Source organism: Rutilus rutilus (genome assembly GCF_951802725.1).
Source record: "Rutilus rutilus genome assembly, chromosome: 24".
In the NCBI taxonomy this organism is placed as follows: Eukaryota; Metazoa; Chordata; class Actinopteri; order Cypriniformes; family Leuciscidae; genus Rutilus; species Rutilus rutilus.
In genome coordinates, this window is record NC_140228.1 from 24,415,545 (window position 1) to 24,542,297 (window position 126,753).

The following is a 126,753-nucleotide window of genomic DNA, read 5'->3' on the forward strand; positions in this document are numbered from 1 at the left end:
AAATAAGGTCTTGCAAAGTTAACTGTTTAACAGATTTTGACATGCCTAATTGTTAAACAGGAGTAAACGAGATGCATGATGCAAAGTTTTTTGCACTTTTGTAGAAATGCAGAAACAGCAATATTACAAAAGACATCCATGTCCATTGTCCATATATAACGTGCATATATGTACATATATAACGTTGAACATGGCTCATCCAATCAGATCAACCATTAGGAAGTGTGATTACAATGTCATAAACAATATTTTTGGTTCAAATGATGCTGAAATGTATGATTTATTTCTTTCATTCGACCCTGAGTTAGGAAGAACAGCTGACCCTCAGCTGCTGAGCCCAGGATGGAGGTTTACTGGCATATCCGGCTCTCTCAGCCTCTTCCTGCTCCATAAATGGCTCCATTAAAGTCTTCTGCAACAGCGCCACCTAGAAATACATCAAACATACGGTCACCTACGAAAAAGACAAGCCATAATGGTCTGTCTGAAGATGTTACATTGTATGTATAATTGTCAAGTCTTCATTTCACAGTAATATATTAAAGCAAACACTCTAAGATATATGATAAGCATGATCATGACAGCATATTAGTTTGACATCACATGTAATAATACCTCTGAAAAGTCATTTTTCTCTGCTTTTCTGATAGCAGATTCAGCCATCCAGTTCCTCAACACATACCGTGGGTTTACTCCTGAACAATAGAAAAATTACAAATAACATTAAATACAACATAACACATCGTAAAAAAAAAACACACACTACCATTTAAAAATGTACGGTCAGTAAGGCTTTTAAAAAAAAGATTAATAATATTATTCAGCAAGGATGCATTAAAAGGGACAATAAAGACATTTTTAATATTACAAAAGATTTCTATTTCAAATAAACGCTGTTCTTTTGAACTTTATATTAATCAAAACATGTATCAGGGTTTCCTCAACAATAAAACTTTTTTCAAATGTTTCTTGAGCAGCAAATCAGCATATTAGAATGATTTCTGAAGGATCATGTGACACTGAAGACTGGAGAAATGATCAACAAATATATTAATTACAAAAATACTGTATATTCAAATAAAATAATTTATTTTATATTGTAATAATATCTCATAGTATAATACTATCTTGTAGTAATACAAAATTACTGTTTTTATTGATTGATTTTATTGATATTTTTGATTAAATGCAGCCTTGGTGAGCATAAGAAACTTCTTTCAAAAACAAATCTTACCAATCATGAACATTTCAGCGGTAGTGTTACTGTAACAATATATAAACATATAATATTTAACATTGCATCATATAACATATACAAAAACACACCTTGCATTCTGTGCTGTCGTACTTCATCTGAGTCACTTATTATCCTGTAGAAGACGATTAACACATCAAGTGATGTTCATTTTGAATCCTCTAAAGAGTTCGAGTTTACATTACAGCAACATTACCTCGACAGACGCTGTAAATACAGCTGAACCCAGTCTCTGAAATGCTTGTGTGATGAGAGGTCTGAAAGAGCCCACAATGACTGTCAAGAGAGACACAGTCACAGTTAATGGACTGAAATCATGATTATGGATATTGCGGCTGCTGTGGGAGTGAATGGAGAGGAAACGTACCGGAGCAAAGGATCCCTTCTGAAGCCGGGACAGGGTCACTTCACTCAGCTGTCTGAAAGTCATAGTGAAGTCTGCTCCAGTGTCCTCCATTAGCTCAACACATCACACAACATTATAAGGGTCATTCTCAGGAGATGCTGCCATTTGTGTGATCTACTACTGATTTAACTCCATACTGAACTTAACTATTTCTGACAGTTTGGCCGTTAAATATATAATAAAAAATAAAAAAATCTAATTAAAAAAAGTGTGTGTGTGTGTATATATATATATATATATATATATATATATACATATACAGTGAGGAAAATAAGTATTTGAACACCCTGCTATTTTGCAAGTTCTCCCACTTGGAAATCACGGAGGGGTCTGAAATTGTCATCGTAGGTGCATGTCCACTGTGAGAGACATAATCTAAAAAAAAAAAATCCAGAAATCACAATATATGATTTTTTAACTATTTATTTGTATGATACAGCTGCAAATAAGTATTTTAACACCTGTCTATCAGCTAGAATTCTGACCCTCAAAGACCTGTTAGTCTGCCTTTAAAATGTCCACCTCCACTCCATTTATTATCCTAAATTAGATGCACCTGTTTGAGGTCGTTAGCTGCATAAAGACACCTGTCCACCCCATACAATCAGTAAGAATCCAACTACTAACATGGCCAAGACCAAAGAGCTGTCCAAAGACACTAGAGACAAAATTGTACACCTCCACAAGGTTGGAAAGCATGGGGGTGGTAGCATCATGCTTTGGGGGGGGGGTTTCTGCACATGGGACAGGGCGACTGCACTGTATTAAGGAGAGGATGACCGGGGCCATGTATTGCGAGATTTTGGGGAACAACCTCCTTCCCTCAGTTAGAGCATTGAAGATGGGTCGAGGCTGGGTCTTCCAACATGACAATGACCCGAAGCACACAGCCAGGATAACCAAGGAGTGGCTCTGTAAGAAGCATATCAAGGTTCTGGCGTGGCCTAGCCAGTCTCCAGACCTAAACCCAATAGAGAATCTTTGGAGGGAGCTCAAACTCCGTGTTTCTCAGCGACAGCCCAGAAACCTGACTGATCTAGAGAAGATCTGTGTGGAGGAGTGGGCCAAAATCCCTCCTGCAGTGTGTGCAAACCTGGTGAAAAACTACAGGAAACGTTTGACCTCTGTAATTGCAAACAAAGGCTACTGTACCAAATATTAACATTGATTTTCTCAGGTGTTCAAATACTTATTTGCAGCTGTATCATACAAATAAATAGTTAAAAAATCATACATTGTGATTTCTGGATTTTTTTTTTTTTGATTATGTCTCTCACAGTGGACATGCACCTACGATGACAGTTTCAGACCCCTCCATGATTTCTAAGTGGGAGAACTTGCAAAATAGCAGGGTGTTCAAATACTTATTTTCCTCACTGTACAGTATGTGTGTGTATGTGTGTGTGTGTGTGTGTGTGTGTGTGTGTGTGTGTGTGTGTGTGTGTGTGTGTGGGTGTGTGTGTGTGTGTGTGTGTGTGTGTGTGTGTGTGTGTGTGTGTGTGTGTGTCTTACTGATTCCTAACTTTTTTTTTTACACCAAATGACATCATTTCCTAAGAATGGCCAAATAACTTTATCACATGAATTAATTATAGTACAATTAGAGAAAAAACAATCCAGCTAATATTTACCTTTAGAAGAAATGCAATCACATATGAATCCTTTTCTTCATTTCCCAGAAAGCCCAACTTTGCTTTGAACAGCTCATGAAATCTACAACAGAAACAGTAAAGGGAGATCAGGAATGACTCAGAGATGAACACAGTGTTCTATATTGTCTAATGGCAGGCTCACCTTTGATGGTAGATTTGTGGATACTCTCTCAATATTTGCTGAGATCTGAAGTAAATGAATTGACACGAATCACCTGTTTTATTCCAGACCAATACCAACAGAAAACAAAACGATCTCTTACTGTGAAAGCTGATCTGAGGTCAGCAGTGGTTTCAGAGCTTCTAGAAGTTTCTGTAGATTGAACAGGCCAACATTAGCCTGAGCTCCTATACTGTACCGGCCCTCGTCATCAGACGTGTTGGGGACAAAATCTATACAGAGGAAACAATGCTGTGGCAATAACACACATTTAACAATACAGTTATTATATGTTATTATTATGGCTGTCTGTTTCACATTAACTTATTAGAATATAATGAAGTAAAATAAAACAAGTCATGGATTAAAAAAATTATGCAATTAATCATGCCCCTCAACCCATGTATGTATACTGTAAGTATATACAAAAAATTTATATTAGATCTAAAGTAGCTTACTATTCATACAATTTTCCACTTTTGCAGTATTGTATATATATATATATATATGTGTGTGTGTGTGTGTGTGTGTGTGTGTGTGTGTGTGTAATGTCAAAATGACAAAAAGCTTAAAAACTAAACTTATAGAAAGATGATTGCTAATATTATGAAAGTTTAAGTTAGACAAAGAAACATACTTGGATCATATGATTCCATAAATCCAAATGGGCCATAATCAAAAGTGATAGAAAGCAGACTGAAGTTATCTGTGTTGCAGACTCCTGTGTGAAGATGCAGATCATGTTGTTGTGCATTTTGCGTATTAAGCTCGATCTATAATGATAAATCTATATGATAACTAAACAAGTAAAGCAGAGTGAACTAACCATGAGCAAAACCAACCGACATCCAGTGGGCGATTAAATGTGCCGTTTCATTCACCACTCGAGAGAAAAACACCTTCACACAACACGAAAACCATTCAAATATAGTGAGACTGATCAGACAATATAAAATAATCTTGTATTACAGCTAAACAGCAGAGAGACACAGATACTCACCACATACTTGTCAGGGTCACTTGTTGCTATAGATTTAAAATGCTCTTTAATTACAAAGTCCAACAACGTCCTTGAAAATTAAAATTAAAAAGAAATTAAAAACCAAATAAGAGTGAGAAAAAAATATTATCTCCCAAGTTAAAGTCAATATACCGTAGGACATCTAACTCTCCAGTTCTAGTTAATATCTCCAGTGAACCGATCCGAAACCAGGACTTGGCCAGACGCAGAACAACCGCTCCTGATAGATACAGAGAACAATCACATCAAGCTGAGGACGGATAAAGAACTTAGTTACTCGATTTTTACAAATCTGATCGTATTTTACCTCTTTCTTTTATGACACTGCCATTATAAAACGGATCCCTCCAAACAGGTTCCTCACTCACAACCAGACTGACAAACAATAAAGGCAAGAAAATGGAAAAAGTATAAATAAAAATAATAATATTCAACATCAAACATTTGAATGTGATAAACACATATATTACTCTTCTTGTGCATGTCCATATGTACCTGAGGGCTCTGCTGTGTGTGTGTGTGTGTGTGTGTGTGTGTGTGTGTGTGTGTGTGTGTGTGTGTGTGTGTGTGTGTGTGTGTGTGTGTGTGTGTGTGTGTGTGTGTGTGTGTGTGTGTGTACCTGAGGGCTCTGCTGGTAGGAACTCCCAGAAAGTGCATGGCTTCACTGCACAGGAACTCCCTCACAGAGGAGCGAATCACAGCCCGTCCATCACCAGACCTGCACACAAAACATCATGTACAGTAAACAGCATAACCATTACACTACTGCCAGACAGAGAATCACACACTATGAGTCATAATGTAAGATCATTTACAACTAAATACAACTACAGAATTACAGAATTGAGCAGCAGGAACTGATATTCACCTTGAGTACGGTGTCTTTCCTGAGCCTTTCAACTGGACTTCCCATCTTTCACCCTTTCTGGATAAAAGAGAGATTGTATACCGCTCTAACGGTTAACACTTGTCACAGTTCTAAACTGAGAGATGTCATTGTTCAGACGCATGTTTAAGCATTACGTGAGAATTAGATAAAAAAATGACAGAATCATCTATTTGCTGAAAAACCAATAAGTATAGATCAAACTTTCCATTCTTTAATCTTAAACAACATTATTGGAAAGTTGACATGCATTACAACAGAAAAGTCACATCTGACAATAACAACTGATGATTTCTGTTGAACGCTGATGAACAGGATGATTTTACCTGTTTGTGTATTCACCCAACAAATGTGCTCTTCCATCCCCCAGCTGTCCGGCCCAATAACCAAACTATAATAATAATAACACATGGTTGACATGTTTTCTCTGGTTGTCTTACGCCAGCGCTGTCGGGTTTGAAGTGACGGTCAGTTTTACCTGATGGCCCCCGTATCTGTGTGCCAGTGGAACAGAGCCAGGAAACAGTTTCCCACCACTGACACAACGGACAAACTCTTCATTCTGAATCACAGACTCATTCAGATCCAAAATATTCCTCAACACATCCTGAAATACACAAAAGAGCCTGAATATATGCAGAAACAACATTTACACAAAAGTACTGTGGTGGTACCATGGTCCAGTTTTGTTTTAAAGCAGTTTTCTCAGACTGTGATCCTCAGACCACTGGTGGTTCTGTAAAGAGTCCAAGTGGCCCACGAGTTCATTAGCTGATTAAAAACTTTATGACTGACTAAATTAATAAAAGTATAACTGACAATTTTTTTTTTATTATTAATTAATTGACTCAATACAATAAATGAACTGTCTGTGACTAAATACATTTATGATAAAGTGTTTCTATTGGTATGTAAGTGTTTGGTCCAATTTTTAAGCTAGCATTATATAATAGCTATACATATAATAGAGTATAATAGCTAAAAATAAATTGTCCACAACTTAAAGTTAAAAAACTCAAATTAAAAACTTCATTTTAAAGTACATTTTAAATCATTATGTTCTATATTGTTATATAATAATATATTGTTGTGCTTTAAAGAAGTCCACTTAAAGTGATGTGTTGACTAACATACCAAGGTACATAAAGTACTATAATTGTAACTGTAGTTGATTAATGTTCCATTTAAATAATGTACTAAATTGCAACTTCATTATTACAAATGTGGAATTACAAATATTTATTAAATTCCATGATTTAAATGTGAACGTTTAAATAGAAATTATATTAAAGTATATGTTAGTTTACCATATACTCACCATATTTTAAAGCCAACTGAAGTCATTTCATACAAAGACGTAGGCTACATAAGTCCTGCTTAAGTGGGTCAAAAGAAGCACACTTAAAGGGATAGTTCACTTTGAAATGAATTTTTGATATGTTTTAGCTTACCTCAAGGGCATCCAAGATGTAGGTGTCTTTGTTTCCGCAGTAGTTTCAATTTTGATATTTTTAGGTCAAACCGTTCTTGTCTGTCAGTCATATAATGCAGGTCTATGGTCACTGTCTCAAAACACAAGCACAGAGTCCAAATTAAAACAATTCCCCATCGTCCAAATGAAACAATTCCCCATCATAAGTACACATTGATGGCCTAAGACACGAAACGAGCGGTTTGTGTGAGAAAACGAACAGTATTTATATCGTTGTTATCGCTTGAAAACAGCACACGTCCAAATGATCTGACGGCGCGGGCGGGTATAGATATATACATAGATGTCGCCTTGGCTACTGCAGTTCATTGGAAGGAAACCGTAGCCAAGCGACATCTAGTGTATATATCTATACCCGGCCGCTGGCGGGTATAGATGTATACACTAGATGTCGCCTTCGCTACTGCAGTTCATTGGAACGAAACCGTAGCCAAGGCGACATCTATGTATATATCTATACCCGCCCGCGCCGTCAGATCATTTGGACGTGTACTGTTTTCAAGAGATAACAACGATATAAATACTGTTCGTTTTCTCACACAAACCGCTCGTTTCGTGTCTTAGGCCATCAATGTGTACTTATGATGGGGAATTGTTTCATTTGGACGTAGGGAATTGTTTTAATTTGGACTCTGTGCTTGTGGTTTGAGACAGTGACCATAGACCTGCATTATATGACTGACAGACAAGAACGGTTTGACCTAAAAATATCAAAATTGAAACTACTGCGGAAACAAAGACACCTACATCTTGGATGCCCTTGAGGTAAGCTAAAACATATCAAAAATTAATTTCAAAGTGAACTATCCCTTTAAGTTCAACTAACTAAATTTCATATAAATTAAAAACTATAATAAATGTTCATTTAATTTCAGTTAACATGATCCAATTAAGTGTCATATTCAGTTTGCACCAAAGTGTATTATTTTAAACTAGCCTATATTATTTTCATAATTTCTCTTTTTAAAAGTATGATGAAGTGTACTTCTTTGTAACAACAGCCTTAATAAGTTCAAAATTATGCTAATGATGACAATGTTATTGGTGGTGATGAGGATGATTACTTTATTACTATTTTAAAATGTGGACAAGAAAAATGATAAAGAATGGGTGGGTGACACTGGGTGTGACCAAACTTTTGACTGGTGGTTAGATGGTACTAGCTCCATTGTATTTTTCTGTTTCATAAATTACAGTTACTGCAACAATATCCCCAGGTTTTACTGCAGTGAAGCACAAGTTTTCTGTAAATTATGATGAGTGGATGGGTTTATTGACCTGTGACACAGCAGCCAGTGTCAGGGGCTCTTTCAGAGGAGAGGGCTGAGACTCTGAAAACACACTTCTCTTCACAGTACGAACAACATTACCATCAACCTCATCGAGAGGGAGAGCATCTGTAAAACACACAGAAGTGATTAAAACAAAGTCAACGTGTAAAATAGCATGTTGGCACTCATATCTGTATCTTACCCAGTAGTTTATGTGATAATGCCAGTGGTATTTCTCCACAGTGTTTCACATTGCTATAAAAGTGACTCTTATCGAACTCTCTTTCATTACAACTTTCATTCTCACAGAATTCTTGTTCGTCCCTAAATGTAGCGATGACGACGGCCGATAAAAATAAAAATAACGTGAAACCATGTTTTGTCATTACATCAAACTCACAGGCATATTTGTTTACTATATTATGTCCTGTACTTCCTTACATCACGTAACTAGAGGAAAACATCAGAACTGTCACACAAACAATCATTCAATCTTCCACCAGAGGGCGCTCATCAGCTCAAAAACCCCAATGCTCCATTTATGCAATATTCGGGACTGTTTTGTCTTTTTGGAAATGTATGCGCGTTATAAACCATAACCGATTAAATCTATTCGTTGTATGGGTTCAGAAGCTGTCGTACAAATGGAAACTCTCGGAACTTTCTCACTATAATGATTAAATAAGCGTCTCTAGCCAATGATTAGAGACGACTGTGATTGGTCAACCTCCGATCTGTACTGTAACAAGTAACAGGTACCATGTGACCAGCCGTCTATTAAAAATACTGAATACTTAAAAATTATAAATACAACTGGAGAAGATTGAAATCTCTATGATTGAAATTAATGTAATTTAAATGTAAAAAATGTAAACATGTTTTAAGCCCACCCACACCCCTTTTGTGTATTGGCACCTGGTCTGGACTCGACACTTTTACCTTCAGCAACCCCATACTTTAAAAGAGACCTCTATTATTAAAGAAATTAATGAATATTCTAACAAACCAAGTTTAACGGAGGATGATAGGTCAAGATTTTTATTTTTGCAATCACAGTTGGATGAAATCTGAGAAAATCTAAGGGGTCATATATTAGATCAAGAGGAAAAAACTCAGAAAAAGAAAACTTAGAAAAAAAGCGGCAAGAAAGAAACTCTGTTAAAACTTTCATTATTAATGGTGCAGAGTGTTCTAATTCACAAGTAATAGCTAAAGAAATCGCCAACTTTTATCAGGATTTATATTCTTCGTCCTCTTCAATATTAGACTCTAATTTACTCTTTGAAAAAAATGGAGAATTTGTTCCTCATATTATAGATGAACAGTTCAAAATTATATGTGTCTGTCACTGGATAAATCACCTGGCCCAGACAGTATTATGTCTAATTTTTATCGCCATTTTTGGGACTTATTAAGGGAATTTCTTTTTGCAACTTTTCAGGAAATTACTAAAACCTTGGTTTTGCCTAATTCAGTGAGACAAGGCCTAATCACGCTTATTCCCAAACCAGGAAAAGACTCAGATTGTTGGACAACGACCTATAACTTTACTAAACAATGACTATAAATTACTAACCCACATATATAATAAACGCTTGAAACTTTATCCAAAATTAATGGGGAGACACAAACCGGGTTCATTAGAGGCCGATCTATACATAACAATATTCGACTGGTTTTGGACTTGCTGGAGTCTAATCAAGAAATAGAGGATGATGGGGTTATTTTATTTTTAGACTTCTATAAAGCCTTTGATATGTTAGAGCGTTCATTTATTTTTTAAATGTTTGAAAATGTATGGGTTTGGTGAATTTTTTTGTAATATTATTCAGTTATTCTACACAAATACCAATAGTTCAGTGGCTCTAGCAACACATACTTCACCCAGATTTGATATCAAGAGAGGAGTTAAACAAGGCTGCCCCATCTCACCCTCGTTGTTTATTCTGGCTACAGAGATGCTGGCTCTCCTAATTAAAAAAAAAAAAAAAATTAAGTTCCTAAAGTAATTGAGATAGTTACCTATTTTTCAAAATTCTCAGGTTTAAAGCTCAATATCTGCAAATGTGAAATTATTACCATACATGTATGCCCTCTTAAAATTGCATATAATATTCCGGTCAAGTCGAATGTCAGATATTTAGGCATAAACATTTCTAAGGATGAGGTCATGATGGAAAAGCAAAATGTCTGGAATAAATGGAATGAATGCAAAGGCGGCCTTTATGCACGGATGCAAAGGGATTCGTCTATCTTTGGAAGGATTTATTTAACTAAAATGGAAGGTCTCTCTAGGTGTATCTATCCTGCATCTTGTCTCTCTATTTCTAATAGAGCTATTAAGACCATTCATCAAATTAATTTAAATTATATATGGAGAAAACGTGTGCACTATAAAGAGGGCAAAACTTATACAAGATTATGAGAATGGTGGATTACAAGCCTTTGAAGAGCAATACATATCGATCTAGTAACAAATTCTGTGACAAGATAGTATTTTGGGGACGCTTTATTGATGATATCCTTTTTGTTTGGTCTGGGAATGAGGAAGAACTTTTGCAGTTTCATGAGTACATCAATACAACTAACCCTAATATAAAACTATCAATTGAACATTCAAAAACATCTATTAATTTTTTGGACTTGACTATCTCCATAGATGACAATAATCTTTTGCACACAACAATATATAGGAAAAGCACAGATAGAAACACTTTATTGAGGGCTGACAGCTTCCATCTAAGGAGCCTGAAAGATAACATTCCTTTTGGACAATTTCAGCGTCTTAGACGCATCTGCAATAATGACTCTGATTTCGAAATGCAGGCTCAAGACATGACAGTAAGGTTCAGGGCTAGGGGCTACTCACCAATGATAATAGAAAAAGCAATAATAAAAGCACGCTCCACAACACGCTCTGATCTACTAAAAAAAAAAAAGCGGAGGAAAGACATGGCTAAAAACAACTCTAGACCTGTCTTTGTTACCCAATATAGTAGTAGTGCCTCTGAAATGAAACAAATAATTAAGACCAATTGGGGGTTAATTCAAAGTGATTCCATTCTGAAAGAGGTTTTTCCAGAGCCGCCTATGACTGTGTTCAAGAAGGCACCATCTATAAGGGACAAACTTGTAAGAAGTTACCTTCCAGGTCCTAGACAAAAAACATGGCTAGAAAAAGGGTTGTGGGGAACCTATGTGGATCTTGCAGTCATTGTGAGGGTGTCATTCAAAGTAAGACTTTTTGTGATCTGAGAACGCAGAGAGAATTTAAGACTAATGGTTTTATTAACTGTAACTCTGAATATGTGGTCTACCGCCTACAATGCCCATGTGGGTGTTTCTATGTGGGCAGAACTAAAAGAAAACTAAAAGAGCGGTTTTATGAACACAAATACGCAATTCGAGTCAATAACGAAGATTACCCTATGGCCAAACACTATAAAGAAATACACCATAGTGACCCTTCATCTTTGAGAATTCAGGGCATTGAAATTATTAAAAAATCAATACGTGTAGGTGATATTTTAAAACAGTTATTGCAACGTGAAACCTTTTGGATATGGAGTTTCAAAGCAATGGACTATCCGGGATTAAATGAGGAGATAGATTATAGACCTTTTCTGTGATTTTGGAATATTGTTCTTTCCTGTGACTACTCACTTTTCATATGTATTGTATATGTATATGTGTATGCTACCTGTTGCTTGTGTTTTTGCTTACATTGTGACCAACAGCTTTAGAGCTGAGAATCATGTGAGAGGCGTGCCCTAGTAATATATGCATGAATGTATATCTGTTGCTTCTTTGTTTATTATTGTGACTAATAGCTTTAGTGCTGAGAACCGTGTGAGAGGCGTGTCCTAGCAATTACCTGCAGACCTTCAATACTGATTGTCAGCACCTGTGTGTTTGCTTCTACCTGTGTGTCTTTGTCATTATAAGATCAGTTTTTTATCTGCTTCACTATGCCCTGAAGAAGGCCCCATGCCGCTACGCGTGGGCATTTTAAAGTTGTCCATTTAGGACATGTCACTTTTGCAATAAAGACATTTTAATTAAGGAGTGCCTCGGCTATCAGAGATTTTTTTTCTCTACACTGCCCCTTTGATTTCTATTGTATAAATGTTGAAGGTCAAATGGCTTAAAATTGTATAACAAATGAAACTAGTTTCTGGTTTTGCATTCCCAGAGGTATATTTAGAAAGTTGGGTGGAATTGATTTTCTACTGAGATGTGATTTTACTGTTTCCAGACTGCCAATCAAATTATCTTCCTTTCACCAGCAGATTTTGTTATATTGGAAGTTATTATTATATACCTACAACTTTTCTCCACATAGAATCCCTATATGGAACAATATATTTATTGTATCTAGATACAAGTCTCTGTGTTCTTGATTGGCCTGAAAAAGGTATTTGGTCAGTTCTTCATTTAATGGATGAAGATGGAAGATTGTTAACTTTTAAAGACTTTTGTTCTAAATATAATTTACAATGTGAACGCAAACAATTTGAGCGTGTCTTAAATGCCATTCCAAAAAGTTTTATAAATTTTGTACAAAACACTTCTGTCAACATGCCAGACTGATCTTGTGAACTTCTCTTCCCTTCTCTTCAATGGTGATGACCTCAGGACAATGCTTACAAACAAACTTATTCGCTCTTGTTATATTATATCTGACATTTCTGTATAATAACTGTGTTTTGCAAGCTAATGATAAACCATTTGTTAAAAAATTGTGAACACAGTATATTAACTTTCCAGTGGCTCCTAAAGCTAAGGAAACTCATTATAAAATATTCAATGGGTTATACCCGTCAAGTGATTTTTTTAAGACATCGGTTTAATTTAGAAGAAAATGCCTGTATTTTTTGTCAAGTTGACAGAGACACTGATCCTTTTTTGTGTGTGTGTGTGTGTGTGTTTTCAAATACTTTTGGGGAAAATATGTCTTATTGGTTGGAGACAAAGATTCATTCACTGTCCACTTTTGCCAGGAAGCATATTATGTTTGGAATGCTGTTGGATGAGAAAATATAACCTAATATAACCTAACCCTAGACAAAAAATTATATCCTGAGAAAAGTGGATTTTGAGGGGTATACTGCCATAGACCTCCATTCATTCTGCACTCGTCCTGTGAGCGCCCTCATATGGAACCAGAGTGGAACTGCAACCAGTTCAGAAGCCGGAAGTTTACTGAGAGTGGAAGTTCTCCCCTTATTAGACATTCTCTGATACAACTAAAACAAACCATTAAAGCTCACCAAAAAGCCAACAAAACGTGTGTAACCAGTGTTTTCTGAAATCACACCTTATTTGGATAGTGGCTCTTAAAGGGGAAATGCACAATAAATAATAAAGTGGCATAGCTATATAGCCTAGACATGATTTTACCCAAAGCGCCACCTACTGACAGAAAGTGAATTTGCGTTTTCATTCAGTCCGTCTGCTGTTTTTGTTTTGTGCAGGTGTCTTCTAGCATAATTTCACAAAACAAAAGTCAGACCATTTAGTTTTTGCTTTAAATCTTGAAATTATACAATCTAATTGAAATAATAAAATAATTATCATGCATGCTACATGTGTGTAGCCTCTTTGTTTGCATCATGATTACATTTCAAATGGCTGAAGACAGATGTTATAGAGCAAATAAACAACAAATAAATTTGCTTAAAGGAAGAAATCGGCTATTGGAATTGGCCAATTTGCTTGAAAAAAATTGGAATCAGCAATAGAAAATCATAATCGGGCCACCCTTATAAAAAATATTAAATAAAACATTATTAACAGTCTTTTCACTGTTTTCACAGTTTTAATTTTCTAGTTTTATTAATTTGTAGTTTGTATTTTTAATATTAATGTAGGCTTATTGTCAGCGCACTAAGGTTTAAAAAGGGTATTCGGCCGGCACATGGTTACATTTTTTTCCCATCCGGCCCTTTACCTAAAATGAGTTTGATACCCCTGCACTAAACTGACTGAATGCTGAACCTATTGGACACTGATGATGTAGATTTATTATTTGCATACTGAATTGCCATTGATCTTCTGTCTTGCTTTTTCAAGTCCAAAGCTTATTGAGTCAATGTGTATTTTCTGTCACCCTCCAGAATGTCAGTTGCAAGCTCACCGTACAGCCGACCTGCTTTCAGACGGCTCATCTAAATGTGGACAACCACACAAACCGCCGCACAAAAACATATGAGGTGTCCACAAATAAAGTTAAGATTGGGTCTTTCTAAACGACCACCGGCCCTCACTAATGGTGAGAGAACCTTTATGGCTCCAGTGGACGGCGACACCCAACTGTTTGAAACGGGTGTGGCTTATATTATTAAAAATTACATGTTGTCCATGAAATTTGGACATGCATGTACTTTTCTTGGTCCTGCATCCAAAAACTGCAAAACTGCTCCCTTTGAGTGTCCAGAGGAGGTAGAAAGCAAAAATGGCAAAACCAGCAGAATGGAGTATAGTAGAGTATATATCTCCCTGAAAGGACAAATTGAAAAAGTGAGTAAATTCATCTATATATCCTCTCAAAAACAGTATAAATTTAAGATAATCTCATAATCTCATCTAGTAACTGTATTCACTTGCAGTGCATTAGCAACAATCTTCCCATTGTGAAGTTGTACATGCAGGTATTGTAGAAGTGAAATAAATTAAGAAAGTGAAACAGAAAAAAAGTTATAAAAGTTTGAGTTTATGGAAATGTACAATGTAAAAAATGTAATTATTCATATTTTATATAAAATAAATATTTTTAAAACCTGTGCGACTCTAGAACTGCATAAAAATCAAAGTAAAAAATCTGAACAAGTTGTGTTTCAAAATGTAGGTTGATATCTCAAAAAATGAGCTTTCAGTAAGATTTTGTTTGGGCGCAGTACCAAACTTTGTTAGGTTATGTGGTTTTCCATGTGTGGTTTGAGTGATCTGAACCATTATTTCCACAATTTTCATACAATTTATGAAGTAGACATTCTATTCAGAAGTAATATGGGAAGTTTCTACCATTCTTTCATGATTTTTCATGTTCATTGCTATTTCAAATCAGTATTTTGAAAATCAGTCACCAAATATGAAAACTAGAGATTGTAAGCTTTCAAATGATATATAGTTTGTAAAGATTAGTTTAGGTTTAGTATAGGATATTACTGTTTTGAATATGTAATGGCTTTGGGCCCATGATCATTGTGATGACGGAATTGTTATTTTTGGGTAGACTATCTCTTTAATATACTCCAGCAGTCATAACCAATTCACACATTCCTTCGTGTGTTTGATTGTCTCATGACTAGACTCTATTGCTTAACATTATTGATGGTTATTTAATGAGAAATGTCATGATTGTGCTCTTATGTTAGGACTCTAATGACGATGACTCATTCTGCCATCTGGACATTAGAATCCTCTCATTGAGCATGAAGGTGTTGTGCTCTCGTCTTCTCTCCGTCTCAATCAAGCGTCATTGAACATCATCATTGAGGAAGAAGTTATGATGGACAACATTGAAACCGTGCTAAAAGCTATGTGCATTCTGATTGAACTTGCAAGCAGTTTCAATGCTTATTTTTACTTGTCTTTTGGTTGACAAGTTTATTACATTGAAGTGTTAAATGTTTTTTTTTTTTTTTTTTGTCAACAATGAATAAAAAAACATTGGAACATTGAAATGAATGGTTTAATTTTCTTCCCCTCCAATTTATGTGACAGAATGCATTTATATATATCTCAAAATATAAATAGTATAAGACATTACACAAATATAACATTTGTGTAACATAAAATAGTTATTTTATACAACATACACTCCAAATAAAAATAAATATGTGAACTAATGATTTTAAGTAAAGACTACTAATGTAAACTTGATTTGTCTACTGCATCCACTTAATGTGTTATGCTTGATCTCTTTAGTTTCACCTTGTGTAAAAACTTAAATGGTTTAAGGCAACAGGTTTCTGTGCAATTTTCTAGTAAAGTCAAGTAATTCAGGTTAAGAGTGAGATACAGATGCTGTCCACTGTAGTAATCAGAAATAGGAAGAAACCAAACACGGCACACAATGCTTTTTTAAACAAACAAACCAAAAATGATTTTGGCTAAAGACAATTTCAAAAGAAAGTATGTAGGAATAAAGCATCAGTTGTACGGTTGTACATAATGATTAAATTACACTTAATTTTACACTTTTGGTTCTTTTCGCTCTCTATCCTCTGTGAGTTCATGGAGTTATGAAGTGTTTGAGAATTGGTTTGTTAAATACATGGACAGACGATAAATTTAGAATACTTAGAGATAATGAATTATGTTTTCCTTCAAGAAATCTATATAAATAGAAGAGATTATAATGAGTGGGATGTGTTGGGAGAACAATTTGTTTTTAGTCATGGAACAAACACCAGTGCCAGTTTTCTTTTATCTGTTGAAGAAATATAAAAAGGTCTTTAAATGTATTGCTAACAGAGTTTGGGGTAACATGTAGGTCCTATTTGAAACTATGCACACACACACAAAAAATGTGTGTATAGAAGAAGACTGGAGCTAAACAAGTAAGGAACCTCATGGTCAATCTTGTGAGGTCCATATTATAATTAAGTTTATTCAGTGGATGTGAAGAGGAGGAGGAATGTAGAAGTGGTTTAGAGTAGCCTATTAAATAAGAAGAAAGTAGTGCTACATAGATTCTATTTAAGTGAGATGTGGAATAACAGGCTTATGAACGCTTACATGTTTTATTACTGACTGGTATAGACAGATGACCTGATCTGCACGCCTGTCTCGAACACCCGCTTTCACTACACAGCGCACACCGCCCTCTACTGGCGAACACGGGTATGAATAATCTGCTGTAGCTACAAATGCATTAATCCGTGTAATAAATGTTAGTTTTGAGTTTATCAGCACACAAAACTGACTGGAGTTATTAACTGTAAACCTTACTGGTGATTAAACTCACGTCATCTGCCAATAAGGGCAACCATTAAAACACTACTAACCAACAGCAGTTTAATCACGTGCCCCTTTCGTCACAGATAATAGCGAAAGTAAAAGAAAGCGGATGTTTCGCCATTTTAATAAAATAGTCGTTTCCTTCCATGTGTAGCTAGCCTACTCGATGGAACAGATGGAGGAGTTTGTGAATCGGTTGGCTATGTAGATACATTTTGATAAAGGTTACTGTTCGCTTAGCCTACTCGAGGTGACTTCCACAAATATATCTATAATATTTTCTCTGAAAGGAAATGAACGAGGTTCGATTATAAAGATGTTTAACAATGTTTAATTACATTAGTTTTGTGTTTGTTCGTCATTTCCATCCAGAGTCAGTGGAGATCAGACTGTTTCAACTGTTCAGCTTTATCATGGATGACACACAAACATCCAGAGATGAAGATTTTTCTAAAGAATGCAGGTACTATGAATAAACACATTAAATAACCTTTTATATAATAAAAAAATATGTCTCCTGAAGAAAAAACGGTGACATTATTATTATTAATTTTTATTAAATACATTGTTTTAAATGAAATTTCTTGAAAACAATGTCTAAACCCTCCTCAAGTGCTTTTTATTAAAACGACTTGTTTTTTCCTTTCGTTGTTCTGTTATAGTTCAGTTCAGCAGGAGAGATCAGAACCAGCGCCCAGCTGTGTGTCTTTGAGGAGTGACAGGTCTATGGGTCAGCCAATAGATTTTAAGAATGACAATAAACAGACTGATCTCAGGTATAACATTTTTTAAAATACATGATTGGCATTTTTATATTATTTTGTTTTTGTATTCCTCCTCCAAAATAACTATTAAACTAAACTGTAATAAAATTAAACTTAATGAAATTAATCATGTTGTTGGTAGAAAACATTGTTTCTGCTCAGATAATCACTGCCACTATATCATCTGCACATATTGCCAAATAGGCACAAGGTTTTGTTATCAGTTGAAGATCCTCCTTTATGCCTCTTATGATAGAGTCCATCTTTAAAGCATATTTTAAGGAAATGCGATGGTTTTAACTCCTCTAGGACTCTGTTTGTATTCTGTTGATTCTTATGAAAAGAATAGTGAGGCTGTTGATGTGATTTAGTTAAAAAAAATTGTAATTTGTAGATTTTTGTTTATTTCCCTTTTTATATTTTGTTACTTTTATTCTAACCATTGAAATAGCTCTGACAACTGACATGATGTTAAATTATAAGCAATCAATAAACAATGTATTATTTTAATTTAATATGTACAATATATTGTCAAACTTTTTTTATAGTTTTTGTTTTTAGTATTATTACAGTTGTGCCCTTGAGCAGTTGACTTATTAATGTGCATTTACTTATTAACTGTTCATAGAATTTTTCAGGTGATGTAAAAAAAAAAAAAAAAAAAAATAATCCACCAATATTGTCACGAACTGCTCCGAGACACAAAGGTTGAGATCCAGTTGCATCTTTATTTGAAGCGTAATCCAGAATCGTAATCAGCACAAGCAGGGGTCAAACACAGGAAGGCAGTCCAAACAAACAAATAATCAAAACAGGCAGGGGTCAGAGGCAAAAGAGTAATCCAGGGAACAGGCAAGAAATCCAAAAACCAAGAGACATGAAACCAGGGAAAACGCTCGGAAATGCAGTGCAACAACATACAAAACTTTGCAGTGAGTGATGGGGTGAATCAAGCTTATATGGGGTGAACTAAGCAAGAATATGAGATACAGGTGAATGTGATAATGAGTGCTGATGAGTCCAGGCAGAGAATGATGGGAGATGTAGTCTGTGAGTGAACATGAAAGTCTGGTGTGGAGTGCCCTCTGGTGGCTCTCAAGGGCACTCCAGCTGGTGACCGTTACATATATCAGTGTATACCGTAACAAAACAAAACCGTAACAAAACCCGTCTGTAAGAAGAATGACCAGCCTATGAATCAACTACAGGACTTTAATGAAAGCAGGGATACTGGTGTCAGGTAAAGTGTGGAATTTTTGATTGAGATCAAAATTAAAACACATTAATAATTAACACATTTCATAAATATTATGATATTTTCTTGGTCATGATACAGAGAATAAATAAGACATTTTATTCTATATATGTATCTCTATATTTAACTTATGTAATACATGTACCATGGAATTTTAATTTTGCAGCCATGAAGTCCTCAACACATTTAGATCAAATCTGATGAAGAAGTTTAAGTGTCTGAATGAGGGAACAGCAAAGCAGGGAAACCCAACACTCCTGAATGAGATCTACACAGAGCTCTACATCACAGAGGGTGACAGTGGAGAGATCTGTAATGAACATGAGGTGAGACAGATTGAGACACAATCCAGGAGAGCAGCAACAGAGGACAAACCCATCAAATGCAATGACATCTTTAAACCTTTAGCTGGACAATACAAACCCATCACAACTGTGCTGACAAAGGGAGTCGCTGGGATTGGAAAAACAGTCTCTGTGCAGAAGTTCATCCTAGACTGGGCTGAAGGCAAAGTGAATCAGGATAGAGCCAGAGACTGGACTAAAAAGGCAAAGGTCAAAATCTATAAATATGACTTCATAATGTATATAATAAAGCATGTATAATATGACATAATAAAGCACACAATATAAAAAAAAAAGGCTATCATGGTTGAGATATCAGTTGATGGTTGTAAAATTGATGTCATGGGAATAATTTGTCTTAATTATACGCTATACAAAGAGAGTGATTTATCACTGATCCAGTACTATAAAGTCCTGGCAACAACAGACAAAAAATGTAATATTCATATAGCATGTTTATTGGTTATTCACCTGCAAGGGAGCCCAAGAATGCGGTCTTACATTTAGAGCAAAGCGTGGCGTTAGTTGGTTTAATTTGATGTTGTTTTTGTCGTGTCTGTTCAGAATCTTGTTCTTTTGCACACTGAGAGTTTGTTATCCTGAGTCCATACCATGTCCCATTTGTCTTTTATTCACACTTAACTCTCTCTCCCATTGTAATCTGTGACACCATGACCTCAAGGTTCCTGAGTAATTTTGAGACAGTGCCATCCATGGGTGACCAAGTGCAGTGTTTTCTTTACTCCATCTACAAATTGTCTATTTTTTCTCTATTTTCTATTGCTTTTTGTTTTCAGTTCATAGTGTTTACCAAGTATGATTTTCATCTCTCTACAGTTTGAGTGATTGTGGAGTCACAGAGAAAGATTGTGCTGCTCTGACTTCAGCTCTGATATCAAACCCCTCACAACTGAGAGAACTGGATCTGAATAATAGAAAACTGCGAGATCCGGGTGTGAAGCTTCTCTCTGTTGTACTGAAGGATCCTGACTGTAAACTGGAGAAGCTCTGGTAAGAGCATCTACGGTATATCATAGTCAGACATGTTATTGTCTTCTGTAAGACTAAATCAGGGTTCCTCAAATCTGGCACTGGAGGGCCGCTGCCTTACTGAGTTTAGCTCAAACCCTGATAAAACTCTCCTTCCTGTAACTCTGAAGACATGGATTAGCTTGTTCAGGCGTCTTTAATTAGAGTTGGAGATAAACTCTGCAGGACAGCGGCACTTCAAAACCGGATTTGAGGAACCCTGGACTAAATGCTTTGATGTTAATTTTAGGACTACACTGCAGAAAATACATTTCTTTCTCAGTATTTTTGTCTTCTTTTCTTTTTTGTATTCTTAATTGAAGATACATTTACTTGAGAAGCAAAACTTAAAATGTTAAGTCTTGTATACTGAAAAATTGCTTATGTATCTTGATTTAAGAATTTTTAGATATTAGATATTTAGACGACGTCTGGATCGGATTCAGAATGATGATCAAAACACAGATGGAGTAGATCAAGTCCAACAACACCCCCAAAGCTTCACAGTCCTATACCTCGTCCTGCGTCGACATTTCATTAAGTAACATTAGGCAGTTTTGATTTTACATATGCGTCTGCTTACATACTTGACACGTTCTGGCAAAATGAGTCGCAATGAGCAAATGTTCATGACTGAGCTACACCTGTTTGAATTTAATAGTCAAAGTAAAGTTTTCTGAAGGTACACAAGAAAAAGTGAGGGTACACTACAGCTTAAAATATAGAAGTGCTGGTGCGTACCGGCCCACTTCGAGCACTGGAGGCACATCATCACTACACACGGCTTATACAGTAGAGAACTGTTGAGAATACAGTAATATCACTGTGAAAACAACAAAAATAATTTACAGTCTACAAAAACATATCAAACTCAATATAACAAAGCACTGGAGAACAGGGGCCCGTTCTTCATACGTGGATTACTGTTATCTGGATTTTACTGTTGACGATTTTACATGATCCAGGATTGTTAGGTTCTTCAAAGCTAATCCTGGAGTTGCTGTCATAGCAACAGGTCCGTAAGCTCAAACGGGAGCATCTTATTTCATGTAAACTGGATTAGATTGCATCTTTTCAAGCGCAGGTGATACTTAAAGTCTGTTCCAGCCACTGCTACTTTCTTACAAGAGTAGCCTAATGAACCAGGTACAATAATGACTTAAAATAATAATAACAATAATAATTTAAAAACTCATTTGAAAATAATATTACAGTGCTGTGTAGTCTATCATAATAGACACAGTTTACTGACTGAGAGTAATAATTACCTAATAATTGTATTGGAGTCTTACATGATGTAGGCCTACAGTTAGTCTGAGCCGTACATTAATTTGCAGATATTATCGGAGTGGTTTGTTGTAGGAGATGCAGTTAACTTATAAAAAAAATGCTGTGCCATTAGAAGAATGTTCTTGCCCCATAAGAAACTTTAATCAATGCTGTCATTTAACAAATCTGCTTTACAGGTAAAATGAAATGAATTGCTAATTATAACATTTAAATGAAAATGTAAAGTACAAATACTAGAAATAGTGAAATAATGGAAATAATTGGGAATCATGTAACAAGCAGTACATTTAATTGATCTATTATAACTTTTATGTCATTTTAGTTGCTTGGCTGTTTCCTTATAAAGGTCCAGAAATGTTTTCGTCAGGTGTGTGATGTTATTGTTTAATATGATGTCATTACGTTGCTGTCTTGCTGTCTGAAATCATTGAAAAAGTTGGTTTTGTTTGAGCCTTCACAACATCAGTGGATCAATAATTAACAAACAACAAAAGAAGATTATCTTTCCTCTGTGTTTCTCCTATTATTAAACTGCCAATATAAACCTGGAGTTTCACCAGGGCTGCGTTCAGCCCCGACAAAATGTTGCACAGCGTTTTTTAAACAGAAACGGTGATGCGTTGAACACACTGTTCTGATGACGCAAGAGTTGCAACTATGGCAGCTGAGAAGGCCATTCTTGCTGATGAAGTCAGTATAAATATGTGTTTAATACTACAAAATATGCCCGATGTCACAGTTTCTGCACTTGCCGCCCAGAACAAAAGAGAACATCCCAATCGAGTGAAGGGATTAGTGGAAACTGAAATGGAAGGACACATCTTACCTAATTCAGACTAAAACACATTTATTTAGCCTCACATACTGACTTTATTTGTAGGTCATACTGTTTTAATACCCTGTATTTTCTTTCTCATTTTTAGGAAAAGCACTTAATTTCCATTGTTTATTTCTATACCAAATGTCATACACTTGCAATGAAGCTAAAAATATAAACATCTACATCATTATGTTGATATCCTATATTTTAAAACTTTCGACAAACATGTCTTCTAATATCCTCAGTTGTTGCGTATACCGAGCTGCATCGAACACATTTGTAAATGACTTTCCTTGAACCCATTGTGCGAGTTCACTTTAATGCGAGTGCTTTATATACATGTTGCTGCTGATTGGACTGCAGTTCTGACACACCCACCAAACAAGAGAAAACGTATCTCAAACCCCATTGCACACCGGTGCACGCCGTTTCCAGGAAACATGACGTTCAACCCGGAAACCGTAGCAAAACGTTGCGCACCGTTTTGAACTTGAACGTGCCCCAGCACTGCACAGATTAGATGTCTCTCTAATCAAACACAGCTGATTCAACTCATCAGCTCGTTAGTAAAGACTCCAAGATCTCAGGTGTGTTTGTCAGAGAAGAGAGACATCCAAAATGTGCAGTGTTGGGGTTCTCCTGGGTGGTTTCTCAGATCTAAGAACGGACTTGTGTTCTTGTGGAGAAAGAATGAAAGAATGTACGTGCCCGAATGAATAGTTCAATATTATGTATCATTTTGATGCACAGAAGCAGGAAACGTAAATCATGTGTCTATCTCTTTAATCTAAATCTGGAGCGCCCAAAACTGTTCCTGGAGATCTACCTATCTGCAGAGTTCAGATCCAACACACTGACCCAGCTCATTAAGCTCTTCAGGAGCACTTCAGAATGACAGTGAGTGGTGTTTGTTACAGCAGTGTTTCCCACTGGTTCTGTGTCCTGTTGCATGAAGCCAGTTTCAGTTGCTCCCCTTGGAAGTTTGAGATTATTTTAAGCAAACTCTGTTTTTTCGGGCTCAAGAAGGTGGATTGGTTTCTAGCGGGTTCAAACGCCATGGTAACTTGCGCTGCAGGATGACCTTGAATAAAATTAATGTATTCTGTGTTAGAGATCACAAACCAAAACTGGACCAATCAGCTGTGAGTAAAGTGACACGTATCTGATGCAATAAAGCCACTCCCCCTGTATCTCTCACTCCAAATTAAAGCAGTTTAGAGTGAAATAATTTTATATTTATATTATATGAATTGTAATTATTTGTAATTTATATAGTATTCATATAATTATTCTCTTAATTTAAAATGAACCCTAAAAGGGGTGATGTATCCTGGGACACACAAACATTCAAGAGTCTGTGAGGAGAAGCAGGGATTTCTTTTAATTTCTCAGTTTTCATGTTGAAAGGGTGTTTGTTGTGAATATTTAGATCTGGTGACTTCATTCATATATTCTCTGTTTAGCTCATGGGCAACATTTAAAAACAACATGACCTGTAGTGGGAAATCTACTCGCCTTCAGTGATACATTTCACATATTTACAGTATTTGAGGGGACTTGCATGTTTGAAGAGTTGTTAAGTGTTAGCTTATTATGTTTATGTTGAAATTTTATGGATTTAATTTTTCCATTTTCCATAATCTGCCTGTAAATGTTTGTGTCTCCCAGGATACGTTGCCCCTTTGGGAGTATAAATTAATTGGAAAAAAGAATGCTGGTTTGGCAATGCGTGTTACAGCATTTTAATAACAATTTTAAAACATTTATTATCTCATAACTTAAACTAAACATTCTTTGTAAAATTCGGTCGAACAATAAGTATAATGCCTATTTATGAATATATTAGCCTACTGTATCATATTTAATATGCAAATTTCTAGGGCCTATTATCAATATGACCAAAACTTTGCTGAAAAACATCTTGTACACAATCTACTTCATGCCTTCTGTCCTCTGACTGATAAAAAAAAAAAAAAAAAAAAAGTATAAACTATCAAGTAAAGTCATTTTGCTCAGAAATGAGGGCTTTAATTATCTTTATTAAGTAATGTAAGAAACATTTACTAGACTGAAGCAACTGGGGTTTATTGATTATTAATACATAATTTTTTTATGTTAAAAATTGCATATATGAACTATAAAAGCGTGTGTGTGTGTGTGTGCGTGTGTGTGTGTGTGTGTGTGTGTAATATGATACTCAACAAAAAACACATGCAAACTTGTATATGCATGCATGTGTGTTTTTTGTTGTTGTTGAGTATCATATTTATGCATCGGTTTATGGCTCAAATGCAATTCAATGCAAATCAATGATAATTAAGAGATGAAAAATGTTCCCCAAAAGCCTATTGTGTCGTATTTGACATTTATATTAACATGAAAAAATGTCAAAAGAATTACATTTTTAACATTAACAAATGGTGTATGAATAATCAATAAACCCCAGTTGCTTCAGTCCAGTAAATGTTTCTTACATTACTTTATAAAGATAATTACTCATTTCTGAACAAAATTACTTAACTTGATGAAAAAAAAAGTATAAACTATCAATCAGAGGACAAAAGGCATGAAGAAGATCGTGTGCAAGAGGTTTTTCAGCAAAGTTTTGGTCATATTGATAATTTATAGGCTCTAGAAATTAGCTTTAGCTTGCTCATTACACTTTACATAAGAGGCTAACTTACACATGTTGGCCAAATGCTAGCATGAAATTAGATAAGATGTATACATTATGAATCTTTTTTTTTTTTTGATAAAGTACTGTATATACAATAGTCCTCATTATGTGTTTTTATGTGACTGTTTTCTGTGAGACAGAAGGCCCAAATGAAGAGGAAGGGATACAGAGACAGATATTTATTCATTTATTTACAAAAAAATCAGAGCGAGATGCAGATGAAGCAGGAGAACAGGAGCAAAGAGCAGAGGCAGGACATTATTATGCAGTGGAGGTACAGAAATGCACAGTGGAGGGAGAGAATGATATACTGGAAGGAGAAAGTAAATGATGAAGAAGAAGAGTAAAACAGAGAGGCAGAAGGTAGCATTGGGAAGACAGAAACACTCACTACATATCCAGTAAAACCTCATGGTATGTTCACTGTCAGCAACAGTGTTGTCATAATTCTCAATTTAGGTTAGACCATATTGGTTTCACTTTATTTTAATGGTCCCTTTAACACATTCTGTTGACTATAAGTACAGTTGCACATGTCTACTAACTCCCATTGGAGTGTTAATAGATGTATTAGTAGACTGGTAGGGTTAGGGTTAGAATAAGTTGGCATGTAGTTGGAAAGTTACTTATAGTCAGTAGGTAACCTACCATACTCTTGTGTGCTTTCATCTTCACGATGAGTCTGTCACAGAGAAGAGGTGTAGTTGTGTTTGAGCTCATTTAGAACGGTTGGATTAATGAAACACAGGTGTTGAAAGCTTTTTGAATTTCTTTATTATTATTTTTGTGACTGATAAATCTCCAGTTGAAATTTAGACATATTTAATAGTCTGTGTAGAATTGTGGCTTGTACGTGTTGATCTGAACTGAGAGAGTGAAGAGTGTCATTGTTCTCTACAGGTTGATGGATTGTGGAGTCACAGATGAAGGTTGTTCTGCTCTGGCTTCAGCTCTGAGATCAAACCCCTCACACCTGAGATATCTGTATCTGTCTGGGAATAAACTAGGAGATTCAGTTAATCTGCTCTCTGCTGTACTGGAGGATCCTCACTGTAAACTGAAGACACTGTGGTAAGATGAACTCTCTGATAGTCACACATGTCTTTGTCCTCAGTAAGAATTTTAGGACTAAAATTAGCTTGTAAAATGTTCAGTAAACACTAAATCTCAGCACAGAAATCACAGGTGTACACAAATGTCTAATCTCATGGTCTGGTATTAGTGGTCATTTTCACATTCTTTTTAAAATATATCCTTTAAATTTAGTCAGTATTTCATTATATTCATTATGTTCAATAATTTTAGTCTGTTTCACTCTGACTACAATGACAACTCTTTTCCCCTCGTTTACTCAACAGTGTTTTCCCTAATGATGTTTCTGTGTAATAATAGTGGTTCCCAACCCTGATCCTATAGTTCCCCCGGCACTGCACAGTCCTTAATCGTTGAAGTTTCTGCATTGAACGGCTCTTTCCGTGGATACTAAAATACAATTCTTCAAAGTAGCTTTTCAAACACAACTAATGTACTAATATGAAAGATAATAAGCAAAAGAAATGCTTCATGCTGATCTTCATTATCTTATATGCAGGGAAAACACCTGAACTTCTGCGGAGCAGTAATGAATAAAGTCACATGGTCAGCGCCGCGCTGGTGAGATTAGTTTGCGCTGTCCATTCGGTTTCGCTAGCAAACACGTCCTCCCTGCGATGTCGAGTCGGTCGCACAGCTCGGTCCATTGAGCCGCACCGATGACGTCAGCACGGCACGAGCTCTGTAACACCGCTCCGTTTCGTCCCACTGTTGGTGTGTTTGGCTTCCCATACAACTCATTACAACTAACCGACATTGCTTAAGAGTTTGTGAGACGCGCCAAATTAAACAGAAGTGCGGACACACAACTTCCTTTTCAAGGGAAATTAGCCATCATCAACTACCGAAATCTTTTCTTATTTCAGTAATGCGTATGAATGAGTTTCACCAAGGTTGATCAATGTTTTTCGTTTCACTAGTGTTGAGGCTTTTCAATAATTGTTGCCTATGCGGCCCTTCATACTGGAGATCTCATATTTGTCTCCTTCAAAGTTTCAGACAAGAATGAACATTGATCTAGATAATTTGTACAGTATGGTGTTCTGGCAGAATAGTTTTGTAGAATTAGTGTAGAAATATGTGAAATGCTTATAAATCATTAAATGTTTAAGTTTTATAGACCCCATTATTACACATTTTTCAAGTGTCCAGACATATATTGTTATCCATTTAATATGAAGAGACTATTTTATTAGTCTTTTTCATTATAATATATAATAACATTTCTAAAGACACGTATTTACTGTTGTGGTAATAAACACTTATGTGTTAAACTGCAAGCATGAAGTTATAAGGCAACGCAAATAATAGAAATAAATGATAAACATGAAAATGGTCTTGATATAAAAGCTTCAGGTCAGGGGCATTCAGTCCGTATACTGTACGCTGTGAATGATAGCAGACCCAAGCCATTTAAGAGAATGAGTTTGTGGACTCGCAAATGAATATTAACACTATAAATATGACTATAAATTTCCTTGTCGTTTGAGGTGTAAAATAAAGCTTACATAAGAAAATTATGGCAATACTGTACATGCGTAACTGTCCGTCATTTATTTGCCAATCAACTCATTTTTTTCAAATAAGTACCAGTTATAAATGAAATTAATATATATATTTTTAATTAATACATTATTAGCTAACTGTGTGATTTGTATATGTACATTTCTGAAATGCATAACTTGGACAGTCACCTCTGATAACAGATCACTGTAAATTGTAATATAGATGTGCATTTTCTGTAAAGCTGCTTTGAAACAATATGTATTGTGAAAAGCACTACACAAATAAATGTGAAATTAATGGAAAAGTTATGGAGGGTTTTGGGTAATTGCATCCGCAACGTTGGCGCCTACGTTCTGTTATTATGCATCATCATCATTGTTCCGAGTTCTATGGAAGCATATGAGTAGCAATATTCAATTAGAAATGTAATATGTAAAATGGCAATGCATTTCTGTATTTAAATTTATGTTTTCCATTACATTTGTGCAACGTTTGGTGCAAAATTAAAATTCAATTATATAATTTACATTTGCCATTTCATACACTAGTTTTAAATTGAATATATATTTTAACATATTTTAAGTTTGCAGTGGCTTCATAAATTAATTAAAAACATAAAAAACCAAAGTACACCTGATGCACATTTCTTTGTTCTTCATTTTCTAGAACTGTCACTTGCCTATATATATACAGTGGTCAAAATTGATGGCACCCCTGATAAATATGATCAAAAATGGCTGTAAAAAATAAATCTGCATTGTTTATCCTTTTGATCTTTCATTCAAAAAATTCACAAAAATCTAACCTTTCATTTGGAGAAAAACATTTATTTCATAATGTGATTTACCCCCAATTTCAATTATTTTACTTCAATGAAAGGTTAGATTTTTGCGAATTTTTTTAAGGAAAGATCAAAAGGATAAACAATGCAGATTTATTTTTTACAGCCATTTTTGATCATATTTATCAGGGGTGCCATCAATTTTGACCACCACTGTATTTAGAACAATAATATCTTAGTAAAAACCTAAAGTAATATTGACAAACTATATATCATTTGAAAGCTTACAATCTCTAGTTTTCATATTTGGTGGCTGTTTTTTAAAAATAAATTGCAGAGGAGCAGTAATTTATCAATTTGCAACAAGAATATTTCATATTCATTAGGCGTGTTTAGGCCTTTATTTTGAAATAGAAATAAACATGAAAAATCATGAAAGATTGGTAGAAACCTCAGTTTGTTTTTATGCCAAGAGTTCAAAAGATAACACCAATTCAATTTTATGAGAAAAAAAGGTCTGAAAATTTTTTTAATATAAAGAAAAATATTATGGATTATCGATTTGTGATGCGGCTGCGAGCTATAACGCACATGTGCTCTTTTTATGTTTATTAGAGGTTGAAATCAAATCAAATACTGCCAAACCACCCATACTATTTCTGAATAGGATGTATACTTCATAAATTGTATGAAATTATGGATGTACATGGTTCAGATCACTCAAAACATATATGAAAATGGAGGCGCCCTTATATGGTCAGTAAGGAAGCTTGGCTGTCCATCTAGTGAAAGAGTTTGGTACTGCGCCCAAATAAAATCTTACTGAAAGCAAATTTTTTGAGATATCAACCTAAAATTTGGAACACAACTTGTTTAGATTTTTGGCTTTAATTTTCTTGCAGTTTTAGAGTAAAATATATTTTTTAATATATATATATTTTATATAAAATATTAATAATTATATTTTTACATTGTACATTTTCATAAACTCAAACTTATATAACTTTTTTTTCTGTTTCACTTTCATAATTTACTTCTACAATAATCTGGCAAATGTCTTCTTTAAAACAAGACCAACCATATGTCTATATTCCAAAGCATTCTTGAATTACAGCCATTTTATTTTATAATTTAAAATTATATAATTGAATTTATTTTCATTTTGCACCAAATGTTGCACAAATGTAATAGAAAATGTAAATTTAAATACAGAAATGCATTGCCATTTTACATATTGCATTGTGCATATTACATTTCAAATTGAATAATGTTACCCATAAGCTTCCAGGATTTCATGCGAAAGGAAAGCTGACTGTGAATAGAGCTTCAGGGATGACATCAAAACCTGGAAGACTAATTCGCCACTGGTTGCCTCCAATTTATGGAAGCTTGTTTCCGCCACGAAATAAAACAGTTTAAAAGACAATTGTGACTTTTTATCTCACAAGAATTGCAAGGTATAAACTCGCAATTCTGACTTTTTCTTTTCAATTGTTATTTATGTCACGCAATTGTGAGTTTGGCCCTGTCACAAACGGCACCCTAAACACTCGCGGTCTTCCTCTGAGTCCGCACTTTCATGACGTAACGCCGCTTTGACTGTCGGGAACAAGTCTTCTGCGGAGCTCGCTTCAGTGCGCATTTAGGGCGCATATCGACCACAGAGGGGCGCTCGTGAGTACCCTTCTGAAACCTAACATTACTAAATGGGACACCACACGGTCTCATGGACTTAACAGGCACGCAGAAGCCATTGTAAGTCTACAAGACTGAAAGTGAAGTGTGCCATTTAGGACAGGGCCTTTATATCTCGGTGAGTGGATTCTGACTAAATGAATGTGTGACTGCGTAAATGAAAACATGACTGTGATTGGCTACATTTCTCACCGCTGTAAAAACATTTGACGTTCTCCAGAGCTCAAACACAAAAACACACTTGAGAGTTTGCCAGTATGATATTATTACAGGATCAACTGAGGATGATCTTGCATTCGTTTGAGAGTTCTTATATTTAAATTTAACTCTGTGATGTTTTTTACCCATGTTTTAATTTAACAAAAAAATAATGCTTGAAATAATTGACGGCCCCCTGCAGTACGGCTGCGGACCCTTGTGTTAAACTGATCTGATCTGAACTGAGAGAGTGAAGAGTGTGTCATTGTTCTCTACAGGTTGAGGGATTGTGGAGTCACAGATGAAGGTTGTTCTGCTCTGGCTTCAGCTCTGAGATCAAACCCCTCACACCTGAGACATCTGGATCTGTCTGAGAATAAACTAGGAGATTCAGTTCATCTGCTCTCTGCTGTACTGGAGGATCCTCACTGTAAACTGAAGACACTGTGGTAAGATGAACTCTCTGATAGTCACACATGTCTTTGTCCTCAGTAAGAATTTTAGGACTAAAATTAGCTTGTAAAATGTTCAGTAAACACTAAATCTCAGCACAGAAATCACAGGTGTACACAAATGTCTAATCTCATGGTCTGGTATTAGTGGTCATTTTTACATTCTTTTTAAAATATATCCTTTAAATTTAGTCAGTATTTCATTATATTCATTATGTTCAATAATTTTAGTCTGTTTCACTCTGACTACAATGACAACTCTTTTCCCCTCGTTTACTCAACAGTGTTTTCCCTAATGATGTTTCTGTGTAATAATAGTGGTTCCCAACCCTGATCCTATAGTTCCCCCGGCACTGCACAGTCCTTAATCGTTGAAGTTTCTGCTTTGAACGGCTCTTTCCGTGGATACTAAAATACAATTCTTCAAAGTAGCTTTTCAAACACAACTAATGTACTAATATGAAAGATAATAAGCAAAAGAAATGCTTCATGCTGATCTTCATTATCTTATATGCAGGGAAAACACCTGAACTTCTGCGGAGCAGTAATGAATAAAGTCACATGGTCAGCGCCGCGCTGGTGAGATTAGTTTGCGCTGTCCATTCGGTTTCGCTAGCAAACACGTCCTCCCTGCGATGTCGAGTCGGTCGCACAGCTCGGTCCATTGAGCCGCACCGATGACGTCAGCACGGCACGAGCTCTGTAACACCGCTCCGTTTCGTCCCACGGTTGGTGTGTTTGGCTTCCCATACAACTCGTTACAACTAACCGACATTGCTTAAGAGTTTGTGAGACGCGCCAAATTAAACAGAAGTGCGGACACACAACTTCCTTTTCAAGGGAAATTAGCCATCATCAACTACCGAAATCTTTTCTTATTTCAGTAATGCGTATGAATGAGTTTCACCAAGGTTGATCAATGTTTTTCGTTTCACTAGTGTTGAGGCTTTTCAATAATTGTTGCCTATGCGGCCCTTCATACTGGAGATCTCATATTTGTCTCCTTCAAAGTTTCAGACAAGAATGAACATTGATCTAGATAATTTGTACAGTATGGTGTTCTGGCAGAATAGTTTTGTATAATTAGTGTAGAAATATGTGAAATGCTTATAAATCATTAAATGTTTAAGTTTTATAGACCCCATTATTACACATTTTTCAAGTGTCCAGACATATATTGTTATCCATTTAATATGAAGAGACTATTTTATTAGTCTTTTTCATTATAATATATAATAACATTTCTAAAGACACGTATTTACTGTTGTGGTAATAAACACTTATGTGTTAAACTGCAAGCATGAAGTTATAAGGCAACGCAAATAATAGAAATAAATGATAAACATGAAAATGGTCTTGATATAAAAGCTTCAGGTCAGGGGCATTCAGTCCGTATACTGTACGCTGTGAATGATAGCAGACCCAAGCCATTTAAGAGAATGAGTTTGTGGACTCGCAAATTAATATTAACACTATAAATATGACTATAAATTCCCTTGTCGTTTGAGGTGTAAAATAAAGCTTACATAAGAAAATTATGGTAATACTGTACATGCGTAACTGTCCGTCATTTATTTGCCAATAAACTCATTTTTTTCAAATAAGTACCAGTTATAAATTAAATTAATATATATATTTTTAATTAATACATTATTAGCTAACTGTGATTTGTATATGTACATTTCTGAAATGCATAACTTGGACAGTCACCTCTGATAACAGATCACTGTAAATTGTAATGTAGATGTGCATTTTCTGTAAAGCTGCTTTGAAACAATATGTATTGTGAAAAGCGCTACACAAATAAATGTGAAATTAATGGAAAAGTTATGGAGGGTTTTGGGTAATTGCATCCGCAACGTTGGCGCCTACGTTCTGTTATTATGCATCATCATCATTGTTCCGAGTTCTATGGAAGCATATGAGCAGCAATATTCAATTAGAAATGTAATATGTAAAATGGCAATGCATTTCTGTATTTAAATTGATGTTTTCCATTACATTTGTGCAACGTTTGGTGCAAAATTAAAATTCAATTATATAATTTACATTTGCCATTTCATACACTAGTTTTAAATTGAATACATATTTTAACATATTTTAAGTTTGCAGTGGCTTCATAAATTAATTAAAAACATAAAAAACTAAAGTACACCTGATGCACATTTCTTTGTTCTTCATTTTCTAGAATTGTCACTTGCCCATATATATATATTTAGAACAATAATATCTTAGTAAAAACCTAAAGTAATATTGACAAACTATATATCATTTGAAACCTTACAATCTCTAGTTTTCATATTTGGTGGCTGTTTTTTAAAAATAAATTGCAGAGGAGCAGTAATTTATCAATTTGCAACAAGAATATTTCATATTCATTAGGCGTGTTTAGGCCTTTATTTTGAAATAGAAATAAACATGAAAAATCATGAAAGATTGGTAGAAACCTCAGTTTGTTTTTATGCCAAGAGTTCAAAAGATAACACCAATTCAATTTTATGAGAAAAAAAAGGTCTGAAAATGTTTTTAATATAAAGAAAAAATGATGGATTATCGATTTGTGATGCGGCTGCGAGCTGTAACGCACATGTGCTCTTTTTATGTTTATTAGAGGTTGAAATCAAATCAAATACTGTCAAAACACCCATACTATTTCTGAATAGGATGTATACTTCATAAATTGTATGAAATTATGGAAATACATGGTTCAGATCACTCAAAACATATATGAAAATGGAGGCGCCCTTATATGGTCATTAAGGAAGCTTGGCTGTCCATCTAGTGAAAGAGTTTGGTACTGCGCCCAAATAAAATCTTACTGAAAGCTCATTTTTTGAGATATCAACCTAAAATTTGGAACACAACTTGTTTAGATTTTTGGCTTTAATTTTCTTGCAGTTTTAGAGTAAAATATATTTTGTAATATATATATATATATTTTATATATATTTTATATAAAATATTAATAATTATATTTTTACATTGTACATTTTCATAAACTCAAACTTATATAACTTTTTTTTCTGTTTCACTTTCATAATTTACTTCTACAATAATCTTGCAAATGTCTTCTTTAAAACAAGACCAACCATATGTCTATATTCCAAAGCATTCTTGAATTACAGCCATTTTATTTTATAATTTAAAATTATATAATTGAATTTATTTTCATTTTGCACCAAATGTTGCACAAATGTAATAGAAAATGTAAATTTAAATACAGAAATGCATTGCCATTTTACATATTGCATTGTCATTTTGCATATTACATTTCAAATTGAATAATGTTACCCATAAGCTTCCAGTGTTCTCATTGGTCTGCTGGCATTTGGGGGATTTCATGCGAAAGGAAAGCTGACTGTGAATAGAGCTTCAGGGATGACATCAAAACCTGGAAGACTAATTCGCCACTGGTTGCCTCCAATTTATGGAAGCTTGTTTCCGCCACGAAATAAAACAGTTTAAAAGACAATTGTGACTTTTTATCTCACAAGAATTGCAAGGTATAAACTCGCAATTCTGACTTTTTCTTTTCAATTGCTATTTATGTCATGCAGTTGTGAGTTTGGCCCTGTCACAAACGGCACCCTAAACACTCGCGGTCTTCCTCTGAGTCCGCACTTTCATAACGTAACGCCGCTTTGACTGTCGGGAACAAGTCTGCTGCGGAGCTCGCTTCAGTGCGCATTTAGGGCGCATATCGACCACAGAGGGGCGCTCATGAGTACCCTTCTGAAACCTAACATTACTAAATGGGACACCACACGGTCTCATGGACTTAACAGGCACGCAGAAGCCATTGTAAGTCTACAAGACTGAAAGTGAAGTGTGCCATTTAGGACAGGGCCTTTATATCTCGGTGAGTGGATTCTGACTAAATGAATGTGTGACTGCGTAAATGAAAACATGACTGTGATTGGCTACATTTCTCACCGCTGTAAAAACATTTGACGTTCTCCAGAGCTCAAACACAAAAACACACTTGAGAGTTTGCCAGTATGATATTATTACAGGATCAACTGAGGGTGATCTTGCATTCATTTGACAGTGCTTATATTTAATGCTTGAAATAATTGACGGCCCCCTGCAGTACGGCTGCGGACCCTTGTGTTAAACTGATCTGATCTGAACTGAGAGAGTGAAGAGTGTGTCATTGTTCTCTACAGGTTGAGTTATTGTGGAGTCACAGATGAAGGTTGTTCTGCTCTGGCTTCAGCTCTGAGATCAAACCCCTCACACCTGAGATATATGAGTCTGTCTAAGAATAAACTAGGAGATTCAGTTCATCTGCTCTCTGCTGTACTGGAGGATCCTCACTGTAAACTGGAGACACTGGGGTAAGATGAACTCTCTGATAAACACATATATATTTGTCCTTGGTAAATATATTCTTTATTAGTTAGCCTATGTAATAGTTTTTAACTTTTTTACTCAATGATCACCAACTTTGCTCGTTAAACCCTAGCTTGTTTTTTTATGTGTGAATCATAGACACTCAGTTAAACGATAAATTACAAGTGATACTTACTTCAGTCCAAATGCACATTAAATAAATATTCAGTTAAATCAGTGAACATCACAGGTGAGCCGATGCTTGATTAAACATGCTAATCCTAAAACATAAATGTCCTCCCCAGCATATATATATATATTACATATTTGTATATAAATTACTCCACATCACAAACAAGGCAAAACATTACACAAATACACAAAGTATAAATGTTAAATTAAAACAACAGGGTTTTTGAACAGCCATAGACTTCCATAGGAATCGAGGAATGCGGAAGTAAAGTTTTGTATTGCAGTAAATATCATTACAATAAGGCAAAACAAAACTATAATAAATGAACAGAGCACAATATAAAAAAGGAAAAAGAAATAGAAAAAATAATAATGTCAGGGACAAAAAGGTTTCTAATAATTTACATTTCTTTAATAAATTGATTCATCTTCCACTTTTCAATGTTGACATTCTCTGATCCTCTTCGGTCAAAAATGAAGATTTTTTTTTGCTTCATCTGAATGGGATGACACTTGGTGACGTTTGATGTATTAGCTATGTGAACACACACAAAAATCATGGACATTATTAATTGCAAAATGTCTGTATAAACTGTTTTGAATTATCACTATCCATCCCTTATTTTGTTAAATTTTTTAATTATCAAATACCGATTAACAAAAATGCTTGCATTGTGTTCCTTTTCTAACCAAATGTTATTGTTTGATTGTAATCATAATGCAAAACCTGATACTTATCTAACAAAAATATCTAAACCTTGACAAAAAGTAGTCTTTTAGAATGTCTAAATATATATCTAAATAAAAATAATAATAATTAAAAAATAATAATAAAATGGAGAAATCATGTCTAAAAATAACAATACGAATCAAAAAGCCTCTCTATGTATTTATATAGGGAGCTACAGTACAGCCTACAGGCGGTTACACGACATTACACACGTTTTTATTTTTAACGGCACTGGATGACGCTTTTCTCACTTCAAAAAATGGATTTTAAAGGCCTGCACTCTATTTTAATGTGAAATATATATATCAAGTCATATATTCTAATGGAAAAAATGCTCATAAAACAATTATAATTATTGCATAGAAACCTTTCAAAATTCTAAATAATCAAAAAATATTATTGAACAAAAATATATTACATTGGTTTTCCTGAAAAAAAAAAAAAAGTTACATTTTAAGGCTTCGGTCACTTTTGACCACGAAGGAGCCAAGTGTGACCCCTAAACGAAGAGGACCAGAGGGATTTACAGTAAATCCAAAATTCTTTTTAAAATACAGAAAAAAATTAGATTGTGTTTCTGATTAGAAAATAATCATAAAGATTGATTATGAATTAATTTAGATCTTTGATTATTCTGGGCATCTCATAATTTCAAATATTCGTTCATTACGGACCTAGTGTCACGTTGAGACGTCACGTCGCGAATGTGCGCTCACGATCACAAACTAGCCAGTCCTGAAATAGTCAGAGGGTGCAGTGCAATTATTTTACTCTATGCAGCCGCTCACTGCAGACCCATAGGTGTAATTTTTTATAATATTTGCAGCGTACAACATGCTAAGTCAGGGAATAGTCAGAAATCAGAAGGTCTTCCTAAGATGTGCCCCATGCTCCATTCAAAGTGCCTTCAGTTTGATCTATCCTGGACAAAGATTTGCGGAAACACCAGACTACACTTTTAATCTACTAAAATGAATGATTTCTGAAACTTCAGAATAAATCAAGATGTAACATTTATTTGTCAGGTATAAATGTATCATGCCAATTACACAAGTAAATGATTAAAATCCAATTCAGAAAAATACATGACATAATTTACTCAAAGATGACTCTAAAAGTAAGTAATGTTTTCCTGACAAAGACACACAGTGGTGTGTGTGTGTGTGTGTGTGTGTGTGTGTGTGTGTGTGTGTGTGTGTGTGTGTGTGTGTGTGTGTGTGTGTTTTCCAATGGGAAAACACTGAAACAGCGCTGTATGGGGGATCCTGGTAAAGGGTCCTAAGACTGCTCTGTCCCCTCGCCTTAAATACCCAGACCAGAACAAAAGGGGTTATACAAATATGGTTTAGTTTGGGCCAATCCATTTACCCCAGGGGGGAGCACCTGGTTTCTTGAGATATCTTAAAGAGATATCCCCCAGAGAGGAGAAACAGGATTCTCCTAAGTTCTCAACCTTTCTCATTAAACCAATGACTGCACTGAAATTAAGACCATTTTACCAATCGCACTGAGACACTTAAAATGATACCAAACATGAAAAGGAAAAAACAACATATTCACAAGATACACCATATGTGATATATAGACATTCTTCATGAACTTTCAGTGACTTGAGGAGGGAGAGGGGGGATGAGTTGAAGTCAAACAAGGAGACAAGGAGATAAGTTTGGTCAGGGCTATGTCCTGTGCTCTGTCTTTGCTATCTCCTGTCCAGGGTGCATTTTATGGCTTTATTGCAGGGTGAGCTTTGTTTTATCAGGAGAATCAGTCCTTACAGCCTTACACAGAAAACAATGCACTGAAAAAGTGTGTTGGATTTAAATGATTTAATCATGCACATCAGTTCCACATGAACCAATTACGTTCAACAAAGATCATTTGTTCACAAAATTGTCAACATTATGGAATCAAGTCATTTCCAAGTAACCCAATTAAGAAGTTTTAAAGTGATTTAAATATGGTTCCCTAACTGGATTAATTCATTCAATTTCTTATATTTGTGTCACATGACTGAATTGTAAGATTGTATTAGATTGCTACGAAACTATTAATTAGCAATATATATTAGCATGCTAAATGCTAAGCATGAAATCTAATTGTAATATAAGTAATAAACATATTAGAAAAAATTTTTATTTTCAATGGCCATTAATGGATCATAATTGTTGGACAAATATTTAGAAACAAAAATATCTTATTATTACACTAAAATATAGTACATTTAATTGATAAAGTTACACTTCAGGTGTTATTAATGTTCTCTCTTTATCACTCCATAGTTACAGCACTGCATGGTATTTGTCCCTCAGTTTCTCCTCAAGCACATGGAAAACCGGCATCCTTTATAAAGCAGTGTAGAATATAGTGGCTTTGCTTGTCACTACACTCAAATCACATCACACACTGCAATCTTTAATAAATTGGTCATTTTACACACAGTTTACACAGCGTCATTGTTCTCTACAGGTTGAAATATTGTGGAGTCACAGATGAAGGTTGTTTGAGGGTGATCTTGCATTCATGTGACAGTGCTTATATTTAAATTTGACTTTGTGATGTTTTTTAACCATGTTTTAATTTTTTAACAAAAAATGATTTGTGATCAAGCATTAATTGACGGCCCCCTGCAGTACGGCTGCGGACCCTTGTGTTAAACTGATCTGATCTGATCTGAGAGAGTGAAGAGTGTGTCATTGTTCTCTACAGGTTGTATTGTTGTGGAGTCACAGATGAAGGTTGTTCTGCTCTGGCTTCAGCTCTGAGATCAAACCCCTCACACCTGAGAGATCTGAATCTGTCTGGGAATAAACTAGGAGATTCAGTTCATCTGCTCTCTGCTGTACTGGAGGATCCTCACTGTAAACTGGAGACACTGTGGTAAGATCATATATGACTCACGCATGAAACACAATGTAAAGTCTATATTTGAAATGTTCAGCCTTTTTCTGCTGCTGTTATTGCGCTTATTGAACTGTAAGTGATTGAACACATGAGCTGCTCTTCAGGAACATGATTCTGCAGGACTGAGTCACTGAAATACACACTCACATCACAATCAACACTTCAGTCTCTTGATTTTAAACCGACTCGATCTCAACACATTCAGAACTGAGAAATGAAGAACATGCTGGATTTATTCTTGCAGTTCATCACGGTCATCTTTCTGCAGGGACTGTTTTTAAAATATTCTTTACACGATTAAAACAAATCATTACTCCATACGTACTGTATTATTACAGATCTAAAGACTAGATGTTTAATAATCATGTTTTGAGCTCTTTGACATTTTAGATCTCAGTCCAATGATCCATCAAAACATTTTATTTATGCTTTAAGTTTGTATTTCCTCTTTAATAATGGATTCACTGCTAAACTGATCTGAACTGAGAGAGTGAAGAGTGTGTCATTGTTCTCTACAGGTTGAGGGATTGTGGAGTCACAGATGAAGGTTGTTCTGCTCTGGCTTCAGCTCTGAGATCAAACCCCTCACACCTGAGACATCTGGATCTGTCTGGGAATAAACTAAGAGAATCAGACGTGAAGCTTCTCTCTGATCTGAAGAATGATCCACATTATAAACTGGAGACACTATCTTGTAAGTAGATTATTTACTACAGATTACAAAATACAGTAATTTGTAACATATTTCATTAGATTACACAAGCTTTGTAACCTAATCTAAATAATTCAGAATACTTTGGAATACTAATAAGGTTTGTAACACAAAGGGTCCACCAAACACAGGACTTGGTTTCCCCTGCATATTATTTTAATAACATCAGTTTTACACAGTTTTATTTCTTGAAGAACTTTTTTTTTTTTTTTTTGATTTAGTTTAATAATTTTTGTTAAATATTAAAAAAAAAAAAATTTTTTTTTTTTACTGATGCAACACAATGCATTAAAAGCTGGGGTGTGTAAACTTTTTAAATTGCATGAACAGGATAAATTGTAATTATTTTGTCTTCTGTGAAACAGGGGAGTATTCACTTCTGAAGGGCAGTACTAAATGAAAAATAAGATGATCTTTAAACAAAATTTACACATCATCATAATCCTGTTTAAAGTTTACACCCCCTGCTCTTAATGCATCGTTTCCTTCTTGAGCATCAGTAAATGTGTTCACCTTTTGTAATCGTTGTGTACGAGTCACTCAATTGTCCTTAATGTAAAAATATGGATCTCAAAATCATACAGTCATTGTTGGAAAGGTGTCAAATATGCAGAAGATTCTGGAAAACCTAAAAATATGCAAAACCTGGAGGATTTTTCTGGAGAACAGCGGGCAGTTTAACTGCTCAGTTATTTAGATCCTGTAATAAACATTATTAGTTCTCATTATTCTGAGAACACACAGTCTCTATGGAATGGACTACATATGGCGTATTATCATTTAATCAGTTAGTACACAGATGTTGTCCGACAGGAGGTCCGCTCTGACTCTCGGCTGCAGGACATTGTCACAGAAGAATCTAGATCACTCCCAGAAAAGATTACAATTAATTGAGAGAATCATTCATATAATGCGAATAATCGACTGAACCTTTCGTTTCCACGACGGTAAGTGGGAAGTGGTTCTGACACGATGATCTGTTCACAATGGTCTTGATCAGGATCTTCTTCATCTTGTCGTTCATCCGCGTGCAGAACAACAGCTCTGATGTTCTCCTCACCTTTATATCTCTGGCTGTAATATTAATATACTCTGTATGTATCTCTGCCTGTGTTTGTTCTGAAATGAATCTACTGATGTGATGTGACCGCAGTAATGTCTCATACTCCATATGTGACTCTGTGTGTTTAATTGTAGTTTAAGGATCAGCTGATGGTGAATAAGGAGCCGCTACAGACATGTCACAGTCACACAGTCAACAGAGACCGAAGAGACCAAGACTGAAGACACAGAGACCGAAGGCACAGAGGCCAAAGACGCAGAGACGGAAGACGTCACAGCGATCTCACTCTCGTGTATGTGTGTGTGTGTGTGTGGGTGTGTCAGATTTCCACAATGATCTAATAGAGGACTTGAACTTGAAGATTCTATTTGTGATGACCCATGAAAACTGCTGAAGACGCATCTTTTTGTAGACTAAACTGGGAATGGTCACATCACTTGCATATTGTTGGTTTTATTGCTTCTATTGCTCTCCTCATTTGTATGTTCACTGTAAAAAATTTGTAACACTCCCAAATCAAAAATTTCAATTGACCGATAACATCTACATTTTTCAATTGGCCCAAGTGAAAATCTGTACATTTAATTTTAGAATTTACAGAATTTCACTTGGGCCAATTGAAAAATTTAGATGTTATCGGTCAATTGAAATTTTTGATTTGGGAGTGTTACAAATTTTTTACAGTGTTGCTTTGGATAAAAGTTTCTGCTAAATGAACATGTAAAAGTAAAACGTGCTGAAAATGACTTTATTGATTAGATATTGCACTGCTTGATTACAATGTTGATGGTGTAACTTCCAATATTCAATGACAATTAGATTATTTTAATCAACAAGATATAGACGGTGTATATTAGTAATTTATTATTTAGGAAAAGGTGACAGTTTAGAGAGTTTATAGATTTACAAGAATGTGATTATAGAAGAGTAATAGAAGTATTTTAAATGAATATGTTACCGGCAAATAGTGACGAAGATGATTTCATCAAACATTCATTTCTGGGTTTTATTTCTTTTGTTTTTTAAATATCATGACCTATAAAATTTTATCCTTAAATCTCAGTTTTCCCTCATGTCTCAGTTTATCAGTAATTGCTACCAAGGCAATTTGAAATGTGACTTGTAATTCATTTAATCTGTTATTTTTAAGTTTTACCTGATTATATTTTAATGAGCAAAATGGTCTAGTCTGCTCAGAGGGAGTTGAGGGAGTATCTCAGGACTTTTGACCCTCATAGGAAAAAGAAAACTGAAAAGGTTTGTCACTTAATGACTTAAAGGTCATTCAAAGTCTGATATCATTTAGATTTTATATGTGGAAACCTTCAGTGCAGTCAATCAGGTCATACAACAAGGTTGTCATTTTTAGCACAGGCCTATAAGAAGTGTTAATGTTCAGACTCAACATATAATTTTAAAACGATTAAACAATATCGATCTTAGGCTATAGAAGCCATATTTACAAGATTGAAAATATGGCTGAGAGACAGACATACAGTCCATTCTATGGGATTTAGAAACAAAAAAGTGCATATGGCTTGTCATTAGTTTATAGAACGTTTTATACTTGATCTGACTCAATAAATTCACTTTTCTGGCTTGTCATTGGTCTAATGTAATTGAGTTTAGTTGTCTTGAAGTAAAACAGTTTTTTGGGGTGTAATTTAAATTAATTGCTTTAAATCAAATTACAATTTTACGTCCACGTCCAAACCACGTGACTACTGGCGTCATCGCTGGTCGAAAATGTTCTGTTCAGCCGCCATCTTGTTTTGCTGTATGATGACTGCGTTGCAGATAACGCAATTTCCACAGTATTGGTGAGTATAATCAAAGTCCTTTTAGGCAAGTCGTGCCACTCGGCCGCCATCTTGGCAACGCCTCCGATAATAAATAGTCTCTGGTATAATCCTAAAATCGCGTTTTCATTAAAGGGTTAGTTCACCCAAAAATGAAAATTCTGTCAGTAATTACTCACCCTCATGTTGTTCCAACCATGTAAGTCTTTCGTTCATCTTCGGAACACAAATTAAGATATTTTTGATGAAATCTGACAGAATTTTGACTCCTCCATTTGCTTCCAGTGTGACCCGAAACTCACCGGCCCAGAATAGTTATTAAAACATCGTTAAAATAGTCCAAGTAACTACAGTGGCACTACATTAAGTTTATCATGCGACGACAATACTTTTTGTGCACAAAAATAACGACTTTATTCCACTTTTCAATTCCTTCTCTCTGGGCCTCGTAGTGTTTTTGCGCTGCGCGTCTGTGTTGCACGTCATCACGCAACACACACATGACCGGCGTCGGCCAATAGTGAGCCTACGTGGTGACGTGTAACACAGACGCGCTGCGCAAAAACACTACGCGAACCAACTAGAGGTCGAGAGAGAAGGAAATGAATAGTGGAATAAAGTCGTTATTTTTGTTTGTTTTTGCGCACAAAAAGTATTCTCGTCGCTTGATATACTTAAGATTGAGCCACTGGAGTCACTTGGACTATATTAACGATCTCTTTAATAACTTTTCTGGGCCAGCAAGTTTCGGTCACATAGAAGCCTATGGAGGAGTGAAACATGGCTCAGATTTCATCAAAAATATCTTAATTTGTGTTCCGAAGATGAACGAAGGTCTTACGCGGTTGGAACAACATGAGGGTGAGTAATTACTGACAGAATTTTCATTTTTGGGTGAACTAACCCTTTAAGTTTTATCGCCGTTGATATACACTTGTATAATAAAGTAGAATTCAATGCATTCATGCATGTGTTTTGTTGAATATTTGTTTTTATTTTGGTCAGAGTCATCTAATATTTCAAGTGTAGCTATAGGCCTAAGTAAACAATGGATAGCCATTAATAAATACTAATAATTTGTGGACTTTTAATTACATTATTTATTTTGGTTTTTCCTGCATCGAGAATTACCCAATAGTGCCCCAATCCTGCTCTCCTCTGTCAGATTAAGCCTGTCGCGATAATTAAATAATCAGAAATATATATCTGTGTTACTCAATCCTTCACAAATTCTAATATAATGATTTAAGTGGTATAAAGCCATTTCATATCTTGTTGTGAGGGACAGAAGAAATTTCACATTGTTAAAGGGTAACTAAACCCAGAGCCGGATTAAATAAATGGACTATACTAGGCAGGCTGCATTTTTTGGGCCCCCCTCCATCGATGTTATTTATGAATTGAAATCTGAAACTTACCAAAGTTACTAATAAAAGTTAATTCACATTTTACATAGCCTAGTCTTTGGTTACAAATTGGTTGTTTGTATGCATGTGTTGTATATTAAACAGTCTATCAGACTATTTTTTTATATTATTTATACGTCATTACACGGCTCTATTAAATTATCCTCATCTTATCCATTGGAAGTGTCATTGTTAAGGCAGTAGTACCAGTAAATAACCAATAGGTGTCAGTAAACTATGTAAACAGAGCAAATAATCTTATTTGCTCTGTTTACATTTAATCAACACATTTAATTAAGATTTTCTGCAAAATGCAATAGCTTACAACATTTATAAATGTTGTAATTAAGAACAAGAAGGCAAACACAAGCCTTCACATTCATCAAGACCATTTAGAAACTGTCTAACAATAAATAATAATAAATATAAGGATGGAGGATTTAAACTATGGAAAACTAAAGGTATTCAGACTATTAAAGACTTGTATATGGATGGAATACTTCTTACATTTCAAGAATTGTGTGATAAACACCAGATTCCCTCAAAACATTTTTTTTTAAATATTCACAGCTTAAAAGTTTTATGTCTTCCAGGTCTACAGATATTATGTACATTCCCAAACTGTCATTAATTGAGGAAATAATTGGAAAAAGAGGTGAAAAGGGCCAATTGTCAAAATATTATAATTTAATAATGTCTAACTCTAAAGAGTCTGCTGTAGACAAATTAAACGCATAGAGGAAAGACATTCAAGAAGAAATAGAGGAATTTGAATGGACTGAAGCATGTTTAAAGGCGCAAAAACAAACCATAAACACGTGGCTTAAATTATTACAGTATAAATGGTTGACAAGGGTTTATATAACACCTGAAAAACTCAATCATATGTCTAGCAATATTCCTGATATATGTACAAAATGCCAAAATTATAAAGGAACTCTAATTCACTGTCAATGGGAATGTTCTGATATACAGAAGTTCTGGAAGGATGTCATAAACTGTTTGTCAGAACTGTTTAATCTTAAAATACCACTTTGTGCCAAACTTTGTGTACTGAGAATATATCCTACAGGTTTCTCACAAACAAAGAAACACACTAGACTAGACTATTGGACTTTGGATTGTTAGGCCTACATGCCAGAAGAGCCATTGCTTTGAACTGGAAGAGCATGGAAGCACCTTCTATAAAACAATGGATAAAAGAACTTTCAGAGTGCATTGGACTGGAAAGGCTGACTTATATCTCCAAGGGTAAAATAAAGGACTTTGTACAATTATGGGAGCCATACATGATTATTATATCATATGTAAAGTAGGGCCATGCCATTATTCTTGTTTTATTTTTTTTATTTTTTTACATTTGTTTTTATCTGCTGTCTCTTCTTTTGTTCCTCTTCATTTTTTTTCTTTTTACGTTTTGCCGCACCCGAAAGCATCTTGAATGTTAGCCTACTCAAAAAACACCTGCCTGCTAGCTTTGTTGTCCCGCTCGCGATCTTTTTTTTCCCAGGATGGTAGGGGAAGACTCATGAATATTCATTAGGGAAGTCATCCCTGATTGGTCTGATGACCTACCCCTAACCCCACCCCTAAACCTACCCGCCACTGGGGGTCTGATGACCTACTCCTAACCCCGCCCTAAACCTACCCGTCACTGGGGTTAAGACCAATCAGGGATGACTACCCTAATGAATATTCATGAGTCTTCCCTTACCATCCTGGGGCGTCCCGCTCTGACCTCTGACCACCGCTGACGTCCCCTCGGACTTAACTGGCTGGCGCCTCTATACAGTCATGGGCTGGCGTTAATGTGACGTAATGTAACGGTCTATGGTTAAGATAAACATCGTCACTATTTTTAGTTAATTAATAAATATTGAAATAAATTGTAGATAGGACATTTGAACTTTTTTTTTCTTTTTTTTTTTTCTCTGTCTGGGCCCCATCCCGCCAATCGGGCCCTAGGCACGTGCTTAGTTTGCCTTCGCGTTAATCCGGCTCTGCGCATGGGTCAGAGTTTGCGTGCAGGTGCGCAAATTTTCCCGTCAAGTTTGTTTTTATAAATCACAACTTTTCCGTCGGAAGTGGCGTACGCCTCTTTCAGGGCCTGTTTTGTGCGTACGCAACGGTTATAAATGAGGCCCCAGAACTGTCACACAAACAATCCTTCCATGTTCCACCAGAGGGCGCTCATCGGCTCAAAAACCAGAATGCTCCATTTATGCCATATTCGGGACTGTTTTGTCTTTTTGGAAATGTATGCGCGTTATAAACCATAACCGATTAAATCTATTAGTTGTATGGGTTCAAAAGCTGTCGTACAAATGGAAACTCTCGGAACTTTCTCACTATAATGATTAAATTAGCGTCTCTACAATGATCAGAGACGACTGTGATTGGTCAACCTCCAATCTGTACTGTAACAAGTAACAGGTACCATGTGACCAGCCGTCTATTAAAAATACTGAATACTTAAAAATTATAAATACAACTGGAGAAGATTGAAATCTCTATGATTGAAATTAATGTAATGAAAATGTAATTTTTTACATGTAAAAATGAAAACATGTTTTAAGCCCACCCACACCCCTTTTGTGTATTGGCACCTGGTCTGGACTCGACACTTTTACCTTCAGCATACTTTAAAAGAGACCTCTATTATTAAAGAAATTAATGAATATTCTAACAAACCAAGTTTAACGGAGGTTAACTCTGTTAAAACTTTCATTATTAATGGAGCTAAATGTGCACAAACATTCTTGGTGTAAGCAAGAAAATGGTCCAGTTCTACAGTAGCGCCTTTAATAGGTAACAACTTTCATCACATATAACGTCACAATACCTACCGCATCTTCAAAATAACATGTGAACCGCCAGAAACACTTCTTTGTATCATGGGGGTTGGTAAACCAGCTTATGGTGCATATTCTGAAACCTACTGGAATGGAATTTGAGGTGATAATATCAAGGAAAAATTTTTTTTTTTCTTTTTTTTACCTTATAATATAACTGTTATATTCAGGGAAATTCTGTAATAGAGCTTTATGACCTTTATAAGAACTATTTAGCACATTCTGTAAAGTCAGAGAGCCAGAAACACTAACGAAATGCTAACGCTATAGCTAAACTGTGAACATACAGAAACACACTTGCTAAAGTTATCGTAACTGTGAACTGACAGAAACACCTATTTAAATAATTAACATTACAGTTAAAGCTGCAGTCCGTAGTGTTTCCTCTTTGTCGCCATCTCTGTTCGAAATCTGCAATTGCAGTTATTCGCAGAATTATCAACTTTACGTGGGTTGTGCCTCGGCTCGGCACAGTACGGATGAATCCAATGTTTTGAGGAGAATGTGTGGCTGTCAGTCGCCGCCGGTGTGGATACTGGCATTCGCAATCACAGATTCTACTTTTTGGAAGTATGACCAACATATGAAATTTCAATTTCGGAAAATGTCATCTGAACAAGTAAGTAACATCCAGTTTTGTTCTGACCAACTAAGGGGAAAAAAGCATTGCAGTAAATCGCGCCGATTAAATCTAACGATCGCTTATCATATCACGCCAAACCATGCAAATTATACTTTGTTCTCAAATTGTTAATGTTAACAACATCAGCATTGCGTGACTACATTTAATGCCCTTCCGATATTTATCCTTGTTTTCGCATGGGCCGGTTGCAGTCTCTCTTTCTGTAGCCACTCCGAAGTCCGAACAAAATCTTTTGCGTTTTACAACGGGTGAATCTCCAGTTGTCACTGGTGACTGTCGTTTGAACCTTTCTGGATCCGCCATCAAATTGATAAGTTTAATTATATCAAGTGCTGTGAGAAAAGGCTATAAATCTCCACCTCCAACATCCTCACACACAACATAGCCTACTAGCCGAGACTCTTCTTTATGTGTACAGATGTGACGTAATGACGCAAAGACATGCTCAGATTTCCAGCAGACATCTGTCACGTTTTGATGTGTTGAGTTCTGTTCTGTGTTGTTTTCCCCCTGTCTTTGTGATTTTGGTTTAATCCTGTTATTTTTCCCTGTCTGTTTAATTAGAAATTCCCATCACCTGTGTCTTGTTAATTATCCCGTTAGCCCCAGTACATTTAAACCCTGTGTTTTCCCTCAGTGTTTGTTGGTCATGTAACACCCGGCTAGATACTAGATCCTACAAAATCAAAACCATGGACCAGAAACAGAAGATTTTCGGATCGACTCACAGAAGCAATTATTAGCAAAGATGATAGTAAAAATTAATAAAATAAATGAACCACTCGGAATACTGGAATGTAGCTAATTAAAAGGTAAGTGTATTTCTTTTCTCTTTGTTTGTTGTCTTGCATATGTTGTATTTTTCGAAATTGGCAGAATGAAATAAAACAAAATAAAAACAAATGAATAACAGTAACACAGTATTTGAAATAAATGATAAACACAGAAACAGTCAACAATTCCCAATGTCAGTTTCTGAAATTTGACCTCAGTGTCTCAATTTCAAGTTCAATGTCTCAATTTCAAATTCCCCCCCAAAAAAATAGGAATGTTCATAAAAAATGAATTAATGAGTTCAGTCCATGAAGATAGAAGAAGAAGAAAAAAAAAACTTTGTCCTCAGGGAAATCCAGGAAAAATTTGGAAAAAGAAAAAAAACGTAATGTGTGCAGTCTGTCCTACCAATCAGAAAACTCTTTCTTGCAACTCTCACAACTCTTTTGCTCTGTTTCCAGGTACGAGAATATGGGATGGCTCGCCAGTCCAAACCAGGGATAAGGATCCACAGCCAGGACAGAATTCAAGATCACAGCAGCAATTCAGAACTCACAAAAGAGAGAAATAAAACAAGAAACACAAAAAACCCGGCCTTGCAAAAACAAAGCCAAAACAATCATCAGTTAAACACATTCAAATAAACAGTTTCAAATTACTAAAATGTCTGTTTCAATTATTTGGATACAGGAAACAAATACATGCTAGTCACCATGTGCTTAATTAACACACTAGAGTCTATATGCAGAGCTAGCAAAGCTAGCACCGCATGGCACACACTTTACAATAGAGAAAAATATAATCTCAACAAAAAGTATGTCTTTCAAACATTTAAACATAACTATATGCACTAATATATTATATCAGAAACACTTAAAGCATTTTCAAACTAATTTTTTACATCACTCATCATTTTTTCAATGTATTTTACACATTAAGATTACAAAAACAGTTTCCACATTGCCAAAATACATTTCTTATAAAGAAATCGGTACTCACCAAGAAGAAATATAAATCAGAGAACAAAAGGAAGAAAAAGTTTCAAGGAAAAAGATCGCCAGATTGATCCTATCACGTTAGTTTTATCTTCTTGTCGCAATCAGGTTCACAACGAACTTCTCAAAACTCAAACATAAATCCACTTCTCACTTTTAACGATCTATTGCTGGATTATTAAACAGCTATTCTCAAATCATTTACTCTGCTATCACTGTCGTGTCGTTCGGTATCTCTCGTGTCTCTCGTGTCGTTCGCAATCTCTCTCACTCTCTCTCATCTCTGCTTGTACGCAATTTTTTTTGGAAACTTTCCAACAGGGGCGGAGCTAACCTTTCACCTCACCAATAAGGATTTAGTTCAACTTCTTTGTTTTGGATTATTTATAATGAAATAAATAAATTTTACTTTGTGTTGTTCTTTTCTTACTATTTGTTTATAGTGATATTAATAAAAGAATACTAATTATTAATATTAGTGACCCGAGTTACTGACCTGGGTTACACTCTCCCCTCCTGAATGTATGCAGGTCCCTCTGCATGCTCAAGGTTAAAGGGTTTCAATAGGGGAGTCATTTCTAAGGGCCTTCCAAATTGTTAGTAATTGCAGTACTCAGACTTGACAGCAGGGATTGGATAACTAAACTAAGAGGGTTACCCAGTTGCGGGTACTGAAGTCTCCTGGGGGGTTCACATTGTCTCCTTGAATGTCTAAGACCTCCTCCAGTTTCAGTTAATTCACTCTGGTTATGTTGAGAGTCACAAGGAGTGGCACTTTCTGTTTGAGGGGAAAAGATACTTCCTTCTCTGTGTGCATTTCCAGATGATTGTTCACCCTCAGCATCCAATTTCTCACAATTCCTCATCAGTTCATTTTCATTTCCAGATCTATCAACCAAACTTTCATCAAGACCTTCAACTTCAGGCAGATCTGATGGGTTCCCTTCTACCAATTCCTCTGAAGTAAGATGATCAGCCTTCTGCACATTGGAGAATTCCATATCAGGTAAGTTTCCATTTTCAGCGGGTTCTTTCTGGCTAGGACATCCTTTATCCTTTTCCATCACAGGTTCAGCACCAGGTAAGTAGATGGTCCTTCTACTTCCATTGGAAGAAACAGGCTTTGGGTTTGACAGAATTCGGCTTTCAATCTCGAAGGACCTTTCAGGAGCATAATGGTCAACTGGATCATAGTCTGACTCTGAACACTCGCTCACACTCTCAAACTCCTCAGGTTCCTCAGCACATCTGGCTCTGGTTCTGGGTTTACGAATCACTTTTCTTTCAACAGACTCATCAGGTATCCACAGGAATCCACAGGGAAGCAGCAGATCCCTATGTAGAGTTCTCAGAGGTCCATTCTTTATTTCTGGTTTTACCGTGTAAACAGGTAAATCTCCTGCCTTCTTGATTACCATGTAAACGTCAGGCTCCCACTTATCTGCTAACTTGTGTTTTCCTCTCAGGCGGACGTTTTTCACCAATACACGATCACCAACTTCAAGGGTGGAGGCAACAACATGTTTGTCATACCTCTTCTTGTTTCGTTCCGCTACCTTTGAAGCATTTCCCGTTGCAACCTTGTAGCTTTCTTCAAGTCGCCTCTTGAGATCTTGTACGTACTTGGAATGGGATCCAGACTTACTATCGACAGGTAACCCAAACGCCAGGTCAACCGGTAGTCGTGGTTGTCTTCCAAACATTAGTTCGTATGGAGAGAATCCAGTCACATCACTCTTAGTGCAATTGTATGCGTGCACCAGTGGTTTGACATAATCCTTCCATCTTGATTTTTCCTTGTTGTTCAGGGTTCCCAACATCTGCAGCAGCGTTCGATTGAAGCGTTCAACTGGATTGCCTCTCGGGTGATATGGAGTAGTTCTAGTCTTGGATATCCCAGCACATTTACACAGTTCCTTAATTGTGCGAGACTCAAAATCAGTGCCTTGATCACTGTGAAGCTTTTCTGGGAACCCGTAATGCACCAGAAAATTGTCCCATAGACACATGGCTACTGTCTGAGCTTTCTGGTTCCGCGTTGGCACAGCAACAGCATATTTAGTGAAATGGTCAGTTATTACCAGTATATCCTTGGTGTTACTTAGGTCAGGCTCTAATGACAGGAAATCCATACAAACTAGCTCTAGCGGTCGGCTAGTTCTGATGTTCACCAATGGAGCAGCTTTCTCTGGTAGGGTCTTTCGTCGAACACAACGCTCGCAGGTTTTGACCTTCTTTTCCACTGCTGAGGCCATTTTAGGCCAGAAGAATCTTGATCGAACAAGGTCGAGAGTCCGTTCGATGCCCATGTGACCCATTTCATCATGGAGCTCCCTTAAGACCGCAGAACGAAGATAAGCAGGTAATGCCAGCTGGTATGATGAGTTTCCTTCCTTTTGGCTTCTCCTGAATAACACACCATTTCTCAACTCCAGCCGATTCCATTCTTTGAACCATAGAATTAATTCAGGTGGAATGGTCTTGAAATAGGGCTTGTCATTTAACTCCAGCTGTCGGATAACTAATCCAATTTCTGGATCCATTCTCTGTCTTTCCCGCAGGTCCTCCTCAGACAACTGGGGAATCTCTGTGAACTGATAAGTATCCTGATAAGTATCCTGTATCCCCCTGTTGGAAGGCTTGTGGCAAAGCTTCTACATCAATAGCAAGGGATTCCACTAAGGTCACAGGAAGATGTGAAGAACCAGGGTTACCACACAACTGACCAAGATGGTGACGTTCACAGATAGCTTCAACGGCTTCTGCAGGAACAATCATTGTTGAGTCTTCTGTCAGGTGATGGTGAGTGAACTGTCTAATTCTTTCCATCTCTTTTTGTGTCTCCAGGTCATCTGGAACTTCCTCTTGTGGCCTTCTAGATAGTCCATCCGCATCTTGATTTCTACTCCCAGCTCGGTATTGTATCTTGAAAGTGAATGTTGACAAACTTGACAGCCACCTATAGCTGGTGGCGTCTAGTTTTGCGGAGGACAGGATGTAGGTCAACGGATTACTGTCAGTTATCACAGTGAAATCAGTCCCGTACAAATAATCGTTGAATTTGGTGGTCACGGCCCATTTCAACGCCAGAAATTCCAACTTGTGGGCGGGGTACTTTGCTTCACTCCTGGTAAGTCCTCGGCTTGCAAAAGCGATGACTCTCATCTGTCCGTCTTGCTCTTGGTATAATGCTGCACCAAGCCCGGTGGTACTGGCATCTGTGTGCAACACATATGGGAGTTTGGGATTAGCAAATCCTAATACTGGAGCAGAAGTGAGTTTCGCAATGACAGTATCAAATGCCCTTTGACATTCTGGCGTCCATCTTTCACCAAACTGTTCCTTCGGACTGAAATACTGTTTTGCTTCGTCTGTCTTTTTCTTGCGAACTTTCTGTAATGGAGGATACCCAGCAGTAAGATCATTAAGAGGCTTCACTATTTTCGAATAATCTTGCACAAACCTTCGGTAATAACCAGAGAATCCAAGAAAAGCTCTTAGCTCCTTAAGCGTTTTCGGCCTTGGCCAGGTTTTGAGCGCTTCCACTTTCGCTGGATCAGTTTCAACTCCACTCTGCGAAACTATGTGGCCTAAGTACTTGACAGAGGTTTGGCAGAACTTGCACTTCTCAGGTGAAAGCTTTAGCTTGAACTCACGCAACCTCTTGAGCACTTCCTTCAGACGAGCTTCATGTTCTTCCAGAGTTCTTGAGAAGACTATCAGATCGTCAATGAACACAAGCACTTCCTTCCGATTGAGATCTCCCATACAACGTTCCATCAACCGTTGAAACGTGCTAGGTGCGTTCGTGATTCCTTGTGGCATCCTATTAAATTCCCAGAAACCTAATGGGCATACGAAAGCGGTCTTCTGTTTATCAGACTCTTCCATTTCAATTTGATAATAGCCCGACTTTAGGTCGAGGACTGAAAACCATCTCGATCCGGTCAAGACTGAGAAAGCTTCTTCCAGGTTAGGAAGGGCGTATGCATCCTTGATTGTCTGAGAGTTTAATTTCCTGAAATCAATGCACAATCGCACAGAATTGTTCTTCTTTCGCACCACAACTATAGGAGATGAGAATGGAGACTCTGACTCTCTGATAACTCCAGCTTCAAGAAGCTCTTGGAGATGCTGCCTGACTGCATCCACGTCTTGGGGGTGAATTGGTCTGGCTCTGTGCTTGAATGGGGTCTCATCACTAAGCTTTATCCGATGTTTCACTTGGTCAGTGTGTCCGTAGTCCAGATCATGTAACGCAAACACATCAGGCATGGAATTCAACAGTGATGTTATTCTCTCTTTCCAATCTGACGATAGTGGAGAATCTCCAAAGTCAATTGGAATCTTTGATAGACTTGGCTCGATCTTTTCACTTCCAGCATCCACTTTGGAAAACTCTTTTTTCATCACTCGCTGGACTGCATGGACTTCAGCTATCACAGTCTTCGGGGGAATCACTATGTCAGTTTGAGTGTCATTCCTCACTACTACTGGTAACTGAGCAAAGCGTTGCCTTGAAGGTAGACTGTGCAGACAGCTTGCCACCAAAAGACCACCAGGTAATGAAGACGTTGTAGGTGGTTCAACTGACACCCATTTTTCGAAGAAAGGGCCTTTCACTTGAATTAGTCCATCCAGAACTACAGTGCACCCTGCCGGTACAACCTCTTGTTGGTTCCCCTTTAACTTCACACATCTCACAGTTCCACTCGAAGCTTGCCATTTCCTCTTCTGCAGCACATTTATCACAGCCTGATAGCCATAACAAAGTGACTTGATAGCACCCGTGCCCCTTTGAGTGCAATCGGCATATAACACATCAAGCGAGTTGGTACCAATTAGAATCTGTGGTATGTTTGTCAAGTCTGGGACTATCAGAGCTAGCGTCGGGACCTCGGCTTCCACCCCCAGGAAACTTTCGGGAAACTTTAAGTTGAGCTCGACATAACCCAAATAGGGTACGGCTTGTCCTTTGGCTCCCTGTACTTCAAAAAGATGCTCCAAGGATTTCATGGGGTGCTTGCACAGATATTTATCATAGTAGGACTTGGGAATGGTTGTCACCTGCGACCCGGTATCCAGAAGGCAGTTCACTTCCCTCCCTTCAATTCGAATCCTAGTGGTGCATCTGGTCCCTACTAATCCAGTAGGTAATTCACAACGTGGAGATTCATGAGCATGCTGGTGCAACCGATATTCATTCTTCTTAGGGCATTGTTCTCTTCTTCCCGTCTCTGTCCGCCCCGCAACTGAGACGGATTTCAGTTTAAATGCTTAGTGTTGGAGATGTTCTGCAGGTCCCATCTGGCCTGTCGCTCTCTTAACTCACGGCGCTTCTCTTCAACCTTGCGAGGGTTTGGTTCATTTTCACAGTTAACAGCAAGATGTCCATCCTCTCCACAATGAAAACAATAGCCAGGGCGGGGTCTGCTGTGCGATTGCCAGGTGGGTCTTGAATTTCTATCCATCTCAGGTTCCATCGGCTTGGGTCGGTACTTTTCAGGAAAAGTGCTCAAAACTGGAGACTCTCGATATTCCCTCTGCGCTCTTGGGACAAGATGAGCTTGAAGTTCAGCTATCTGCTGCCTCAATTCAGAGAATTCCTCAACAGTAGGACTGATCTTTACTTTACGAACTGGCTCTGGTTTCATCGCGGAGATCTGGGCTTGAAGTTTTGCAACCTCCTTCTTCAGGGTTTCGACTTCAGACTTTTCAGCTTTGCTTTTGGACTTGGCTGACTTTGGCTTTTCACTTGACTGGCCTGACACCTCGTCAGTGGAATCTTCAGATACATCACTGCAGCACACAACCTGTTGATGGGTCGCTGTTCGTAATTTAATTGGAACAGTAGAATGTCTGGTTATTCCGAGATGCTTCCTCATCCTTTCTTCTTTTAAAGTCTGTTTGTCCTCTGCAGTACGAATGAGAACTACCAGCTCAGCGAATGAAGGGGATGTGACTCTCTTTCCTTCCAGCTGCAACTCAGTGATTAGGCTGTTGTCCCAGCAACCTCTGCAAAATTGCTTGAGAAGGCAACGGTTCCGTTCAGCTTCAGCAACACCACCTCGTCTAATTGCAACACTCAACATTACATGAAGACGGTGAAGGTAGGTGGAGGATTTTTCCCCTTGATTTTGCAAGGTGCCAATGAACTTCGCAAACAATTCATCTCCATCTTCCACTGAGCCATATACGGACTCCAACAGTTCCAAACACTCTAGTGGCAGGGCATATGGACCGATGTGCTTGACGACATCCGAGGCTGGAGGCAGTAGGCTGTCGAGAATCTTCCCAGTCTTGTGTAGATCAGAGAGAGACTTGTCATTCAGTAGGAAATCCACACTCGCACGCCAGGTGTCGAAGTCTGGTTCATGGCTTGGGCGAGGGATTCTTCCTGAAAAGGATTTCAGTCGGAAAGTAGCATGCGAAGAGGACAAGGATTCACTGGCCTTTACCACATGCTCCATCACTACTCGTTGGATTCCTGGTGGACTCAAAGCACTAACAGGTAGGTTCAAGGACATGGTCTCTGCAACACTGGCGTCAGAACTCCGTATGTTATGAGAGGACTGTGCCAGGGTGCTCCCCTTGGCTGGGTTATCAGGTTCTTGGGTTGGAACACTCAATAATGGAAAAATCTCTGGTGAGGGTATTGCAGCTGTTTCTGCCTGTCCTTGTTGCGTATTAACAGATAGTTGACATTCCGGATTCAAATTTGTGGGGGTACTCACTCGCACACTACTGTCATCTGCAGGCTGTTCACTTTCTGGAAACATCAACGCAGATATCTTCTGCAGCTCGCACTGGAGCACTTCCTGCACAGTTCTTCCACTGCCTCTGGCGATGGCCTTCAATTCTTCCAGGTACTCTTCAGTGATGTTTCCACCCGTTTCAGAAGTGTACACACTACTCAGGCTGCGTACCTGGAACACAACATTAGCATCTAGTGTGCTTCTGATAGTTAAGGGCAGTGAGGCTTCTAAATTGTGCATGGCAGACTCGTGTGAGAATTCCACAATAGCACTGTGGTGATACTCTGACTTGGGATCGTCAATGATTACGTTGCGTTTGATGGACCCATATTTTAGCAGGCAGTCTTCTATTTCTAAATCTGAGTCAGAAAGGGTTAAGCCACTTACAATGACTGCTCTCCGGACGTTAATGTCTTCACGTTTCACTACTTCCATTTCTGTCTGTTTAACTGTTATTCTACTTGAGCAAGTGGGTTTAAAACATTTTTTTCTTACTTTTCTCTTAAACTCTTTATTGTCTATATGTGATTATCAAGTTTTAACTTTTACACTTTGCTGCAATTTTGCTCCTGGCTGGCTCTCGCCAAGTTTTATGTAACACCCGGCTAGATACTAGATCCTACAAAATCAAAACCATGGACCAGAAACAGAAGATTTTCGGATCGACTCACAGAAGCAATTATTAGCAAAGATGATAGTAAAAATTAATAAAATAAATGAACCACTCGGAATACTGGAATGTAGCTAATTAAAAGGTAAGTGTATTTCTTTTCTCTTTGTTTGTTGTCTTGCATATGTTGTATTTTTCGAAATTGGCAGAATGAAATAAAACAAAATAAAAACAAATGAATAACAGTAACACAGTATTTGAAATAAATGATAAACACAGAAACAGTCAACAATTCCCAATGTCAGTTTCTGAAATTTGACCTCAGTGTCTCAATTTCAAGTTCAATGTCTCAATTTCAAATTCCCCCCCCAAAAAATAGGAATGTTCATAAAAAATGAATTAATGAGTTCAGTCCATGAAGATAGAAGAAGAAGAAAAAAAAAACTTTGTCCTCAGGGAAATCCAGGAAAAATTTGGAAAAAGAAAAAAAACGTAATGTGTGCAGTCTGTCCTACCAATCAGAAAACTCTTTCTTGCAACTCTCACAACTCTTTTGCTCTGTTTCCAGGTACGAGAATATGGGATGGCTCGCCAGTCCAAACCAGGGATAAGGATCCACAGCCAGGACAGAATTCAAGATCACAGCAGCAATTCAGAACTCACAAAAGAGAGAAATAAAACAAGAAACACAAAAAACCCGGCCTTGCAAAAACAAAGCCAAAACAATCATCAGTTAAACACATTCAAATAAACAGTTTCAAATTACTAAAATGTCTGTTTCAATTATTTGGATACAGGAAACAAATACATGCTAGTCACCATGTGCTTAATTAACACACTAGAGTCTATATGCAGAGCTAGCAAAGCTAGCACCGCATGGCACACACTTTACAATAGAGAAAAATATAATCTCAACAAAAAGTATGTCTTTCAAACATTTAAACATAACTATATGCACTAATATATTATATCAGAAACACTTAAAGCATTTTCAAACTAATTTTTTACATCACTCATCATTTTTTCAATGTATTTTACACATTAAGATTACAAAAACAGTTTCCACATTGCCAAAATACATTTCTTATAAAGAAATCGGTACTCACCAAGAAGAAATATAAATCAGAGAACAAAAGGAAGAAAAAGTTTCAAGGAAAAAGATCGCCAGATTGATCCTATCACGTTAGTTTTATCTTCTTGTCGCAATCAGGTTCACAACGAACTTCTCAAAACTCAAACATAAATCCACTTCTCACTTTTAACGATCTATTGCTGGATTATTAAACAGCTATTCTCAAATCATTTACTCTGCTATCACTGTCGTGTCGTTCGCAATCTCTCTCACTCTCTCTCATCTCTGCTTGTACGCAATCTTTTTTTGGAAACTTTCCAACAGGGGCGGAGCTAACCTTTCACCTCACCAATAAGGATTTAGTTCAACTTCTTTGTTTTGGATTATTTATAATGAAATAAATAAATTTTACTTTGTGTTGTTCTTTTCTTACTATTTGTTTATAGTGATATTAATAAAAGAATACTAATTATTAATATTAGTGACCCGAGTTAATGACCTGGGTTACAGTCATCATCCATGTATGGTTGTGTGTACTGAATTCCTGGAGTTTTTCCTTTGTTCCTGTATGTTTCTGGAAGCTTAGTTTGTAAATACTTCAACTACATTGAAGTTCCTGTGTCCTCGTCTTCAGCATCCTGCAACAACCCTGACAACATCCACCAGTGCCACTGGAATTAAAAACATTATTAAAAGCTAACCAATTTGAATCGAGCTAAGGCAAGCACATAGTTTTGAACACTGGCTGGTTATGGTTTTTTTATTATTTTTATTATTTTGGATAATTTTTAACACAAAAAAGTTACGGACTTCAGCTTTAACTAATAGGGCCTTATTCTAAAGTGTGACCAAAATTTGAGATGTACCAATGAATGTACAGTATAAAAAGTTCAGAAATGTATATCCACTTGGTACACTTACAAGAGTAGGAAGATGAAGACAGATCAATTAGGGAATAATAAGGTAACATGATGCATGATGTTGTGTACCTCCACAGCTCAATAGCTGGATGAATTGAATTTGGCCAGCTCAACCAGAGCCTCATCTCGCCAGAGGGACTCCTTAAAGACCTTGAGGCCACACCTCAGAGACAAGTTCCTGACGGAGACCTCTGCATCAGCGACTCGCGTCATCCTGAGTACCTGCATGTACAACTTCACAATGGGAAGATTGTCGCTAATGCACTGCAAGTGAATACAGTTACTAGTGCTTAGGCATTATTTATACAACATTGGCTGTGAATCTGAATAAAATGTGTCTTTACACAAAACATGATCATAATTAAACCTGTATGTATTAAAAGCCGTATCCACCTTTCACTTATTTATGAAAAAAAAGCTATAAAAATGATGACTGAGATTATCTTAAATTTATACTGTTTTTGAGAGGATATATAGATGAATTTACTCACTTTTTCAATTTGTCCTTTCAGGGAGATATATACTCTACTATACTCCATTCTGCTGTTTTTGCCATTTTTGCTTTCTACCTCCTCTGGACACTCAAAGGGAGCAGTTTTGCAGTTTTTGGATGCAGGACCAAGAAAAGTACACGCATGTCCAAATTTCATGGACAATATGTAATTTTTAATAATATAAGCCACACCCGTTTCAAACAGTTGGGTGTCGCCGTCCACTGGAGCCATAAAGGTTCTCTCACCATTAGAGAGGGCACTGATGGTGGTCGTTTAGAAAGACCCAATCTTAACTTTATTTGTGGACACCTCATATGTTTTTGTGCGGCGGTTTGTGCGGTTGTCCACTCAGATGAGCCGGGTGAAAGCAGGTCGGCTGTACGGTGAGCTTGCAACTGACATTCTGGAGGGTGACAGAAAATACACATTGACTCAATAAGCTTTGGACTTGAAAAAGCAAGACAGAAGATCAATGGCAATTCAGTATGCAAATAATACAACTACATCATCAGTGTCCAATAGGTTCACCATTCAGTCTTCAGTCACCAAACTCATTTTAGGTAAAGGGCCGGATGGGAAAAAAATTGAATGTGCCGGCCGAATTACCCTTTTTAAACCTTAGTGCGCTGACAATAAGCCTACATTAATATTAAAAATACAAACTACAAATTAATAAAACTAGAAAAAGAAAAAAAACTGTGAAAACAGTGAAAAGACTGTTAATAATGTTTTATTTAATATTTTTTATAAGGGTGGCCCGATTATGATTTTCTATTGCTGATTCCAAATTTTTTCAAGCAAATTGGCCAATTCCGATAGCCAATTTTTTTCCTTTAAGCAAATTTATTTGTTGTTTATTTACTCTATAACATCTGTCGCCAGCCATTTGAAATGTAATCATGATGCAAACAAAGAGGCTACACACATGTAGCATGATTATTTATTTTTTATTTAAATTAGATTGTATAATTTCAAGATTTAAAGCAAAAACAAAATGGTCTGACTTTTGTTTTGTGAAATTATGCTAGAAGACACCTGCACAAAACAAAAACAGCAGACGGACTGAATGAAAACGCAAATTCACTTTCTGTCAGTAGGTGGCGCTTAAAAAATGTCTAGGCTATTATAGGCCTAAAGCTATGCCACTTTATTATTTATTGTGCATTTCCCCTTTAAGAGCCGCTATCCAAATTTACATTAGGCATGATTTCAGAAAACATTGGTTCCACACATTTTGTTGGCTTTTTGGTGAGCAGTAATGGTTTGTTTTAGTTGAACGCAGTTGATATGGAGACTTAATTGGACGATTTAATTGAATTGAATGTTTATTGAACGTTTGTTTTGTTTTTCAAATGCACTTTTTATAGTAAAAATATTACATTGAATCATAACTCGTCAGCGGCAGATGAGAAAATCCCTGGCAGCTGGAGAATACACCGGAAGTGCCGCTGCCACATTTTGCGCCAGACCTGCTGGTTATAAAGCATGGCAAGGTACAAAGGAAAAGCACAACGAAATGAAATGAATGTATATGACTAGTTGAAGTTTTCTGTGCTTTATCCTAACATTACACGAAGTGCAAACGAATAAAAACATTATAAACTGAAACTGTCATATTTACCTTTTTAAAAATAATCCAATACACCTGCTGAAAAACAAGCAGCATGAACTAAAATGATCAGTTCCACGTGTAGGCTATGCCCCGGAAACTCATGAATATGTAGGCTATGTTCTCCACCCTCTGAAACCAAAATATACCGTAAGATACTGTCACGTGATGTGCTGTGAACATTGCCCTCTAATGAGATCGGCCTCTAATGAGCCCAGTTTGTGTCTCCCCAATAATTGTGGATAAAGTTTCAAGCGATTATTATATATGTGGGTTAGTAATTTCATTGTTTAGTGAAGTTATAGGTCGTAAATTGTCCAACAATCTGAGTCTTTTCCTGGTTTGGGAATAAGCGTGATTAGACCTTGTCTCATTGAATTAGGCAAAACCAAGGTTTTAGTAATTTCCTGAAAAGTTGCAAAAAGAAATTCCCTTAATAAGTCCCAAAAATGGCGATAAAAATTAGACATAATACCGTCTGGGCCAGGTGATTTATCCAGTGACAGACACATAACAGCAGAATCAAGCTCAATTGTTAATTCTGCATCACATATCATTTTGAACTGTTCATCTATAATATGAGGAACAGATTCTCCATTTTTTTTCAAAGAGTAAATTAGAGTCTAATATTGAAGAGGACGAAGAATATAAATCCTGATAAAAGTTGGCGATTTCTTTAGCTATTACTTGTGAATTAGAACAGGGGTTCTCAACCTTTTGCAACTCATGGCCCACCAATGAGTGTTTAAAAACATTCCGAGGACCACCTTTCCACATATGATATTATGAACCCAGAATAACAGAAAATTCTAAAAGTACAATGATATACTCTGCTGTTAATCTGTTATGCCACTGTAGCAGAGTCAGCTATATAGATGAAAACTGTCCTTGTATCAAAAAGACTTTGCAGGTTTACTCAGTAACCATTCCTGTAACAATAACAGGCTAACATACCTGTAACAACAGGTCAGACACACAAGAGGGGATTCTCTCAATTCGCTGCAACACGATCACTATAACACAAATGTTATTTCTCGTGCCATTTATATGCTAAAAATGTTTATATGCGTGCATATAATTAGGATTAGGGGTGGGAAGTGCGTGCGTATTACACGCCATACAGTGCGTATCATATGCACGCGAAAACTGCATATCATATGCACTCCAAAAAATGTTGCCGTATAAATGGCACGAGAAATAACATTCGTGGTATAGATACGAAATGTTCAACAAAGTTCATTCACCCCAATTTACATAGCCTATACTGTAAGTGTAATTTATCAAATACAGTTAGTGATATGGGGTGCGTTCTCCGATAACGTTGTCTCTTAGCGCGCTACGAAGACTCAAAAGGTACACCTTAACTACAGGTATACATTTCCTACGTGTGTTCTCCGAACTATACCTTAGGATGTTGCTTAAGGTAAACCTTCTTAAGTTCGACCTTAGCAGGCGCTGTCCATGGTGGAGGTGCTGAATAGGTTGAAATCGATGCCTCGATGATCGATTGTGCGCTCTTTCCTTCACAGCAGTATAGGTAAAGTATTGAGAAAACAATGTTCTTTATAAAGAAGCGTTTTAGAAATAGTACAAACTGCATTTATCGGGGCTCATTGAAATATGTACATGCAGAAATAAATATGAGTATGTGTTTATAATTTAGCAAGTGTGCAATCCCAAACCCTCACGGCCATAATGTTCTCCACAACGTATGCTGATTATCCACCAGCCATGTAGTTGACATACACTAACTGGCTCCGCGGACGGCGCCGTCTTTGATTTAAAACAAGTAGTTCGCTGTCTCGCTGCCATAGCTATAAAGTTTGTGTAAACTCATCTTTCTTTATATAGACTCCTAAGCCTTTTCTGTCAAATGGTTCGCCAGCTGATGTGCCTTATAGGATAGTAATTAAAAAAGCTAACAACCATTAGTGTATGGAAACTTTATTAATGAAAACACTTCCATACACTGGGTGTAGGCTATAACAACTTAAGTATTTTATGTGTAAAATTTTAAAGTAGGCTAAAGTAAAAATGTAATTTTAATACTAAATCAGATTTTATATTAAATGTTCATATAAAATTTTCTATGTGTAATTAAACTGCGATGTAAAAAAGCTTTTTGCGTAGTGGTGGCCACTAGCGGTATGAACCGTCAGCAGCGATAAGGTATAGCTAAGAGCGCTCCAGACCAACCTTACGAACGTATGACTTACAGAAGGTATACTTAACTAAGAAGGTTTCGGAAACCACGTATTAACGATAAGGTACTTCTTAAGGTACAACTTAAGAACGACGTAGCGTTAAGGTAGTTTCGGAGAACGCACCCATGAACTTGACTGTTTAAAACAATATTAAACAGCCCAGTTTTGTTCAAATGTCTCTGCAGCTTTGATGGTTTTAGCGCCTCATATGACAACATTTCTCCACATTCAACACCTGAATCCACATTCAACAACATTTCTCCACATGCGCCTTCGACTTAAGGGGGTCGCACACCGGACGAGAAGCGCAGCGGCACGTCTTTAAAATTCGAACACATTATTTTCTATGAGTGTACACCACAGTCTATGAGTGTACGCACACCGGCGGCGTCTGTCCGCAGCGCCAGCTATGGCTCAAGATTCTGTTCAAAAACCTGTCGCGCCACAGAGCGCCATTTACATAGTTTTATATTAAATTTACTACATTATATTTGTATCAAAGCGTCATTGTAGCCTATATACTGACTTCAACCTGTGCTGCAAGATACATTTAGTTTTATATTCAAATTTACAGAAATCAGCTGCGTGGATGAAAATGACCGGATTTTCAGGTGAGATTCTCAATTAATTCAGTTAATGTACGTCCTGAGGTAAAGTGTTCAGACTGCAGACTCAGCAACGCTTGTATTTAATTGTAATTGAAAACTGAATTGCAATTATAACATAGTACAGACATTATCTTAATTTCGTAATGTCCTTAAACATAACAATATTGCTGGCCATAAACTGAGAGAGTGCGCGTGTTCGATACCTCGAGTTGTAGACGCAGCGCTGCGCTTCTCGTCCGTGTGCGACCCCCTCAGTACCTGCCCTTATAAAACCAAATTGAACGTATTCAGCGTCGTATTTTCTCACCACACACTTCGAAGCTTTTCCCTGCACAGGTCTGTCTCCCACATCTGCTTTTCTTTTCAGAAAACGATTAACGATATTACAGTAACGTAATGTTACTGTGTCTGATCGAACAAACGTTCAATCTGACATGATTGGTGTTGTGGTATTTAAACCTAAATTTGCTTTTAGATAATGCATTTTGACTTGACTTGAGTGTTTTTGATCATATAAATTCATAAGAACAATTAGATAATTAGAAAATAACAAGATTTGTAAATTAAAAAATAAATAAAAATTAATTTGGGGGTAGTCTACCACTGCCTACACGGCCCACCAGATGACGCTCCGAGGCCCACCAGAGGGCCGCGGCCCACCGGTTGAGAATCACTGAATTAGAACACTCTGCACTCTTAATGCACTTAAGGTCCACTTATGAGGTCCACCAATAAATGATACACTTGAATTGGTTTTCACAGCTTAAGAAATGAAAACATGTCACACAAAATGCTACAACATTGGTTGTGCAATACAGTCAAGATTGTGCTTGGTTGGTTCTGCTTTCTTGTAGACCATTTCTTGTTGTAACTTGTAACTTGTGTTCATATTTCACTCCACAACAGGCTCCAGACTGTCGGGAACGCACTCAGAACCGTTTGCCAAGGTTGTGGATTACAGGTAATAATGTTGTAAATAATGTTCAGTTTCTTATAGAGCCCAATCATTTCACTTCATAAGACTTCAATGTGTCATCAGGAACCATGGGTATTAATTTTGGTTTGTCTGTATCTTTTTTTTTTTTTTACTCTTAAAGTGACTGTAGTCATTTACTTGTATTATGTGAATCAGCAAGGACCACGGTTTCAGCTGAAAACATTCTTTACTGTTTTTACATCTTGGATGGCCTGAGAGGGAGTAAATTAACAGAAAATGTTCATTTTTGGGCGAACTATCCCTTTTTCCATTTATAATGGAACCTGATAAGTTTCTGTCTCTCCATTGAAAGTCAATTTAACCAAAACTTTAAAGATCCAAAATGGTCATAAAGGCGTCTTAAAATGAATCGAGCTGTTTAATCCAAATCACATATGATGAACGGATTTAATTTAGACTTCTATATCTAAAGAAAAAAACGCACATCAGGTATGGTAATCACGGAAACAAAAAAACATGCGTGAGGACCGAGAACCAATGGAGTTTGTTCTGGTGTGTGATGCATGCACAAGCTTCTGTGTTTACCATAAATGATGTGCTTTAAGTGTGTGTGTCGATCATTGTGATGACGGAAGTTTTATTTTTGGGTAGACTATCCCTTTAATATACTCCAGCAGTCATAACCAGTTCACACATTCCCTCGTGTGTTTGATTGTCTCATGACTAGACTCTGTTGCTTAACAGTATTGATGGTTATTATGACCGCCGCTAGCGTAGCTAGCGAAAGCGGTCATATAGTACGGAAGCCCTAAGAGGCCATGGATAATATTTTTTTTCTCTGTTGTTTTCTCGTGATAATGACTTAATTTTCTCGTGATCTCGAGATAACAAAAGTTGTTTTCTCGTGATCACGACTTAATTTTCTCGTTATCTCGAGATAACAAAAGTTGTTTTCTCGTGATCACGACTTGTTTTTTTCTGCGTAGTCGGCAAGAACAGTATAAGCACCAAATGCAGAATAAAGCAGCATCATGGATGATCGCATTCGCTTTTACTTTGATAACAGGATCACTCAAAATGAAATAGTTCTATGTCTGTCAGTGATTGGCGACTTCCACATTAGTGTCCGACACTTAGAAGGAGGAGGCTGTCAGTTGACGTCTGCATGTCTACCAGAATTATGTTTGAAAGATTTAGATTAATGTTTTTTTGCGGCTGACCCGAGAAATGGTCAGAGAGGTTCAGTTAAGTCTGGCCAGGTTCTCCTCTGGGACACCTCTCTCTCTCTCAAAGCAATTATAAAATCCATCTCTTCTGCGGGCTTTTTATGAAGTAGATTTCAAAATCAAAGAAGCCAGCTCGCACGTAGGCTACATCATGATATACACAACATTCAGAAGGAGCGAGATTTTCTCGCGAATCGCGATACATACACATTACGGCGTGAGAAAACGGTTTTATGTCGAGATCATATATTAGAAATTAAGTCGTGATCACGAGAAAACAACTTTTGTTATCTCGAGATCACGAGAAAATTAAGTCGTGATCACGAGAAAACAAGATAGAAAAAAATAACAATCCATGGCCTCTTAGGGCTTCCGTAATATAGGGATTGTCAAAGTATTTTTTTTTTTTTTTTTTCGTCACCTTACTCAATTTTTCGTCAACGATACCAGGGACACCGAAGCACCGGGGAACATGAAATTTGGTGGGCATGTAGCCCCACTAGACTTCTAAGGAAAAATTTCGTTTGGTCCCCGGGGGCCACTTCCCCCCCCGCGCTGGGGCCCCCGTAAATTTTTCGTCAACGATACCAGGGACACCGAAACACCGGGGAACATGAAATTTGGTGGGCATGTAGCCCCACTAGACTTCTAAGGAAAAATTTCGTTTGGTCCCCGGGGGCCACTCCCCCCCCGCGCTGGGCCCCCCCAAACCCAAAAAAATGCAGTTTTTCCTAAATAACTACCTGAACCGTGGCACCGAGGATGAAGAAATTTTTGTGGTATGTTGGTCTACTAGACTTTTACGGAAAAATTTAATTTGGTCCCCGGGGGCCACTTCCCCCCCCCGCGCTGGGGCCCCCGTAAATTTTTCGTCAACCATACCAGGGACACCGAAACACCGGGGAACATGAAATTTGGTGGGCATGTAGCCCCACTAGACTTCTAAGTAAAAATTTCGTTTGGTCCCCGGGGGCCACTCCCCCCCCGCGCTGGGCCCCCCCAAACCCCCAAAAATGCCGTTTTTCCTAAATAACTACCTGAACCGTGGCACCGAGGATGAAGAAATTTTTATGGTATGTTCGTCTACTAGACTTTTACGGAAAAATTTCGTTTGGTCCCCGGGGGCCACTTCCCCCCCCCGCGCTGGGGCCCCCGTAAATTTTTCGTCAACCATACCAGGGACACCGAAACACCGGGGAACATGAAATTTGGTGGGCATGTAGCCCCACTAGACTTCTAAGTAAAAATTTCGTTTGGTCCCCGGGGGCCACTCCCCCCCCGCGCTGGGCCCCCCCAAACCCCAAAAAATGCCGTTTTTCCTAAATAACTACCTGAACCGTGGCACCGAGGATGAAGAAATTTTTATGGTATGTTCGTCTACTAGACTTTTACGGAAAAATTTCGTTTGGTCCCCGGGGGCCACTTCCCCCCCCCCGCGCTGGGGCCCCCGTAAATTTTTCGTCAACGATACCAGGGACACCGAAGCACCGGGGAACATGAAATTTGGTGGGCATGTAGCCCCACTAGACTTCTAAGGAAAAATTTCGTTTGGTCCCCGGGGCCACTCCCCCCCCGCGCTGGGCCCCCCCAAACCCAAAAAAATGCAGTTTTTCCTAAATAACTACCTGAACCGTGGCACCGAGGATGAAGACATTTTTGTGGTATGTTGGTCTACTAGACTTTTATGGAAAAGTTTCATTTGGTCCCCGGGGACCACTTCCCCCCCCCGCGCTGGGGCCCCCGTAAATTTTTCGTCAACCATACCAGGGACACCGAAACACCGGGGAACATGAAATTTGGTGGGCATGTAGCCCCACTAGACTTCTAAAGAAAAATTTCGTTTGGTCCCCGGGGGCCACTCCCCCCCCCCGCGCTGGGCCCCCCCAAACCCAAAAAAATGCAGTTTTTCCTAAATAACTACCTGAACCGTGGCACCGAGGATGAAGAAATTTTTATGGTATGTTGGTCTACTAGACTTTTACGGAAAAATTTCGTTTGGTCCCCGGGGGCCACTCCCCCCCCCGCGCTGGGGCCCCCGTAAATTTTTCGTCAACGATACCAGGGACACCGAAGCACCGGGGAACATGAAATTTGGTGGGCATGTAGCCCCACTAGACTTCTAAGGAAAAATTTCGTTTGGTCCCCGGGGGCCACTCCGCCCCCGCGCTGGGCCCCCCCAAACCCACAAAAATGCAGTTTTTCCTAAATAACTACCTGAACCGTGGCACCGAGGATGAAGACATTTTTGTGGTATGTTGGACTACTAGACTTTTACGGAAAAATTTCATTTGGTCCCCGGGGGCCACTTCCCCCCCCGCGCTGGGGCCCCCTTAAATTTTTCGTCAACCATACCAGGGACACCGAAACACGGGGGAACATGAAATTTGGTGGGCATGTAGCCCCACTAGACTTCTAAGGAAAAATTTCGTTTGGTCCCCGGGGGCCACTCCCCCCCCGCGCTGGGCCCCCCCAAACCCCAAAAAATGCAGTTTTTCCTAAATAACTACCTGAACCGTGGCACCGAGGATGAAGAAATTTTTGTGGTATGTTGGTCTACTAGACTTTTACGGAAAAATTTCATTTGGTCCCCGGGGACCACTCCCCCCCCCGCGCTGGGGCCCCCGTAAATATTTCGTCAACGATACCAGGGACACCGAAGCACCGGGGAACATGAAATTTGGTGGGCATGTAGCCCCACTAGACTTCTACGGAAAAATTTCGTTTGCTCCCCGGGGGCCACTCCCCCCCCCGCGCTGGGCCCCCCCAAACCCAAAAAAATGCAGTTTTTCCTAAATAACTACCTGAACCGTGGCACCGAGGATGAAGAAATTTTTATGGTATGTTGGTCTACTAGACTTCTAAGGAAAAATTTCGTTTGGTCCCCGGGGGCCACTCCCCCCCCGCGCTGGGCCCCCCCAAACCCCAAAAAATGCAGTTTTTCCTAAATAACTACCTGAACCGTGGCACCGAGGATGAAGAAATTTTTATGGTATGTTGGTCTACTAGACTTTTACGGAAAAATTTCGTTTGGTCCGCGGGGGCCACTTCCCCCCCCGCGCTGGGGCCCCCGTAAATTTTTCGTCAACGATACCAGGGACACCGAAACACCGGGGAACATGAAATTTGGTGGGCATGTAGCCCCACTAGACTTCTAAGGAAAAATTTCGTTTGGTCCCCGGGGGCCACTCCCCCCCCCGCGCTGGGCCCCCCCAAACCCCAAAAAATGCAGTTTTTCCTAAATAACTACCTGAACCGTGGCACCGAGGATGAAGAAATTTTTATGGTATGTTCGTCTACTAGACTTTTACGGAAAAATTTCGTTTGGTCCCCGGGGGCCACTCCCCCCCCCCCGCACTAGGGCCCCCGTAAATTTTTCGTCAACGATACCAGGGACACCGAAGCACCGGGGAACATGAAATTTGGTGGGCATGTAGCCCCACTAGACTTCTACGGAAAAATTTCGTTTGGTCCCCGGGGGCCACTCCCCCCCCGCGCTGGGCCCCCCCAAACCCAAAAAAATGCAGTTTTTCCTAAATAACTACCTGAACCGTGGCACCGAGGATGAAGAAATTTTTATGATATGTTGCTCTTAAGGGCCCACATCAACCTAGCCCATAATCACTCATTTGTGATTTGCGCCCCTCCCATAAAAAATGAAAATGCAATATTATTCTGCTTTAATCGCCCCTATCTTCAGTGGAGATGTTCAGAACTGCACCATATTTCATGTGTATGATTAACTTGACATCCTCTGGGGGTATCCTCTGCTAAGTTTTGTAGATTTTCATCCATGGGGGGGTATAAAATAAATTCATTTATGTGCACATTTAGTGACTGTACACTCATCGGCCTGTAGATGGTGCTGTTGAGCGAAGGGTTGCTGGTTTAGGATGATACTGTCACACACACACATGCAGGAATACAAACAAACGCAAGCATGCACACACACTGACATCCACACGCACAGACACACACCCATACACACACATACAAATCCATATGCACAGAGACACACACACAAACACACACGCGCACACATGTACGCACACATACATACACGCACAGACACACACACACACACACACACAGACACACACACACACAAACACACACGCGCACACATGTACGCACACATACATACACGCACAGACACACACACACACACACAGACACACACATACACAAACACACACACACACACACAGACAGACATGCACATACTATTACTTTTTTTAGGTATATACATAACCACGCAATACAGCCAAATTACTCCACGTCATTTATTTTTGTGGAAAGCCAGTGCAGGCCTGAGCGGCGGTCATATTTTGTACCGCGATGCGGTACATCTAGTTTAATGAGAAATGTCATGATTGTGCTCTTATGTTAGGACTCTAATGACGATGACTCATTCTGCCATCTGGACATTAGAATCCTCCTCATTGAGCATGAAGGTGTTGTGCTCTCGTCTTCTCTCCGTCTCAATCAAGCGTCATTGAACATCATCATTGAGGAAGAAGTTATACATTGAAACCATGCTAAAAGCTATGTGCATTCTGATTGAACTTGCAAGCAGTTTCAATGCTTATTTTTACTTGTCTTTTGGTTGACAAGTTTATTACATTGAAGTGTTACCTGTTTTTTTTTTTTTTTTTTTGTCAACAATGAATAAAAAAACATTGGAACATTGAAATTAATGGTTTCATTTTCTTCCCCTCCAATTTATGTGACAGAATGCATTTATTACAATAAATCTCAAAATATAAATAGTATAAGACATTACATAAATATAACATCTGTGTAACATAAAAGTTATTTTATATAACGTACACTCCAAATAAAAGAAATACATGAACTAATGATTTTAAGTAAAGACTACTAATGTAAACTTGATTTGTCTACTGCATCCACTTAATGTGTTATGCTTGATCTCTTTAGTTTCACCTTGTGTAAAAACTTAAATGGTTTAAGGCAACAGGTTTCCGTGCAATTTTCTAGTAAAGTCAAGTAATTCGGGTTAAGAGTGAGATACAGATGCTGTCCACTGTAGTAATCAGAAATGGGAAGAAACTAAACACGGCACACAATGCTTTTTTAAACAAACAAACAAAAAATTATTTTGGCTAAAGACAATTTCAAAAGAAAGTACTGTATGTACGAATAAGGCATCAGTTGTACATAAAAAAAAGTATAATGATTAAATTACACTTAATTTTACACTATTGGTTATTTTCGCTTCACGCATTCGCTCGCTCAGTTCATGGAGTTATGGAGTGTTTGAGAATAGGTTTGTTAAATACATGGACAGATGATAGATTACTTAAAGATAATGAATATGTTTTCCTTCAAGAAACCTATATAAATAGAAAAGATTATAATGAGTGGGATGTGTTGGGAGAACAATTTGCTTTTAGTCATGGAACAAACACCAGTGCCAGTTTTCTTTTATTTGTTGAAGAAATATAAAAAGGTCTTTAAATGCATTGCTAACAGAGTTTGGGGTAACATGTAGGTCTTATTTGAAACTATACACACACACAAAATTTGTGTATAGAAGAAGACTGGAGCTAAACAAGTAAGGAATCTCATGGTCAATCTGAGGTCCATATTATAGTTAAGTTTATTTAGTGAATCTGAAGAGGAGGAGGAATGTAGAAGTGGTTTAGAGTAGCCTATTAAATAAGAAGAAAATAGTGCTACATAGATTCTATTTAAGTGAGATGTGGAATAATAGGCTTATGAACGCTTACATGTTTTATTACTGACTGACTGATATAGACAGATGACCTGATCTGCACGCCTGTCTCGAACACCCGCTTTCACTACACAGCGCACACCGCCCTCTACTGGCGAACACAGGTATGAATAATCTGCTGTGAAGACTCGGAGCCTGCAGCTACAGTCCCGCACCCAGAGTCCCGCATTCTCAGACCCCTCGTTTTTCGCTTTAATATTTGTAAAGATAGTTTGTAACAAAATTTGAGCCGTTAATGTATGTTTTTTCGCCTTTTTTCCCCGAAAATATTTTGATAGCTAACGTTAGCCTTTAACCTTGGACTTTTTGTAGACAAGCCATTGTAAAAATTTGATTAAAATTAGTTGACATTAAAGTAGACCAATTAAATACATTAAGTGTGTTAATGTCAAAGAATGTCATCATTAATTATTTAATCAGATTTACCGTTTGACCTTTTTTTAATTACCGGACCTTTTCTCCTAAAACTATAAATTGAATTAATTAATGCCGGAGTAATTATTTTACTTTATATAATTTATGTAGACTACTTAAATTAGTTCTTATAAAACGTAAGTATTAAAATGAATCAATATTAATTTAACTGTGATATGAAGTTGTTGCCAGCCATTTACAACTCATACAATTGCCTAATAATCAAATTTACTATGCCTTCACTATGTATTAACCAGTCTATGGTATTAACATGTGAGCTAGAATGTGTCATTTGGCCTTTTGTTTGGGTTCCTTGTTTTAATTTGTATTGACTGAAATTTGACTGTATGGTCTCTGTGGGGTGGTCTTAAAATTTGAATTTGAGTTTGACTCTCTCTTTTTTTAAAAGATGGATATAACAATTCAAAGGGGGAATTCACTTCCAGAAATGTCGAAATGTCATAAATGCTGCAGTGATTTTCACTGGCCATTCTGTACCCCCATATATTTCAAACCCACAAAGTTGTCCAAAGTTCAAAAACATCTTAAGGGACACTTCAGCAGAGCAGTGCAACATGAAGGTAACATTTGCAAACATCTTTTTTTTTGCTTTTTGAAAGATCATAAGATCATCCTTTTTTCTTTGCTTTGTCCTGTTTACAGCAAGATGATGTTTAGGTGATCGTTAAATAAAGTACAGAATTGTTTATTATTGATGTTTTGTCTATTCTTATTTGAGTTTTGCTTCGCATTCAAAGTATCAAAAACAGGTTTTGTAATGTTAGCATGGTATAATGTTAATTAGACCATTATAGGTTGAACTGAAAGAAAAATTGGAATTTGAATAAAAAAAAACATTGTAGCAATATAATATCTCATAATATTTTTCAGAAGATAGTTCAATCTGTAATTGTATCCCTTCCATCAGTAATTTTCTTTCAATTACACCCACGCTCAAAAAACAACTACTGAGTAATTTGTTAGTCAGAGAACACAATGAGTTTTTTTTTTGGCACATGCATTAAGCAGGGAACGCAAATATTTATTTGGATAACTTTAAATAAAACGAGACCGTAATATTGCATCCTATTGTTTTCAATGGCATTTGGATAAGGGTGTTATACGATCTTCCGAACAGCAGGAGGCGCTGTCTCGAAAAACGAGGGGTCTGAGAATGCGGGACTCTGGGTGCGGGACTGTAGCTGCAGGCTCCGAGTCTGCAGCTTCATAATGTTGGCTGTGGCTCCTACAAATGCATTAATCCGTGTAATAAATATGTTTGTTTTGAGTTTATCAGCACACAAAACTGACTGGAGTTATTAACTGTAAACCTTACTGGTGATTAAACTCAAGTCATTTGCCAATACGGGCAACCATTACAACACTACCAGAGAACGTCTAATGAGGGGAGCAGTGCCACTCAATAAACTTCCGGTTGCAGTTCCACTCTTGTTCCATATGAGGGCGCTCACATGACGAGTGCAGAATGAATGGAGGTCTATGGAGCTATACCGCTCAAAATCCACTTTACTTAGGATATAATTTTTTGTCTAGTACTGCTAATTTGAATGTTGTTTTCGAAAGGGGATGCAAAGAAATTACACATTGCTTGGTGTTAGATTTTTTAGAGTCACTTATTTGCTTTAAAAAGTCTTTCAAAATGTCAATGACGTCAGAATGCTGACGTCATTAGCAGAATGCTAGCATGTCATGGGCAACAACAACTCAACCTGTAAGAAATCGAAAAGAAATAAGTACTCGTTCATTCAACTTTCGATCTATAATCCATGTTGAACTTGCAAAACCTACAATCAAATCTGAGATTTCTCAACGGCAATCGGGTGAGGGAGACAAATTTAGCCGTCTAGCCCCATTGACTCCCATTCATTTTGCACTCATGGCGAGCGCCCCCAGTGGACCTCTGATTGGAACTACAACCAATAGGACTTGGGCGTTGGAGTGAACAGGCTAGACGGGCTTTGACACTACCAGAGCCCGTCTACGGACATTCTCTGATTACAGCGACTTCAGCAGTTTAATCACGTGCCCCTTTAGTCACAGAAAGTAAAAGTTTTTGTCAGAGCGAAAGTAAAAGAAAGCGGATGTTTTGCCATTTTAATAAAATAATCGTTTCCTTCCATGTGTAGCTATAGCCTACTCGATGGAACAGATGGAGGAGTTTGTGAATCGGTTGACCATGTAGATACATTTTGATAAAGGTTACTGTTCGCGTACTCGAGGTGACTTCCACATTAATATTTTCTCTGAAATGAACGACGTTTCTTTTGTGTATCGTGTATATGATGATTTATCAAAAGATCTCTATCTATTTATTTCTCCAACTTTCACGATCTGGTCAGATCGATTATGAAGATGTTTAACAATGTTTAATTACATTAGTTTTGTGTTTGTTTTTCATTTCCATCCAGAGTCAGTGGAGATCAGACTGTTTCAACTGTTCAGCTTTATCATGGATGACACACAAAATCCAGAGATGAAGATTTTTCTGAAGGATGCAGGTACTATGAATAAACACATTAAATAACCTTTTATATAATAAAAAAGATGTCTCCTGAAGAAAAAACGGTGACATTATTATTATTTTTTTTTTAAATACATTGTTTTAAATGAAATTTCTTGAAAACAATGTCTAAACCCTCCTCAAATGCTTTTCATTAAAACGACTTGTTTTTTTCGTTTCGTTGTTCTGTTATAGTTCAGTTCAGCAGGAGAGATCAGAACCAGCGCCCAGCTGTGTGTCTTTGAGGAGTGACGGGTCTATGGGTCATCCAGTAAATTTTAAGAATGACAATACACAGACTGATCTCAGGTAGCTATAACATTTCTTTAAATACATGATTGGCATTTTTATATTATGGTGTTTTTGTATTTTGCGTTTATGATATTCATACTAGACATTGTTGTCTTCACCTGATGTGAGAGAGACATATCTACAAAGTGTTCAATTTTTTTGGCATGGACTCAGATATAGCATTTTATTGAATGAGATGCTTATATTATTTTAAACACCCAGCTTTTGTGTCTGGACATTTTAAATGGACTGTAGTGCTTTTTGTTGGGATCAGGGCGTTGTGGAACTCCAGGTAATGTGCAGCAGTGCTGCTGTGGAGGCCTTATATTCAGAGCTCAAATAATGCCCTATATATTCTGACCTCAAACCCATCATAACCTCCTCCAAAATGAGTCCTCCAAAAATGACCTGGTATCAGTGTAATCAAATTAAACTTTATGAAATTAATCATGTTGCTGGTAGAAAACATTGTTTCTGCTCAGATCACTGGGACTATATCATCTGCACATATTGCCAAATAGGCACAAGGTTTTGTTATCAGTTGAAGATCCTCCTTTATGCCTCTTATGACAGAGTCCACTATCTTTAAAGCATATTTTAAGGAAATGCGATTGTTTTAACTCCTCTTGGACTCTGATTTTATTCTGTTGATTCTTATGAAAATAATAGTGAGGCCGATTTAGTTAAAAAACTTTTGTAATTGTAGTTTTTTGTTTATTTCTCTTTTTATATTTTTTGCTACTATTATTCTCACCATTAAAATAGCTCTGACAACTGGCATGAAGTTAAATTATAAGCAATCAATAAACAATGTATTATTTTAATTTAATATGTACAATATTTAATACAATATATTGTCAAACTTATAGTTTTTGTTTTTAGTGTTTGAAGACTAAAATTTACTGTTTAATGTTATGTATTTGTATTATTTTTCTTTATTCATAATTTCATAATGTATTTTGTCAAGCCAGAGTTGTATCTGTGTTCAGTGCATGAGAGACTATACATAGAATGGGTGCATGTGAAGATCATGTCACATGAGACAGCTGTTTGAGCTATATTTTGTAGAGGGAGACAGAAGGGTGTGTACTGTACATGTGTTGTAACTGATGCAGATGTAAGCAACAAAGATATGTTCTTAATATGGAAGTGAATTGTGCCATATGTTCGTATGACATATACGTTCCATTTTTAAAAGCTTTAAGCTACATGTTTGTTACCTTAAAAGGAAGCTGCTCTGTAATGTATATAAGCTCAACTTTACTGTACCACCTCAGAGAAACAGAGGCATGAGAAACAAAGACAAAGGCAGAGGCATGAGAAACAGAGAAACAATGGTATAAGCTTAGAGAAACTTAATGGCAGAGAAACATAAAGCCAGAGAAACCATTTACATCTAGCATGATGGGATGAGAAGATAAAGAAATGGGGAACAGAGAAATCTGGAATGAAGATCTCTCATGTAGCCTTATGTTCTTATATGCCTGTTTCTCTCTGTCTGACACATGATACATAATAAATTGAATCTCTTGGCAAAGGTAACTGGTGTAGCTTCCGTGATTCAACCATAAAGGGGAAACCATGATTTTTAAATCTACAATTGGCGTGTTACGAACAGGATTGATTCCGTCTTCAGGCATTTGTTTGATCAGTCAGGTAAGACCTTATTTTATTCTAAATAATTATGAGTCTGCCTGATGATTAAACATAGACTGAAACTGCTTAAAAGAACTGTGCTATTTAAAGTACCAGTTGTGTTGCCAAGAAACATGTGTCAGACATGGTAAAATTGGAATTAAATTAATTAAATTTAATTTGGAATTTTTAAGTTCCTCTGAAAGGTAAACCTCTAAAGTATTTGATATGCTGGGATAGAGATAGATCTTTTTTAGAAAGAAGACTATCTAGTCAAAATTTGGGAAATTAGCTGTAAGACGGTTAAGCTAGGACATTTTGATAGGATACTTGATTAATAGGAGCAATTAGATGTAGGGAGTTTCCAAAGAAAGGAGTAAAAATAGTCTCTAAAAACATTAACGCTGGAATTAATACAAGTATGAAAAGGCAGCAAGACTTGATTGACAGGAGTAGTTAAGTGTGACGAGCGCCATAGAAAGGGTTAAAAATAAGCTCTAAGGACATTAACACTGGAGTCATAAAAGTATGAATGTGCCGATGTAACTAGTTAGGATCGCAGGCATTTCTGATTTTGACCGTAAAGCTGGTCAAAAATTTGAGGATACTATTTTGAGCAAGCTTAGAGGAAAAGAAAGAAAAAACAAAGAAATTAATCTGAGTTAAACTGAAAAAAGGAAGAAAAAAAAGATAAATACAAATATAAGGGTTAATTTTGTTCATTGAGTGAGAAGGGAGAGTGAAGCAGCCCCTTCCTCTGGAATCTATACCCTCCTTTAGACACACACACACAGAAAGATATAAATAGAAAGCTTGTTGCTTCTCTAGAATACACAAAGGTAATTGTATAGCAAAACATTATCTTTGGGGTATTTGAAGAGAAAAACAGAAACAAGCTATGCTTTTTAACAGATTTCTGGTGTTAATGTGAGTTTGGAAGTTAATTGTTTAACATTATAAATTTAAGTTTTGTCTGAAGAAGAACAAGAGATAAATAACATCATAAGATTGAAGTTAAGGAATTAATTTGAGGAAAGATCTATGATAATATTTTTATAGTTAATTGACAAGTACAAGCTGATGAAAATCATAGATAATGATTCCATAAGAATGTGAGTTGGAAAATAAGGAAAAATGTCAAATATAAACAAAGATGTCTATTTGGAATGTATATTATTTCTGACTAGGTCAGAGTAAAAGTGAGTAGGAAGAAATTATAAAAGTATTGAAAATGCAGAATTACTCTGAGATTTTTAATAATAAATAATATATGCAATTGGGAGTTAAATGTTTTAATGATATTCTACCTTAAATGATAGAAGAGACCATTTTTATTTGTTTATTTCATGACCAGTAACTTCTTTGTCTCATCTTTGTCTTCACCATGTACAGGACTGATGGTTCCAGTTATTGATTGGTTACGGTTATTGATGTAACAGAACATTTCACTGAATGAATGGTTGAAATAACTAAATTCACTGAGTAAACTCAGCATTGCTATGTTGATGTTTGAAGATGTTTGATGGATTCTAGTGATTAAATACTATCATTAATTTGTCTCCATGTTTACACTGTTAGGCATTCCGAATGGCTCTGATGGCTCTTGAATGCACTTTCCTGAGATTTGGAAAATACCTGTTAAAAATGACCTAATGGGAAATAGCGGTTACCAGTGTAAATGGTGTGATTTCTCAGAGACGGGTAAGATTCTCTTTTGGCCAACGGAGGACAACCTAATGCAGGGGGTCATCGCCACTGGGCACCTACCCTGATGGGAGGTGTTAGATGTGAGATGGGTATGGTTGAGCAGATGTTTGTTAGGCCAACAGCATCATTGAGGGTTACAGCAGTCTGCCCCTCCAAAAAAAGTGAGCTCACCGATGCCTGATCACCAGAGACCGCATTCCTTGAATGGTTTGTATTCCATTGTGACAAGTGTCATAACTTGATATATCAATGCCAGGGGACAACACCCTGAGGAAAGGAAATGATATACAAAAGAGCTGAGGGAAAGAGTTTTCAAGAACTAGCTGAGACCATGAGGGTAATTGTCATTAATGATATGGAGAGTAAAACAAACATTGTCAGTTTTTTTTAGATTGTGGTGTTAGTTGCCTTATAGAAATGTCTAAAAGTTTTATATCCTGAATATGTGATGGTTGTATGATGTTGAATTAATTTCTATCATAGTTTTCACATTTCAGATCATTAGACATGGCATTGGATAATTCCAAGACATGGTGGTGTTTAAAGATGAAGATTTTGTTTTTGCTAATTCAAAAGAAGTCTGGGTAACAGGGAATAAATTAATTCATTTATTTTAAACTAAAGATAACTTTAGAAATGCTCCTTTGATGACAAATGGCTATAACTGAGAATGGGACATAAGGAGTGAAATAGGAGATTTTATATTACTTACAAAACACAACTCCACAAACAATGAACACTCGTTTACTGATTTTCAACCCCAAGGGATAGGAGCTTTTTAACATCAACGTTTGTTTTGGTTTGTTGTTTTGGCTGGGAACTTGAGGAGTTAAGTATTTAACAAGTCAAGGCACCAGCAGAAGAATTATTAGTTTTTCTTTTCTTAGATGGTTGGGGTTCATTTTAAATGCTTACACATAGACGTTAAAATACACATAGTACACGGGGACATGACATGGTGGGGTTATTTGTTTGTTTCGTGTTTTCCCTTTTCCTTATGTTTCTATTGTATCTTTATTTGTTTTGTTATCATGTCTTTCTTTGGTCTGCTTTTCCTTTTCTCGCTATTGCTTCATTAGATGGCCACTGGTGGAGTGACGGTGTGGAACTTGCTGTCGTAGTTCCAGTGGAGGGACTGAAGACTAAAATTTACTGTTTAATGTTATGTATTTGTATTATTTTTCTTTATTCATAATTTCATAATGTATTTTGTCAAGCCAGAGTTGTATCTGTGTTCAGTGCATGAGAGACTATACATAGAATGGGTGCATGTGAAGATCATGTCACATGAGACAGCTGTTTGAGCTATATTTTGTAGAGGGAGACAGAAGGGTGTGTACTGTACATGTGTTGTAACTGATGCAGATGTAAGCAACAAATATATGTTCTTAATATGGAAGTGAATTGTGCCATATGTTCGTATGACATATACGTTCCATTTTTAAAAGCTTTAAGCTACATGTTTGTTACCTTAAAAGGAAGCTGCTCTGTAATGTATATAAGCTCAACTTTACTGTACCACCTCAGAGAAACAGAGGCATGAGAAACAAAGACAAAGGCAGAGGCATGAGAAACAGAGAAACAATGGTATAAGCTTAGAGAAACTTAATGGCAGAGAAACATAAAGCCAGAGAAACCATTTACATCTAGCATGATGGGATGAGAAGATAAAGAAATGGGGAACAGAGAAATCTGGAATGAAGATCTCTCATGTAGCCTTATGTTCTTATATGCCTGTTTCTCTCTGTCTGACACATGATACATAATAAATTGAATCTCTTGGCAAAGGTAACTGGTGTAGCTTCCGTGATTCAACCATAAAGGGGAAACCATGATTTTTAAATCTACAGTGTTATTACAGTTGTGCCCTTGAGCAGTTGATTTATTAATGTGCATTAACTTATTAACTGTTGATAGAATTATTCAGGTGATGTAAAATAAATCCACCAATATCAGAGTGTCTGATTCTTGATTCTCTTCATGATGTTTAAGGTCAATCCCATCACAAAGATCAACAGTAACAAAACCCGTCTGTAAGAAGAATGACCAGCCTATGAATCAACTACAGGACTTTAATGAAAGCAGGGATGCTGGTGTCAGGTAAACTGTGCAATTTTTGATTGAGATCAAAATTAAAACACATTAATAATGAACACATTTCATAAATATTATGATATTTTCTCGGTCATGATACAGAGAATAAATAAGACATTTTATTCTATAAATGTATCTCTATATTTAACTTATGTAATACATGTACCATGGAATTTTAATTTTGCAGCCATGAAGTCCTCAACACATTTAGATCAAATCTGATGAAGAAGTTTAAGTGTCTGTATGAGGGAACAGCAAAGCAGGGAAACCCAACACTCCTGAATGAGATCTACACAGAGCTCTACATCACAGAGGGTGACAGTGGAGAGATCTGTAATGAACATGAGGTGAGACAGATTGAGACACAATCCAGGAGAGCAGCAACAGAGGACAAACCCATCAAATGCAATGACATCTTTAAACCTTTAGCTGGACAAAACAAACCCATCACAACTGTGCTGACAAAGGGAGTCGCTGGGATTGGAAAAACAGTCTCTGTGCAGAAGTTCATCCTAGACTGGGCTGAAGGCAAAGTGAATCAGGACGTCCAGCTCATATTTCCACTACCTTTCAGAGAGATCAATTTGATGAAGGGCAAAACGTCCAGTCTTTCAGATCTTCTTCATGTCTTTTTCCCTGAAACAAAAGAAATGGAAATATCCAGTGACAAATATAAAGTGTTGTTCATCTTTGATGGTCTGGATGAGTGTCGTCTTCCCTTACATTTTCAAAGGAATGAGACTCTACAAGATGTAAACAAAAAGAAATCAGTGGACGTACTGCTGACGAACCTCATTGCGGGGAATCTGCTTCCCTCTGCTCTGATCTGGATCACCTCTAGACCAGCAGCAGCCGATCTCGTCCCCTCTGAGTGTGTCCATCGAGTGACTGAGGTACGAGGCTTCAATGAGCCACAGAAGGAGGAATACTTCAGGAAGAGAATCAGTGATCAGAGTCTGGCCAATACAATCATCTCACACCTGAAGTCATCAAGGAGCCTCTACATCATGTGCCACATCCCAGTGTTCTGCTGGATCTCAGCCACTGTTCTAGAGAAGATGTTGAGTGAAGCAGAGAGTGGAGAGATTCCCAAGACTCTCACTCAAATGTACACACGCTTCCTGATCCTTCAGTCCAACATCAAACATGAGAAGGACTATGAGAAGAACCTGACAGATGAAGACATGATCCTCAAACTGGGGAAAGTGGCTTTTCAGCAGCTTGTGAAAGGCAATGTGATCTTCTATGAGAAAGACCTGAGAGAGTGTGGCATTGATGTGACAGAAGCATCAGTGTACTCAGGATTGTGCACTCAGATCTTCATAGAGGAGTCAGGCCTGTATCAGGCGAAAGTCTTCTGCTTTGTTCATCTGAGTGTTCAGGAACATCTAGCAGCTTTATATGTGCACCTCTGCTTCATAAACAACAACAGGAATGTATTTGACACAGTCTCTAAATCAGGTTTGTTGTCTATGTTTAAGGACTGGTTTAAACTCAGTTCACCAGAATATGTTTCATTTTCTGAGCTCCATGAGAGAGCCGTGAATGAGGCTCTACAGAGTAAAAATGGTCATCTGGACCTTTTCCTGCGGTTCCTTCTGGGTTTGTCAGTGGAATCTCATCAGATTCTCCTTCAGGGACTAATGACACTGAGAAGAAGGTCTGACAGCAATGAGAAAACAGTTGAGTACATCAAGGAGAAGATCAGGACCATTGACTCTCCAGAGAAATCCATCAATCTGTTCCACTGTCTGAATGAACTGGGTGACCAGTCACTAGTGGAGGAAATACAACAGTATCTGAAATCTGGAACAATAAGTGAAGCCAGACTCTCTTCATCTCAGTGGTCAGCTGTAGTTTTTGTGTTGTTGACATCAGAGAAGAGTCTGGAGAAGTTTGATATTAATACATTTGTTGGAGAAAACAATAAAGCTGAAAAACTGAAGGTTCTTCAGAAGCTGCTGCCCGTGATTAAAGTTCAGTAAGTATCAGTGAAAACTATCACTTTACTGTTAAAACAAAAGAAAATCAAAAGCTCATAAATCTAAGAAACATACGAACATTTATTGTACATGGCAGCATATTTGTTTTTATTGTTTTTCAGAATTTTTTTTTTTTAATTAATCTATTTTATTGATGGGAAAATGACGGGGAGATGTGATTGGGAAACAATACAAGCTGACTCAAACTTGTGTTAAAGCACCTGACAGCCAATGTCTTCAACATGAGGATTAATTTAAAACAAAGTTTAATGTTACAAATGATTTAGTACTTAAACTTAATTTAGTACTTAGTAATTAATATGGATTTGATCCACGTTAAAAGTTAATTCTTTATTGTTGCAAATTTGACAATGAAACTTGACAACTTAGATAAGGTTTTCATCAACATTTTAAGTATTACATTTTAAACAGACAAATAAAGCCCAACTCTTATAATAGAGGTAAACAACATCAACTGGATAGAGCCAGAGACTGGACTAAAAAGGCAAAGGTCAAAATCTATAAATATGACTTCATAATATATATAATAAAGCATGTATAATATGACATAATAAAGCACACAATATAAAAAAAAAGGCTATCATGGTTGAGATATCAGTTGATGGTTGTAAAATTTATGTCATGGGAATAATTTGTCTTAATTATACGCTATACAAAGAGAGTGATTTATCACTGATCCAGTACTATAAAGTCCTGGCAACAACAGACAAAAAATGTAATATTCATATAGCATGTTTATTGGTTATTCACCTGCAAGGGAGGCCAAGAATTCTAGCCCAAGAATGCGGTCTTACATTTAGAGCAAAGCATGGAGTTAGTTGGTTTAATTTGATGTTGTTTATGTCGTGTCTGTTCAGAATCTTGTTCTTTTGGACACAGAGAGTTTGTTATCCTGAGTCCATACCATGTCCCATTTGTCTTTTATTCACACTTAACTCTCTCTCCCATTGTAATCTGTGACACCATGACCTCAAGGTTCCTGAGTAATTTTGAGACAGTGCCATCCATTGGTGACCAAATGCAGTGTTTTCTTTACTCCATCTACAAATTATCTATTTTTTCTCTATTTTCTATTGCTTTTTGTTTTCAGTTCATAGTGTTTACCAAGTATGATTTTCATCTCTCTACAGTTTGAGTGATTGTGGAGTCACAGAGAAAGATTGTGCTGCTCTGACTTCAGCTCTGATATCAAACCCCTCACAACTGAGAGAACTGAATCTGAATAAGAGAAAACTGCGAGATCCGGGTATGAAGCTTCTCTCTGTTGTACTGAAGGATCCTGACTGTAAACTGGAGAAACTCTGGTAAGAGCATCTACAGTATATCATAGTCAGACATGTTATTGTCTTCTGTAAGACTAAATCAGGGTTCCTCAAATCTGGCACTGGAGGGCCGCTGCCTTACTGAGTTTAGCTCAAACCCTGATAAAACTCTCCTTCCTGTAACTCTGAAGACATGAGCCGCGTTTCCACCGCAGGAACTTTCCCCAGGAACTAGGAACTTTGGGCTGGTACTCGATGTGTTTACACCGCAGGAACCAGGGTCTAAATGAAGTTCCGGGTAAATATTTCCCCCTCCGATAGTCCCTGCTCACGAGGTAGTACTTTTTCAAAGTTCAGGAACTTTCAGGGGTGGGACTTGTGCGCTGCACAAGCTGATTGGTTGTGTTCACGCCGCATTTTGGTTGGATGACTCCACGCAGCATTTTCTTTATTTTTAACCTCCCTTTTAAAAAGTGGCTTCATGCAGTAAAGTTGTCTGTCTGCAAATATGGAATTTAATAAAAAAAACTGGGGGACTGGCGACGAGTTTCAGGCTTTATTATTTGGGTATTTGTGGAAGAGGAAACTTTCTGCGCGTTCGTCACAGCCATCTCACGGCCAATGTCCGCAATAGCTGATAACATACAATTTTATATCTAACGTTAGCATTACGAGCTCTGAACACGCTTTATCAGTGCTCGTCTCTTTTATGCCACAGCTTTTAATATTAAGTCATTATGTTTACACATTGTCATCTATTGCAAGGCAAACCATGTTACAAATTTACTATAACAGGATTGAAATAGCGCATTGAGGTGTAACAAACAACTATTTACAAGACTGTCACTATTTATGATTGATAGACGGGGTTCAGGCTTTTTTTAAAGAGTATTTACGCAAAAGGAAATTTTTGCGCGTTATTCCCAGTCATCTCACAACGTACCTTGTCTTAATTTTATACGCATACAAGCTTTCTGAACACGCTTTAGTATCAGTGCTCGTCTATTTTGTTATGTTAATTACCTCGTTAGTAAACCAATAACTGCAACACAGTTTGAATCTCCTCCAAACTTATAAATGTGGCGCTCAAAACTGATTACTGTCCGTCGCAGACTGGGAGGAGCAGTTGCGCGCAGTTTACCTTCCCGGTACTTTAGACCGCGGTGTAAACGCAGAAAGCAACCGGTCTGGGGCAAAAAAGGTTCCTGGGAAAAAAGTTCCTGGGACAAATTGTTCCGGGTAATTTCGGTGGAAAAGCGGCTATGGATTAGCTTGTTCAGGCGTCTTTAATTGGAGTTGGAGATAAACTCTGCAGGACAGCGGCACTTCAAAACCGGATTTGAGGAACCCTGGACTAAATGCTTTGATGTTAATTTTAGGACTACACTGCAGAAAATACATTTCTTTCTCAGTATTTTTGTCTTCTTTTCTTTTTTGTATTCTTAATTGAAGATACATTTACTTGAGAAGCAAAATAAGTTAAGTCTTGTATACTGAAAAATTGCTTATGTATCTTGATTTAAGAATTTTTAGATATTAGATATTTAGACGACGTCTGGATCGGATTCAGAATAATGATAAAAACACAGATGGAGTAGATCAAGTCCAACAACACCCCCAAAGCTTCACAGTCCTATACCTCGTCCTGCGTCGACATTTCATTAAGTAACATTAGCCAGTTTTGATTTTACATATGCGTCTGCTGACATACGTGACCCGTTCTGGAAAAATGAGTCGCAATGAGCAAATGTTCATGACTGAGCTACACCTGTTTGAATTTAATAGTCAAAGTAAAGTTTTCTGAAGGTGCACAAGAAAAAGTGAGGGTACACTACAGCTTAAAATATAGAAGTGCTGGTGCGTACCGGCCCACTTCGAGCACTGGAGGCACATCATCACTACACACGGCTTATACAGTAGAGAACTGTTGAGAATACAGTAATATCACTGTGAAAACAACAAAAATAATTTACAGTCTACAAAAACATATCAAACTCAATATAACAATGCACTGTAGAACAGGGGCCCGTTCTTCATACGTGGATTACTGTTATCTGGATTTTACTGTTGACGATTTTACATGATCCAGGATTGTTAGGTTCTTCAAAGCTAATCCTGGAGTTGCTGTCATAGCAACAGGTCCGTAAGCTCAAACGGGAGCATTTTATTTCATGTAAACTGGATTAGATTGCATCTTTTCAAGCACAGGTGATACTTAAAGTCTGTTCCAGCCACTGCTACTTTCTTACAAGAGTAGCCTAATGAACCATGTGCAATAATGACTTAAAATAATAATAACAATAATAATTTAAAAACTCATTTGAAAATAATATTACAATGTTGTGTAGTCTATCATAATAGACACAGTTTACTCACTGAGAGTAATAATTACCTAATAATTTTATTGGAGTCTTACATGATGTAGGCCAACAGTTAGTCTGAGCCGTACATTAATTTGCAGATATTATCGGAGTGGTTTGTTGCAGGAGATGCAGTTAACTTATAAAAAAATGCTGTGCCATTAGAAAAATGTTCTTGCCCCATAAGAAACTTTAATTAATGCTGTCATTTAACAAATCTGCTTTACAGGTAAAATTAAATGAATTGCTAATTATAACATTTAAATGAAAATGTAAAGTACAAATACTAGAAATAGTGAAATAATGGAAATAATTGGGAATCATGTAACAAACAGTACATTTAATTGATCTATTATAACTTTTATGTCATTTTGGTTGCTTGGTTGTTTCCTTATAAAGGTCCAGAAATGTTTTCGTCAGGTGTGTGATGTTATTTTTTAATATGATGTCATTACGTTGCTGTCTTGCTGTCTGAAATCATTGAAAAAGTTGGTTTTGTTTGAGCTTTCACAACATCAGTGGATCAATAATTAACAAACAACAAAAGAAGATTATCTTTCCTCTGTGTTTCTCCTATTATTAAACTGCCAATATAAACCTGGAGTTTCACCAGGGCTGCGTTCAGCCCCGACAAAACGTTGCACAACGTTTTTTAAACAGAAACGGTGATGCGTTGAACACACTGTTCTGATGATGCAAAAGTTGCAACTATGGCAGCTGAGAAGGCCATTCTTGCTGATGAAGTCGGTATAAATATGTGTTTAATACTACAAAATATGCCCGATGTCACAGTTACTGCACTTGCCGCCCAGAACAAAAGAGAACATCCCAATCGAGTGAAGGGATTAGTGGAAACTGAAATGGAAGCACACATCTTACCTAATTCAGACTAAAACACATCTATTTAGCCTCACATACTGACTTTATTTGTAGGTCATACTGTTTTAATACCCTGTATTTTCTTTCTCATTTTTAGGAAAAGCACTTAATTACCATTGTTTATTTCTATACCAAATGTCATACACTTGCAATGAAGCTAAAAATATAAACATCTACATCATTATGTTGATATCCTATATTTTAAAACTTACGACAAACATGTCTTCTAATATCCTCAGTTGTTGCGTATACCGAGCTGCATCGAACACATTTGTAAATGACTTTCCTTGAACCCATTGTGCGAGTTCACTTTAATGCGAGTGCTTTATATACATGTTGCTGCTGATTGGACTGCAGTTCTGACACACCCACCAAACAAGAGAAAACGTATCTCAAACCCCGTTGCACACTGGTGCACGCCGTTTCCAGGAAACATGACGTTCAACCCGGAAACCATAGCAAAACGTTGCGCACCGTTTTGAACTTGAACGTGCCCCAGCACTGCACAGATTAGATGTCTCTCTAATCAAACACAGCTGATTAAACTCATCAGCTCATTAGTAAAGACTCCAAGATCTCAGGTGTGTTTGTCAAAGAAGAGAGACATCCAAAATGTGCAGTGTTGGGGTTCTCCTGGGTGGTTTCTCAGATCTAAGAACGGACTTGTGTTCTTGTGGAGAAAGAATGAAAGAATGTACGTGCCCGAATGAATAGTTCAATATTATGTATCATTTTGATGCACAGAAGCAGGAAACGTAAATCATGTGTCTATCTCGTTAATCTAAATCTGGAGCGCCCAAAACTGTTCCTGGAGATCTACCTATCTGCAGAGTTCAGATCCAACACACTGACCCAGCTCATTAAGCTCTTAGGAGCACTTCAGAATGACAGTGAGTGGTGTTTGTTACAGCAGTGTTTCCCACTGGTTCTGTGTCCTGTTGCATGAAGCCAGTTTCAGTTGCTCCCCTTGGAAGTTTGAGATTATTTTGAGCAAACTCTGTTTTTTCGGGCTCAAGAAGGTGGATTGGTTTCTAGCGGGTTCGATCGCCATGGTAACTTGCGCTGCAGGATGACCTTGAATAAAATGAATGTATTCTGTGTTAGAGATCACAAACCAAATCTGGACCAATCAGCTGTGAGTAAAGTGACACGTATCTGATGCAATAAAGCCACTCCCCCTGTATCTCTCACTCCAAATTAAAGCAGTTTAGAGTGAAAGAATTTTATATTTATATTATATGAATTGTAATTATTTGTAATTTATATAGTATTCATATAATTATTCTCTTAATTTAAAATGAACCCTAAAAGGGGCGATGTATCCTGGGACACACAAACATTCAAGAGTCTGTGAGGAGAAGCAGGGATTTCTTTTAATTTCTCAGTTTTCATGTTGAAAGGGTGTTTGTTGTGAATATTTAGATCTGGTGACTTCATTCATATATTCTCTGTTTAGCTCATGGGCAGCATTTAAAAACAACATGACCTGTAGTGGGAAATCTACTCGCCTTCAGTGATACATTTCACATATTTACAGTATTTGAAGGGACTTGTCAAAGTTGTTGTTAAGTGTTAGCTTATTATGTTTATGCTGAAATTGTATGGATTTAATTTTTCCATTTTCCATAATCTGCCTGTAAATGTTTGTGTCTCCCAGGATACGTTGCCCCTTTGGGAGTATAAATTATTTATAATATAAATAAATAATATTTATATTTATATTTAATAATATAATATATATATAAAACATTTATTCTCTCATAACTTAAACTAAACATTCTTTGTAAAATTCGGGCGAACAATAAGTATAATGCCCATTTATGAATATATTAGCCTACTGTATCATATTTAATATGCAAATTTCTAGGGCCTATTATCAATATGACCAAAACTTTGCTGAAAAACATCTTGTACACAATCTACTTCATGCCTTCTGTCCTCTGATTGATAGTTTATACTTTTTTTTTTTTTTTTTTAATCAAGTAAAGTCATTTTGCTCAGAAATGAGGGCTTTAATTATCTTTATTAAGTAATGTAAGAAACATTTACTAGACTGAAGCAACTGGGGTTTATTGATTATTAATACACCATTTTTTTATGTAAAAAATTGCATATATGAACTATAAAAGCGTGTGTGTGTGTGTGTGTGTGTAATATGATACTCAACAAAAACACATGCAAACTTGTATATCCGTGCATGTGTGTTTATGCATCAGTTTATGGCTCAAATGCAATTCAATGCAAATGAATGATAATTAAGAGATGGAAAATGTTCCCCAAAAGCATATTGTGTCATATTTGACATTTATATTAACATGAAAAAATGTCAAAAGAATTTAATTTTTAACATTAACAAATGGTGTATGAATAATCAATAAACCCCAGTTGCTTCAGTCCAGTAAATGTTTCTTACATTACTTTATAAAGATAATTAAAGCCCTCATTTCTGAGCAAAATTACTTAACTTGATAAAAAAAAAAGTATAAACTATCAATCCGAGGACAAAAGGCATGAAGAAGATCGTGTGCAAGAGGTTTTTCAGCAAAGTTTTGGTCATATTGATAATTTATAGGCTCTAGAAATTAGCTTTAGCTTGCTCATTACACTTTACATAAGAGGCTAACTTACACATGTTGGCCAAATGCTAGCATGAAATTAGATAAGATGTACACATTATGAATCTTATTTATTTTTTGATAAAGTACTGTATATACAATAGTCCTCATTATGTGTTTTTATGTGACTGTTTTCTGTGAGACAGAAGGCCCAAATGAAGAGGAAGGGATACAGAGACAGATATTTATTCATTTATTTACAAAAAAATCAGAGCGAGATGCAGATGAAGCAGGAGAACAGGAGCAAAGAGCAGAGGCAGGACATTATTATGCAGTGGAGGTACAGAAATGCACAGTGGAGGGAGAGAATGATATACTGGAAGGAGAAAGTAAATGATGAAGAAGAAGAGTAAAACAGAGAGGCAGAAAGTAGCATTGGGAAGACAGAAACACTCACTACATATCCAGTAAAACCTCATGGTATGTTCACTGTCAGCAACAGTGTTATCATAATTCTCAATTTAGGTTAGACCATATTGGTTTCACTTTATTTTAATGGTCCCTTGAACACATTCTGTTGACTATAAGTACAGTTGCACATGTCTACTAACTCCCATTGGAGTGTTAATAGATGTATTAGTAGACTGGTAGGGTTAGGGTTAGAATAAGTTGGCATGTAGTTGGAAAGTTACTTATAGTCAGTAGGTAACCTACCATACTCTTGTGTGCTTTCATCTTCACGATGAGTCTGTCACAGAGAAGAGGTGTAGTTGTGTTTGAGCTCTTTTAGAACGGTTGGATTAATGAAACACATGTTGAAAGCTTTTTGAATGTCTATTATTTTTTTATGACTGATAAATCTCCAATTGAAATTTAGACATATTTAATAGTCTGTGTAGAATTGTGACTTGTACGTGTTGATCTGAACTGAGAGAGTGAAGAGTGTGTCATTGTTCTCTACAGGTTGTGTGATTGTGGAGTCACAGATGAAGGTTGGTCTGCTCTGGCTTTAGCTCTGAGATCAAACCCCTCACACCTGAGAGAACTATATCTGTCTGGGAATAAACTAGGAGATTCAGTTCATCTGCTCTCTGCTGTACTGGAGGATCCTCACTGTAAACTGGAGAAACTGGGGTAAGATGAACTCTCTGATAGTCACATGTCTTTGTCCTCAGTAAGAATTTTAGGACTAAAATTAGCTTGTAAAATGTTCAGTAAACACTAAATCTCAGCACAGAAATCACAGGTGTACACAAATGTCTAATCTCATGATCTGGTATTAGTGGTCATTTTTACATTCTTTTTAAAATATTTCCTTTAAATTTAGTCAGTATTTCATTATATTCATTATGTTCAATAATTTTAGTCTGTTTCACTCTGACTACAATGACAACTCTTTTCCCCTCATTTACTCAACAGTGTTTTCCCTAATGATGTTTCTGTGCAATAATAGTGGTTCCCAACCCTGATCCTATAGTTCCCCCGGCACTGCACAGTCCTTAATGGTTGAAGTTTCTGCTTTGAACGGCTCTTTCCGTGGCTACTAAAATACACTTCTTCAAAGTAGCTTTTCAAACACTACTAATGTACTAATATGAAAGATAATAAGCAAAAGAAATGTAATAACTTCATGCTGATCTTCATTATCTTATATGCAGGGAAAACACTTGAACTTCTGCGGAGCAGTAATGAATAAAGTCACATGGTCAGCGCCGCGCTGGTGAGATTAGTTTGCGCTGTCCATTCGGTTTCGCTAGCAAACACGTCCTCCCTGCGATGTCGAGTCGGTCGCACAGCTCGGTCCATTGAGCCGCACCGATGACGTCAGCACGGCACGAGCTCTGTAACACCGCTCCGTTTCGTCCCACTGTTGGTGTGTTTGGCTTCCCATACAACTCGTTACAACTAACCGACATTGCTTAAGAGTTTGTGAGACGCGCCAAATTAAACAGAAGTGCGGACACACAACTTCCTTTTCAAGGGAAATTAGCCATCATCAACTACCGAAATCTTTTCTTATTTCAGTAATGCGTATGAATGAGTTTCACCAAGGTTGATCAATGTTTTTCGTTTCACTAGTGTTGAGGCTTTTCAATAATTGTTGCCTATGCGGCCCTTCATACTGGAGATCTCATATTTGTCTCCTTCAAAGTTTCAGACAAGAATGAACATTGATCTAGATAATTTGTACAGTATGGTGTTCTGGCAGAATAGTTTTGTAGAATTAGTGTAGAAATATGTGAAATGCTTATAAATCATTAAATGTTTAAGTTTTATAGACCCCATTATTACACATTTTTCAAGTGTCCAGACATATATTATTATCCATTTAATATGAAGAGACTATTTTATTAGTCTTTTTCATTATAATATATAATAACATTTCTAAAGACACGTATTTACTGTTGTGGTAATAAACACTTATGTGTTAAACTGCAAGCATGAAGTTATAAGGCAACGCAAATAATAGAAATAAATGATAAACATGAAAATGGTCTTGATTATAAAAGCTTCAGGTCAGGGGCATTCAGTCCGTATACTGTACGCTGTGAATGATAGCAGACCCAAGCCATTTAAGAGAATGAGTTTGTGGACTCGCAAATTAATATTAACACTATAAATATGACTATAAATTTCCTTGTCGTTTGAGGTGTAAAATAAAGCTTACATAAGAAAATTATGGTAATACTGTACATGCGTAACTGTCCGTCATTTATTTGCCAATCAACTCATTTTTTTCAAATAAGTAACAGTTATAAATTAAATTAATATATATATTTTTAATTAATACATTATTAGCTAACTGTGTGATTTGTATATGTACATTTCTGAAATACATAACTTGGTCAGTCACCTCTGATAACAGATCACTGTAAATTGTAATGTAGATGTGCATTTTCTGTAAAGCTGCTTTGAAACAATATGTATTGTGAAAAGCGCTACACAAATAAATGTGAAATTAATGGAAAAGTTATGGAGGGTTTTGGGTAATTGCATCCGCAACATTGGCGCCTACGTTCTGTTATTATGCATCATCATCATTGTTCCGAGTTCTATGGAAGCATATGAGTAGCAATATTCAATTAGAAATGTAATATGTAAAATGGCAATGCATTTCTGTATTTAAATTTATGTTTTCCATTACATTTGTGCAACGTTTGGTGCAAAATTAAAATTCAATTATATAATTTACATTTGCCATTTCATACACTAGTTTTAATATGTAAATTGAATACATATTTTAACATATTTTAAGTTTGCAGTGGCTTCATAAATTAATTAAAAACATAAAAAACCAAAGTACACCTGATGCACATTTCTTTGTTCTTCATTTTCTAGAACTGTCACTTGCCCATATATATATTTAGAACAATAATATCTTAGTAAAAACCTAAAGTAATATTGACAAACTATATATCATTTGAAAGCTTACAATCTCTAGTTTTCATATTTGGTGGCTGTTTTTTTTATTTATAAATTGCAGAGGAGCAGTAATTTATCAATTTGCAACAAGAATATTTCATATTCATTAGGCGTGTTTAGGCCTTTATTTTGAAATAGAAATAAACATGAAAAATCATGAAAGATTGGTAGAAACCTCGGTTTGTTTTTATGCCAAGAGTTCAAAAGATAACACCAATTACATTTTATGAGAAAAAAAGGTCTGAAAATGTTTTTAATATAAAGAAAAATATTATGGATTATCAATTTGTGATGCGGCTGCGAGCTATAACGCACATGTGCTCTTTTTATGTTTATTAGAGGTTGAAATCAAATCAAATACTGCCAAACCACCCATACTATTTCTGAATAGGATGTATACTTCATAAATTGTATGAAATTATGGAAATACATGGTTCAGATCACTCAAAACTAGGGTTGGGTACCGAAACCCGGTTCCAATTGGGAACCGGTTCCGACGTAAACGGTAGTAACGAGACCGAATAAAAACGAAACTTTCGGTGCCTGATTTCGGTGCCTGACGTTTTTTTACCGCCCCCTATAAAACATCTCGCGGCACGAATGATCCAATAATAAAACATCTCCGGTTAACCAGCAGAGCATTCATTTAGTTTGTTTGTTAAATAAGAGACAATCTAGCGCAGAAATGTGTTTTTTTTAAATCAAGTGATCAAAGTGCTCGTTGCCGCTGCGATCAGTGGCGCGGATACAGTGTTTTCTCTTGTGGCTCGCGCACACCGCACTGCACTCGGACGCGCGCTTCAATCATAGACTGTAAAAAATAGGCTTCAATACGTTGCGGAGATCGATCTATTTATGAGGCGCCGTCTATGATTATGTGCGCGGAGAGTTTGTGTGTGTGTGCTCGCGTCTCAGATGAGTATGTGCGCGGAGAGTTCTGCGCGTCTTGTGTGTGTAGAGTTTGCGTGTGTGTGCGTGAGCGACTTTAGATGTGACGTTGTGCATTTCATATGTATTAGTTTGAGCATTCAGCAGTATACATGTATGTGTGAAGTTTGAAAAATATAAATATAAAAATATATATAAGTCTCACAAAATATAATGGAAACAAAGTGTCCCTGCTTGATATACAACCACTGATGAGCATAATCGGTATAAAAAAAAATAATAATAAAAAAAAAAAAAAAAATTCCTCTTCGGGACAAAATGCGGATTAGAACCTAAAACCTCTGACACGCTTGAGTAAAGTTCAAGTTCAGCTGCCAGTGTTCCTCTTCGGGTTAGTCTAGTATTTTAATGCCAACTGCAAATCTTGCATATCAAGTATGAAGTATATCAATAACAAGTATATGAGGCTATACTGTGTGTGTTAAATATTTCTGCTAAGTGTCAGATATTTCTCTGTTTTGTAAAAGTCATAATATGAGAAGACAAAATTTTGATCTTAACTTAAGTGTTTTCGGCTAAATCAGTAGCCTTTTAAACGGCACAATTTTTCATTAAATCAGAAATCAGAAAATCTTTTTCAGAAAATCACACACACACACACACACACACACACACACACATAGGTATTATTTTTTTGATAAAGTGTGTGGTTTAGTTTTCTTAAGTACCGTTTCAAGAACCGTTTAAGCACCGGAACCGTTTGAAAAATACAGAGTAGGTACTGGTATCGGATAAAACCCAACCAATACCCAACCCTACTCAAAACATATATGAAAATGGAGGCGCCCTTATATGGTCAGTAAGGAAGCTGGCTGTCCATCTAGTGAAAAAGTTTGGTACTGCGCCCAAATAAAATCTTACTGAAAGCTCATTTTTTGAGATATCAACCTAAAATAAAATTTGGAACACAACTTGTTTAGATTTTTGGCTTTAATTTTCTTGCAGTTTTAGAGTAAAATATATTTTGTAATATATATATATATATATATATTATATAATTATAATAATTATATTTTTACATTGTACATTTTCATAAACTCAAACTTTTTTTTCTGTTTCACTTTCATAATTTACTTCTACAATAATCTGGCAAATGTCTTCTTTAAAACAAGACCATCCATATGTCTATATTCCAAAGCATTCTTGAATTACAGCCATTTTATTTTATAATTTAAAATTATATAATTGAATTTATTTTCATTTTGCACCAAATGTTGCACAAATGTAATAGAAAATGTAAATTTAAATACAGAAATGCATTGCTCTTAAATACAGAAGTGTCATTGTTCTCTACAGGCTGAGTGATTGTGGAGTCACAGATGAAGGTTGTTCTGCTCTGGCTTCAGCTCTGAGATCAAACCCCTCACACCTGAGAGAACTATATCTGTCTGAGAATAAACTAGGAGATTCAGTTCATCTGCTCTCTGCTGTACTGGAGGATCCTCACTGTAAACTGAAGACACTGGGGTAAGATGAACTCTCTGATAAACACATATTTTGTCCTTGGTAAATATATTCTTTATTAGTTAGCCTATGTAATAGTTTTTAACTTTTTTACTCAATGATCAACAACTTTGCTCGTTAAACCCTATATATCAATATATGAATATTAAATTAATATTATTAAACTAAAATATAGTACATTTTAATTGATAAAGTTACACTTCAGGTGTTATTAATGTTTTCTCTTTATCACTCCATAATTTTAATGTGAAATGTTGCATTTATAAAAAAAAAAAAAAAAAAAAAAAAAATATATATATATATATATATATATATATATATATATAATATAATATATATATATATATATATATATATATAATGTTTAAAAAAAATATATATATATATATATCAATATATATATATAAGTATATCAATATATATTCTATATTCCATATATATATCAAGTCATATATTCTAATGGAAAAAATGCTCATAAAAAATTTATAATTATTGCATAGAAACCTTTCAAAATTCTAAATAATAATCAAAAAATATTATTGACCAAAAATATATTACATTGGTTTTCCTGAGAAAAAAAAAAAAAAAGTTAATTTTAAGGCTTCGGTCACTTTTGACCACGAAGGAGCCAAGTGTGGCCCCTAAACGAAGAGGACCAGAGGGATTTACAGTAAATCCAAAATTCTTTTTAAAATACAGAAAAAATTTAGATTGTTTCTCATTAGAAAATAATCATAAATATTGATTATGAATGAATTTAGATCTTTGATTATTCTGGGCATCTCATAATTTCAAATATTCGTTCATTACGGACCTAGTGTCACGTTGAGACGTCACGTCGCGAATGTGCGCTCACGATCACAAACTAGCCAGTCCTGAAATAGTCAGAGGCTGCAGTGCAATTATTTTACCCTATGCAGCCGCTCACTGCAGACCCATAGGTGTGATTTATTATAATATTTGCAGCGTACAACATGCTAAGTCAGGGAATAGTCAGAAATCAGAAGGTCTTCCTAAGATGTGCCCCATGCTCCATTCAAAGTGCCTTCAGTTTGATCTATCCTGGACAAAGATTTGCGGAAACACCAGACTACACTTTTAATCTATTAAAATGAATGATTTCTGAAACTTCTGAATAAATCAAGATGTAACATTTATTTGTCAGGTATAAATGTATCATGCCAATTACACAAGTAAATGATTAAAATCCAATTCAGAAAAATACATGACATCATTTACTCAAAGATGACTCTAAAAGTAAGTAATGTTTTCCTGACAAAGACACACAGTGGTGTGTGTGTGTGTGTGTGTGTGTGTGTGTGTGTGTGTGTGTGTATGTGTGTGTGTGTGTGTGTGTGTGTTTTCCAATGGGAAAACACTGAAACAGTGCTGTATGGGGGATCCTGGTAAAGAGTCCTAAGACTGCTCTGTCCCCTCGCCTTAAATACCCAGACCAGAACAAAAGGGGTTATACAAATATGGTTTAGTTTGGGCCAATCCATTTACCCCAGGGGGGAGCACCTGGTTTCTTGAGATATCTTAAAGAGATATCCCCCAGAGAGGAGAAACAGGATTCTCCTAAGTTCTCAACCTTTCTCATTAAACCAATGACTGCACTGAAATTAAGACCATTTTACCAATCACACTGAGACACTTAAAATGATACCAAACATGAAAAGGAAAAAACAACATATTCACAAGATACACCATATGTGATATATAGACATTCTTAATGAACTTTCAGTGACTTGAGGAGGGAGAGGGGGGATGAGTTGAAGTCAAACAAGGAGACAAGGAGATAAGTTTGGTCAGGGCTATGTCCTGTGCTCTGTCTTTGCTATCTCCTGTCCAGGGTGCATTTTATGGCTTTATTGCAGGGTGAGCTTTGTTTTATCAGGAGAATCAGTCCTTACAGCCTTAGGCCCCGTCCACACTACTGCGTTTTCGTTTAAAAACGGAGACCTTTTGCTACGTTTGCACCTCCCGTCCACACTAAAATGGCAAAAACGGGGACCCAAAACGGAGAAGTTTAGAAACGCTGCCGACCCGTTTTTCGTTTTGAATCTCCGGAGGGCGTTTTAGTCTGGACGGGTCAAAACGGAGGACTTTAGAAACGATGACGTCGTAGAGGCTCACGCTCGGCTCTATGATTGGGTGTCATCAGTCATGGCGTAGGCTATATCTTTTCTAGCAGCTGTTGTGCAAGTAAATTCTGCATTTTACAATGCTAACTGCCTACATGCGCCGGAGGCAAGCTATTATTCGAGCGATCTGTGACAATTCCCAGTAAAATAGTGACAATGTGACAATTCCCGATAAAATAGTTTACGTTTGACAATTCCCGGTATCGACCGTGTACATGGAGCGTCGGTTTTGGGTTAACCCGGGAAGAACCAGCGCATGGTGGGATAATTGTATCAATGAAGTTGTGTTTACACCGGCTCGCGCATGCCCAGTGTTGGTGAATGGTCACGTGATCCGCGTTTTCAGTCGTTTTAATGTGGACGGAGATCAATTCTAATACGCAGCTAAAACGCTGGTGTGGACGGAGATCGTATTCGTTTTAATTCTCCGTTTCTAAACGAAAACGCAGTAGTGTGGACAGGGCCTTACACAGAAAACAATGCACTGAAAAAGTGTGTTGGATTTAAATGATTTAATCATGCACATCAGTTCCACATGAACCAATTACGTTCAACAAAGATAATTTGTTCACAAAATTGTCAACATTATGGAATCAAGTCATTTCCAAGTAACCCAATTAAGAAGTTTTAAAGTGATTTAAATATGGTTCCCTAACTGGATTAATTCATTCAATTTCTTATATTTGTGTCACATGACTGAATTGTAAGATTGTATTAGATTGCTACGAATCTATTAATTAGCAATAGCATATATTAGCATGCTAAATGCTAAGCATGAAATCTAATTGTAATATAAGTAATAAACATATTAGAAAAAATATTATTTTAAATGGCCATTAATGGATCATAATTATTGGACAAATATTTAGAAACAAAAATATCTTCAAAATATGCAATTAATATTATTACACTAAAATATAGTACATTTAATTGATAAAGTTACACTTCAGGTGTTATTAATGTTCTCTCTTTATCACTCCATAGTTACAGCACTGCATGGTATTTGTCCCTCAGTTTCTCCTCAAGCACATGGAAAACCGGCATCCTTTATAAAGCAGTGTAGAATATAGTGGCTTTGCTTGTCACTACACTCAAATCACATCACACACTGCAATCTTTAATAAATTGGTCATTTTACACACAGTTTACACAGCGTCATTGTTCTCTACAGGTTGAGATATTGTGGAGTCACAGATGAAGGTTGTTTGAGGGTGATCTTGCATTCATGTGACAGTGCTTATATTTAAATTTGACTTTGTGATGTTTTTTACCCATGTTTTAATTTTTTAACAAAAAATGATTTGTGATCAAGCATTAATTGACGGCCCCCTGCAGTACGGCTGCGGACCCTTGTGTTAAACTGATCTGATCTGAACTGAGAGAGTGAAGAGTGTGTCATTGTTCTCTACAGGTTGAGTTATTGTGGAGTCACAGATGAAGGTTGTTCTGCTCTGACTTCAGCTCTGAGATCAAACCCCTCACACCTGAGATATCTGAGTCTGTCTGAGAATAAACTAGGAGATTCAGTTCATCTGCTCTCTGCTGTACTGGAGGATCCTCACTGTAAACTGGAGAAACTGTGGTAAGATGAACTCTCTAATAAACACATATTTTTTCCTTGGTAAATATATTCTTTATTAGTTAGCCTATGTAATAGTTTTTAACTTTTTTACTCAATGATCACCAACTTTGCTCGTTAAAGCTTGTTTTTTTATGTGTGAATCATAGACACGCAGTTAAACGATAAATTATAAGTGATACTTACTTCAGTCCAAATGCACATTAAATAAATATTCAGTTAAATCAGTGAACATCACAGGTGAGCCGATGCTTGATTAAACATGCTAATCCTAAAACATAAATGTCCTCTCCAGCATATATATATATATATATTACATATTTGTACAGTCATGGTCAAAATTGATGGCACCCCTGATTAATATGATAAAAAATGGCTGTAAAAAATAAATCTGCATTGTTTATCCTTTTGATCTTTCATTAAAAAAATTCACAAAAATCTAACCTCTCATTGAAGTAAAAGAACTGAAAGTGGGGGGTAAATCACATTATGAAATAAATGTTTTTCTCCAAAACACGCTGGCCATAATTGTTGGCACCCTGTTATTAAATACTTTCTGCAACCTCCTTTTGCCAAGATACCAGCTCTGAGTCTTCTCCTATAATGCCTGATGAGTTTGGAGAACACCTGACAAGAGATCAGAGATCATTCCTCCATACAGAATCTCTCCAGATCCTTCAGATTCACAAGTTCATGTTGGCGCTTCTTCTCTTCAGTTCACCCCACTCATTTTCTATAGGGTTCAGGTCAGGGGACTGGGACGGTCATGGCAGAAGCTTCATTTTGTGCTCAGTTACACATTTTTGTGTTGATTTTTATGTTTGTTTTGGACCGTTGTCCTGATGGAAGATCCAACCACGGCCCATTATAAGATTTCTAGCAGAGGCCGTCAGGTTTAGATTTTTTATCTGTTTGTATTTGCTAGAATCCATAATACCATGTATCTGAACAAGATGTCCAGGACCTCCAGCAAATAAATAGGCCCACAACATATAAGATCCAGCAGTATATTTAACTGTAGGCATGGGGTACTCTTCATCCCTGTTTGCACCAAACACATCTGCTGGGTTTGCTGCCAAAAAGCCCTTTTTTTTCGTTTTATCTGACCATAGAATCCGGTCCCTTTTGAAGATCCAGTCGTGTCTGACCACTGAATATGCTGGAGTTTATTTTTGGAGGATCGACGAGGATTTTTCGTGAAACCCTCCCAAACAACATGTGGGGATGTAGGGGTTGTTTGATAAAACATTTTTAGGCTTTCTGACCCCCAAGACTCAACTAATCTCTGCAATTCTCCATCTGTGATCCTTGAAGAGTCTTTGGCCACTCAAACCATCCTCCTCACCGTCCATTAAGACAGTATAGACACACGTCCTCTTCCTGGCAGATTCGTAACATCTTTAGTTGATTATAACTTCTTAATTATTGCCCTGATGGTCAAAATGGGATTTTCAATTCTTTAGATATTGTCTTACAGCCACTTTCTATTTTGTGAAGCTCAACAATTTTTTGCTGCACATCAGAACTATATTCTTTGATTTTACTCACTGTGATGAATGATAAAGGGAATTTGGCCTTTGTGTTTCCTCATACTTAAACTCCTGTGAAACACGAAGTCATAGCTGGACAATTTCATGTTCCTAGTCACCCTGGTGTGAATGTAAATATTAATGGGAATATACTTCAGAGATATTTTACTCGTAAAAAATTCTAGGGGTGCCAACAATTATGGCCAGCGTGTTTTGGAGAAAAACATTTATTTCATAATGTGATTTACCCCCCAATTTCAATTATTTTACTTCAAAAAAAGGTTAGATTTTTGTGAATTTTTTTGAATGAAAGATCAAAAGGATCAACAATGCAGATTTATTTTTTACAGCCATTTTTTATCATATTTATCAGGGGTGCCATCAATTTTGACCACCACTGTATATAAATTACTCCACATCACAAACAGGCAAAACATTACACAAATACACAAAGTATAAATGTTAAATTAAAACAACAGGGTTTTTGAACAGCCATAGACTTCCATAGGAATCGAGGAATGCGGAAGTAAAGTTTTGTATTGCAGTAAATATCATTACAATAAGGCAAAACAAAACTATAATAAATGAACAGAGCACAATATAAAAAAGGAAAAAGAAATAGAAAAAATAATAATGTCAGGGACAAAAAGGTTTCTAATAATTTACATTTCTTTAATAAATTGATTCATCTTCCACTTTTCAATGTTGACATTCTCTGATCCTCTTCGGTCAAAAATGAAGATTTTTTTTTTCTTCATCTGAATGGGATGACACTTGGTGACGTTTGATGTATTAGCTATGTGAACACACAAAAATCATGGACATTATTTGGATATGTTTAAGGGTTGTAAAAAAAGTGTCACACTTGGCTCCTTCGCAGTCAAAAATGACCGACAGGAAATGAAAGGAAATACGAAAAAATACGAAAACTCAGAGAAACTTTTGGTGGTACAAACTACAAATCAGCCACTGTGCAGAAAAAAGTGCACAGCAATGAAAGAGTGACACTCTAAAACATCAAGAGTGCAAATAAGACATCCCCACACACACACTCACACACACACACACACACACACACACACACAGAAATGAACTGGTAAGACTGCAACCGCAAATTTTGAGAATATGCTAAATAAAATCAATAAATGAAAAAAATACAAGAGACTCTCTCTCGCTCAAATACACACACACACACACACACACACACACACACACACACACACACACACACACACACACACACACACACACAATGATTGTGTTTGCTCTTCTTTTAGCCTAATAGGTGTTCCTGATATCTGTTGCATATGCAACAATACATAAAATAATTACAGTTTGTATGTACATAGTTCAAATAAAATTTATTATTATAATTAAATTTGTATTCCTGTTTTTTAACCTACAGTTTGATAATGATTGTTTGCTATTATGTTATTTTATGTTTTTGCTTAGATCATAATTGTTGTTCCCTTCTGAAGTTTTATTACCATTTATAGAATTAAACTGAATAAAATACCAATTAATTGCAAAATGTCTGTATAAACTGTTTTGAATTATCACTATCCATCCCTTATTTTGTTACATTTTTTAATTATCAAATACTGATTAACAAAAATGCTTGCATTGTGTTCCTTTTCTAACCAAATGTTATTGTTTGATTGTAATCATAATGCAAAACCTGATACTTATCTAACAAAAATATCTAAACCTTGACAAAAAGTAGTCTTTTAGAATGTCTAAATGTATATCTAAATAAAAAAATAATAATAATAAAAAAATAATAATAAAATGGAGAAATCATGTCTAAAAATAACAATACGAATCAAAAAGCCTCTCTATGTATTTATATAGGGAGCTACAGTACAGCCTACAGGCGGTTACACGACATTACACACGCTTTTATTTTTAACGGCACTGGATGACGCTTTTCTCACTTCAAAAAATGGATTTTAAAGACCTGCACTCTATTTTAATGTGAAATGTTGCATTTATATAAAAAAAAAAGTATATATAATATATATATATATATATATATATATATATATATATATATATATATATAGTATATATATATATATATATATATATATATATATATATATATATATATATTTTCAATATATATTCTATATTCCTATATATATATAAAGTATATCAATATATATTCTATATTCTATATATATATCAAGTCATATATTCTAATGGAAAAAATGCTCATAAAAAATGTGTAATTGTTGCATAGAAACCTTTCAAAATTCTAAATAATAATCAAAAAATATTATTGAACAAAAATATATTACATTGGTTTTCCTGAAAAATTTTTTTTTTTACATTTTAAGGCTTCGGTCACTTTTGACCACGAAGGAGCCAAGTGTGACCCCTAAACGAAGAGGACCAGAGGGATTTACAGTAAATCCAAAATTCTTTTTAAAATACAGAAAAAATTTAGATTGTGTTTCTGATTAGAAAAGAATCATAAATATTGATTATGAATTAATTTAGATCTTTGATTATTCTGGGCATCTCATAATTTCAAATATTCGTTCATTACGGACCTAGTGTCACGTTGAGACGTCACGTCGCGAATGTGCGCTCACGATCACAAACTAGCCAGTCCTGAAATAGTCAGAGGCTGCAGTGCCAGTATTTTACCCTATGCAGCCGCTCACTGCAGACCCATAGGTGTAATTTATTATAATATTTGCAGCGTACAACATGCTAAGTCAGAGAATAGTCAGAAATCAGAAGGTCTTCCTAAGATGTGCCCCATGCTCCATTCAAAGTGCCTTCAGTTTGATCTATCCTGGACAAAGATTTGTGGAAACACCAGACTACACTTTTAATCTACTAAAATGAATGATTTCTGAAACTTCAGAATAAATCAAGATGTAACATTTATTTGTCAGGTATAAATGTATCATGCCAATTACACAAGTAAATGATTAAAATCCAATTCAGAAAAATACATGACATCATTTACTCAAAGATGACTCTAAAAGTAAGTAATGTTTTCCTGACAAAGACACACAGTGGTGTGTGTGTGTGTGTGTGTGTGTGTGTGTGTGTGTGTGTGTGTGTGTGTGTGTGTGTGTGTGTGTGTGTGTGTGTGTGTGTGTGTGTGTGTGTGTGTGTGTGTGTGTGTGTGTGTGTTTTCCAATGGGAAAACACTGAAACAGCGCTGTATGGGGGATCCTGGTAAAGGGTCCTAAGACTGCTCTGTCCCCTCGCCTTAAATACCCAGACCAGAACAAAAGGGGTTATACAAATATGGTTTAGTTTGGGCCAATCCATTTACCCCAGGGGGGAGCACCTGGTTTCTTGAGATATCTTAAAGAGATATCCCCCAGAGAGGAGGAACAGGATTCTCCTAAGTTCTCAACCTTTCTCATTAAACCAATGACTGCACTGAAATTAAGACCATTTTACCAATCGCACTGAGACACTTAAAATGATACCAAACATGAAAAGGAAAAAACAACATATTCACAAGATACACCATATGTGATATATAGACATTCTTAATGAACTTTCAGTGACTTGAGGAGGGAGAGGGGGGATGAGTTGAAGTCAAACAAGGAGACAAGGAGATAAGTTTGGTCAGGGCTATGTCCTGTGCTCTGTCTTTGCTATCTCCTGTCCAGGGTGCATTTTATGGCTTTATTGCAGGGTGAGCTTTGTTTTATCAGGAGAATCAGTCCTTACAGCCTTAGGCCCCGTCCACACTACTGCGTTTTCGTTTAAAAACGGAGACCTTTTGCTACGTTTGCACCTCCCGTCCACACTAAAATGGCAAAAACGGGGACCCAAAACGGAGAAGTTTAGAAACGCTGCCGACCCGTTTTTCGTTTTGAATCTCCGGAGGGCGTTTTAGTCTGGACGGGTCAAAACGGAGGACTTTAGAAACGATGACGTCGTAGAGGCTCACGCTCGGCTCTATGATTGGGTGTCATCAGTCATGGCGTAGGCTATATCTTTTCTAGCAGCTGTTGTGCAAGTAAATTCTGCATTTTACAATGCTAACTGCCTACATGCGCCGGAGGCAAGCTATTATTCGAGCGATCTGTGACAATTCCCAGTAAAATAGTGACAATGTGACAATTCCCGATAAAATAGTTTACGTTTGACAATTCCCGGTATCGACCGTGTACATGGAGCGTCGGTTTTGGGTTAACCCGGGAAGAACCAGCGCATGGTGGGATAATTGTATCAATGAAGTTGTGTTTACACCGGCTCGCGCATGCCCAGTGTTGGTGAATGGTCACGTGATCCGCGTTTTCAGTCGTTTTAATGTGGACGGAGATCAATTCTAATACGCAGCTAAAACGCTGGTGTGGACGGAGATCGTATTCGTTTTAATTCTCCGTTTCTAAACGAAAACGCAGTAGTGTGGACAGGGCCTTACACAGAAAACAATGCACTGAAAAAGTGTGTTGGATTTAAATGATTTAATCATGCACATCAGTTCCACATGAACCAATTACGTTCAACAAAGATAATTTGTTCACAAAATTGTCAACATTATGGAATCAAGTCATTTCCAAGTAACCCAATTAAGAAGTTTTAAAGTGATTTAAATATGGTTCCCTAACTGGATTAATTCATTCAATTTCTTATATTTGTGTCACATGACTGAATTGTAAGATTGTATTAGATTGCTACGAAACTATTAATTAGCAATATATATTAGCATGCTAAATGCTAAGCATGAAATCTAATTGTAATATAAGTAATAAACATATTAGAAAATTTTTTTATTTTCAATGGCCATTAATGGATCATAATTGTTGGACAAATATTTAGAAACAAAAATATCTTATTATTACACTAAAATATAGTACATTTAATTGATAAAGTTACACTTCAGGTGTTATTAATGTTCTCTCTTTATCACTCCATAGTTACAGCACTGCATGGTATTTGTCCCTCAGTTTCTCCTCAAGCACATGGAAAACCGGCATCCTTTATAAAGCAGTGTAGAATATAGTGGCTTTGCTTGTCACTACACTCAAATCACATCACACACTGCAATCTTTAATAAATTGGTCATTTTACACACAGTTTACACAGCGTCATTGTTCTCTACAGGTTGAGATATTGTGGAGTCACAGATGAAGGTTGTTTGAGGGTGATCTTGCATTCATGTGACAGTGCTTATATTTAAATTTGACTTTGTGATGTTTTTTAACCATGTTTTAATTTTTTAACAAAAAATGATTTGTGATCAAGCATTAATTGACGGCCCCCTGCAGTACGGCTGCGGACCCTTGTGTTAAACTGATCTGATCTGAACTGAGAGAGTGAAGAGTGTCATTGTTCTCTACAGGTTGGGTTATTGTGGAGTCACAGATGAAGGTTGTTCTGCTCTGGCTTCAGCTCTGAGATCAAACCCCTCACACCTGAGAGAACTGTATCTGACTGGGAATAAACTAGGAGATTCAGTTCATCTGCTCTCTGCTGTACTGGAGGATCCTCACTGTAAACTGGAGACACTGTGGTAAGATCATATATGACTCACGCATGAAACACAATGTAAAGTCTATATTTGAAATGTTCAGCCTTTTTCTGCTGCTGTTATTGCGCTTATTGAACTGTAAGTGATTGAACACATGAGCTGCTCTTCAGGAACATGATTCTGCAGGACTGAGTCACTGAAATACACACTCACATCACAATCAACACTTCAGTCTCTTGATTTTAAACCGACTCGATCTCAACACATTCAGAACTGAGAAATGAAGAACATGCTGGATTTATTCTTGCAGTTCATCACGGTCATCTTTCTGCAGGGACTGTTTTTAAAATATTCTTTACACAATTAAAACAAATCATTACTCCATACGTACTGTATTAGTACAGATCTAAAGACTAGATGTTTAATAATCATGTTTTGAGCTCTTTGACATTTTAGATCTCAGTCCAATGATCCATCAAAACATTTTATTTATGCTTTAAGTTTGTATTTCCTCTTTAATAATGGATTCACTGCTAAACTGATCTGAACTGAGAGAGTGAAGAGTGTGTCATTGTTCTCTACAGGTTGAGGGATTGTGGAGTCACAGATGAAGGTTGTTCTGCTCTGGCTTCAGCTCTGAGATCAAACCCCTCACACCTGAGATATCTGAATCTGACTGAGAATAAACTAAGAGAATCAGACGTGAAGCTTCTCTCTGATCTGAAGAATGATCCACATTATAAACTGGAGACACTATCTTGTAAGTAGATTATTTACTAAAGATTACAAAATACAGTCATTTGTAACATATTTCGTTAGCTTTGTAACCTAATCTAAATAATTCAGAATACTTTGGAATACTAATAAGGTTTGTAACACAAAGGGTCCACCAAACACAGGACTTGGTTTTCCCTGCATATTATTTTAATAACATCAGTTTTACACAGTTTTATTTCTTGAAGAACTCTTTTTTTAAGTTTTTTTTTTATTTAGTTTAATAATTTTTGTTAAATATTTAAAAAAAAAAAAAAAATGTTTTTACTGATGCAACACAATGCATTAAAAGCTGGGGTGTGTAAACTTTTTAAATTGCATGAGCAGGATAAATTGTAATTATTTTGTCTTCTGTGAAACAGGGAAGTATTCGCTTCTGAAGGGCAGTACTAAATGAAAAATAAGATGATCTTTAAACAAAATTTACACGTCATCATAATCCTGTTTAAAGTTTACACCCCCTGCTCTTAATGCATCGTTTCCTTCTTGAGCATCAGTAAATGTGTTCACCTTTTGTAATCGTTGTGTACGAGTCACTCAATTGTCCTTAGTGTGAAAAGATGGATCTCAAAATCATACAGTCATTGTTGGAAAGGTGTCAAATATGCAGAAGATTCTGGAAAACCTAAAAATGTGCAAAACCTGGAGGATTTTTCTGGAGAACAGCGGGCAGTTTAACTGCTCAGTTATTTAGATCCTGTAATAAACATTATTAGTTCTCATTATTCTGAGAACACACACAGTCTCTATGGAATGGACTACATATGCCGTATTATCATTTAATCAGTTAGTACACAGATGTTGTCCGACAGGAGGTCCGCTCTGACTCTCGGCTGCAGGACATTGTCACAGAAGAATCTAGATCACTCCCAGAAAAGATTACAATTAATTGAGAGAATCATTCATATAATGCGAATAATCTACTGAACCTTTCGTTTCCACGACGGTAAGTGGGAAGTGGTTCTGACACGATGATCTGTTCACAATGGTCTTGATCAGGATCTTCCTCATCTTGTCGTTCACCCGCGTGCAGAACAACAGCTCTGATGTTCTCCTCACCTTTATATCTCTGGCTGTAATATTAATGTACTCTGTATGTATCTCTGCCTGTGTTTGTTCTGAAATGAATCTACTGATGTGATGTGACCGCAGTAATGTCTCATACTCCATATGTGACTCTGTGTGTTTAATTGTAGTTTAAGGATCAGCTGATGGTGAATAAGGAGCCGCTACAGAGACGACGTCACAGTCACACAGTCAACAGAGACCGAAGACACTGAGACTGAAGACACAGAGACCGAAGGCACAGAGGCCAAAGACGCAGAGACGGAAGACGTCACAGCGATCTCACTCTCGTGTATGTGTGTGTGTGTGTGTGTGTGTGTGTGTGTGTGGGTGTGTCAGATTTCCACAATGATCTAATAGAGGACTTGAACTTGAAGATTCTATTTGTGATGACCCATGAAAACTGCTGAAGACGCATCTTTTTGTAGACTAAACTGGGAATGGTCACATCACTTGCATATTGTTGGTTTTATTGCTTCTATTGCTCTCCTCATTTGTATGTTGCTTTGGATAAAAGTGTCTGCTAAATGATCATGTAAATGTAAAACGTGCTGAAAATGACTTTATTGATTAGATATTGCACTGCTTGATTACAATGTTGATGGTGTAACTTCCAATATTCAATGACAATTAGATTATTTTAATCAACAAGATATAGACAGTGTATATTAGTAATTTATTATTTAGGAAAAGGTGACAGAGTTTAGAGAGTTTACAAGAATGTGATTATAGAAGAGTAATAGAAGTATTTTAAATGAATGTTACCGGCAAATAGTGACGAAGATGATTTCATCAAACATTCATTTCTGGGGGTTTTTTTCTTTTGTTTTTTAAATATCATGACCTATTAAATTTTATCCTTAAATCTCAGTTTTCCCTCATGTCTCAGTTTATCAGTAATTGCTACCAAGGCTATTCGAAATGTGACTTGTAATTCATTTAATCTGTTATTTTTAAAGGGATACTTCACCGATTAGCATTAAGCTTTGTATCAGTAGAAACCCGGTAGTATTTTCGAATGACCGTGCTTCCCTCCCTCATGTCCCCCTCAGACGATGCAAAAATCGTCATTTTGTCATCGGAGGCTTTTTTGGCCAGAAGCGAGAGACTACAGCCAGGAGGAGGAGCTCGTTCCACATGTTTTCAACCCGCCCATAGGGGGATAGGGGGGTCTCACGATAAAACGGCGTCTTTTCAGTTTCGAGTCAGCTAGTAGCCTAGTTGTATCATTTCTTCCGATACTGCCCTCTGTAACCGGTAGGCGTGGCTTGGGAGTGGCCTCTAGGGCAGCGAAGCAAGTGCATTCTGGGAGTTGTCTTTCATCTATGAGCCAAAATACATTTTCTGGCTTTTCTCAGTCTAGAAGGCACCAACTTCTAAAATAATTTCACATTTTTACTACATAAATGACCCAATTTAAATACACATTCATCTTTCCAGCGGTGAAATATCCCTTTAAGATTATATCTTAATGAGCAAAATGGTCTAGTCTGCTCAGAGGGAGTTGAAGGAGTATCTCAGGACTTTTGACCCTCATAGGAAAAAGAAAACAGAAAAGGTTTGTCAGGTTTATAGGTCATTCAAAGTCTGATATCATTTAGATTTTATATGTGGAAACCTTCAATGCAGTCAATCAGGTCATACAACAAGGTTGTCATTTTTAGCACAGGTCTATAAGAAGTATTACAGTTTTTCTCGATTGCTTAAACACATTTCTTGAAACTATGCCTCATATTCTCAAAACAGTAAACACAAATCCATAACGTCTCACCCAATTCCCCAAACATCCTATTTTCAGGTCAAAATGAAGCTCTACACTCAAAACCATTCACTCTTGCTGAAAAACCAAACTTTGCCGTCACACTGGACACACAAGCCCTCAAAATCACACACACTACAACATAGTCTAACACACTGGTGCAATAAATTCAAAACAACATTTCCAAAACTGGTAAGTTATGTTACTTGTGGTTCCCCGCCTCACAAACCTTTTCACATGATGAACACAAAAGACACAACCAATGGATACACTGGCACATTTTTATTCATTCATGTACAACACACACACACAAAAAAAAAAATTATATATTTTTTTACTCTCTCCTCTAATTTTTTTTTACAGTATTTACTTACTTACAGTAAGATGTGTGTGACCATCATATGACAGTAAAAGAGCACACACAAAACCTTATTCTATGTGGAATTGTATTGGAATGGTAAAGAGTGTTAGTAGGTGACAGGAGGGCCTCGATCCACTCAAGGAGACAATATGATGAACACGTCTAAGAATGTTCCACGTATGGTTGAAATACCATCATTTGCCTAGAAAGATAACATTCTGGGAGTCAAGACTATAAAGGATGAAGGATGGCCAACCTTCACTGTTACACTCTGTGTCACTCTGTGTGACTGTACGACTGCTGGCCTTTTCTTGCAAGAAAATAAACCTCATCAAAGACTATTGGAAATATTTGTCTTTTATTCAGTGACAGAATTTTGTTTGCCACCACACCTCCCTGAAGGTTCTCGAGGCGACGGTAAAGCGACTCAAATTTGGCCTTACTCGTAGCCCAGCCTCCCTCATAGTCATACCATTGACAAAGACATGAGTGGCTTGAATTTCATCTGAGACTTGTCTTCTTGCCCTTCGTCGTCCTCCTCCTCCTTATCCCTCCTCGATCTCTTCCTTCATGTCTTTCTGGATCCATTGTTCCAAAACTCAATAAACTGATTTGGGCCCCTTTATCTATCTATTGAAGGATCTAATTGATGTGTGTTAAATTTTGACTCTTAGTGTTTCCACCTGGGTAATTGTGTGCTAACTGAGCTGAAGCTGTGCTGACTTGAGTGAACAATATTGAGTGCTAGTGCTTTATACATGACAACATGGTGTAGGCAATGAGAAATGAAGGGATTTGTGTGTAGAGTTTTGCAGTGACAGTTCAACAAATTTGACTCATGTGTCAAAACAGGGAATAGTGTTTATAGTTTAGTGAAATGGGTGTGCTTTTTGATAAATGGCATTATGGTTTTGAAATTTTAGTTCAAAAGCCTGGTTATAGTGTTTAAGCAATCGAGAAAAACTGTAATGTTCAGACTCAACATATAATTTTAAAATGATTAAACAATATCGATCTTAGGCTATAGATGCCATATTTCCACGATTGAAAATATGGCTGAGAGACAGACATACAGTCCATTCTATGGGATTTAGAAACTATCCAAAGTCCAACAACAAATTATCACAACACTTTTTTTTTTTTCATGAATGTATTTACACTGAAATTATAACTGCAAATATAATGTTATGAAACTAATGTTTTAAATATAACATTTTGAATCTAGAAATATGAAATACTGGAAATAATGAAATTATACTTTTAAATGGCAGGTTATGGTTACAGACAGTCTTAAAGGGGACCTATTTTGCCCATTTTTAATTGGCAAAGAATTTATTTTCATAGTTACTATATATATTTCATATTTTGTTGCGCCTCCTTGTGAATAGCTAGATGTTCGGTGGCCTCCTGTGTATTCTATACTGAGTCTTTTTTTGGCCTATATATTGCTAAATGTATTTAGTTGAATAAAAAAGAACGACTGTGTACCTCATAATGTCCTGTGCCTTTCACCAGGGGCCTGTTTCAGAAAGGAGGTTCAACCAACTCTGAGTTAAAACTTGAACTCTGAGTTGACTTACCCTGAGATGGGAAACTCTGAGTTTTCGGTTACAGAACAGCTGAAATTAGTTAGTTCAATCAACTCTGAGTTGACCTACTCTGAGTTAAGCGCGTGCACCACAACTATAAAAAGCCATTATCAATGGAGCGCAGATATTATGAGTTACCATGGCAACAGCGCCATACAAAAAGAGGTCTGCATTTTCTCACCTTTAAATTTTAATTAGTTATACAGTGTTGGGTGTAATTAATTACCAAGTAATCTAAATACTGCAATTTAATTAAAGGGATTCCTCTTAATTCTTCTGTAATTTAAAGTAAAATCTGATGTAATTGCATTAGACTATAGAACAATTCTGTATATTTAACATTCATTTTTAAAAGGTATATTTTTTATGTAACCTTCTCCCTCTACACACTTTGGTCAATTCAAGAATAATTCATGCAATTGTATATTGTTTATTATTTGAAAGCATTAAAAGTGCAGTTTCTTGTCTCTCCTTGTATTGTTGAAATGGTTGAGGTTGATATGGGACTTAGTAATTAGTAATAAGTAGACATTAATCTAATTACACTGTTGAAGATGTCATTTGTAGTTAGTAATACAAGTAACTTACCCAACTGTTATAATATCAGAGGTGAAAGAACAGTATGTTATTCAACCTAATTTTAATTTTCATGTAGGTGCAATCCTGCAGGTATTAAAAGAACATGGCAGCAGCTGAAAATTAAATATGAAAACATAATTCAATCAAGTAAGGCTTGAGCATATCATGGGTGTAGGCTACCTGACTTTACATTTGACATAAATAACTAAATAGCATCCAGTGTCTAGCAGTGCAGCAGCATTTTTGGCTGAGGGAATTCCTGGAGGGACTTCAGAGCCAGTCCCAAAGATCCAAGGGCCTTCATAAAATGTAAGAGGTGGTTTATTTTTTATATAGGCTATTTTTGATATTTCCATTTATTTTACTTTGGTTTGGGTTTTTGTTGGTCCCAACAGATTCTGATGGTAATATCTGTCTGTTGGAGCCTCCTGTCCCAACAGAACCCCAGGCAGTTGTAAGTAACCTACTCAATACACCATTATGACAAATAGTGTTATAAAGTGTAGGCTATACTCGACCAAATGCTCATCTTCACAGGACGATGGGGATAAAAAGTTTCTGCTGCCACAGAGAGGCCTACAGTGTCTACACATCAAACAATCTACACATTCAGATTTTTTCACATATTTATGTGGAGTAGCCTATAGAAGTTTAAATCTAAGTATACATGGGTATTCTTATCTCTCCCCCTGCCCCAAGAGTGTAGAAGAACAGCAGGAGGACGGTCCATCAACTTCTGCTGCACAGATCAACACAGTTCAGTGATTCTCAGTAAATGCCAGTTGAATTCTGTAGAATTTGTTTACAACTACATTATGTAACTCTAATCTACTACTGTATTTTCAATTGCAAGGTAAGGAGTTATATAGACTTCATCTTATTTACAAAAAAAAAACAGTAAAAATAGCAATATTTAATTTATTAATAAAAGATTAATTTTATTAATAAAAATGTACTGAAAGAATGAATGAGGTGTTTAAACACTACTTCCTCTTTAAAAAAGGGGAGGAGACCAATAGAAACTCTGGGTTTACCGAAGAAAACCTGCTCCCGACCAGGTTAGGTTCACAGAGTAAGTTACCATGGTAACTGACTCTGAGTATAAGTTACCTCTCTTTCAGAAACGGGCTTGACTTACTCTGCTTTCTCAGGTTTAACACACCTCCTATTCTGAAACAGAAAACTCAGAGTTTCCCTCATTTCAAGGTTAACATACTCAGAGTTTTCCTCCTTTCTGAAACAGGCCCCTGCTTAGCCTTTCAGCTGAAATTGCAATCAGCAGTGTTTGAAAGGCACAAGGCTGAAATCTATTCTGTTTTGAATGTGTGGTTCACAGGTTTGACAGCAGTGTGTTAGCATTTGAACAAAGTGCTGTAAATCCACAATGTTGTGCAGGTTGTGGTTAAAGTCATGGGATAAGTGTGTAGAGTTTTGAAAACTGTGTTCAAGCAATGAAAAACGAACTACAGTTTGGTCCACATGAACTGCTGCTGTGCAGACTGTAGTTAGAGTTTTGCACATGTGACTCCAGTTGTGCCCACTGTCGTTTAGCAATCGAAAAACACTGTAATTACACAAATACTGTATATTCAAATAGAATAATTTATTTTATATTGTACTAATATCTCACAGTATACTAATATCTTGTAGTAATACAAAATTACAGTTTTTATTGTATTTTTGATTAAATAAATGCAGCCTCGGTGAGCATAAGAAACTTCTTTCAAAAACAAATCTTACCAATCCTGAACATTTCAGCGGTAGTGTTACTGTAACAATATATAAACACATAATATATAACATTGCATCATATAACATATACAAAAACATACCTTGCATTCTGTGCTGTCGTACTTCATCTGAGTCACTTATTATCCTGTAGAAGACGATTAAAACATCAAGTGATGTTCATTTTTAATCCTCTAAAGAGTTCGAGTTTACATTACAGCAACATTACCTCGACAGACGCTGTAAATACAGCTGAACCCAGTCTCTGAAATGCTTGTGTGATGAGAGGTCTGAAAGAGCCCACAATGACTGTCAAGAGAGACACAGTCACAGTTAATGGACTGAAATCATGATTATGGATATTGCGGCTGCTGTGGGAGTGAATGGAGAGGAAACGTACCGGAGCAAAGGATCCCTTCTGAAGCCGGGACAGGGTCACTTCACTCAGCTGTCTGAAAGTCATAGTGAAGTCTGCTCCAGTGTCCTCCATTAGCTCAACACATCACACATCACACAACATTATATGGGTCAATCTCAGGAAATGCTGCCATGTGTGTGATCTACTAATGATTTAACTCCATACTGAACTTAACTATTTGGTTTGGCCATTAAATATATAATAATAATAAAAAAGAAATCTAATTAAAAAAAGTGTGTGTGTGTATTGTATATATATATATACATATATGTGTGTGTGTGTGTGTGTGTGTGTGTGTGTGTGTGTGTGTGTGTGTGTGTGTGTGTGTGTGTGTGTGTGTGTGTGTGTCTTACTGATTCCTAACTTTTTTTTTTTACACCAAATGACATCATTTCCTAAGAATGGCCAAATAACTTTATCACATGAATTAATTATAGTACAATTAAGCCCCTTTCACACAGAGATTCCGGAAAATACACGGATAAAGTGACCCGGGATTTGACCCGGGTTCGTTTGATTTTGGTTCATTCACACTGCCAGTGATTTTCCGGAATCAGAGAGCGCGTTCACACACAACCCGTGTATGTCCCGGAAAGACACGTGACATCGATGTGACTTGTAATGTCTCAGCAGTGTCTTCAGTTTGCTTATGAACTGCGATTTCTCTCTCGGGAAACCACGCTTGTGCATTTATTTCTCTGATTCGATCATAAACTTGCGCATTACGTACCGCTTCACAGCTGGCGAACGATCCCGCGCTTCAGCGTCATCACTGCGACACGGCATTATTACGGCTTTTGTTCACACAGCGCGCGTTCCGGGACTGAACAAGGCAATGTTACTAGGTCCCCAACCCGGCATCGATGCCGGCATCAATCCCGGGTCGTGTTTGCGTTCACACAGAAGGCGTTCCGGCAATTTGCCGGCAATTTCCCGGGTTCAATGCGCTGTGTGAAAGGGGCTTTAGAGAAAAAAACAATCCAGCTAATATTTACCTTTAGAAGAAATGCAATCACATATGAATCCTTTTCTTCATTTCCCAGAAAGCCCAACTTTGCTTTGAACAGCTCATGAAATCTACAACAGAAACAGTAAAGTGAGATCAGGAATGACTCAGAGATGAACACAGTGTTCTATATTGTCTAATGACAGGCTCACCTTTGATGGTAGATTTGTGGATACTCTCTCAATATTTGCTGAGATCTGAAGTAAATGAATTGACACGAATCACCTGTTTTATTCCAGACCAATACCAACAGAAAACAAAACGATCTCTTACTGTGAAAGCTGATCTGAGGTCAGCAGTGGTTTCAGAGCTTCTAGAAGTTTCTGTAGATTGAACAGGCCAACATTAGCCTGAGCTCCTATACTGTACCGGCCCTCGTCATCAGACGTGTTGGGGACAAAATCTATACAGAGGAAACAATGCTGTGGCAATAACACACATTTAACAATACAGTTATTATATGTTATTATTATGGCTGTCTGTTTCACATTAACTTATTAGAATATAATGAAGTAAAATAAAACAAGTCATGGATTAAAAAAATTATGCAATTAATCATGCCCCTCAACCCATGTATGTATACTGTAAGTATACAAAAAATGTATATTAGGTCTAAAGTAGCTTACTATTCATACAATTTTCCACTTTTGCAGTATTGTATATGTGTGTGTGTGTGTGTGTGTGTGTAATGTCAAAATGACAAAAAGCTTAAAAACTTAACTTATAGGAAGATGATTGCTAATATTATGAAAGTTTAAGTTAGACAAAGAAACATACTTGGGTCATATGATTCCATAAATCCAAATGGGCCATAATCAAAAGTGATAGAAAGCAGACTGAAGTTATCTGTGTTGCAGACTCCTGTGTGAAGATGCAGATCATGTTGTTGTGCATTTTGCATATTAAGCTTGATCAATAATGATAAATCTATATGATAACTAAACAAATAAAGCAGAGTGAACTAACCATGAGCAAAACCAACCGACATCCAGTGGGCGATTAAATGTGCCGTTTCATTCACCACTCGAGAGAAAAACACCTTCACACAACACGAAAACCATTCAAATATAGTGAGACTGATCAGACAATATAAAATAATCTTGTGTTACAGCTAAACAGCAGAGAGACACAGATACTCACCACATACTTGTCAGGGTCATTTGTTGCGATAGATTTAAAATGCTCTTTAATTACAAAGTCCAACAACGTCCTTGAAAATTAAAATTAAAAAGAAATTAAAAAGCAAATAAGAGTGAGAAAAAAATATTATCTCCCAAGTTAAAGTTAATATACCGTAGGACATCTAACTCTCCGGTTCTAGTTAATATCTCCAGTGAACCGATCCGAAACCAGGACTTGGCCAGACGCAGAACAACCGCTCCTGATAGATACAGAGAACAATCACATCAAGCTGAGGACGGATAAAGAACTTAGTTACTCGATTTTTACAAATCTGATCGTATTTTACCTCTTTCTTTTATGACACTGCCATTATAAAACGGATCCCTCCAAACAGGTTCCTCACTCACAACCAGACTGACAAACAATAAAGGCAAAAAAATGGAAAAAGTATAAATAAAAATAATAATAATATTCAACACCAAACATTTGAATGTGATAAACACATATATTACTCTTCTTGTGCATGTCCATATGTACCTGAGGGCTCTGCTGTGTGTGTGTGTGTGTGTGTGTGTGTGTGTGTGTGTGTGTGTGTGTGTGTGTGTGTGTGTGTACCTGAGGGCTCTGCTGTGTGTGTGTGTGTGTGTGTGTGTGTGTGTGTGTGTGTGTGTGTGTGTGTGTGTGTGTGTGTGTGTGTGTGTGTGTGTGTGTGTGTGTGTGTGTGTGTCTGTACCTGAGGGCTCTGCTGGTAGGAACTCCCAGAAAGTGCATGGCTTCACTGCACAGGAACTCCCTCACAGAGGAGCGAATCACAGCCCGTCCATCACCAGACCTGCACACAAAACATCATGTACAGTAAACAGCATAACCATTACACTCCTGCCAGACAGAGAATCACACACTATGAGTCATAATGTAAGATCATTTACAACTAAATATATCTCAGAATTACTTTAAAAGCATTTAAAAATATTGAGCAGCAGGAACTGATATTCACCTTGAGTACGGTGTCTTTCCTGAGCCTTTCAACTGGACTTCCCATCTTTCACCCTTTCTGGATAGAAGAGAGATTGTATACCGCTCTAACGGTTAACACTTGTCACAGTTCTAAACTGAGAGATGTCATTGCTCAGACGCATGTTTAAGCATTACGTGAGAATTAGATAAAAAAATGACAGAATCATCTATTTGCTGAAAAACCAGTAAGTATAGATCAAACTTTCCATTCTTTAATCTTAAACAACATTATGGGAAAGTTGACATGCATCACAACAGAAAAGTCACATCTGACAATAACAACTGATGATTTCTGTTGAACGCTGATGATCAGGATGATTTTACCTGTTTGTGTATTCACCCAACAAATGTGCTCTTCCATCCCCCAGCTGTCCGGCCCAATAACCAAACTATAATAATAATAACACATGGTTGACATGTTTGCTCTGGTTGTCTTACGCCAGCGCTGTCGGGTTTGAAGCGACGGTCAGTTTTACCTGATGGCCCCCGTATCTGTGTGCCAGTGGAACAGAGCCAGGAAACAGTTTCCCACCACTGACACAACGGACAAACTCTTCATTCTGAATGACAGACTCATTCAGATCCAAAATATTCCTCAACACATCCTGAAATACACAAAAGAGCCTGAATATATGCAGAAACAACATTTACACAAAAGTGCTGTGATGGTACCATGGTCCAGTTTTGTTTTAAAGCAGTTTTCTCAGACTGTGATCCTCAGACCACTGGTGGTTCTGTAAAGAGTCCAAGTGGCCCACGAGTTCATTAGCTGATTAAAAACTTTATGACTGACTAAATTTATAAAAGTATAACTGACAATTAAATACAATAAATGAACTGTTTGTGACTAAATACATTTATGATAAAGTGTTTCTATTGGTATGTAAGTGTTTGGTCCAATTTTTAAGCTAGCATTATATAATAGCTATATATATAATAGAGTATAATAGCTAAAAATAAATTGTCCACAACTTAAAGTTAAAAAACTCAAATTAAAAACTTCATTTTAAAGTACATTTTAAATCATTATGTTCTATATTGTTATATAATAATATATTGTTGTGTTTTAAAGAAGTCCACTTAAAGTGATGTGTTGACTAACATACCAAGGTACATAAAGTACTATAATTTGAACTGTAGTTGATTAATGTTCCATTTAAATAATGTACTAAATTGCAACTTCATTATTACAAATGTGGAATTACAAATATGTATTAAATTCCATGATTTAAATGTGAACGTTTAAATAGAAATTATATTAAAGTATATGTTAGTTTACCATATACTCACCATATTTTAAAGCCAACTGAAGTCATTTCATACAAAGACGTAGGCTACATAAGTCCTGCTTAAGTGGGTCAAAAGAAGCACACTTAAGTTCAACTAACTAAATTTCATATAAATTAAAAACTATAATAAATGTTCATTTAATTTCAGTTAACATGATGCAATTAAGTGTCCGAAACATATTCAGTTTGCACCAAAGTGTATTATTTTAAACTAGCCTATATTATTTTCATAATTTCTCTTTTTAAAAGTATGATGAAATGTACTTCTTTGTAACAACAGCCTTAATAAGTTCAAAATTATGCTAATGATGACAATGTTATTGGTGGTGATGAGGATGATTACTTTATTACTATTTTAAAATGTGGACAAGAAAAATTATAAAGAATGGGTGTGACCAAACTTTTGACTGGTGGTTAGATGGTACTAGCTCCATTGTATTTTTCTGTTTCATAAATTACACAGTTACTGCAACAATATCCCCAGGTTTTACTGCAGTGAAGCACAAGGTTTCAGTAAATTATGATGAGTGGATGGGTTTATTGACCTGTGACACAGCAGCCAGTGTCAGGGGCTCTTTCAGAGGAGAGGGCTGAGACTCTGAAAACACACTTCTCTTCACAGTACGAACAACATTACCATCAACCTCATCGAGAGGGAGAGCATCTGTAAAACACACAGAAGTGATTAAAACAAAGTCAACGTGTAAAATAGCATGTTGGCACTCATATCTGTATCTTACCTAGTAGTTTATGTGATAATGCCAGTGGTATTTCTCCACAGTGTTTCACATTGCTATAAAAGTGACTCTTATCGAACTCTCTTTCATTGCAATTTTCATTCTCACAGAATTCTTGTTCGTCCCTAAATGTAGCGATGACGACGGCCGATAAAAATAAAAATAACGTGAAACCATGTTTTGTCATTACATCAAACTCACAGGCATATTTGTTTACTATATTATGTCCTGTACTTCCTTACATCACGTAACTAGAGGAAAACATCAGAACTGTCACACAAACAATCCTTCAATGTTCCACCAGAGGGCGCTCATCGGCTCAAAAACCCCAATGCTCCATTTATGCAATATTCGGGACTGTTTTGTCTTTTTGGAAATGTATGCGCGTTATAAACCATAACCGATTAAATCTATTCATTGTATGGGTTCAGAAGCTGTCGTACAAATGGAAACTCTCGGAACTTTCTCACTATAATGATTAAACAAGCGTCTCTACAATGATCAGAGACAACTATGACGATGGTCAACCTCCGATCTGTACTGTAACAAGTAACAGGTACCATGTGACCAGCCGTCTATTAAAAATACTGAATACTTAAAAATTATAAATACTACTGGAGAAGATTGAAATCTCTATGATTGAAATTAATGTAATGAAAATGTAATTTTTTACATGTAAAAATGTAAACATGTTTTAAGCCCACCCACACCCCTTTTGTGTATTGGCACCTGGTCTGGACTCGACACTTTTACCTTCAGCAACCCCATACTTTAAAAGAGACCTCTATTATTAAAGAAATTAATGAATATTCTAACAAACCAAGTTTAACGGAGGATGATAGGTCAAGATTGTTATTTTTGCAATCACAGTTGGATGAAATCTGAGAAAATCTAAGGGGTCATATATTAGATCAAGAGGAAAAAACTCAGCTTATTTCTGTAAGTTAGAAAAAAAGCAGCAAGAAAGAAACTCTGTTAAAACTTTCATTATTAAGAGTGCAGAGTGTTCTAATTCACAAGTAATAGCTAAAGAAATCGCCAACTTTTATCAGGATTTATATTCTTCGTCCTCTTCAATATTAGACTCTAATTCCCTCTTTGAAAAAAATTGGAGAATTTGTTCCTCATATTATAGATGAACAGTTCAAAATGTTATGTGATGCAGAATTAACAATTAAAGAGCTTGGTTCTGCTGTTATGTGTCTGTCACTGGATAAATCACCTGGCCCAGACGGTATTATGTCTAATTTTTATCGCCATTTTTGGGACTTATTAAGGGAATTTCTTTTTGCAACTTTTCAGGAAATTAAAACCTTGGTTTTGCCTAATTCAATGAGACAAGGTCTAATCACGCTTATTCCCAAACCAGGAAAAGACTCAGATTGTTGGACAATTTATGACCTATAACTTCACTAAACAATGACTATAAATTACTAACCCACATATATAATAAACGCTTGAAACTTTATCCAAAATTATTGGGGAGACACAAACGGGGTTCATTAGAGGCCGATCTATACATAACAATATTCGACTGGTTTTGGACTTGCTGGAGTATAATCAAGAAATAGAGGATGATGGGGTTATTTTATTTTTAGACTTCTATAAAGCCTTTGATATGTTAGAGCGTTCATTTATTTTTTAAATGTTTGAAAATGTATGGGTTTGGTACATTTTTTTGTAATATTATTCAGTTATTCTACACAAATACCAATAGTTCAGTGGCTCTAGCAACACGTACTTCACCCAGATTTGATATCAAGAGAGGAGTTAAACAAGGCTGCCCCATCTCACCCTCGTTGTTTATTCTGGCTACAGAGATGCTGGCTCTCCTAATAAAAAAAAAAAAAAAAATTAAGTTCCTAAAGTAATTGAGATAGTTACCTATTTTTCAAAATTCTCAGGTTTAAAGCTCAATATCTGCAAATGTGAAATTATTACCATACATGTATGCCCTCTTAAAATTGCATATAATATTCCGGTCAAGTCGAATGTCAGATATTTAGGCATAAACATTTCTAAGGATGAGGTCATGATGGAAAAGCAAAATGTCTGGGATAGATGGAATGAATGCAAAGACAGGCTTGATGCACGGATGCAAAGGGATTCGTCTATCTTTGGAAGGATTTATTTAACTAAAATGGAAAGTCTCTCTAGGTGTATCTATCCTGCATCTTGTCTCTCTATTTCTAATAGAGCTATTAAGACCATTCATCAAATTAATTTAAATTATATATGTAGAAAACGTGTGCACTATAAAGAGGGCAAAACTTATACAAGATTATGAGAATGGTGGATTACAAGCCTTTGAAGAGCAATACATATATAATCGATCTAGTAACAAATTCTGTGACAAGATTGTATTTTGGGGACGCTTTATTGATGATATCCTCTTTGTTTGGTCTGGGAATGAGGAAGAACTTTTGCAGTTTCATGAGTACATCAATACAACTAACCCTAATATAAAACTATCAATTGAACATTCAAAAACATCTATTAATTTTTTGGACTTGACTATCTCCATAGATGACAATAATCTTTTGCACACAACAATATATAGGAAAAGCACAGATAGAAACACTTTATTGAGGGCTGACAGCTTCCATCTAAGGAGCCTGAAAGATAACATTCCTTTTGGACAATTTCAGCGTCTTAGACGCATCTGCAATAATGACTCTGATTTCGAAATGCAGGCGCCGCTCAAGACATGACAGTAAGGTTCAGGGCTAGGGGCTTACTCACCAATGATAATAGAAAAAGCAATAATAAAAGCACGCTCCACAACACGCTCTGATCTACTAAAAAAAAAAAAGCGGAGGAAAGACATGGCTAAAAACAACTCTAGACCTGTCTTTGTTACCCAATATAGTAGTAGTGCCTCTGAAATGAAACAAATAATTAAGACCAATTGGGGGTTAATTCAAAGTGATTCCATTCTGAAAGAGGTTTTTCCAGAGCCGCCTATGACTGTGTTCAAGAAGGCACCATCTATAAGGGACAAACTTGTAAGAAGTTACCTTCCAGGTCCTAGACAAAAAACATGGCTAGAAAAAGGGTTGTGGGGAACCTATGTGGATCTTGCAGTCATTGTGAGGGTGTCATTCAAAGTAAGACTTTTTGTGATCTGAGAACGCAGAGAGAATTTAAGACTAATGGTTTTATTAACTGTAACTCTGAATATGTGGTCTACCGCCTACAATGCCCATGTGGGTGTTTCTATGTGGGCAGAACTAAAAGAAAACTAAAAGAGCGGTTTTATGAACACAAATACGCAATTCGAGTCAATAACGAAGATTACCCTATGGCCAAACACTATAAAGAAATACACCATAGTGACCCTTCATCTTTGAGAATTCAGGGCATTGAAATTATTAAAAAAAATCAATACGTGTAGGTGATATTTTAAAACAGTTATTGCAACGTGAAACCTTTTGGATATGGAGTTTCAAAGCAATGGACTATCCGGGATTAAATGAGGAGATAGATTATAGACCTTTTCTGTGATTTTGGAATATTGTTCTTTCCTGTGACTACTCACTTTTCATATGTATTGTATATGTGTATGCATGAATGTATATGCATGAATATATGCATGAATATATGCATGCTACCTGTTGCTTGTGTTTTTGCTTACATTGTGACCAACAGCTTTAGAGCTGAGAATCATGTGAGAGGCGTGCCCTATAATATATGCATGAATGTATATGCATGCTATCTGTTGCTTCTTTGTTTATTATTGTGACCAACAGCTTCAGTGTTGAGAACCATGTGAGAGGTATGCATGAATATATATGCATGTTATCTGTTGCCTGTGTTTCTGTTTATTATTGTGACTAATAGCTTTAGTGCTGAGAACCGTGTGAGAGGCGTGTCCTAGCAATTACCTGCAGACCTTCAATACTGATTGTCAGCACCTGTGTGTTTGCTTCTACCTGTGTGTCTTTGTCATTATAAGATCAGTTTTTTATCTGCTTCACTATGCCCTGAAGAAGGCCCCATGCCGCTACGCGTGGGCATTTTAAAGTTGTCCATTTAGGACATGTCACTTTTGCAATAAAGACATTTTAATTAAGGAGTGCCTCGGCTATCAGAGATTTTTTTTCTCTACACTGCCCCTTTGATTTCTATTGTATAAATGTTGAAGGTCAAATGGCTTAAAATTGTATAACAAATGAAACTAGTTTCTGGTTTTGCATTCCCAGAGGTATATTTAGAAAGTTGGGTGGAATTGATTTTCTACTGAGATGTGATTTTACTGTTTCCAGACTGCCAATCAAATTATCTTCCTTTCACCAGCAGATTTTGTTATATTGGAAGTTATTATATACCTACAACTTTTCTCCACATAGAATCCCTATATGGAACAATATATTTATTGTATCTAGATACAAGTCTCTATGTGTTCTTGATTGGCCTGAAAAAGGTATTTGGTCAGTTCTTCATTTAATGGATGAAGATGGAAGATTGTTAACTTTTAAAGACTTTTGTTCTAAATATAATTTACAATGTGAACGCAAACAATTTGAGCGTGTCTTAAATGCCATTCCAAAAAGTTTTATAAATTTTGTACAAAACACTTCTGTCAACATGCCAGACTGATCTTGTGAATTTCTCTTCCCTTCTCTTCAATGGTGATGACCTCAGGACAATGCTTACAAACAAACTTATTCGCTCTTGTTATATTATATCTGACATTTCTGTATAATAACTGTGTTTTGCAAGCTAATGATAAACCATTTGTTAAAAAATTGTGAACACAGTATATTAACTTTCCAGTGGCTCCTAAAGCTAAGGAAACTCATTATAAAATATTCAATGGGGTATACCCGTCAAGTGATTTTTTTAAGACATCGGTTTAATTTAGAAGAAAATGCCTGTATTTTTTGTCAAGTTGACAGAGACACTGATCCTTTTGTGTGTGTGTGTGTGTGTGTGTGTGTTTTCAAATACTTTTGGGGAAAATATGTCTTATTGGTTGGAGACAAAGATTCATTCACTGTCCACTTTTGCCAGGAAGCATATTATGTTTGGAATGCTGTTGGATGAGAAAATATAACCTAATATAACCTAACCCTAGACAAAAAATTATATCCTGAGAAAAGTGGATTTTGAGGGGTATACTGCCATAGACCTCCATTCATTCTGCACTCGTCCTGTGAGCGCCCTCATATGGAACCAGAGTGGAACTGCAACCAGTTCAGAAGCCGGAAGTTTACTGAGAGTGGAAGTTCTCCCCTTATTAGACATTCTCTGATACAACTAAAACAAACCATTACAGCTCACCAAAAAGCCAACAAAACGTGTGTAACCAGTGTTTTCTGAAATCACACCTTATTTGGATAGTGGCTCTTAAAGGGGAAATGCACAATAAATAATAAAGTGGCATAGCTATATAGCCTAGACATGATTTTACCCAAAGCGCCACCTACTGACAGAAAGTGAATTTGCGTTTTCATTCAGTCCGTCTGCTGTTTTTGATTTGTGCAGGTGTCTTCTAGCATAATTTCACAAAACAAAAGTCAGACCATTTAGTTTTTGCTTTAAATCTTGAAATTATACAATCTAATTGAAATAATAAAATAATTATCATGCTACATGTGTGTAGCCTCTTTGTTTGCATCATGATTACATTTCAAATGGCTGAAGACAGATGTTATAGAGCAAATAAACAACAAATAAATTTGCTTAAAGGAAGAAATCGGCTATTGGAATTGGCCAATTTGCTTGAAAAAAATTGGAATCAGCAATAGAAAATCATAATCGGGCCACCCTTATAAAAAATATTAAATAAAACATTATTAACAGTCTTTTCACTGTTTTCACAGTTTTAATTTTCTAGTTTTATTAATTTGTAGTTTGTATTTTTAATATTAATGTAGGCTTATTGTCAGCGCACTAAGGTTTAAAAAGGGTAATTCGGCCGGCACATGGTTACATTTTTTTCCCATCCGGCCCTTTACCTAAAATGAGTTTGATACCCCTGCACTAAACTGACTGAATGCTGAACCTATTGGACACTGATGATGTAGATTTATTATTTGCATACTGAATTGCCATTGATCTTCTGTCTTGCTTTTTCAAGTCCAAAGCTTATTGAGTCAATGTGTATTTTCTGTCACCCTCCAGAATGTCAGTTGCAAGCTCACCGTACAGCCGACCTGCTTTCAGACGGCTCATCTGAGTGGACAACCACACATACCGCCGCACAAAAACATATGAGGTGTCCACAAATAAAGTTAAGATTGGGTCTTTCTAAACGACCACCGGCCCTCACTAATGGTGAGAGAACCTTTATGGCTCCAGTGGACGGCAACACCCAACTGTTTGAAACGGGTGTGGCTTATATTATTAAAAATTACATGTAGTCCATGAAATTTGGACATGCGTGTACTTTTCTTGGTCCTGCATCCAAAAACTGCAAAACTGCTCCCTTTGAGTGTCCAGAGGAGGTAGAAAGCAAAAATGGCAAAAACAGCAGAATGGAGTATAGTAGAGTATATATCTCCCTGAAAGGACAAATTGAAAAAGTGAGTAAATTCATCTATATATCCTCTCAAAAACAGTATAAATTTAAGATAATCTCAGTCATGATTTTTATAGCTTTTTTCATAAATAAGTGAAAGGTGGATATGGCTTTTAATACATACAGGTTGAATTATGATAATGTTTTGTGTAAAGACACATTTTATTCAGATTCACAGCCAATGTTGTATAAATAATGTCTAAGCACTAGTAACTGTATTCACTTGCAGTGCATTAGCGACAATCTTCCCATTGTGAAGTTGTACATGCAGGTATTGTAGAAGTGAAATAAATTAAGAAAGTGAAACAGAAAAAAAGTTATAAAAGTTTGAGTTTATGGAAATGTACAATGTAAAAAATGTAATTATTCATATTTTATATAAAATAAATATTTTTAAAACCTGTGCGACTCTAGAACTGCATAAAAATCAAAGTAAAAAATCTGAACAAGTTGTGTTTCAAAATGTAGGTTGATATCTCAAAAAATGAGCTTTCAGTAAGATTTTGTTTGGGCGCAGTACCAAACTTTGTTAGGTTATGTGGTTTTCCATATGTGGTTTGAGTGATCTGAACCATTATTTCCACAATTTTCATACAATTTATGAAGTAGACATTCTATTCAGAAGTAATATGGGAAGTTTCTACCATTCTTTCATGATTTTTCATGTTCATTGCTATTTCAAATCAGTATTTTGAAAATCAGTCACCAAATATGAAAACTAGAGATTGTAAGCTTTCAAATGATATATAGTTTGTAAAGATTAGTTTAGGTTTAGTATAGGATATTACTGTTTTGAATATGTAATGGCTTTGGGCCCATGATCATTGTGATGACGGAATTGTTATTTTTGGGTAGACTATCTCTTTAATATACTCCAGCAGTCATAACCAATTCACACATTCCCTCGTGTGTTTGATTGTCTCATGACTA

General features: G+C 36.6%; 4 protein-coding genes across 12 annotated transcripts; 2 read left to right on the forward strand and 2 right to left on the reverse strand.

Moving 5' to 3' along the window:
- Positions 1-278: 278 nt before the first annotated feature.
- Positions 279-8,655, reverse strand: LOC311283904 (protein adenylyltransferase SelO-like). The gene is made up of 19 exons (XM_084398671.1): positions 8,346-8,655; positions 8,151-8,269; positions 5,859-5,987; positions 5,707-5,771; positions 5,363-5,419; positions 5,114-5,212; positions 4,802-4,869; positions 4,627-4,714; positions 4,474-4,543; positions 4,300-4,372; positions 4,111-4,194; positions 3,577-3,706; positions 3,456-3,500; positions 3,293-3,374; positions 1,623-1,715; positions 1,452-1,531; positions 1,327-1,370; positions 616-695; positions 279-427 (listed from the first exon to the last, which is right to left on the reverse strand). Exons 1-19 carry the CDS (start codon positions 8,527-8,529, stop codon positions 305-307), a joined length of 1,713 nt encoding a protein of 570 aa, XP_084254797.1. The 5' UTR covers positions 8,530-8,655; the 3' UTR covers positions 279-304.
- An 8,546-nt stretch (positions 8,656-17,201) lies between these two features.
- On the forward strand, positions 17,202-108,565 carry LOC311283901 (NACHT, LRR and PYD domains-containing protein 3-like). 4 transcript variants are annotated; one of them, XM_084398661.1, is made up of 12 exons: positions 17,202-17,357; positions 17,480-17,570; positions 17,770-17,883; positions 80,157-80,264; positions 80,446-82,239; positions 83,392-83,565; positions 90,281-90,451; positions 94,985-95,155; positions 98,708-98,878; positions 105,728-105,898; positions 106,441-106,616; positions 107,827-108,565. In XM_084398661.1, the coding sequence occupies exons 2-12, from the start codon at positions 17,521-17,523 to the stop codon at positions 107,829-107,831; spliced, it is 3,105 nt and encodes a 1,034-aa protein (XP_084254787.1). In that variant the 5' UTR covers positions 17,202-17,357; positions 17,480-17,520; the 3' UTR covers positions 107,832-108,565. The 4 variants fall into 4 exon arrangements, with proteins under 4 accessions (XP_084254787.1, XP_084254789.1, XP_084254790.1 ...); XM_084398662.1 differs by lacking the exons at positions 17,202-17,357; positions 17,480-17,570; positions 17,770-17,883 and adding exons at positions 73,985-74,250; positions 74,440-74,529; positions 74,727-74,840; XM_084398663.1 differs by lacking the exon at positions 105,728-105,898.
- Positions 19,118-41,446, forward strand: LOC311283909 (ribonuclease inhibitor-like). The gene is made up of 8 exons (XM_084398677.1): positions 19,118-19,680; positions 20,308-20,481; positions 26,187-26,357; positions 30,837-31,007; positions 35,177-35,347; positions 38,971-39,141; positions 39,684-39,859; positions 41,075-41,446. The coding sequence occupies exons 3-8, from the start codon at positions 26,191-26,193 to the stop codon at positions 41,077-41,079; spliced, it is 861 nt and encodes a 286-aa protein (XP_084254803.1). The 5' UTR covers positions 19,118-19,680; positions 20,308-20,481; positions 26,187-26,190; the 3' UTR covers positions 41,080-41,446.
- Positions 106,624-119,547, reverse strand: LOC311283903 (protein adenylyltransferase SelO-like). Of its 6 annotated transcripts, none has more exons than XM_084398667.1 (18): positions 119,304-119,547; positions 119,109-119,227; positions 117,751-117,879; positions 117,599-117,663; positions 117,255-117,311; positions 116,991-117,089; positions 116,604-116,671; positions 116,429-116,516; positions 116,276-116,345; positions 116,102-116,174; positions 115,913-115,996; positions 115,409-115,538; positions 115,288-115,332; positions 115,125-115,206; positions 114,112-114,204; positions 113,941-114,020; positions 113,816-113,859; positions 106,624-107,703 (listed from the first exon to the last, which is right to left on the reverse strand). In XM_084398667.1, the coding sequence occupies exons 1-18, from the start codon at positions 119,485-119,487 to the stop codon at positions 107,516-107,518; spliced, it is 1,698 nt and encodes a 565-aa protein (XP_084254793.1). In that variant the 5' UTR covers positions 119,488-119,547; the 3' UTR covers positions 106,624-107,515. The 6 variants fall into 6 exon arrangements, 5 of the variants coding, with proteins under 5 accessions (XP_084254793.1, XP_084254794.1, XP_084254796.1 ...); XM_084398668.1 differs by lacking the exon at positions 106,624-107,703 and adding an exon at positions 108,684-109,218; XM_084398670.1 differs by lacking the exon at positions 106,624-107,703 and adding an exon at positions 109,242-110,017.
- Between the last annotated feature and the right edge of the window lie 7,206 nt (positions 119,548-126,753).

Excerpts from the sequence above, each read along its gene's own strand:
- LOC311283903 (XM_084398666.1), bottom strand. The coding sequence starts at position 119,487 with ATGACAAAACATGGTTTCACGTTATTTTTATTTTTATCGGCCGTCGTC. Across the intron at positions 119,228-119,303 it reads ATTATCACATAAACTACTAG|ATGCTCTCCCTCTCGATGAG; the intron begins GTAAGATACAGA and ends TGTGTTTTACAG. Across the intron at positions 117,880-119,108 it reads CACTGGCTGCTGTGTCACAG|GATGTGTTGAGGAATATTTT; the intron begins GTCAATAAACCC and ends TGTGTATTTCAG.
- LOC311283904 (XM_084398671.1), bottom strand. The coding sequence starts at position 8,529 with ATGACAAAACATGGTTTCACGTTATTTTTATTTTTATCGGCCGTCGTC. Across the intron at positions 1,716-3,292 it reads TGATTGCATTTCTTCTAAAG|CTAATGGAGGACACTGGAGC; the intron begins GTAAATATTAGC and ends TGATGTGTTGAG. Across the intron at positions 696-1,326 it reads ACGACAGCACAGAATGCAAG|GAGTAAACCCACGGTATGTG; the intron begins GTGTGTTTTTGT and ends TCTATTGTTCAG.
- LOC311283909 (XM_084398677.1), top strand. The coding sequence starts at position 26,191 with ATGGATTGTGGAGTCACAGATGAAGGTTGTTCTGCTCTGGCTTCAGCT. Across the intron at positions 26,358-30,836 it reads TGTAAACTGAAGACACTGTG|GTTGAGGGATTGTGGAGTCA; the intron begins GTAAGATGAACT and ends TGTTCTCTACAG. Across the intron at positions 31,008-35,176 it reads TGTAAACTGAAGACACTGTG|GTTGAGTTATTGTGGAGTCA; the intron begins GTAAGATGAACT and ends TGTTCTCTACAG.
- LOC311283901 (XM_084398661.1), top strand. The coding sequence starts at position 17,521 with ATGGATGACACACAAACATCCAGAGATGAAGATTTTTCTAAAGAATGC. Across the intron at positions 17,571-17,769 it reads GATTTTTCTAAAGAATGCAG|TTCAGTTCAGCAGGAGAGAT; the intron begins GTACTATGAATA and ends GTTCTGTTATAG. Across the intron at positions 95,156-98,707 it reads TGTAAACTGAAGACACTGGG|GTTGAGTTATTGTGGAGTCA; the intron begins GTAAGATGAACT and ends TGTTCTCTACAG.